Source organism: Pseudophryne corroboree, chromosome 8 (genome assembly GCF_028390025.1).
Source record: "Pseudophryne corroboree isolate aPseCor3 chromosome 8, aPseCor3.hap2, whole genome shotgun sequence".
Taxonomy (NCBI): Eukaryota; Metazoa; Chordata; class Amphibia; order Anura; family Myobatrachidae; genus Pseudophryne; species Pseudophryne corroboree.
In genome coordinates, this window is record NC_086451.1 from 468,374,746 (window position 1) to 468,518,924 (window position 144,179).

A 144,179-nucleotide genomic window follows, 5' to 3' on the forward strand; every position below is an offset into this window, starting at 1 on the left:
CCCCCCCTCTCTTTTTAACCCTTTGAGCCTGAAAACTACAGGGGAGAGCCTGGGGAGCTGTCTTCCAGCTGCACTGTGAAGAAAAAATGGCGCCAGTGTGCCGAGGGAGATAGCCCCGCCCCTTTTTCGGCTGACTTTTCTCCCGCTTTTTCATGGATTCTGGCAGGGGTAATTTATCACATATATAGCCCTGGGACTATATATTGTGATGATTTGCCAGCCAAGGTGTCTTATATTGCCCTCAGGGCGCCCCCCCCAGCGCCCTGCACCCATCAGTGACCGGAGTGTGAGGTGTGCATGAGGAGCAATGGCGCACAGCTGCAGTGCTGTGCACTACCTTGGTGAAGACCGAAGTCTTCTGCCGCCGATTTTCCGGAACACTTCTTGCTTCTGGCTCTGTAAGGGGGCCGGCGGCGCGGCTCCGGGACCGAACGCCAAGGTCGGGTCCTGCGGTCGATCCCTCTGGAGCTAATGGTGTCCAGTAGCCTAAAAAGCCCAAACTACCACCAGTTAGGTAGGTTCGCTTCTTCTCCCCTTAGTCCCTCGCTGCAGTGAGTCTGTTGCCAGCAGGTCTCACTGTAAAATAAAAAACCTAAATATACTTTCTTTCTAGGAGCTCAGGAGAGCCCCTAGTGTGCATCCAGCTCAGTCGGGCACAAGATTCTAACTGAGGTCTGGAGGAGGGTCATGGTGGGAGGAGCCAGTGCACACCAGGTAGTCCTAAAGCTTTCTTTAGTTGTGCCCAGTCTCCTGCGGAGCCGCTATTCCCCATGGTCCTTACGGAGTCCCAGCATCCACTTAGGACGTCAGAGAAAAGGGTTTGATGGGGCCATATGATCCAGTCACACAGCAATGTCGGCCTGGGGGTCAGGGGAATGTTTCAGCATAAAAAGAGAACACATGATAGTTTTGTGTGAACTGTGTAGATGAATTGTAATAGAATAGAGAATCTTCGCAAAGTTAAGAAGGTAGTTTTCAGGGAGTGTTTGAATGTTGGGCATCTGAAAGAATCTTTTTGGGCATTCAAATGATTGGGTGAACCTTTAGCAAAAAGTCCTGGGATGGGGCAGGTGACGGTTGCGGATAAGATATGCTAATTTTGCGTAGAGAAGATTGGTTCAGTTGGAGGATAGTTTGAAACAACTGATGAGATAAGGTGGGACAATCTTTTTTTTTTTTATGTTAGTAGAAGCATTGTCTTTTGGAGTCTTAAAAATATAGACAATAGAGGGCCTGACGGAGTAGAAGCAACATAGTCACCCAGTTGCTGCATTGAGAATAGCGTAAAATGGGTGAAAGTCTGCTTTGGGTTTGATCAGTAAGGAGGGGGTTCCAACAGTCAATGCTGGAGATTCTGAGTGCAATGACTCGTGAGTTAAGTCCATGTATTCCAGATAGTTTTACATAAGATTTGGATACAGATTTGATATGGGGCACAAAGGACCGTTTTACGTCAGGAAAGACATTTGCAGTGAGCTTGAGGGTACAAACGTCTGGGCGGTTGCATCTGTCTGCATTCTTAGGTTGATGGTTAAAGATGAAACAGTAGAGAAATTAGGTAACATGGTAATTAGCCAATAGGGAGAGATTTGAAGAAGTGAAAATACATTTGGTTATAGTCAACAGAGATAATAATTCCAAAGAAATGCATTAGTTTTGCAGGAGATGTGGAACAGATATAGATGAGCAGAGGACCTAGGATTGAGCCTTGCAGTCTCCAACTGATTGAGGAAGTGGAGAGGTGTATCCAGAGATAGTACAGCATCCTACACACACACACACGGGTATTATAGCGTTTGTATTAGACGAGAGCTGTCCGTGGCTGATGCAGCAGTCAGATCCAGGAGAGAAGGTAGGAAGTAATGGTCTTGACATTTGTTCCCATAAAGCGTTTAATAAATCCAAAAGGAACAGGACATTAGGAATAAGTTCAGGTAATTGTTTCCTCTTACTTGAGACTTAAAAGGAACAATGGGGATGCAGGTATTATATGTACAGTTCTAGCTAACTTTAATAAGCAAAACATTATTTGAATTAAAAATAAATAAAATAAAAATGGATTATCCCACACCGATCACTTGATAACACACAGAACAGTGGAGTTACGGTCAAATCAGATTGCATCATTAATAAAGGTACATTAAGCATGGTAGTAATGAAAGCTCATGCACACATTTTACAAAGCTGTAGGCTCTGCCTGTTACTATACATATATTACTTTCAAATTCATAAAATTAAAAAAATTATATACATAGCTGTTACGTGTTGATTTATACCAAAATTATGAACTACGCACTTAAGCAGATTATAAGGGTCGTTACACAAAAATAAGACAAACTCACTATAAAATAGAAATAAGAAAATAAAAAGGAATATCCAGAGGGGGGGAACCTTCTGAACAGATAATTCTTTTCAATTCCAAGTTATCTTTCCATTGAATTCCATTACACTTTTCCATCATCATTTTAATGATCGCATAGCACAGTGGTTCTGAAACTGGGTGCCTCAGTATACGCCAATTATTTATAGTCAATGTAATAGGCAAAACCAGTGCTGGTGGCGACCAATCATAAAATATGTGGACAAACAGAAATAAATCCTGTCCCTCACCACACAAATGAACCCAAGGCTGCCTGCAGTCTATTTTTCCTTACGATGCCAATCCCGCGGGACCACACATCAGCATCGCAAGGACTACACACGGTGCGATATGCACTATATTTTCTTACGATTTTGACTATATAGTCAAAATCGGAAGAAAAATCGCACCTCATGTACACACCTTAAGGATGACATATAAACACAATTTACTGAATTTAATATTTCTTTCTAATTTGCTCAATAAGGGGTGCCGTGAAAATAATTGATACTCTAGGGCACCAGGATTCAAAAAAGTTCGGGAACCACTGGCATAGCAATTTTACCTTTGAAAGTAACATGGTCAAATACAATTGTTTGTGAGTTGCCGGCAGTGGCAAGAATTTGGCAATCTAGACTTCAGATTTAAATGTAACATTTTTGTAAAAGGCAAAACAACCCTTTAATTTTTTTTATGCAGTCAGACCAGACGAAACGCGTTGAATGAATCCTGCTACTATTGAATCCTCAGTTAAGCTGCTTTTTTTATATGCATCTTTTACATATTTTAAGTTCTAGCTGTTTTTAAATAGTCTCAATTTTGCAGTGCATGAATTTTAGCACTATTTTTTACTTGTCTTTTATGTGCCATTTGGTTTTTTTGTTGTTTTTTTTTTTTTTTACGTTTTTTTAAAGCACTTGTTTTTATGTTGTCCCTTTCATTTACATTGGTCTTAAACGTTCCTTACAATAAACCCCGTATTGTTTTTTGAGAAAATACGTAGTCACTAAGAATATTTACCACCTGTGGTCGCTCCGATCTTATTCGCTTTTCCAATATTAATTTATCCCGCACACGTACAAGTGCAGGCTTCACTTAAGATCTAGCAGACGCCCCATACACAAAAAAAGGGGAGTGGCATATAGTGACTAGAGTTTTTTTGGGGTAACCTATAACTGACATACTGTGAAAAAAATGTCTCTACTGCATTTTTTGGCGCTGTTAGTTCACCCTATACACACACACACACACATATATATATATATATATACACACACACACACAGGTGTGTGTGTGTATATATATATATATATATATATATATATATATATATATATATACACACACACATATATATATATATATATATATACACACACACACACACACACACACACACACATCGGTGTGTGTGTGTATATATATATATATATATATATATATATATATATATATATATATATATATATATATAAATAAATAATAAGATTTTACTTACCGATAAATCTATTTCTCGTAGTCCGTAGTGGATGCTGGGGACTCCGTCAGGACCATGGGGAATAGCGGCTCCGCAGGAGACAGGGCACAAAAGCAAGCTTTTAGGATCACATGGTGTGTACTGGCTCCTCCCCCTATGACCCTCCTCCAAGCCTCAGTTAGGTACTGTGCCCGGACGAGCGTACACAATAAGGAAGGATCTTGAATCCCGGGTAAGACCCAAACCAGCCACACCAATCACACCGTACAACTTGTGATCTGAACCCAGTTAACAGTATGATAACAATGAAGTAGCCTCTAAAAAAGATGGCTCACAACAATAATAACCCGATTTTTGTAACAATAACTATGTACAAGTAATGCAGACAATCCGCACTTGGGATGGGCGCCCAGCATCCACTACGGACTACGAGAAATAGATTTATCGGTAAGTAAAATCTTATTTTCTCTAACGTCCTAGTGGATGCTGGGGACTCCGTCAGGACCATGGGGATTATACCAAAGCTCCCAAACGGGCGGGAGAGTGCGGATGACTCTGCAGCACCGAATGAGAGAACTCCAGGTCCTCCTCAGCCAGGGTATCAAATTTGTAGAATTTTACAAACGTGTTCCCCCCTGACCACGTAGCTGCTCGGCAAAATTTTAAAGCCGAGACCCCCTCGGGCATCCGCCCAAGATGAGCCCACCTTCCTTGTGGAATGGGCATTGACAGATTTTGGCTGTGGCAGGCCTGCCACAGACTGTGCAAGCTGAATTGTACTACAAATCCAACGAGCAATAGTCTGCTTAGAAGCAGGAGCACCCATCTTTTGGGGTGCATACAATATAAACAGCAAGTCAGACTTTCTGACTCCAGCCGTCCTGGAAATATATATATATATATATATATTATATATATATATATATTTTTTTAGGGCCCCGACAACGTCTAGCAACTTGGAGTCCTCCAAGTCCCTAGTAGCCGCAGGCACCACAATATGTTGTTTCAGGCGAAACGCTGACACCACCTTAGGAAGAAACTGGGGACGAGTCCGCAGTTCTGCCCTGTCCGAATGGAAAAACAAATATGAGCTTTTTTTAAGACAAAGCCCCCAATTCTGACAATCGCCTGGCCGAGGCCAGGGCCACAACATGGTCCCTTTCCATGTGAGATATTTCAAATCCACAGATTTGATCGGTTCAAACCAATATGATTTGAGGAATCCCAACACTACGTTGAGATCCCACGGTGCCACTGGAGGCACACAAGGGGCTGTATATGCAATACTCCCTTGACAAACGTCTGGACTTCAGGAATTGAAGCCAATTTTTTCTGGAAGAAAATCTACAGGGCCGAAACTTGAACCTTAATGGACCCCAATTTGAGGCTCATAGACACTCCTGTTTTCAGGAAGTGCAGAAATCGACCTAGTTGAAATTCTTTCGTGGGGCCTTCCTGGCCTCACCCACGCAACATATTTTCACCACATGTGGTGATAACGTTGTGCGGTCACCTCCTTCCTGGCTTTGACCAGGGTAGGTATGACCTCTTCCGGAATGCCTTTTCCCTTAGGATCCGGCGTTCAACCGCCATGCCGTCAAACGCAGCCGCGGCAAGTCTTGGAACAGACAAGGTCCCTGCTGGAGCAGGTCCTTTCTTAGAGGCAGATGCCACGGTTCCTCTTGGAACAGACATGGTTCTTGCTGAAAGCAAATCCCATCTTAGCTCCCGAGGCCATTAGTCCTCTGTGAGCATCTCTTGAAGTTCCGGGTACCAAGTCCCTCTTGGCCAATCCGGAGCCACGAGTATAGTTCTTACTCCTCTACGTCTTATAATTCTCAATACCTTGGTTATGAGAAGCAGAAGAGGGAACACATACACCGACTGTTACACCCACGGTGTTACCAGGACGTCCACAGCTATCGCCTGAAGGTCTCGTGACCTGGCGCAATACCTGTCCCGTCTTTTGTTCGGGCGGGACGCCATCATTTCCACCTTTGGTCTTTCCCAACGGTTCACAATCATGCGGAAAACTTCCCGATGAAGTTCCCACTCTCCCGGGTGGAGGTCGTGCCTGCTGAGGAAGTCTGCTTCCCAGTCGTCCACTCCCGGAATGAACACTGCTGACAGTGCTATCACATGATTTTCCGTCTAGCGAAAAATCCTTGCAGTTTTGACCACTGCCCTCCTGCTTCTTGTGCCGCCCTATCTGTTTACGTGGGCGACTGCCGTGATGTTATCCCACTGGATCAATACCGGCTGACCTTGAAGCAGAGGCCTTGCTAAGCTTATAGCATTACAAATTTGCTCTTAGCTCCAGTATATTTATGTGGAGAGAATTCTCCAGACTTGATCACACTCCCTGGAAATTTTTTCCCTGTGTGACTGCTCCCCAGCCTCTCAGGCTGGCCTCCGTGGTTACCAGCATCCAATCCTGAATGCCGAATCTGCGGCCCTCTAGAAGATGAGCACTCTGTAATCACCACAGGAGAGACACCCTTGTCCTTGGATATAGGGTTATCCGCTGATGCATCTGAAGATGCGATCCGGACCATTTGTCCAGCAGATCCCACTGAAGAGTTCATGCGTGAAATCTGCCGAATGGAAGCGCTTCGTAATAAGCCACCATTTTTACCAGGACTCTTGTGCAATGATGCACTGACACTTTTCCTGGTTTTAGGAGGATCCCGATTAGCTCGGATAACTCCCTGGCTTTCTCCTCTGGGAGAAACACCCTTTTCCTGGACTGTGTCCAGAATCATCCCTAGGACCAGCAGACGTGTCGTCGGAACAACTGCGGTTTTGGAATATTTAGAATCCACCCGTGCTGTCGTAGAACTACTTGAGATAGTGCTACTCCGACCTCCAACTGTTCTCTGGACCTTGTTCTTATCAGGAGGTCGTCCATTTTCTTTGAAGACGAATCCTCATTTCGGTCATTACCTTGGTAAAGACCCGGGGTGCCTTGGACACTCCAACGGCATCGTCTGAAACTGATAGTGACAGTTCTGTACCACGAACCTGAGGTACCCTTGGTGAGAAAAGCAAATTTTGGGACATGGAGGTAAGCATCCCTGATGTCCCGGACACCATATAGTCCCCTTGTTCCCAGTTCGCTATCACTGCTCTGAGTGACTCCATCTGGATTTGAACCCTTGTAAGTGTTCAAATTTTTCAGATTTAGAATCGGTCTCACCTAGCCTTCTGGCTTCAGTACCACCCTATAGTGTGGAACAATACCCCTTTCCTTGTTGTAGGAGGGGTAATTTTATTATCACCTGCTGGGAATACAGCTCGTGAATTGTTTTCAATACTGCCTCCCTGTCGGAGGGAGACATTGGTACAGCAGACTACAGGAACCTGCGAGGGGGGAAACGCCTCGACATTCCAATCTGTGCCCCTTTGATACTACTTGTAGGATCCAGGGGTCCTGTACGGTCCCAGCGTCATGCTGAGAACTTAGTAGAAGCGGTGGAGGGCTTCTGTTACTGGGAATGGGCTGCCTGCTGCAGTCTTCTTCCCTTTCCTCTATCCCTGGGCAGATATCTTATAGGGACGAAAAGACTGAGGCTGAAAAGACGGTGTCTTTTTCTGCAGAGATGTGACTTAGGGTAAAAAACGGTGGATCTTCCAGCAGTTGCCGTGGCCACCAGGTCCCATGGACCGACCCCAAATAACTCCTCCCCTTTTATACGGCAATACATCTTTGTGCCGTTTGGAATCTGCATCCCCTGACCACTGTCGTGTCCATAAACATCTTCTTGCAGATATGGACATCGCATTTACTCTTGATGCCAGAGTGCAAATATCCCTCTGCGCATCTCGCATATATAGAAATGCATCCTTTAAATGCTCTATAGTCAATAAAATACTGTCCCTGTCAAGGGTATCAATATTTTTAGTCAGGGAATCCGACCAAGCCACCTCAGCTCTGCACATCCAGGCTGAGGCGATCGCTGGTCACAGTATAACACCAGCATGTGTGTGTATACTTTTTAGGATATTTTTCAGCCTCTTATCAGCTGGCTCCTTAAGTACGGCCCTATCTGTAGATGGTACCACCACTTGTTCTGATAAGCATGTGAGCGCCTTATCCACCCTGAGGGGTGTTTCCCAACGCGCCTTAACTTCTGGCGGGAAAGGGTATACCGCCAATAATTTTCTATCGGGGGAAACCCACGCATCATCACACACTTCATTTAATTTATCTGATTCAGGAAAAACTACAGGTAGTTTTTTCACCTCACACATAATACCCTTCTTTGTGGTACTTGGAGTATCAGAAATATGTAACACCTCCTTCATTGCCCTTAACGTGTGGCCCTAAAGGAAAATACGTTTGTTTCTTCACCGTCGACACTGAAATCAGTGTCCGTGTCTGGGTCTATGTCGACCGACTGAGGTAAATGGGCGTTTTTACAAGCCCCTGACGGTGTCTGAGACGCCTGGACCGGTACTAATTTGTTCGCCGGCCGTCTCATGTCGTCAACCCACTTGCAGCGTGTTGACATTATCACGTAATTCCATAAGTAAGCCATCCATTCCGGTGTCGACTCCCTAGAGAGTGACATCACCATTACAGGCAATTTGCTCCGCCTCCTCACCAACATTTTCCTCATACATGTCGACACACACGTACCGACATACAGCACACACATAGGGAATGCTCTGATAGAGGACAGGACCCACTAGCCCTTTGGGGAGACAGAGGGAGAGTTTGCCAGCACACACCAAAATGCTATAATTATACAGGGACAACCCTTATATAAGTGTTCCTCCCATATAGCATTTAATATATATGTATATCGCCAAATCAGTGCCCCCCCTCTCTGTTTTAACCCTGTTTCTGTAGTGCAGTGCAGGGGAGAGCCTGGGAGCCTTCCCCTCAGCCTTTCTGTGAGGGAAAATGGCGCTGTGTGCTGAGGAGAATAGGCCCCGCCCCCTTTTCGGCGGGCTTCTTCTCCGGAGATTGTGAAGTCTGGCAGGGGTTAAATACATCCATATAGCCTCAAGGGCTATATGTGATGTATTTTTCGCCATACAGGTATTCTACATTGCTGCCAGGGCGCCCCCCCCCCGCGCCCTGCACCCTCCGTGATCGCTGTGTGAAGTGTGCTGACAGACAATGGCGCACAGCTGCAGTGCTGTGCGCTACCTGAGGAAGACTGAAAAGTCTTCTGCCGCCTGGTTCCGGACCTCTTCAATCTTCAGCATCTGCAAGGGGGTCGGCGGCGCGGCTCCGGGACGAACCCCAGGGCGAGACCTGTGTTCCGACTCCCTCTGAAGCTAATGGTGTCCAGTAGCCTAAGAATCCAATCCATCCTGCACGCAGGTGAGTTGAAATTCTCTCCCCTAAGTCCCTCGATGCAGTGAGCCTGTTGCCAGCAGGACTCACTGAAAATAAAGAACCTAAAAACTTTTTCTAAGCAACTCTTTAAGAGAGCCACCTAGATTGCACCCTTCTCGGACGGGCACAAAAACCTAACTGAGGCTTGGAGGAGGGTCATAGGGGGAGGAGCCAGTACACACCATGTGATCCTAAAAGCTTGCTTTTGTGCCCTGTCTCCTGCGGAGCCGCTATTCCCCATGGTCCTGACTGAGTCCCCAGCATCCACTAGGACGTTAGAGAAAAGTAAATAAATAAAGCTGCACCTCGCAGGATATTCCATTTGGGACATAATGTTGGACTGCAGAATAAAAGAGGCTTGTTTGCACGATTGGCAAAGCCATCTGACTGTGATGAAAGGGGTATGCCGCGGTTATTGTGGCTGTGTATGTGACGTACACTACAAAGTGCTTTCAGAAAAAAGGAGATAGACGCAACAATTTTTCACGGCAAAATGTGTGCGCGCGGAAACGCAACTTTTCACCTTTCATAAATAGCCTGAATTCCATCTCTATTATATTTACACACACTGTTTACCAGAATAATCCTTAAGACATACCGCAAATACTAAATATTGATCTGTATATATGTGGAACTCAAACCACCAAAGCAATTTAAAAAATGTACAGAATATTAGGTTATATATCTCATGAAGTACATAACTTAATTACGGCATTGATGTGAAATATTTATTGCTGTACAGAAACATATGTACTTTACATTTTCTTAGAAAACAAATGATTGTTCACTGTTAATTATCATAATTGTTTTGTATTATAACAACATTTTTGGTGTTTGATATTTTTTTAATTTTCTTAAAAAACAAAATTAAAAAACAAAAAACAAACAAAAAAAACCCCCAAATATGTGGGTTTTAGTAAGTGCTTTTTACAGATGCCTGAACTGTTTTGATTCTTGAACCAGTACAATAATCTGGTAAATAGGTTTCACATATTTTAGAAGATCCATAAAAACAAAAAGAAAAAAAAAGTTGCAAAAAAAGTGAACAGGTTTGACCATGTTAGAGTGTTGACCGTATTCAAAGCAATTAAACTTGAACACGTACAGCTTAAATACATTTAAAAATGTTTTATTTGCTCTATTTAAATATTATATTTATTTTTTCACTATTATCACCCCTCCACCCCCCCCCCTCCCCCAAGAAAAAAAAACCCTGCACATTTTGAAACACAAATACCCAATCTCGAACTGCAAATGTTGATCAAAAATATCAAGCATTCACTAAGTAACAAGATTACATTGTTTAACAGCAATCACTTGGAATGGGAGAAGAAATTATAATGAATAAAATAAATAAAAAAGGAGTCATTTAGACGTAACATTTATGGCTATTTTCTTTATTCAGTCAGTAAATAGCTTTATGTCATTATTGTATGCTCATTTAAAGTGTTGGATAACGACGGCCAGTAGCAGTCTTTGCAACGGGTGATTATATGAACGCACAAGATTTATAGTTGTACAAAGCCCTTATACTTTCAGGTCATGAGGCGTCTAGTGGACAGGGATGGTATGTAGGAAGCATTCAATGCAGCTCATGACGTATCGTCACCTCACCCCAGTGTGTCCGGGGATAAACCTGAATTACAACAGAAGTGTTCCATAAACGTTTAATAATCAACTCATGGAACTTAATACCTGAGAAAGAGAACACAAGTAATGCTTCCCAGTTGCAGGAATTGCAAGGCTTTGAGAACCATGTAGTCTCTTCTTTAAGCCTCAAATAGCTCTAGGAAGGTTTATGTATTTTGCAATCATTATTTCAAGATTTATACTATAATGAACATCTCCTATTTTTGAATACAGAATGAGAAATGAATTGTAAAAAAAACCCAAAAAACAAAAAAAACACCTCATAATACCATGATGTATTGAACAATCCTTCATTTTCCTTCACCAGTTGGAGAAAAATAGTGCTCCAACCCCAAACTGTCCGCCAATGATGAAAAGTTTAAACTAGTTGGAGTCTACTGGCCTTGATGCGCATGATCCAAGCTACAGAGGTGTCCTCATACATCCAGCCTCAATACGCCATCACGCACACCAAGCAACTCTGCTAACGTTTGGAGTCTCTCTTTGCCGTAAATGATGCTTAGTGGCAACACAACGTGTGTGTGACCGAGTCTGTATATGGAGCAGAACAGAACTTGTACTGGAAAAAAAAAAGCTGTGCACAGATTCAGAGACTCTGTTGCACACAGATAAAATATCATCGCATTAATCAGCGCAGTCTCCTCGTCTCCTAGACATTGCAACTAAGACACAAGTTTGGCAAAAAAAGAAGCCCAACGCTAGAAGATTCTCAAACGACCCGGCCAAAAGGGGCTGTTTGGCGTGACTGGAGCAAGGATGTTTGAGGATACATCTGTATGAATGAGGTTCCACAGCTAATTACAAAAGATACAGCTTCATGAGACCACACAAGTGGTGGTAACTCTCATGACGAGATGGTTTTATTATTGCAATGATAGAAAATCATGATTGCTCACCATACGGGTTGTAAAATGGTATTTCATAGGTTTACCCCTTCAAAAACAACCTTGACCAAGAAATGAAATGGTTTTGGTGCTTTTTATGAACAGATGAATGGTTTATCATTTATGCAAAAATTGATTTTCCCATAATGCAATCTGACAAATTGACCTCAAGATTAGGTAGCCAATCTGGGAGGTCTTCAGCTATCTTACATGTTGTCTAGAATAGTAGGAAATGAGTAAAAACTCAAACATTGGAATAAATACTTTATGGGGGATGTTTTAAACAAGTCTTCAAGGAATGAACGTACAGTACCAAAGGCAAGAATGAGTTTAGAAGATACAACATAATGTGGGTAACCCTGGCTGGTTAATCTGGAACCAATAGAGATGACCCAGAGCAGTGTATCGAGAATATATATATATATATTTTTTTTTTTTTTTATTCTTTTCTTTTTGATTTTTTTCCCCACATATGAAAAACATCCCAGAAGTCTACAATATGTCAGGAATTTATGGACCCCATGGCCATGTACAATAGGTCTATCCTTGAAGACAAGTTTGGAAAGTAGGACATTCTATTTTACATGAAGATTTCAGGGAGAACTTCTCTTCCCCCAAATTTATAAAAATCACAAACAATTTATTTTTCAATCCAGGAAAAAAAAATTAAATTAAATCAATGTGCAAGCAATACAATTTAGCAACACTTTTAGGGTGTCCATATAGCTATACCACAGGGCGTCATGACAAGAAAAAAAACAAAAAACAAACACTGTATGAACAAGTAATAAATTATATATATAAAAAAAAACTTCAATTTTTTTAACACTCTGTATACTCTTAAAAGTTATGTAGAAAAGCAGCAACAATAACTTCTCTGCACTTCAGAAGACATTTCAAATGTTCTCTAAACTAAAAATAGGAAAAGAACAAAAACAAAAAAATACAGACAGACACTTGATTGGCCCCTACTGACCCTACCGCTACCTACTATCAATTGCAAGACCACAATCTACATCTGAAGAATGACTGGGAATGGATAAAAAATAAATGACCCCAGGCCACGTGTACGATAATCTACTTCATGATTAGTTGGTAAATGAAGTAAAAGGAGGAATGTGAGCTAAAACAGCAATTTTAAAGAACCGGATAATACAGGTAATTGATTTGTTGGCCGAGAGAAAAATTATGAACAGTCCACGTTGTAATTAATTCAAACATTAACTCTTGGCCTTGGGGAGGAAGTGCAGACAGATTTGAAGGCCAGAAGCTGTCCTTTCAGCCAATTGCTTATAGGCATGGCAAGTAGGATAAAAAGCAATGCATATTTTCAATTAAGGTGCCAGTCATATGACACAGTTGCCCTTAGCGACAGGCCCTATCAGGTCCTTCCATAGCACTCGCCATTTAGTCCAGAGAGATTGCCTGCTTTCACGGTTCATCGGAGGGAGGCAGAATACGATTGTAGACCCAATTTGAAGAACCAGCTCCCAGAAAGAAAAACAAGACCCTTATTACAGGCCAGAAAGGCTGGCTTCTTACTCTCCCAGGTTAGGTCATTGGCATACTTGACTAGCACCTGAAGTCTTTCATTGAGCACTTTTCCATATTGATGAATCTCCATCTCACAAGACATCACCTTCATAATTAACACAAGCAAATACTAAAGAAATACGGCATATTGGGCCATTTGTCCTGATCCAGTTGTTCCATAAATTTGTCACAATATCCTCTTTGTATGGAAAACTCTTAAAGAACATCTACTTTTCTGTATCTGGTCTTCCATCTTGTTCTTTGGGGATCTGAACAGACATTTCTAGAGCATTGGGTTCCTTGTTATCTTGAGCCGTAGGCTTTTCAGAAGATTCATTAGGCATTAGTGGGGCAGCAGCCACCTTTCAATGAAATCAAATAATTTGTATTATTTAACACAATCCTAAAAAACATTCCAGATAACAACTTTCAACCTCTGCAGAAACAAATTAGGTTGGGCATATGAAGGTTTTAGGTGGACACTCTAAACACTAAGAACGCTAGTTATCAGAGCAATTGTAATAAATGCTGCAGTTTAACATGGAGTAAAATTAAGGTTCTTAGCATAATACTTGACCACAAAATATAGGCCCACCTACCACGGCCAGGTGACCCCATCAGATGGTTCCATGACATACCTATAGTTCAAGTCCAGAGAATGGGACCCACCAGACCAGCACAACCCAACTGCCCCAAGACATCGCACTAGTGAGAAGTATCAGTTTAAGTGTTAAAAGAGGTTACACTAATAAGAAACAGCAGCAGCTCGGTGCTGAACGTATTAAATAGGCGATACGTAGTAATTAGGGTGTTAAAAAGTGTGATTAGTAAAAATCAGTTTAGGTGCTATAAAATTTTAGATTGGGGCATCATTATTGTAGCACAAAGTAGCCTGACCACACCAACCCAGGGGGCCAGCGCCCCAAAACCATCCCTAATACTGACATGTTATACGAATTTATCCTGGACTTACCATTTACAGGCAGAATTAGGGTGTGCTGTCCAGCCCTCCCCCCACATATGAAGATTTTACACTTTTCAATGTCTATACACATTGTACCCAACCAATCTCCATACCTAGTCTATTTTGATTCAACAATAACATTTTCACATATTAGGATATGAGGGCACAGAATGTTGGAAATTTTAGCTGAAAATCTACATAATAATTGTAGGTCTTTCCCGTCTTCTCAGTATGCATACAGTGTAAGGCTGGAAGCACAGCCCAACGGCTCACTGCCAGGGAGACAAACCTGGAATAGGAGGACTGGCTGTCGGGGACAAGAGAAGTATGGGAGCCAGAGGAGTGCGGCTTTCTAACAGCATATGGAACGATTGTGGGATGGGGGGGAGGTCGTTGCAACGGAATGGCTGGGGTCAAAAGAGCAGATGGGGTGGAGCGAGGAGCAGTTAAACACACTGTAGTTTACTTTTTTTCTAAACCAGTACAAATAGACATGTAATAATAGTCCTGTGGAAAGCGGCTTTCTCTTGCTCCGATCTCGACTAGCTGACCCTTAATGCCCACCCCTTAGTGACCGTGATAAAGCATATTAATCATCATTCCCTGACACTCACCCCTTCCGATCAAAGCTCTGCACAGAGACTCTTTATAACTTAGGCACAAATATGTATTAAAAAGGTAGAGGTTTATAGCAAGTGGAAATCCCCATGAGGAAAAAACACTTCCCTCTCAGTTAGCATAGCAGTCGAATCCCACTTCTGGCACCAATAACATTTTTATTACAGCCATCCAACTAAACCACTAGGCTCACTTAAGAAATATGTTAAATCACTGGAAAATGTGTACGTTTAGGGCATTTTAACATTTACGAGGCCAATAGTTTACAACAGAGTGCAACACATTAATATTGTCATTCTGTGGAAGTAATTGTGGGTTCAAATAAGACTCATTATAAAATAAAAACGGAAACACTTCCTAAAAAATATACACACACACACACATAAGTTTAAATTAGATCTATAGTTTGTCAGCAGCCATTGTGAGAGCTCAGTCTAACCATACTCACAGAATCGGTCTGTGCCACGCCGTTTTCTTGCACAGGTTGCCCCGGAAGACTCACTGGCTCCTGCACAATACCTCTTCTATCTAGCACGCTGCAATGAGAAAGAATGTAGTATAATAAATCAGGCATTCCATGCAGTGTTACCGTTCCAGTCACATGACTCTTCGGATACAGAAATTTGCTTGTACGGCTGACACCAATGACAGTTGGTGCCTGTTCTGTTTTCCTGGCAGCGTTTCACAGCAAAGCTCTGCCCACCAAGGGGACAATTGTGTGCCATTATTTGGGGCAGTATTTTATATTGACTGGTCGATTATCTATGAATGTGGGTTAAATTTTACCCCTTTTACACTGCCAAATAACCCAGGGTTACTGCCAGGATGACGCCCTTAGTGTAAAAAATAAGATTTTACTTACCGATAAATCTATTTCTCGGAGTCCGTAGTGGATGCTGGGGTTCCTGAAAGGACCATGGGGAATAGCGGCTCCGCAGGAGACAGGGCACAAAAAAGTAAAGCTTTTCCAGATCAGGTGGTGTGCACTGGCTCCTCCCCCTATGACCCTCCTCCAGACTCCAGTTAGGTACTGTGCCCGGACGAGCGTACACAATAAGGGAGGATTTTGAATCCCGGGTAAGACTCATACCAGCCACACCAATCACACCGTACAACCTGTGATCTAAACCCAGTTAACAGTATGATAACAGCGGAGCCACTGAAAGATGGCTTCCTTCAACAATAACCCGAATTAGTTAACAATAACTATGTACAAATTATGCAGATAATCCGCACTTGGGATGGGCGCCCAGCATCCACTACGGACTCCGAGAAATAGATTTATCGGTAAGTAAAATCTTATTTTCTCTATCGTCCTAGTGGATGCTGGGGTTCCTGAAAGGACCATGGGGATTATACCAAAGCTCCCAAACGGGCGGGAGAGTGCGGATGACTCTGCAGCACCGAATGAGAGAACTCCAGGTCCTCCTTAGCCAGAGTATCAAATTTGTAAAATTTTACAAACGTGTTCTCCCCTGACCACGTAGCTGCTCGGCAAAGTTGTAATGCCGAGACCCCTCGGGCAGCCGCCCAAGATGAGCCCACCTTCCTTGTGGAGTGGGCCTTTACAGATTTAGGCTGTGGCAGGCCTGCCACAGAATGTGCAAGTTGGATTGTGCTACAGATCCAACGAGCAATCGTCTGCTTAGACGCAGGAGCACCCATCTTGTTGGGTGCATACAATATAAACAACGAGTCAGATTTTCTGACTCCAGCTGTCCTTGCAATATATATTTTTAATGCTCTGACAACGTCCAGTAACTTGGAGTCCTCCAAGTCACTTGTAGCCGCAGGCACTACAATAGGCTGGTTCAGATGAAAAGCTGACACCACCTTAGGGAGAAAATGCGGACGAGTCCGCAGTTCTGCCCTGTCCGAATGGAAAATCAGATATGGGCTTTTGTAAGATAAAGCTGCCAATTCTGATACTCTCCTGGCAGAAGCCAGGGCTAGAAGCATGGTCACTTTCCAAGTGAGATATTTCAAATCCACCTTTTTTTAGTGGTTCAAACCAATGAGATTTTAGAAAGTCCAAAACCACATTGAGATCCCACGGTGCCACTGGAGGCACCACAGGAGGCTGTATATGCAGCACTCCCTTAACAAAGGTCTGGACTTCAGGGACTGAAGCCAATTCTTTTTGAAAGAAAATCGACAGGGCCGAAATTTGAACCTTAATAGATCCCAATTTGAGACCCATAGACAATCCTGATTGCAGGAAATGTAGGAATCGACCCAGTTGAAATTCCTCCGTCGGAGCACTCCGATCTTCGCACCACGCAACATATTTTCGCCAAATTCGGTGATAATGTTGCACGGTTACTTCCTTCCTTGCTTTAATCAAAGTAGGAATGACTTCTTCCGGCATGCCTTTTTCCTTTAGGATCCGGCGTTCAACCGCCATGCCGTCAAACGCAGCCGCGGTAAGTCTTGAAACAGACAGGGACCCTGCTGAAGCAAGTCCCTCCTTAGAGGTAGAGGCCACGGATCTTCCGTGATCATCTCTTGAAGTTCCGGGTACCAAGTCCTTCTTGGCCAATCCGGAACCACTAGTATCGTTCTTACGCCTCTTTGCCGTATAATTCTCAATACTTTTGGTATGAGAGGCAGAGGAGGAAACACATACACCGACTGGTACACCCAAGGCGTTACCAGCGCGTCCACAGCTATTGCCTGCGGATCTCTTGACCTGGCGCAATACCTGTCCAGTTTTTTGTTGAGGCGAGACGCCATCATGTCCACCATTGGTCTTTCCCAACGGGTTACCAGCATGTGGAAGACTTCTGGATGAAGTCCCCACTCTCCCGGGTGAAGATCGTGTCTGCTGAGGAAGTCTGCTTCCCAGTTGTCCACTCCCGGGATGAACACTGCTGACAGTGCTATCACATGATTCTCTGCCCAGCGAAGAATCCTTGCAGCTTCTGCCATTGCACTCCTGCTTCTTGTGCCGCCCTGTCTGTTCACATGGGCGACTGCCGTGATGTTGTCCGACTGGATCAACACCGGTTTTCCCTGAAGCAGAGGTTCTGCCTGGCTTAGAGCATTGTATATTGCTCTTAGTTCCAGAATGTTTATGTGAAGAGACGTTTCCAGGCTCGTCCATACTCCCTGGAAGTTTCTTCCTTGTGTGACTGCTCCCCAGCCTCTCAGGCTGGCGTCCGTGGTCACCAGGATCCAATCCTGTATGCCGAATCTGCGGCCCTCCAATAGATGAGGACTCTGCAACCACCACAGAAGAGACACCCTTGTCCTTGGAGACAGGGTTATCCGTAGGTGCATCTGAAGATGCGACCCTGACCATTTGTCCAACAGATCCCTTTGGAAAATTCTTGCGTGGAATCTGCCGAATGGAATTGCTTCGTAAGAAGCCACCATTTTTCCCAGGACTCTTGTGCATTGATGTACAGACACCTTTCCTGGTTTTAGGAGGTTCCTGACAAGCTCGGATAACTCCTTGGCTTTTTCTTCCGGGAGAAAAACCTTTTTCTGAACCGTGTCCAGAATCATCCCTAGGAACAGCAGGCGAGTTGTCGGCATTAACTGGGATTTTGGAATATTCAGAATCCACCCGTGCTGTTTTAGCACTTCTTGAGACAATGCTAATCCCATCTCTAGTTGTTCTCTGGACCTTGCCCTTATTAGGAGATCGTCCAAGTATGGGATAATTAATATGCCTTTTCTTCGAAGAAGAATCATCATCTCGGCCATTACCTTTGTAAAGACCCGAGGTGCCGTGGACAATCCGAACGGCAGCGTCTGAAACTGATAGTGACAGTTTTGTACAACGAACCTGAGGTACCCCTGGTGTGAGGGGTAAATTGGAACGTGGAGATACGCATCCTTGATGTCCAAGGATACCATAAAGTCCCCCTCTTCCAGGTTCGCTATCACTGCTCTGAGTGACTCCATCTTGAACTTGAACTTCTTTATGTACAGGTTCAAGGACTTCAGATTTAGAATAGGCCTTACCGAGCCATCCGGCTTCGGTACCACAAAAAGAGTGGAATAATACCCCTTCCCTTGTTGTAGAAGAGGTACCTTGACTATCACCTGCTGAGAGTACAGCTTGTGAATGGCTTCCAAAACCGTCTCCCTTTCGGAGGGGGACGTTGGTAAAGCAGACTTCAGGAAACGGCGAGGTGGATCTGTCTCTAATTCCAACCTGTACCCTTGAGATATTATCTGCAGGATCCAGGGATCTACCTGCGAGTGAGCCCACTGCGCGCTGTAATTTTTGAGACGACCGCCCACCGTCCCCGAGTCTGCTTGAGAAGCCCCAGCGTCATGCTGAGGCTTTTGTAGAAGCCGGGGAGGGCTTCTGTTCCTGGGAAGGAGCTGCGTGTTGCTGTCTCTTCCCTCGACCTTTGCCTCGTGGCAGATATGAATAGCCCTTTGCTCTCTTATTTTTAAAGGAACGAAAGGGCTGCGGTTGAAAAGTCGGTGCCTTTTTCTGTTGGGGAGTGACTTGAGGTAGAAAAGTGGATTTCCCGGCTGTAGCCGTGGCCACCAAATCTGATAGACCGACTCCAAATAACTCCTCCCCTTTATACGGCAAAACTTCCATATGCCGTTTTGAATCCGCATCGCCTGTCCACTGTCGCGTCCATAAAGCTCTTCTGGCCGAAATGGACATAGCACTTACCCGTGATGCCAGTGTGCAGATATCCCTCTGTGCATCACGCATATAAAGAAATGCATCCTTTATTTGTTCTAACGACAGTAAAATATTGTCCCTGTCCAGGGTATCAATATTTTCAATCAGGGACTCTGACCAAACTACCCCAGCACTGCACATCCAGGCAGTCGCTATAGCTGGTCGTAGTATAACACTTGTATGTGTGTATATACTTTTTTGGATATTTTCCATCCTCCTATCTGATGGATCTTTAAGTGCGGCCGTCTCAGGAGAGGGTAACGCCACTTGTTTAGATAAGCGTGTTAGCGCCTTGTCCACCCTAGGAGGTGTTTCCCAGCGCTCCCTAACCTCTGGCGGGAAAGGGTATAATGCCAATAATTTCTTTGAAATTATCAGCTTTTTATCAGGGGCAACCCACGCTTCATTACACACGTCATTTAATTCTTCTGATTCAGGAAAAACTATAGGTAGTTTTTTCACACCCCACATAATACCCTGTTTAGTGGTACCTGTAGTATCAGCTAAATGTAACGCCTCCTTCATTGCCAAAATCATATAACGTGTGGCCCTACTGGAAAATACGGTTGATTCGTCACCGTCACCACTGGAGTCAGTGCCTGTGTCTGGGTCTGTGTCGACCGACTGAGGCAAAGGGCGTTTCACAGCCCCTGACGGTGTTTGAGTCGCCTGGACAGGCACTAATTGATTGTCCGGCCGCCTCATGTCGTCAAACGACTGCTTTAGCGTGTTGACACTATCCCGTAGTTCCATAAATAAAGGCATCCATTCTGGTGTCGACTCCCTAGGGGGTGACATCCTCATATTTGGCAATTGCTCCGCCTCCACACCAATATCGTCCTCATACATGTCGACACACACGTACCGACACACAGCAGACACACAGGGAATGCTCCTAACGAAGACAGGACCCACTAGCCCTTTGGGGAGACAGAGGGAGAGTTTGCCAGCACACACCAAAAGCGCTATATATATATATCAGGGATAGCCTTATAATAAGTGCTCCCTTATAGCTGCTTTGTTATATCAAAATATCGCCATAAATTTGCCCCCCCTCTCTGTTTTACCCTGTTTCTGTAGTGCAGTGCAGGGGAGAGACTTGGGAGCCGTCCTGACCAGCGGAGCTGTGAGAGGAAATGGCGCCGTGTGCTGAGGAGATAGGCCCCGCCCCTTTTCCGGCGGGCTCGTCTCCCGCTATTTAGAGAAATCAGGCAGGGGTTAAATATCTCCATATAGCCTCTGGGGGCTTATTTTTAGCCTTTATATAGGTTACATTTGCCTCCCAGGGCGCCCCCCCCCAGCGCCCTGCACCCTCAGTGACCGCGTGTGAAGTGTGCTGAGAGGAAAATGGCGCACAGCTGCCGTGCTGTGCGCTACCTTTAGAAGACTGCAGGAGTCTTCAGCCGCCGATTCTGGACCTCTTCTGACTTCAGCATCTGCAAGGGGGCCGGCGGCGCGGCTCCGGTGACCATCCAGGCTGTACCTGTGATCGTCCCTCTGGAGCTTGATGTCCAGTAGCCAAGAAGCCAATCCATCCTGCACGCAGGTGAGTTGACTTCTTCTCCCCTAAGTCCCTCGTTGCAGTGATCCTGTTGCCAGCAGGAATCACTGTAAAATAAAAAACCTAGCTAAACTTTTTCTAAGCAGCTCTTTAGGAGAGCCACCTAGATTGCACCCTTCTCGGCCGGGCACAAAAATCTAACTGGAGTCTGGAGGAGGGTCATAGGGGGAGGAGCCAGTGCACACCACCTGATCTGGAAAAGCTTTACTTTTTTGTGCCCTGTCTCCTGCGGAGCCGCTATTCCCCATGGTCCTTTCAGGAACCCCAGCATCCACTAGGACGATAGAGAAAAGGGTCTAAAAAATAAATAAAAATAAAATCCAGGTCAACTGACCCAGCAATCCAACACGGGAAGCGAGCAGGGTTGGACCCAGGTAACGGGGCAGTTTAAACGGGTGACTAGTCATTTGACCTGGAACCCGACAAGCCTATGGAAAGCTGACTCATTGGCGCTTGGAGATGATGTCATCTTCGAGCACCAGCAGCCTTTGGTGTAAACAGGGTTTCAAGCCACAGTGACACGGCTTGAAACACGTGTTCAGAGTCCCGGGTTGGCAGTGTAAAAGGGGAATAAGTTAGGTAACAAGACCGCTCACATGTGTAAAGTTCTCCATTTCATTCTAATTTCCACCCAGGCCAGAGCCGGTAGACCACTGCTTCCCCTCACGTCCATTAGACTGCGCCTCATTTCAGTCATACCGTCCCAATATCAGTTGTAATATGGCGGGGTTAGCAGAAACACGGGCACACATTGAGTTGTGCTCCAAACCCAAACCGGTTTCTGTGGCATGACGTTATCACCGTACACCTCAACAATTTGGTGATGAATCTCAACTGCTGACATGCCCTTTAGATGCAGAAATCCGATCACTCTACTGTTTGACCAAGTTTCCGCGAGCGCCGTCATCTTACACCTGTGCAACCGACCCTGGATGCAGAATGGTCCGTTCATTAAATCGGAACAAAGTACAGATCCGCTTTTAGGCAGCTTCAACAGGCTTCAAAATGGCTTCCTGTTGGCAATACAGACCCGTACTTAATTACTATGAATTCTAATTCTTAAAAAAAATTTTTTTATATATATATATATATATATATATATATATATATATATATATATATATATATATATACATACATACATACATACATACATACATACATACATACATACATACACATACATATATATCTCCTATATATTTGCCTTAGTCTGTGACTCTGTGCCCGTAACGCTGGGCGGAGTCACAGAGCTGGGCGGAGTCAACTGCATCTGCTGCAGGGAGCTACCCCATACCCAGCAGCAGTCAGGTGCAAGACCCTACCTTACAGTATAGGAGGTGAGGATGGCCACTAGCTGCCGGCTGCTGTGCCTGTCCGTCCCCCCCCCCCCCAATCACCTGTGACAGCGGGCTGTGTGGGTCCCGAAAAGGGGGTGGAGCTACGGCACCACGAAGGGGAGGGGCTACACGGAATAGAGGGGCGGAGCTACACGGGACCAGACAGCTGAACAGTGGTGGAATCAGCATTGCAGTGACGGCCAGCCAGACTTGGTAAGTGGAGGGTGAGAGAGAAATGTGTGTGCATATAGTGGGGTGTGTGTGTGTATATAGTGGGGTGTGTGTGTGTGTATAGTGGGGTGTGTGTGTGTGTGTGTGTATAGATGGTGGGGTGGGTGTGTGTGTGTGTGTGTATATATAGTGGGTGTGTGTGTGTGTGTGTGTGTGTGTGTGTGTGTGTGTGTGTGTGTGTGTGTGTGTATATATAGTGGGTGTGTGTGTGTGTGTGTATATATAGTGGGGTGTGTGTGTGTATATATGGTGGTGTGTGTGTGTGTGTATATATGGTGGTGTGTGTGTGTGTGTGTGTGTGTGTATAGTGGGTGTGTGTGTGTGTATATAGTGGGGTGTGTGTGTGTGTGTGTGTGTGTGTGTGTGTATATATATGGTGGGGTGTGTGTGTTTGTATATATGTGTGAATTGTGTGTGTGTGAGGTATGTCTGTGTGTGCGCACTTTATGGACGCCACTGCTGGGGGGGCCATTACATGCAAGGACGCTACTAATATAGGGGGGGCATTACGTATAAGGACGCTACTACTATAGGGGGGGCATTACGTATAAGGACGCTACTACTATAGGGGGGGCATTACGTATAAGGACGCTACTACTATAGGGGGGGCATTACGTATAAGGACGCTACTACTATAGGGGGGGCATTACGTATAAGGACGCTACTACTATAGGGGGGGCATTACGTATAAGGACGCTACTACTATAGGGGGGCATTACGTATAAGGAGGCAACTAATACTGGGGGGCATTACATATAAGGACGCTACTACTGGGGGGCATTACATGTAAGGATGCTACTACTACTGGGGGGGCATTATGTATAAGGACGGTACTACTACTGGGGGCACATTATGTATAAGGATGCTACTACTACAGGGGTGGCATTACGTATAAGGACGCTACTATTACTGTTGGGAGGCATTACATATAACTGCTACTACTACTGGGGGGCATTACGTATAAGGACGCTACTACTACGGGTGAGGCATTATGTATAAGGATGCTACTACTACTGGGGGGGCATTATGTATAAGGATGCTACTACTACTGGGGGGGCATTATGTATAAGGACACTACTACTATTGGGGGGGCATTATGTATAAGGACGCTACTACTACTGGGGGGGCATTATGTATAAGGACGCTACTACTACTGGGGGGGCATTATGTATAAGGATGCTACTACTACGGGGGGGGCATTATGTATAAGGACGCTACTATTACTGTTGGGGAGCATTACATATAACTGCTACTACTACTGGGGGGGCATTATGTATAAGGATACTACTACTATTGGGGGGGCATTACGTATATGGACGCTACTACTACGGGTGGGGCATTACGTATAAGGACGCTACTACTACGGGTGGGGCATTACGTATAAGATGAATAAGATTGTGCTACATTGTGGCGTAATTTTAAATGGGGGTACTATTGTGTGGCCATGCCCCTTAGTTGTGAGACCACACCACTTTTCCCGATGCACAACAAAGGAATATGGGAGGCCGCAAAATTCATAGTTTGCAGGGGGGCGCCGAACACCCTAGCACCGGCCCTGGCCACCAGTAGCAAAAGTACACCACGGCCACTGACACTATCTGCAGGCAGGGGAACAGCGCTGATATGGAGGGTACTTGCAGGCAGCGAGTCGCCGCCCGCAGCTCCTCTCCCACCTACACACCATACCTGCCGCCTGACACCCACACCCCAGGGAGAGGGCGCTAGCTCAGGCACCGCTAGATCAGCATCTGCAGCATACACACAAGGGCTGCCATGCTCAGCGGCAAGCGGTGCGGAGCATGTGCAGCGGGACAGCGCCAGGACGGGACACGCACTAATCAACATTGCTGCTGGGCCGGAGCTCCCTCCGTCTGCAGCCTAAGGACGCGCGCCGCACCTCTCCTGGGAAACACCATGCCTGCCCGCCAACAGGGCTCCGGACGCTTACCTATGCTCCGCGATCACAGCAGCTGACGCTGCCATGCAGGATGGAGGAATGACGCCCGTCAGACGGGGCGGACAGTGTGCGGCGGAACGGGGCCAGGAAGGAATGCTGACCACGACCCATTGCTGCTGGGTCTGAGCTCCCTCCCTCTGCAGTCACCATCTCACAGCAGCAGCCTGGAGGTTAGTGGCCACCACAACCCGCACATCCTTACCTCACACATACCTCACATATACCTCACATATACCTCACACATGAGAGCAAAGGTACACACACTGTGACATCACACCTGTAGCCCACCCCTATATCTGCTAAGTACTCCCCGTCACTATGCCCTGTCACCCTCATCCTGCTCTCTAACTGCCTGTCTGTGTACTGGCCTTCACCCCTCTCACACCATCACCAACCCTCACTAACTACCACAGAGACTATGTGCACTGATATCTGCCCCTCCACCACCTGCAGCGCCCCTGTACCCCTCCCCATCCCCCGCAAACCCCCACACCTGCCTCTCCACCACCCGTGGCACCCCCACCCACTGCGCCTTCGGACCCCCTACCCCACCCGCAGTGTCTTCCAAACCCCTCCCCCATCTGCAGCAGCCCCTCCCCCATCCGCTGCACCCCCGGACCCATCCCCTGCACCCCCACCCCTCCAGCAACCGCAACACTTTCGGTCCCACTACCCCACCCGCAGCACTCACCCCACCACCAACCACTCCACCTGTGGACCCCCTACACCACCTGCTCCTCCACCACCTACAGCCCCTCCCGATCCACCGCACCCTCACCCCCCTCCCTCCCTACCCCACCCGCAGCGCGTCCAGGCCCCCTACCTCACCCGCAACACCTGCACCCTTCTCCACCAGCAGCGCCTCCGGAACCCCTCCCCCATCCGCAACAGCCCCTCCCCCACCCACAGCACCCCCACCCCTCCCGCATCCCCTGACCCCCTCCCCATCCGCTGAACCCCCGCACCCACCCCTCCCCCATCCGCTGCACCCACTGACCCATCCCCTACACCCCCACCTCTCCAGCAACCGCAACACCTTCGGACCCACTACCCCACCCTCAGCACCCACCCCTCCACCACCCACTGCACCTCCGGACCTCCTACACCACCCGCTCCTCCACCACCTGCAGCCCCTCCCCATCCACCGCACCCCCACCCGCAGCGCCTCCAGGCCCCCTACCTCACCCGCAACACCTGCACCCTTCCACCCTGCAGCGCCTCCGGAACCCCTCCCTCATCCGCAACAGCCCCTCACCCGCCTCTCCCCCACCCACAGCACCTCACCTCTCCCACACTCCCGGACCACCTCCACCATCCGCTGCACCCCCGCACCCACCCCCTATCCCACCCGCGCACACACCCCTCCACCACCTGCAGCACCTCCAGACCCCCTCCCCCATCCACCGCAAATCCACACACCTGTCCCTCCACCACCCGTGGCACCCCCACCCACAGCACCTACGGACCCCACACCTCAACACACACGGACCCTCCCTCCTCCGGACCCCTAACCCCATTCACTGCACCCCCCCCCCTCTCCCACCCGCATATATATATATATATATATAATATATAAAATACATTGCAAAATACTTTGAGTCAAATGGAACTTTTTGTATTAGGCTTGGTCACTGACAGTGTAAAAAAATAAAAAATAAAATAAATAAATAGTATTTTTTTATTTTATTTTCATGTACAGCAAACTGAGGACTGTAAGGTGGAGCCAGTCTGTGTGTATACATAAGGGTAATAGCTGGATACAGGCCAGACACTCTCCTGCAAACTGCTGTTGGCCTACTCTGCAATGACAATCAATTACACAATACAGAGTTTTGGTTTCCAGTGGTGCCGCAGGGTTGATGTAAGCACTTAGACTTTACAAAGAAAATAAATCTATAATTTCCCCAAGATTCTGGGAACAATATGATCAGAGCCGTTAATGATTAGGGAGTAAGTTATTGGAATGTTTGTTACTCAGGCTGCCGTCATTAGCAGACAGACGGCATCACCACAAAATTCAATCCTCCCCTCGTGCACTGGGTTTCACCACTGGAGAACTTTCAAAATTTACAAATGTTTATTTCCCACAGAATTAAGACTTGAGATGCACCTTTATTTACAGAATTTAAAAGAACTGGAACAATCGGCATCAGTGCTGTAGCCTCAAACTAGTAATTTAGATGAAATGTAATATTTTCATGTAAAAAGTCAATGGAAGCTTTCAACTTATTCCCCATCTAGACTTGGGGAGTATTTTCAGAGCCCCAGGCCCTGTGTTGAAGCTCCCACCTCCGCACTAAAATCTCACTCTGTTGTAAAGTGATGCAGATTGGTGTAACCGGAAACTGGTGTTATACTCTATGTTATAATCCTCCGCTGTTTTTAGTACAAGTACGATTGCACATACCGTATTTAAACCATGATTTGTGAATTTGTAGTTTTATAAGGTCTCCAAAAAAAAAACAACGAGTTTTATGGTAAGAACTTACCTTTGTTAAAACTCTTTCTGCGAGGTACACTGGGCTCCACAAGGAAAGACATAGGGGGGTGTAGAGTAGGATCTTGATCCGAGGCACTAACAGGCTCAAAAGCTTTGACTGTTCCCAGAATGCATAGTGCCGCCTCCTCTATAACCCCGCCTCCCTGAACAGGAGGGTCAGAGTGAGGTAAAACTTGTTTAACCACCTTCTGACGCTTGAACCTATCCGGTTTCTTAGGAGGGGCGGATGGCTCGGGATCATCCGTAATCTGTAAAATTAACTTAATAGCCTCCAAAAGATCAGGAACATCCACATGTGAACTACCCTCCCCATCAGCAGTATCTGTGTCAGAATCTGTGGGGTCAGTGTAAGTGCCGTCTTCATCAGACGAGGTGTCAGTGACCGCAGTGGATTGTGAGGAGATAAGAGCTCTCTTAGAGGACCCCTTGGTCTTAGGCGAGCGAGGGTCAGACTTTTTAGTAGTCAAGGACTGGTTCAACTTCTTCAATTGAGCAGATAAATTGTCCGCCCAAGGCAGGTTAGCTGCGGGGACCACATACGGTTGCAATGGCATAGGAGGTCCCATAGGGGGTGTTAGTTTAGTAACTAGCGTATGTAGAAGCGTGGAGAAAGTAGCCCACGGTGGGTCATTATGTACCCCCGTTGCCACAGTCCCACTGGGGGGCAAGGATCCCCCAGAACCAGAGCCCACAGCTGCTATAGTCTCCTCATAGGGGTCTGTGGCTTCAGCAACACCTGCAGTGTGTTCAGCCCCAGAACCGTTACCCTCAGAAGCAGACATGATATCACTTGCAGTATCAGGTAACACAGTACAATTGGCAGCAGCACAATACCTCTTACCCAAACCCCTGCGCAGTGTAGTCAGCACAAGCAGAGATACAGGAGAGATATGGTGACTAAATCACAGAGAAAAATACGTATTACAGTATATCTTGTGAAAATCCTATAGAATTATAAAACCTGACGCACCAAGCCCCCTCAGGTTATAGAATATGGGTGTGGTTCATCAAATCGACAGTGTCTAGGTCGACAATGTTTAGGTCGACCACTATAGGTCGACAGTCACTAGGTCGACATGGATGGAAGGTCGACAGGGTTTCTAGGTCGACATGTGCTAGGTCGACAGGTCTAAAGGTCGACATGAGGATTTTTTTTTTTTTGTTGATGTCGTTTTCTTCGTAGAGTGACCGGGATCCCAAATTAGTGCACCGCGTTCGCTCTCCATGCTTCGGGCATGGTGCCTTCGCTCCGCTACCGCTTCGCTCGGCACACTTTACCGTTCCAATCGTAGTCCACGTGGATCGTTAAGTATGAAAAAATTCAATAAAAGAAAAAAAATGTGAAAAACTCATGTCGACCTTTAGACCTAGCACATGTCGACCTAGAAACCCTGTCGACCTTCCATCCATGTCGACCTAGTGACTGTCGACCTATAGTGGTCGACATAAACATTGTCGATCTTCAGACCGGATCCCATAGAATATAGGGATAGCAAGTTGAGTGAGAAACACGAAATGGAAACCACTCAGCAAGCTTATGCACACACATATAGTCACAGTTAAACAATGCAGAGGTTATTACTAACAATAATACTGCACTGGACCAGCTTATATAGTTATGTAGTCAATAGATATAACACTGCACAGTAAGAACTGGATGTATATCACAGGGTACTTGTACCAGAGAACCCTGACTAAATGCACTCTTTCTTAACCAACACTGTCTAATTGACATGTAGAATACTTAAGTGTCATGTAAAGTCATAGCGCTGACAACCAGGCGGCTTTACACAGGAGGATTTGCCCAAGCAGTCCCAGGAACAGTGTAGCTGAGAGAAATGGCGCCCAAACACTGACAGGGAGTGAGGGAGAGACAGATATGCAGCTCCAGGGCGGGAACATTTGCTGGAAATGGTGCCCTGGGGCTGGGGGAGGGGCTCCAGGTCTAAGCCTTATCCCCCTGCTGGCAAAACCACCGGGTACTGTGGGCTACTAGTAAAACGGTTTTAAGGGAAAACCTGACCTGCACCCATGCCCTGGTGATCTAGTGGGATCGCCTGTACTGCCACAGTGTCCACCGCGCGCAGCCCGCCTCCCACTGACCGCGTCGGATCGCGATAAAGGACGGGACCCGTAAGCGGGACCCAGTCACCACCTCCCAAAGCGCGGCCACGCGATCCCGGAGAGCCCCCGTCGTGTGTGCCTGACGTTAGAAGAAAACCGGAGCCTCCTGCTGTAGTTACCCGGCAACCAGGGCTCGGGAGTGTACAGCGCCGCTAGGGAGAGATGGAGCTGCAGCAGTGAATGTCACTAGACATGTACACATTGCTGCAGCCCTTGAAGTCTTCACTTTTCTTCACAAAAAGCTCTTCTTAGGGCTGCCCAGAGCAGCCCCTCTGTTATGTGCCTGCTATCTGCGGCACCAACTACAAAACTGAGCTCCTGTGCAGGGAGGCGGGGTTATAGAGGAGGCGACGCTAGGCATTCTGGGGACAGTCAAAGCTTTTGAGCCTGTTGGAGCCTCGGATCAAGATCCTACTCTACACCCCCCCTATGTCTTTCCTTGTGGAGCCCAGTGTACCCCGCAGCAGAAAAATAAATAAATGTAGCCGCCTGCCGGGGCGGATGTAGTGCGGAGGTCAATGAAGGCTTGGTTTTAAAGAGTGAACTGGTCACTGAAAACCTACAGTACTGTAGACTTCAGTCTAACACAAACAAATGGCTACAGGAGTTCCTGTAATATAAGACATCGCCCTGACCCTACGGTGTCTCTTATGCACGGTATTATACAGTACCTCGGCTGGACCGGGCCGCACAGCACTTCGCAGCAGTTCTTTGCAAGATTGCCGTGATTGTAGGGGTTCTGCACACGGTTCTTACCAGTCCAGGATCCTTTAATCTGTAAAAATAAAGTTACTTTTAATAGTAAAGGACCACTGACATATCAAGTATCCTCAAAATAAGCAAAAAAACCCCAGCAACTTTGTACCTGGACTAGCCATGCTGAGGGGCAAATACATGTATTATGTTTGCATACAGGGTAAATACTGGCTGCTTTTGCATGTAGCCTACAAAAGGCAGGACAGCTTTATTTTTACACTGCAATGTAGATCTGAGTTTGGACACGCCCCTTCTAAATCTATTTGCACGTTACATCTGCCCCCGTACAGCGCAGCATGGTGTTACCCAGGTGCAGAGTTACTTAGTTTTGCACCCGCCTCTGAGAATAAGTAATTACACACTGAGGGGTTGATTCTAAGTTACACCCCTTTTCCACTAGAAGTCACGGGTCTGACTCGGGATTTGGAAAACGGTTCCAAGCCAGGTCAGACCCGAGACGGACCCCTTTTCCACAACGGCGCCGATCCGGGAATATACCGGGTCAGCACCGTTTACACTGCACCCGGATGCAGTGTCTTCTGCCCGGCGCTTGGAGATGACTTAATCTCCAAGCGCCGGGAAAACCGGCAGATCGGGACCCCCCAAGGCATGGCCACGGTCCAGTTAGGCCACGCCCCCAACGCGATGCTGCCCCCCGTCTTGCAGGGGGCAAGCCCAGAACTCTGGAAGCCGCTGGGCTGCCCCCCAGCCTCCGGCACATGCTTTCCTGGCCAGCGCTGCTGTCTTCGTAGCAGGACAGACAGCAGCGCTGACAGCATGTGCTGTGTCCCCCCAACCTCCCGACCGCCTAAGGGACACTGCGGTCAGGGAGGAATGCGCTCTGACATGCTGTAAACGGGTCCCAGGTCGGATGACCCGCGTAACCCGTTTCCACTACACCCTTACCCGAGTCATTCCCGGGTCCAACCCAGGTAGCTAACCGTGAGGGATTCCCGGGTCACTTGACCCGGGAATTTTCAGAGGGAGCAGTTTCCACTAGCAAAAAACACGGGTAGATGCGCGACCCCGTGCAAAAACCCGGGTTTTTTGAGCTAGTGGAAAAGGGGTATTTGTGTATCAGATCATAGGAGAAATTATCCAGCCCAGTGGTGGGACTCCATAAGAAAGTCATTCTCTGCCAGTTTCCTACTTTGTGCCATTAGATATTACTTCCCACCACCCTCATTTCTCCAGATGCAGACAAGGCTGCTGAAATGCTGCAATCATTAAAAAATATTGCTCTGGTTTAGGGAACAGTCTGGGTAACCGCTTTGTATATATCAAATCACATATCTATATACATACTGCTCTGGAAGTGCTCCGGTTGCAGTCATGAAAAGCAGTAACACAGACTATTATATGATTAGAGGAGAGAACCAGACGTTGATAAACCACAGCTGTTCAGTGACTGCTACACACACACACACACACACACACACACACACACACGATTACCCAGTACTGCCTCCTAGAGTAACTATGGGGCACTCTGCTAAAACTCTATTTCCAGCACTAATAAATAAATGCGCCAATTTATTTTAGTAGTTCTTTATATAGCACATACATATTTCACTGCACTTTACATCATTCACATTAATCCCTGCCCAAGTGATCCCTACCACATAGCTGCATGCACACTAGATTTTTATCAGGAACCAAATTAATCTACCAGAATGATTGTGGGAGGAAACCAGAGTACCCGGAGGAAACGCAAAGAATGTGCAAACTCACAGATAAGGCCTTGGTGGGAATGGTACACCCTTCAGTGCTGTGAGGCAGTATTGCTAACCACTACACCAACTGTGCTTCCCAATACACAAGTCAGTCCTTTACTACATAGATGACATGATTATGCAATTATATGCTTTATCTTTACAACATCTAAGCAATTAGCATGGCCATACTGCTTTGCACAACAGCAAATAATGGACTTTCATGACAAACTATAAATAATTTTATATTTTGTCATATGGGAACTTTGTATAACCTACACAATGTTTTAATTGGTGCATTATCTGGTGAAACGTAGGTTAGAACAGTAGGGGCAGCTTGTTTTAACAGTGCATTATGGTGAAACGTGGGTCAGAGTAGTAGGGGCAGCTTGTTTTAATAGCGCATTATCTGGTGAAACGTGGGTCTTCCACCTCTGACACCAACTTCTCTGGCTATAGCGCTTACTAAACTCATTGCTATATATCAATTATTTTTAGGACTATCCTTTCTCGGTTTCTTGGAGACCTCTATAATCAGCCTGGTATAAATGGTTTAGTTTTGCTGTCCTTGGTTACAACATGGAAATGCTCTGTGGAAACAACTGTATCCAGTGCTGGGAGCAGAGCAGACTGCTGTTCTATATGGAGGGGAGATGAGGAAAGACAGAAAGATAGTAAGAAGAAGGAGTGCATGGTGAGTCAATAAAGACATTAAAAGATGACTGGACATAAACATAAGGGAAAAAAACATCTCCAAGTACTTACATCTTCATTGGTTGTCTGGTTAAGAGACACCAGGAATGTGTGGAATCCAGTTAAACCCACCACAGACCAGAGTGTGAAGAAGCAGATAAAGACTTCTAGAACAGTGAACGATGAGTTAAGGAGAAAAAATAAGAATTTACTTACCGATAATTCTATTTCTCGTAGTCCGTAGTGGATGCTGGGGACTCCGTAAGGACCATGGGGAATAGCGGCTCCGCAGGAGACTGGGCACAAAAGTAAAGCTTTAGGACTACCTGGTGTGCACTGGCTCCTCCCCCTATTACCCTCCTCCAAGCCTCAGTTAGGATACTGTGCCCGGACGAGCGTACACAATAAGGAAGGATTTTGAATCCCGGTTAAGACTCATACCAGCCACACCAATCACACCGTATAACTTGTGATCTAAACCCAGTTAACAGCATGATAACAGAGGAGCCTCTAGAAAAGATGGCTCACTACAGCAATAACCCGATTTTTGGTAACAATAACTATGTACAAGTATTGCAGACAATCCGCACTTGGGATGGGCGCCCAGCATCCACTACGGACTACGAGAAATAGAATTATCGGTAAGTAAATTCTTATTTTCTCTGACGTCCTAGTGGATGCTTGGGACTCCGTAAGGACCATGGGGATTATACCAAAGCTCCCAAACGGGCGGGAGAGTGCGGATGACTCTGCAGCACCAAATGAGAGAACTCCAGGTCCTCCTCAGCCAGGGTATCAAATTTGTAGAATTTTACAAACGTATTTGCTCCTGACCAAGTAGCTGCTCGGCAAAGTTGTAAAGCCGAGACCCCTCGGGCAGCCGCCCAAGATGAGCCCACCTTCCTTGTGGAGTGGGCATTTACAGATTTTTGGCTGTGGCAGGCCTGCCACAGAATGTGCAAGCTGAATTGTACTACAAATCCAACGAGCAATAGTCTGCTTAGAAGCAGGAGCACCCAGCTTGTTGGGTGCATACAGGATAAACAGCGAGTCAGATTTTCTGACTCCAGCCGTCCTGGAAACATATATTTTCAGGGCCCTGACAACGTCTAGCAACTTGGAGTCCTCCAAGTCCCTAGTAGCCGCAGGCACCACAATAGGTTGGTTCAGGTGAAACGCTGAAACTACCTTAGGGAGAAACTGAGGACGAGTCCTCAATTCCGCCCTGTCCAAATGGAAAATCAGATAAGGGCTTTTACAGGATAAAGCCGCCAATTCTGACACGCGCCTGGCCCAGGCCAGGGCCAACAGCATGACCACTTTCCATGTGAGATATTTTAACTCCACAGATTTAAGTGGTTCAAACCAATGTGACTTTTGGAACCCAAAAACTACATTGAGATCCCAAGGTGCCACTGGAGGCACAAAAGGAGGCTGTATATGCAGTACCCCTTTTACAAACGTCTGAACTTCAGGGACTGAAGCTAGTTCTTTTTGGAAGAAAATTGACAGGGCCGAAATTTGAACCTTAATGGACCCCAATTTCAGGCCCATAGACACTCCTGTTTGCAGGAAATGTAGGAATCGACCCAGTTGAATTTCCTCCGTCGGGCCTTACTGGCCTCGCACCACGCAACATATTTTCGCCAAATGCGGTGATAATGTTTTGCGGTTACATCCTTCCTGGCTTTGATCAGGAGAGGGATGACTTCATCCGGAATGCCTTTTTTCCTTCAGGATCCGGCGTTCAACCGCCATGCCGTCAAACGCAGCCGCGGTAAGTCTTGGAACAGACAGGGTCCTTGCTGGAGCAGGTCCCTTCTTAGAGGTAGAGGCCACGGATCCTCCGTGAGCATCTCTTGAAGTTCCGGTTACCAAGTCCTTCTTGGCCAATCCGGAGCTACGAATATAGTGCTTACTCCTCTCCATCTTATCAATCTCAGTACCTTGGGTATGAGAGGCAGAGGAGGGAACACATACACTGACTGGTACACCCACGGTGTTACCAGAGCGTCTACAGCTATTGCCTGAGGGTCCCTTGACCTGGCGCAATACCTGTCGAGTTTTTCCCAACGGTTTATAATCATGTGGAAGACTTCTGGGTGAAGTCCCCACTCTCCCGGGTGGAGGTCGTGTCTGCTGAGGAAGTCTGCTTCCCAGTTGTCCACTCCCGGAATGAATACTGCTGACAGTGCTATCACATGATTTTCCGCCCAGCGAAGAATCCTTGCAGCTTTTGCCATTGCCCTCCTGCTTCTTGTGCCACCCTGTCTGTTTACGTGGGTGACTGCCGTGATGTTGTCCGACTGGATCAACACCGGCTGACCTTGAAGCAGAGGTCTTGCTAAGCTTAGAGCATTGTAAATGGCCCTTAGCTTCAGGATATTTATGTGAAGTGATGTCTCCAGGCTTAACCATAAGCCCTGGAAATTCCTTCCCTGTGTGACTGCTCCCCAGCCTCGCAGGCTGGCATCCGTGGTCACCAGGACCCAGTCCTGAATGCCGAATCTGCGCACTCTGCAACCACCACAGGAGGGACACCCTTGTCCTTGGTGACAGGGTTATCCGCTGATGCATCTGAAGATGCGACCCGGACCATTTGTCCAGCAGGTCCCACTGGAAAGTTCTTGCGTGGAATCTGCCGAATGGGATTGCTTCGTAGGAAGCCACCATTTTTCCCAGAACCCTTGTGCATTGATGCACTGAGACTTGGCTCGGTTTTAGGAGGTTCCTGACTAGCTCGGATAACTCCCTGGCTTTCTCCTCCGGGAGAAACACCTTTTTCTGGACTGTGTCCAGGATCATCCCTAGGAACAGAAGACGAGTCGTTGGAACCAGCTGCGATTTTGGAATATTGAGAATCCAACCGTGCTGCCGCAACACTACCTGAGATAGTGCTACACCGACCTCCAACTGTTCTCTGGATCTTACCCTTATCAGGAGATCGTCCAAGTAAGGGATAACTAAAACTCCCTTCCTTCGAAGGAGTATCATCATTTCGGCCATTACCTTGGTAAAGACCCGGGGTGCCGTGGATCATCCAAACGGCAGCGTCTGAAACTGATAGTGACAGTTCTGTACCACAAACCTGAGGTACCCTTGGTGAGAAGGGTAAATTGGGACATGAAGGTAAGCATCCTTGATGTCCAGAGACACCATGTAGTCCCCTTCTTCCAGGTTCGCAATCACTGCTCTGAGTGACTCCATCTTGTATTTGAACTTCTGTATGTAAGTGTTCAAAGATTTTAGATTTAAAATCGGTCTCACCGAGCCGTCCGGCTTCGGTACCACAACAGTGTGGAATAATACCCCTTTCCCTGTTGCAGGAGGGGTACCTTGATTATCACCTGCTGGGAATACAGCTTGTGAATGGCTTCCAAAACTGCCTCCCTGTCGGAGGGAGACGTCGGTAAAGCCGACTTTAGGAAAAGGCGAGGGGGAGACGTCTCGAATTCCAATTTGTACCCCTGAGATACCACCTGAAGGATCCAGGGGTCTACTTGCGAGTGAGCCCACTGCGCGCTGAAATTCTTGAGACGGGCCCCCACCTAGCCTGAGTCCGCTTGTAAAGCCCCAGCGTCATGCTGAGGGCTTGGCAGAGGCGGGAGAGGGCTTCTGTTCCTGGGAACTGGCTGATTTCTGCAGCCTTTTTCCTCTCCCTCTGTCACGGGGCAGAAATGAGGAACCTTTTGCCCGCTTGTCCTTATGGGAACGAAAGGACTGCGCCTGATAATACGGCGTCTTCTTATGTTGAGAGGCGACCTGGGGTAAAAACGTGGATTTCCCAGCTGTTGCCGTGGCAACCAGGTCTGAAAGACCGACCCCAAATAACTCCTCCCCTTTATAAGGCAATACTTCCATATGCCGTTTGGAATCCGCATCACCTGACCACTGTCGTGTCCATAACCCTCTTCTGGCAGAAATGGACAACGCACTTACTCTTGATGCCAGTCGGCAAATATTCCGCTGTGCATCACGCATATATAGAAATGCATCTTTTAAATGCTCTATAGGCAATAATATACTGTCCCTATCTAGGGTATCAATATTTTCAGTCAGGGAATCCGACCACGCCAACCCAGCACTGCACATCCAGGCTGAGGCGATCGCTGGTCGCAGTATAACACCAGTATGTGTGTAAATACATTTTAGGATACCCTCCTGCTTTCTATCAGCAGGATCCTTAAGGGCGGCCATCTCAGGAGAGGGTAGAGCCCTTGTTTTGACAAGCGTGTGAGCGCTTTATCCCCCCTAGGGGGTGTTTCCCAACGCACCCTAACCTCTGGCGGGAAAGGATATAATGCCAATAACTTTTTAGAAATTATCAGTTTTTATCGGGGGAAACCCACGCTTCATCACACACCTCATTTAATTTCTCAGATTCAGGAAAACTACAGGTAGTTTTTCCTCACCGACATAATACCCCTTTTGGTGGTACTCGTATTATCAGAAATGTGTAAAACATTTTTCATTGCCTCAATCATGTAACGTGTGGCCCTACTGGAAGTCACATTTGTCTCTTCACCGTCGACACTGGAGTCAGTATCCGTGTCGGTGTCTGTATCTGCCATCTGAGGTAACGGGCGCTTTAGAGCCCCTGACGGCCTATGAGACGTCTGGACAGGCACAAGCTGAGTAGCCGGCTGTCTCATGTCAACCACTGTCTTTTGTAAAGAGCTGACACTGTTAATTCCTTCCAACAGTTCATCCACTCAGGTGTCGACCCCCTAGGGGGTGACATCCCTATTACAGGCAATTTGCTCCGCCTCCACATCATTTTCCTCCTCATACATGTCGACACAAACGTACCGACACACAGCACACACACAGGGAATGCACTGATAGAGGACAGGACCCCACTAGCCCTTTGGGGAGACAGAGGGAGAGTTTGCCAGCACACACCAGAGCGCTATATATATATACAGGGATAATAGGATTTTGGTACTTACCAGGTAAATCCTTTTCTTTGAATCCATAGGGGGCACTGGAGTACTCTTGGGATATGGACGGCTTCCACCGGAAGAAGGCACTGAATAAATTAATTTTGAGACTACTCCTCCCCTCCATATCCTGCAGCACTCCAGTGTTTTTTACTGAGCCGAACAGGATCGATAGAGAGATTGACAAAAGGAGAATTACATATAGTCTCACAGACAACAATAAAGTTGACACAACGTAACAGACAACTAAACAGTTGACACCATAACTGATTAACCCCTGTTAAATTTAAACCAGTCGTGAAAGTGTGTTACCATAAGAACCACTGAACTCCTAAAACAGGTAAACTGCTCTGGGTGGGCGTCCAGTGCCCCCTATGGATTCAAAGAAAAGGATTTACCTGGTAAGTACCAAAATCCTATTTTCTTTTTCATCCACTAGGGGTCACTGGAGTACTCTTGGGATGTACCAAAGTCTCCTCCGTGGCGGGAGAGCTGTTTGGCACCTGTAACACTAAACGGCCAAAGCTAGATGCTGATGCCGCGAACGTATCAAACTTGTAAAAGCGCACAAACGTGTGCACTGACGACCAAGTAGCCGCACGGCAAAGCTGTGTCGTAGAAGCCCCACGACTCGCTGCCCATGACGTCCCCACAGAACGTGTGGAATGAGCCGTTACTGAAGTAGGTGGCTGTAACTTAGCATAAAGGTAAGCCTGACGTATAGTCAGTTTGATCCATCTGGATAAGGTCTGCTTAGAGGCTGGCCAACCCCTCTTAGCTGCGTCATAGAGAACAAACAACGTATCTGTCTTACGCACAGTAGACGTTCGGGAAACATAGATGCGCAATGCGCGAACTACATCCAACGTTCCAGAATCTCCTGTTAACACAGGAACTACTATTGGTTGATTGATGTGAAAAGACGACACTACTTTTGGTAGAAAAACGGGATTCGTCCGAAGTTCCGCTCTGTCATCATGAAAAATTAAATACGGTGACTTGCATGACAAGGCACCCAAATCTGAAACACGCTTAGCCGAGGCTAAGGCTAAAAGAAAAATCGTTTTCCAAGTGAGAAATTTAATATCCACTTGTTGTAAGGGTTCAAAGTAATCGGACTGTAAGAAATCTAAAACCAGATTCAAGTCCCATGGTGCTGTAGGTGGAATGAAAGGAGGTTGTATCCTCTTTACACCCTGTAGAAACGTATGTATTGACTGCAACGAGGCCAATTTCCTTTGAAAATAAATTGACAACGCAGATACCTGCACCTTTAGTGTGGAAAGACGTAGTCCTCCATCTAACCCCATTTGTAAAAATAACAAAAGACGGGATAATTTAAAAGACGATGTCGGAAATTTCCGAGCTTCACACCAACCTATATAAGTACGCCAAATTCTATAATAATGAGCTGCCGTAACCGGCTTCCTAGCTCGTACCATGGTTGGTATAACAGACTCAGGAATGCCCTCTTTCCTTAAGATGGCCTTTTCAACAGCCACCCCGTCAAACGCAACCGCGCTAAATCGGGGTAGAGGAACGGACCCTGTTGTAACAGGTCCGGACGTAGTGGGAGTGGCCATGGATCGTCTGCGAGTAACCCGAGAAGATCCGCGAACCAAGCCCTCCGAGGCCAATGAGGCGCTATTAGAATGACTGTGACGAACCCTCTCTTGATCCGTTTTAGCACCAGCGGGAGCAGCGGAAACGGTGGAAACAGATACACAAGGCTGTATGGCCACGTGGCTGTGAGAGCATCCACCGCCACTGCCCTTGGATCTCTTGTTCTGGACACATATCTCGACACCTGATGATTGTGGCGGGATGCCATTAGATCCACCTGAGGGTAACCCCACTTCTGGATCAACATCTGAAACACTTCTGGATTTAATGCCCACTCTCCTGGATGAAAATCCCGACGACTGAGAAAATCTGCCTCCCAGTTGTCCACTCCAGGAATGAACACTGCCGATAATATCACCTGGTGATATTCGGCCCATCTGAGGATCCGAGCTACTTCCCGCATAGCCATGCGGCTTCTCGTTCCTCCTTGTTTGTTTATGTATGCGACTGCCGTCGCATTGTCTGACTGCACCTGCACAGTCTGAAAACGAAACATGTACACCGCTTGTCTTAGAGCATTGTAAATCGCCCTGAGTTCCAGAACATTTATGGATAGCGATCTTTCGTGATCCGCCCAGAGGCCCTGGAGCCGATAACTCTGAACTACAGCTCCCCAACCTCTGAGACTTGCGTCCGTTGTCAGAATTATCCAATTCGCGACTCCGAATCGTCTCCCTGCAGATAGATTGTGTATTTTTAACCACCAGAGAAGAGACACCCTGACTTGTGGTGACAACCTCACCCTGTGGTGCAGCTGCAGATGTGATCCCGACCCCTGTGCTAACACTTCCAGTTGGAACGGACGTGAGTGAAATCTTCCGAACTGAAGTGCTTCGAAAGCCGCCACCATTGTGCCTAAAAGGCGAATGCACAAATGTACTGAGACTGTGCGTGGCTTGAGCACTAATTGCACCAGATGACGAATGCCCTGTACTTTCTGTTGTGGCAAGTAAACCCTTTGTTTTACTGTATCGAGAATCATCCCTAGGAAATGAAGTCGTTGACACGGAATTAGATGTGATTTCTTTAAACTGACTATCCAACCGTGCTGAACTAGTACATTGTACGTTAGCAAGGCATGTTGGAGAAGCAATTGTTGAGACGGAGCCTTTATGAGTAGATCGTCTAAATACGGAACAATTATTACCCCTAGGGACCTGAGATGAGCTGTCATCACGGACATTACCTTGGTGAATACCCGAGGCGCTGATGAGAGGCCAAACGGTAGAGCCTGAAATTGGTAATGGTCTCGTCTTATCGCAAACCTTAAGAAACTCTGGTGAGGTGGCCAAATCGGAATGTGCAAATACGCATCCTTGAGATCTAGTGCAATCATGAATTCCTGTGGCTCTAACCCTGCAATTACTGACCTGAGAGATTCCATCTTGAATCTGTGGTAAGTGACGTAATGATTGAGACCTTTTAGGTTCAATATTGGCCTGACTGAGCCATCTGGTTTTGGTACCAGAAACAGACTGGAATAATAACCCTGCCCCTGTTCCTGCACAGGGACTGGAATTATCACTGCAGCATTCAGCAGAGACTGAATGGCAATCTGCAGAACTGCTTTCTTGTCGTCCGACACAGGCAGTCCTGTCGTGAAAAATCTTCCTGTCGGAAGATAATCGAACTCTATTTTGTAACCCTCTAATACTAAATTGCGGATCCACCCATCTGTGGACGTCTGCAGCCACGCCCCCTGAAAGCTCTGAAGGCGTGCTCCCACAATTGGGGATCCGAGATGGGCTGGGAGCCCGTCATGCCACTGGTTTGTTAGTGGTCTTGGTGTCTTGACGACGTGCATTGGATTGTCGGGCACTACGTCCCCGACCTCTTCTGCCCGGCGTGACTGCTCCTGTGCCCTGCCCACGAAAGGGCTGAGTTCTAAAGGATTTGAACGCCGGACCAGAATATTTCCGTTTAGGTATAGTTGTAGGCGAAGGAAGAAAAACAGACTTTCCTCCAGTAGCCTCAGAAATCCATTTGTCCAATTCAGGACCAAAAAGTTTCTCGCCATCATAAGGCAATGCCTCTATACCTTTTTTAACCTCCGTCTCCGCCTGCCATGAACGCAGCCAAAGTGCTCGTCGTACTATGACTAGCGATGAGGACAGGCGAGAAGTAAGCTGACAGACGTCAGTAGAAGCTGTACATAGATATTCAGCAGCTTCCCAGATTTGATCTGCGAGAACTATAAGATGATCATCTTGCAGAGCCGATTTGAGCTCTTTTATCCATACCATTAAAGCTTTAGTAACCCAAATGCCAACCAACCCAGGTCTTAACAGCACTCCAGTTGCTGTATACAAGGACCTTAGCATAGCCTCTATTTTACGATCTGCAGGGTCTTTAAGCGTAGTAGCAGTTGGTACTGGTATGGTTAACTTCCTCGTAAGTTTAGATACGGATGAATCCACCAATGGTGGGTTCTCCCATGCTATTTCGCCCTCCTCATACTCCTGTTCAGTGAGATCTAGTATCCCAGAGACAGGAAAATTAGTAGGAAAAGGAAACTTATCTTTTCCACTCAAGGTGGACTTATGACCAGTTTGAGATTCTCCAGGTAACTCAAATGGTCTCATTTTAAACTCAGATCTTGCCGCCTCTCTTTCTTCACGAGAGGCGGCCAGCTCTGATTGTAAACCAACTAATACATCTGCAAGTAAAGCCCACGGAGGGTCCTGAGATGCTGGCTTTACCTCTGGAATGGGAATCGTATTTATGGCTGTATTAACAACACATGCTGTACATGTGGTGGATCCATCAGGCAACACACTCTTACAGACATGACATGACAAATGTTTCTTAGATTTTGCTGGTGTCTTACTCATTATGACAGACAATACAAACTCCACACAGACAGACTGCACGACTCAGTAATAACACCAAAGTTCCTGGTATATATCTTAGGCAAGTGCAGTGCCTGCTAATACGAAAACTGACCCCAAAATTCCCCTAGTACCACTCTTAGCTGAGATGTAAAATAGGAAACCTGGAACAGACAGGAGAACATTAAACATACTAAGCACCAAGTCTTTTCTTAAAACTTAACACTGCCCAATACTGTTAAAATCTCCCCCCCCACTCCCACGACCTCCGTGTACAGCACCGGGTCTGGGCCTGTGGAAGTTTTGCAAAGGGCCGTGTGAGCGGCCTGTCCTGTAGGCCCCGGACCACGGAACTCCTCGGCTGCTGCGGGCGGATGGCGGAAGCAGAGAGCGTGCTGCATGGAGCCGTGGAGCGGCCCATGCACACGTGCTCCCGCCCGCCACACACAGCATGGCGGCGTATCTGTGTAGCCAAGCAGCGCTGCTGCTGCGCAGGGAGCAGCGGTCTCCTAGGATGCTGGGGGCCGGAGAGTGAGAGCGCGCCGCATGGACCGTGAAGCGGCCCCTGTACACGCGCTCCGGGCACGGTGAGTACCAAACAATCCCCCACAGTGGAGCGGCAGCAAGCGCTGACCGCCCCAACCCAACATACCTGGACGGTGACAGAAGTCTATGACGGGGCTTTCATCCAAGCTCCGTCCAGCTTTCCTGCAGGCAGCCTGCAAGTGGAGTGAGGGAGCTCTTTACAGAGAGGTCCGACACTCACGGCTACTCAGCCGCTTCCACTGTCCCTGACCCACGCCTGTTAGAAGGGGGGAAAGGACGTGGAAATTGAAGAGAAAAAAAAAACTTTAGAAAAAATTCCAATACTTTGTGGACGAGCTCCACTATGCCTTCTAACTGTGTCGAGCACAGAAAAAACACTGGAGTGCTGCAGGATATGGAGGGGAGGAGTAGTCTCAAAATTAATTTATTCAGTGCCTTCTTCCGGTGGAAGCCGTCCATATCCCAAGAGTACTCCAGTGACCCCTAGTGGATGAAAAAGAAAACCTTATATAAGTGTTTTTCCCCTTATAGCTGCTGTATTGTTAATACTGCGCCTAATTAGTGCCCCCCTCTCTTTTTTAACCCTTTCTGTAGTGTAGTGACTGCAGGGGAGAGCCAGGGGAGCTTCCCTCCAACGGAGCTGTGAGGGGAAATGGCGCCAGTGTGCTGAGGAGATAGGCTCCGCCCCTTTTTCGCTGACTTTTCTCCTGCTTTTTTATGGATTCTGGCAGGGGTTAAAATTCATCCATATAGCCCTGGGGGCTATATGTGATGTATTTTCGCCAGCCAAGGTGTTTTTATTGCTGCTCAGGGCGCCCCCCCCTAGCGCCCTGCACCCTCAGTGACCGAAGTGTTAAGTGTGCTGAGGAGCTATGGCGCACAGCTGCAGTGCTGTGCGCTACCTTGGTGAAGACAGGATGTCTTCTGCCGCCGATTTTCCGGACCTCTTCTTGCTTCTGGCTCTGTAAGGGGGCCGGCGGCACGGCTCTGGGACCGGACTCCATGGCTGGCCTGTGTTCGATCCCTCTGGAGCTAATGTCCAGTAGCCTAAGAAGCCCAATCCACTCTGCACGCAGGTGAGTTCGCTTCTTCTCCCCTTAGTCCCTCGATGCAGTGAGCCTGTTGCCAGCAGGTCTCACTGAAAATAAAAAACCTAAAACTAAACTTTTCACTAAGCAGCTCAGGAGAGCCACCTAGTGTGCACCCTTCTCGTTCGGGCACAAAAATCTAACTGAGGCTTGGAGGAGGGTCATAGGGGGAGGAGCCAGTGCACACCAGGTAGTCCTAAAGCTTTACTTTTGTGCCCAGTCTCCTGCGGAGCCGCTATTCCCCATGGTCCTTACGGAGTCCCCAGCATCCACTAGGACGTCAGAGAAATCCAGAATATCAGCATTGTTCTAAAAACCTGTAGCCATAATAGAACCAAGACACAAACCCAAAGTGGAAAAACCCAGAGAAACCCATCAGAAAGGTGATCTCATTGTGCAACTTGCAATAGGTTCAATAAAGTTAACTGTTGATGGGTCAGTAGGAGAGGTGCAGTCTTCTGATTATCTAGCACAGTGGTTCTCAAACTCGGTCCTCAGGACACCACACAGGTCACCCGGCAGCTGCACTGTGTATCGTGTATCACCAACTGTCACATTTTAAAAAGCCACAGGTGACCTGGAAAACATGAACTGTGCGGGGTCCTGAGGACAGAGTTTGAGAACCTGTGCATCTAGAACATGTATCATGATTAAACTTAAAGTCATAAATAGGACACACCCCAGTTCCGGCAAATAACAAGCCCAGATCAATGTCTACGATACCTAAAAAAAATTGTTTTTACCCATTATGGAGGATGCCCACTTAGCTCTAGCTGGAACATCAAGGGCTGTTACACCAGTTTTTCCAGAACCTCAGACAAGAATATATGGGGTGTGACTTGGAGGAACAATTCATAGTGAAGAGACTGCATTTTGAGATTGGTCATTTTACTTCCCTGTGTTAAGGGATCTGGTAAGAAGCTGGGGGAAGTTATGTCCCTTGGACAACAAAACACCTGCCCGTGCTGGGATATGGAACACAGAGGCTCATTCAGTTGCGGTCGCAGAGCGGCTATTGTACGCACATTGGTCAATGTTATCTTGCTGTGCATTCATATGAGCCGCAGTGCGCACACAGCGATTGATTTGCTACAGCGGTTGCAGAGAAGAACGAGTTGCAGAGTGGGTGACGGGATAGAATTTGGGGGTGGTAACGGGGATTGGTCAGGATAACCGCAGGCACATCACTGCTGTTTAGACAGCATTTTCTGGGCGAGCATACATTAGCAGTTGTGATCTTACTTGCTACTGGAGAGCAGCTCAGCCTGCACGTCCTCAGAGGTACTCAGACTCTGCCACATGACACGATTTAAGGCGATGATACAGATGTATCAGCAATTATATGCCATCGTACGGAAATGTGACAGCAGTGGGCATCGCTACTCTTAGGTTAGCTTATAATCGCAATTGCATACAGCAAAAGATAGCAACAGCAGCAGCAAGAACAACCGCACCTAAATGAGCCTCGCTGTTCCTATCCGGGTCAGACACTTCACATTGCGGCTCTGTATGCAGTGATAACCGTTCTGCCAGCGCCTGGAGAGGACATCTTCAAGTGCCGAGGATCCAGCTCTCTATGTGCTGTAAAAGGGACACGAGTGACCCCAGTAATCCATTCACACTTCTCTGTCAACTATGTCCTTCACGTGTTCAACCCTGCTCGCAACCCAGGTTGGATTCCTGGGTCACTGGACCCAGGTTATTTTTCGGAGGGACCATTTCACCCCAAGTCGGGTCAAAGCGGCGGTGTGAAAGGGGTATTAGTAATACAGTAAATGGGCTTGCTGCTTCATCTCCTTGCACACTGCAAGGTGCAATCACTTCTGTACATTTACTAGTTCTCAACAATCCAGCAGAGATACATTTTAAATGGTATTCCGTTTCTTGTTAAGTTGGTGCCATGTCCCATTGTGGTGGAATAGTGTGCGCGATGCCCTATAAGGAGGAAGGGGGGGGGGATGAAGTATTTGGGAGAGGACTGAGTAATAAGAGAGAAGGAAGAGGAAGCAGAGTGTTAGGGCAGCGCGGGTGTCCGCTTAGAGATGCAGCAAATGTGTGAGATATACAAGAGTAATGGGTATTACAAGCAACGGAACCACATGCCCCAGCTAAGACACATCAGGGAAGAGTAATGCAACTGGTTAACTGGTTGTTCTGCTTTTGCACTGAGAATAAATACAATAAGGAGCTGTGATCCTAATTAAAAACCACTGTAACAATATAAATACACGCATCTTACACAATAATAGTAATAATTTGACAATAAAAGGATATGTCCCCGGACTTTCTTTCAATGTATTCAGGAAACCAATTTTTAAGGAGTCTGTGAAAGAAACAAAAATGTCCAGATTGGTATCTGTAAGACGCTACTTACTGCGTTAGTGGAACTGAATTAGTGTAATAATAAAATTTTACTCACCGGTAAATCTATTTCTCGTAGTCCGTAGTGAATGCTGGGAACTCCGTAAGGACCATGGGGAATAGACAGGCTCCGCAGGAGACTGGGCACTCTATAAGAAAGATTAGGTACTATCTGGTGTGCACTGGCTCCTCCCTCTATGCCCCTCCTCCAGACCTCAGTTAGGATACTGTGCCCGGAAGAGCTGACACAATAAGGAAGGATTTTGAATCCCGGGTAAGACTCATACCAGCCACACCAATCACACTGTATAACTCGTGATACTATACCCAGTTAACAGTATGAAATATAACTGAGCCTCTCAACAGATGGCTCAACAATAACCCTTTAGTTAGGCAATAACTATATACAAGTATTGCAGACAATCCGCACTTGGGATGGGCGCCCAGCATCCACTACGGACTACGAGAAATCGATTTACCGGTGAGTAAATTCTTATTTTCTCTGACGTCCTAGTGGATGCTGGGAACTCCGTAAGGACCATGGGGATTATACCAAAGCTCCCAAACGGGCGGGAGAGTGCGGATGACTCTGCAGCACCGAATGAGAGAACTCAAGGTCCTCCTCAGCCAGGGTATCAAATTAGTAGAATTTAGCAAACGTGTTTGCCCCTGACCAAGTTGCAGCTCGGCAAAGTTGTAAAGCCGAGACCCCTCGGGCAGCCGCCCAAGATGAGCCCACTATCCTCGTGGAATGGGCTGTTACTGATTTAGGATGCGGCAATCCAGCCGCAGAATGCTCCAGCTGAATTGTGCTACAAATTCAGCGAGCAATAGTCTGCTTAGAAGCAGGAGCACCTATTTTGTTGGGTGCCTACAGGATAAAAAGCGAGTCAGTTTTCCTGACTCCAGCCGTCCTGGAAATATAAATTTTTAAGGCCCTGACTACGTCCAGTAACTTGGAATCTTCCAAGTCCCTAGTAGCCGCAGGCACTACAATAGGTTGGTTCAAGTGAAAAGCTGATACCACCTTAGGGAGAAACTGGGGACGAGTCCTCAATTCTGCCCTATCCATATGGAAAATCAGATAAGGGCTTTTACGTGACAAAGCCGCCAATTCTGACACACGCCTGGCCGAAGCCAAGGCCAATAACATGACCACTTTCCACTTGAGATATTTCAAATCCACAGTTTTAAGTGGCTCAAACCAATGTGATTTTAAGAAACTCAACACCACGTTGAGATCCCAAGGTGCCACAGAAGGCACAAAAAAGGGGCTGAATATGTAGCACTCCCTTTACAAATGTCTGAACTCCAGGCAGTGAAGCCAGTTCTTTCTGGAAGAAAATCGACAGAGCCGAAATCTGGACCTTAATGGAACCCAATTTTAGGCCCATAGTCACTCCTGACTGTAGGAAGTGCAGAAAACGACCCAGCTGAAATTCCTCTGTTGGGGCCTTCCTGGCCTCACACCACGCAACATATTTTCGCCAAATACGGTGATAATGGTTTGCGGTTACTTCTTTCCTGGCTTTTATCAGCGTAGGAATGACTTCCTCCGGAATGCCCTTTTGCTTTAGGATCCGGAATTCAACCGCCATGCCGTCCAACGCAGCCGCGGTAAGTCTTGGAACAGACAGGGCCCCTGCTGTAGCAGATCCTGTCTGAGCGGTAGAGGCCATGGGTCCTCTGATATTATTTCTTGAAGTTCTGGGTACCAAGCTCTTCTGGATGAAGTCCCCACTCTCCCGGGTGTAGGTCGTGTCTGCTGAGGAAGTCTGCTTCCCAGTTGTCCACTCCCGGAATGAACACTGCTGACAGTGCTAAGACGTGATTTTCCGCCCATCGGAGAATCCTTGTGGCTTCTGCCATCGCCATCCTGCTTCTTGTGCCGCCCTGTCGGTTTACATGGGCGACTGCCGTGATGTTGTCTGATTGGATCAGTACCGGCTGGTTTTGAAGCAGAGGCCTTGCCAGACTTAGGGCATTGTAAATGGCCCTCAGTTCCTGAATATTTATGTGTAGGGACGACTCCTGACTTGACCAAAGTCCTTGGAAATTTCTTCCCTGTGTGACTGCCCCCCAGCCTCGAAGGCTGGCATTCGTAGTTACCAGGACCCAGTCCTGTATGCCGAATCTGCGGCCCTCTTGAAGATGAGCACTCTGCAGCCACCACAGTACAGATACCCTGGTCCTTGGAGACAGGGTTATCAGCCGATGCATCTGAAGATGCGATTCCGACCACTTGTCCAAGAGGTCCCACTGAAAGGTTCTTGCATGGAACCTGCCGAATGGAATTTTGCTTCGTAAGAAGCTACCATTTTTCCCAGGACTCGTGTGCAGTGATGCACCGATACCTGTTTTGGTTTCAGGAGGTCTCTGACTAGAGATGACAGCTCCTTGGCTTTCTCCTGCGGGAGAAACACTTTTTTTCTGTTCTGTGTCCAGAACCATCCCCAGGAACAGCAGGCGTGTGGTAGGAACCAGCTGTGACTTTGGAATGTATAGAATCCATCCGTGCTGTTGTAGCACTTCCCGAGATAGTGCTACTCCGACCAACAACTGCTCCATGGACCTCGCCTTTATAAGGAGATCGTCCAAGTACGGGATAATTAAAAACTCCCTTTTTTCGAAGGAGTATCATCATTTCTGCCATTACCTTGGTAAAGACCCTCGGTGCCGTGGACAGTCCAAACGGCAGTGTTTGGAATTGGTAATGGCAATCCTGTACCACAAATCTGAGGTACTCCTGGTGAGGATGGTAAATGGGGACATGTAGGTAAGCATCCTTGATGTCCAGGGATACCATGTAATCCCCCTCCTCCAGGCTTGCAATAACCGCCCTGAGCGATTCCATCTTGAACTTGAATTTTTTTTAGGTATGTGTTCAAGGACTTCAAATTTAAAATGGGTCTCACCGAACCGTCCGGTTTCGGTACCACAAACAGTGTGGAATAGTAACCCCGTCCTTGTTGAAGTAGGGGCACCTTGACTATCACCTGCTGGGAATACAGCTTGTGAATTGCCTCTAGCACAGCCTCCCTGCCTGAGTGAGTTGTCGGCAAGGCAGATTTGAGGAAACGGCGGGGGGGAGACGCCTCGAATTCCAGCCTGTACCCCTGAGATACTACTTGAAGGATCCAGGGATCCACCTGTGAGCGAGCCCACTGATCGCTGAAATTTTTGCGGCGGCCCCCCACCATACCTGGCTACGCCTGTGGAGCCCCCGCGCCATGCGGTGGACTCAGAGGAAGCGGGGGAAGAATTTTGATTCTGGGAACTGGCTGACTGGTGCAGCTTTTTCCCTCTTCCCTCGTCTCTGTGCAGAAAGGAAGCGCCTTTGACCCGCTTGCTTTTCTGAAGCCGAAAGGACTGTACCTGATAATACAGTGCTTTCTTAGGCTGTGAGGAAACCCGAGGTAAAAAAATTTCTTCCCAGCTGTTGCTGTGGATACGAGGTCCCAGAGACCATCCCCAAACAATTCCTCACCCTTATAAGGCTCTATGTGCCTTTTAAAGTCAGCATCACCTGTCCAGTGTCGGGTCTCTAATACCCTCCAGACAGAATGGCCATTGCATTAATTCTGGATGCCAGCCGGCAAAATATCCCTCTGTGCATCCCTCATATATAAGACGACGACTTATGTTCGCAAAATAGTATCCCTGTTTGACAGGGTTACAGACCACGCTGCAGCAGTGCTATCTGCAGGTCTCAGTCTAGTACCTGAGTGTGTAAATACAGACTTCAGGATAGCCTCCTGCTTTTTATCAGCAGGTACCTTCAAAGTGGCCGTATCCTAAGACGGCAGTGCCACCTTTTTTGACAAACGTGTGAGCGCCTTATCCACCCTAGGGGATATCTCCCAGCGTAACTTATCCTCTGGCGGGAAAAGGTACGCCATCAGTAACTTTTTAGAAATTACCAGTTTCTTATCGGGGGAACCCACGCTTTTTCACACTTCATTCACTCATTTGATGGGGGAACAAAACACTGCCTGCTTTTTCTCCCCAAACATAAAACCCTTTTTTAGTGGTACTTGGGTTAATGTCAGAAATGTGTAACACATTTTTTATTGCCGGGATCATGTAACGGATGTTCCTAGTGGATTGTGTATATGTCTCAACCTCGTCGACACTGGAGTCAGACTCCGTGTCGACATCTGTGTCTGCCATCTGAGGGAGCGGGCGTTTTTGAGCCCCTGCTGGCCTTTGAGACGCCTGGGCAGGCGCGGGCTGAGAAGCCGGCTGTCCCATAGCTGTTACGTCATCCAGCCTTTTATGTAAGGAGTTGACACTTTCGGTTAATACCTTCCACCTATCCATCCACTCTGGTGTCGGCCCCCAGGGGGCGACATCCCATTTATCGGCATCTGCTCCGCCTCCACATAAGCCTCCTCATCAAACATGTCGACACAGCCGTACCGACACACCGCACACACACAGGGAATGCTCTGACTGAGGACAGGACCCCACACAGCCCTTTGGGGAGACAGAGAGAGAGTATGCCAGCACACACCAGAGCGCTATATAATGTAGGGATAAACACTATCACTGAGTGAATTATCCCCAATAGCTGCTTGTATAAACAATATTGCGCCTAAATTTAGTGCCCCCCCCCCTCTTTTTAACCTTTTGAGCCTGAAAACTACAGGGGAGAGCCTGGGGAGCTGTCTTCCAGCTACACTGTGAAGAGAAAACGGCGCCAGTGTGCCGAGGGAGATAGCTCCGCCCCTTTTTCGCTGACTTTTCTCCCGCTTTTTTATGGATTCTGGCAGGGGTAATTATCACATATATAGCCTCTGGGGCTATATATTGTGATTATTTTGCCAGCCAAGGTGTTTTTATTGCTGCTCAGGGCGCCCCCCCCCAGCGCCCTGCACCCTCAGTGACCGGAGTGTGAAGTGTGTATGAGGAGCAATGGCGCACAGCTGCAGTGCTGTGCGCTACCTTGGTGAAGACTGAAGTCTTCTGCCGCCGATTTTCCGGACCATCTTCATGCTTCTGGCTCTGTAAGGGGGACGGCGGCGCGGCTCCGGGAACGAACACCAAGGACGGGTCCTGCGGTCGATCCCTCTGGAGCGAATGGTGTCCAGTAGCCTAAGAAGCCCAAGCTAGCTGCAAGCAGGTAGGTTCGCTTCTTCTCCCCTTAGTCCCTCGTTGCAGTGAGCCTTTTGCCAGCAGGTCTCACTGTAAAATAAAAAACCTAACATATACTTTCTTTCTAGGAGCTCAGGAGAGCCCCTAGTGTGCATCCAGCTCGGCCGGGCACAGAAATCTAACTGAGGTCTGGAGGAGGGGCATAGAGGGAGGAGCCAGTGCACACCAGATAGTACCTAATCTTTCTTTTAGAGTGCCCAGTCTCCTGCGGAGCCCGTCTATTCCCCATGGTCCTTACGGAGTTCCCAGCATCCACTAGGACGTCAGAGAAAGATAATGCCTTAGCTTCAGGCCCATATCTGCAGCTCCCAAACCCACTCCACCACCGCCAGGGTGCAGTCTGCCCATCTGCAGGAGACCAACCTCCTCTGGCAGTGGTGGAAGAGAATGGAGCAAGACGCAGACTCCACGTCGCAGGTAGCGGCACGCACGTATATCTGAAGCATGCACAGCGCAAATACACACAAGAAACAAACGCAAAACAGACTCGCATTCTTATTCAGCACCCTCCCCTCTGTGCATCACGGCTTCACACTGAATCGGCTGCTGCATTCACAAGCACATTGGCCAAGCTCACAAGATGGCCGACTTGCTGTGCGTCGATGACAGATTCATGAAATCATTTCGGTAAAACAGAGTAACTCACTGAGGGCAACATAGACAATGTTGAAGGTGAAGATGTAAATTGTCAGAAGAGACAAGGAGAGGATGAAGAGGTAGAAGTATCTGTAATTCCTCTTCCCAACACAGTTCCCCACCCACGGACAGTGATGGTCAAAGCGCTCTGTAAAAAGGAGGTAGATCAATTTACGTTACTATAGGTTACGTCTCTGAGAGGGACACAGAAGCAATTTACATACACCCTGCAATCTAGAAGGAATAATAAGAAATTATAGACCATAGTACAGGGGCTTCTCAGCAACAGAAGGAAGAGGACACGCGTAAGTATACTTACTGTATCCCAAATACAATTATTCAGGTGATAAAAGACTATAGGTCATCTGTTGTCGGCTTCATCTAATACATATATTGTAGGATTGAGGTGCCTGGACAGGGAGCAATGGGCCTTTGAGAGACATGGGCCACGTATGAATGAACAAGCCTGGGTCAACTAATCATTACACCCCATCGTACTCACATGCTGGCCTCAATCACAGGTGGGTTTCATAACGAGATCAAACAAATTATATCAATGGAGGGATTGAAGCACGCCCTGCTGAAAACTGCAGGCATATTCACCAATGAACTCTGGATCATATAAAAGCTTTGATGCATGCCGACTGTAGGTCTCAGACATTCGAGGTGACTTCAAATACCCATATAACATATCAAAAGGATACATTATTTCTTAGGCTATAGGTTTTCTGGTTTATAAGCAATGACACCACGGCTCCCTGTACAGATATTACTTACAGAAGTCTATACTGTATCCATATTGACATCACCCAGGCATTATTTAACAAAGAGGAAAGTAACAATGACAATATATCGGTTATTGTTCACACAGAAGCCATCGATAAGGACGCACACACACGATAAGGACGCACGCAGGCTACGTAGCAGGGTTACGCCGGCAGGAAACACACCGTAGCGTCTCACTTACCTACACAGTTATCACAGATACTGCAATGGGACGCCCGGGGAGGACGGAAGATTTTGCAGGTGTAGCAGTATTTCAGCTTCACAATCTGGTTGTTGATTTGGACATTTCTTATGCGGGGAGGCGGTCGCTGACCTTGTGGCACATTTCCATTGGCTGCCTCTGAAATACAAAATTAAACAGAGTGTAGAGACCATTCCGGATTTATCTGGTTAAAGGCACAAATATTTACATTGTGTACGCTAATCACAAGTCAAGCCAAAATTACTCTAGTAAATCCAATGACGTTTTAGGGAAACTCCGGCAAACTGCACAATTTTGAGAGTAAAAAAGTATTGGGACAGCTTGTTTATAAAAAAATAAAAAAAACATTCCATAAAGCTCCGCATTTCATTAACATGAGGATTCCCCAATTGCTGGGAGGTTAAAAACTTGGGCACAGAACAAAGTTTTTCAAAGATTGCAGTAACTACTTTTATCCTGCAGGAGTCACTGTTCCTAAACAAAAAACTGAGGTTGTGGCCAAATCTCTTACTAGGCCCTTATAATAAAATGAGCCGGCTACCAGTACAAACATAATATACAGTAGCACCACAAGTCTATAAAACTGCCGACTTCATGGTCACATAGCTAATATTACTATTGCAATGATAACGGATATATTTTCTTAATTCATGTAATTTACAATCAGCAGACTATGAACTGATCAGAAAGCCCTATACTACATAAGCTGTTCTATCACACTTTTATTCCAAGCCTCTGTTGTGGGAGGTTAGTGGTGGCTGACGGTCACCAATCATGTACCTAATGAGCGAATCAATGACCACACAGTCAGAGTATTGTTACAGGTGTAGTAAGAATAATGCAGCATATTTCTGAGATATACAGGAGAATAACAGGAGGAGAAAACTGTCCCTGACATCACTGCTATAGGAGGACCACATCCATCACTAATCAGCCAGCTCTCTAACCTCTCATACCCAGCACCTATGTACACGGCCCCTGATATCACTGCTATAGGAGGACCACATCCATCACTAACCAGCCAGCTCTCTAACCCCTCACACCCAGCACCTATGTACACAGTCCCTGATATCACTGCTATAGGAGGACCACATCCATCACTAACCAGCCAGCTCTCTAACCCCTCCACACCCAGCACCTATGTACACAGTCCCTAATATCACTGCTATAGGAGGACCACATCCATCACTAACCAGCCAGTTCTCTAACCCCCCTCCCCACAGCCAGCACCTATGTACACGGTCCCCGACATCACTGCTATAGGAGTATCACATCCATCACTAACCAGCCAGCTCTCTAACCCCTCCACACCCAGCACCTATGTACACAGTCCCTGATATCACTGCTATAGGAGGACCACATCCATCACTAACCAGCCAGCTCTCTAACCCCTCCACACCCAGCACCTATGTACACAGTCCCTGATATCACTGCTATAGGAGGACCACATCCATCACTAACCAGCCAGCTCTCTAACCCCTCCACACCCAGCACCTATGTACACAGTCCCTAATATCACTGCTATAGGAGGACCACATCCATCACTAACCAGCCAGCTCTCTAACCCCTCACACCCAGCACCTATGTACACAGTCCCTGATATCACTGCTATAGGAGGACCACATCCATCACTAACCAGCCAGCTCTCTAACCCCTCACACCCAGCACCTATGTACACAGTCCCTGATATCACTGCTATAGGAGGACCACATAAATCACTGACCAGCCAGCTCTCTAACCCCTCACACCCAGCACCTATGTACACAGTCCCTGATATCACTGCTATAGGAGGATCACATCCATCACTAACCAGCCAGCTCTCTAACCCTGCACACCAAGCACCTATGTACACGGTCCCTGATATCACTGCTATAGGAGGACCACATCCATCACTAACCAGCCAGTTCTCTAACCCCCCATACCCAGCACCTATGTACACAGTCCCAGATATCACTGCTATAGGAGGACCACATCCCTCACTAACCAGCCAGTTCTCTAACCCCCCACAGCCAGCACCTATGCACCGTCCCTGATATCACTGCTATAGGAGGAGCACATCCATCACTAACCAGCCAGCTCTCTAAGCCCTCACACCCAGCACCTATGTACACGGTCCCTGATATCACTGCTATAGGAGGACCACATCCATCACTAACCAGCCAGCTCTCTAACCCCTCACACCCAGCACCTATGTACACAGTCCCTGATATCACTGCTATAGGAGGACCACATCCATCACTAACCAGCCAGCTCCTATGTACATGGTCCCTGACATCACTGCTATAGGAGGACCACATCCATCACTAACCAGACAGCTCCTATGTACACGGTCCCTGACATCACTGCTATAGGAGGATCACATCCATCACTAACCAGACAGCTCCTATGTACACAGTCCCTGACATCACTGCTATAGGAGTATCACATCCATCACTAACCAGACAGCTATGTACACAGTCCCTGACATCACTGCTATAGGAGTATCACATCCATCACTAACCAGCCAGCTCCTATGTACACGGTCCCTGACATCACTGCTATAGGAGTATCACATCCATCACTAACCAGCCAGCTCCTATGTACACGGTCCCTGACATCACTGCTATAGGAGGATAACATCCATCACTAACCAGCCAGCTCCTATGTACACGGTCCCTGATATCACTGCTATAGGAGGACCACATCCATCACTAACCAGCCAGCTCCTATGTACACGGTCCCTGACATCACTGCTATAGGAGGATCACATCCATCACTAACCAGACAGCTCCTATGTACACAGTCCCTGACATCACTGCTATAGGAGTATCACATCCATCACTAACCAGACAGCTCCTATGTACACAGTCCCTGACATCACTGCTATAGGAGTATCACATCCATCACTAACCAGCCAGCTCCTATGTACACGGTCCCTGACATCACTGCTATAGGAGGACCACATCCATCACTAACCAGCCAGCTCCTATGTACACGGTCCCTGACATCACTGCTATAGGAGTATCACATCCATCACTAACCAGACAGCTCCTATGTACACGGTCCCTGACATCACTGCTATAGGAGGACCACATCCATCACTAACCAGCCAGATCTTATGTACACGGTCCCTGACATCACTGCTATAGGAGTATCACATCCATCACTAACCAGCCAGCTCCTATGTACACGGTCCCTGACATCACTGCTATAGGAGTATCACATCCATCACTAACCAGCCAGCTCCTATGTACACGGTCCCTGACATCACTGCTATAGGAGGACCACATCCATCACTAACCAGCCAGCTCCTATGTACACGGTCCCTGACATCACTGCTATAGGAGGATCACATCCATCACTAACCAGACAGCTCCTATGTACACGGTCCCTGATATCACTGCTATAGGAGGACCACATCCATCACTAACCAGCCAGCTCCTATGTACACGGTCCCTGACATCACTGCTATAGGAGGATCACATCCCTCACTAACCAGCCAGCTCCTATGTACACGGTCCCTGACATCACTGCTATAGGAGGATCACATCCAACACTAACCAGACAGCTCCTATGTACACGGTCCCTGATATCGAGGAGGACCACATCCATCACTAACCAGCCAGCACCTATGTACACAGTCCTCTACCTGCTCTGCATGTCCCCCCACATCATCCCCATTCCCCTCTCACTGGTTCCACCTCCGCTGATAACTACCTGCACCACTAAGCTCAATGGGCCTGTATCTCCTAATGTCTCATCACCCTCTCCCTGTAGAATGTCAGCCCCTGTGCCCACCCATTTCTCTGGATTATGCCCTTGTTATAACTCTTCAGGATCATTTCTCATGAAGGGGAATGGAGGACGTCATCACCACAGGATCAGAGAGAAAGCCACCGGCTACATTCCTGGTCAGCCTGAGCCCCACACTTGTCATGTGCATTACATAATGTGCGGGTGACATCACCCAGTCCACTAAGCCATTCCATATCCAATTCCAATCAGACTGACTCATAAACACGTCCGTATATGGACAGTACAATGAAATCATGTAGGTAAAACATGCAGCATTTCCGGTTAGAGCTGTAATATGCTGGATTTCAGGTTATGCAAGTAAAATACACTATTGCAGGTCGAAAGCAGATTCCTTTCATCCCGTGACCAGCGCCAGAACACACCGGCTACTGTGCGTTACATCATATTCATATTGCTGCGGCAGAAAGAAGGCTCCAGGTTCACTCTAGGGCGGAATGTTAGACCCTAATTTGGGTGTTTATGGTTTAATTGTTTATTTATTTAAATAACTTTCTTTGTTCGAACACATTATTGAACAAGTCCAAGCTACACACGTGCCCTCGTACAGCTGGCCTCAATACACCACCTTGTGATGCAAGACACCTGGTGCAAGTGAGCCGCCAGGTCCCGTGCAAATGTATCAAATGTCCCCGATCAGGGCGATTCATTGATTTTTGCACTGCAAAAAGCGCTCGCAACATTTTCGCTATAACGGTGTCTCTTTCCACGGAAGAGCTTTAAAAATTATTCAAGTTCAAATCATTATTTCCCCCAGAAGAAGTGCAAGTGGTAAATTTGCCCCTTTTAAAGTGAATCCAACACATTCAGCCGCCAGATTGTCCCTTAAGGTTGCACTTACCAATTTCCATTTCAATGAAAGCTGCCTCATCTGGCAGCGCCCGCGGTATCACCCCGGGGTCACTGAAACTTGTCCGCAGCAGAGTGGCTATGGAGAAGAGGAAGAGGACCACTGCAAAGACTGGGATGGCGGGGGACAGCTGTACAGCCAAGTAACGACATCTGCACAGGAAATAAAAGGCATTAATAGTGCGGTAAGCAACGGCACAAAGCCTTTCTATTGCCTCTTCTTGATAAATAAACCACTAAACATTCAAATGTTCATGTATTCATGCTGCGGCCCCTACCTTCTAAATCCCAACCATTACTTTTAGAACGCTGCCGTCATCGTTTTATTATAGACTCATCTACATTTCTTTATTGTAGGCTGCAAAGGGATCCTCCGTTCCCATCAGTAGCTTTCAGATAAACACTGGGGCACAAAGACGAAACTCTCTTTCCGCACAATCAGAGCTTACGGGCCATATTTTTCAAAGGGAGGTAACACTTGGGGTCACCACTGGCAACCGAGAAACTGAAACAAGCTGGGTCATGCATGTGGTGAGGTGTCCCAGTGGATGGCAAAGCGTACTCTTACAGCTGCCAGGATCAGAGTATCAGCACCGGCAAAATGTTATTGCTAAACCGTGGTAACAGGCAGGTTCCTGTAGCGGCATTTGGAGGACCATGGGGTGACTCCAGGTAAGCTGGCTCTTAATTTTAGAATGTGACATCATCATGTGGCCTTACATTGGGCAATTATATGACCCAAAGTGGGTGCCGATACAATATTAGGGATGAGTTTGGGGAGCGGAGCACCCTAGTTGTGTGTGGCCAGGATACTTTGGGGTGGCACACTAACATTTTATTTGGCACTTTCAAAAAATTTTCCACTAATATTACTCCTTTGAGTATTTGAATTAACACCTTTTCACCTGTGTATCACCTTTTAATACATAGCTTTTGCTTCTTTCTTATTAACACTCGCTAACATCTTAGCCACTCACTAGTGTTGGCCTGGGGTGGCTGGCCTTCACCGGCTTTTGTGGGCTTCCGCTCCCCGAAACGTAAACTTCGTATAGGGGCCTCCACTATCAGAGACGCTGTGACGTTGGCCTGGCTTAACCATATTTTTGCAAATAGAAATTCAGAGATCTTAGCATCTATTACCATATAGAGTCCAAATCCACATCCTATTGTTGTGAGGGAAAACCCCCGTTTGTCTCTTGTTTAGAATTACCCCTGCCTTTTAGCACCTGGGGAAGGGGGGTATTACGAGATGGATTGGGCAGCTTCCATTCTATATTGAGGTTTTATACCTGCAGAAATTAAAAAAGGAAATATTCTATTACACAGACTATGAAATCTGCCTTATTGGAAAGCAGATGCTGCTCTAATTTAGTGATCAAATTAGACATTTACAAGCACGTCCGGCCTAAAAATAGAATTACTGCGATTATAAATGTGTTTTTCACCACCAACTAGACTCCCTATCCTTCCAGACAGACGGCATACCTGCATACACCCTGGGTGTAACACCTGTACAGGGGAGGAGTTAAGAATTTCAGTGTGTGAATTTATTATTATTTATACTAAACAATGAGAACACTTGTATCATTATATAAACTTACAGCAAGATTTCCTATCCAACAGAACAAGGTCATCAAGTTTCTGAAGTATGTCTGTACGTACGCCTATCAGCAATAACATTAAAACCCGGGACAGGTGAAGTGAATAACATCGATTATCTTGTTACAATGGCACCAGACGGGAAGAAGGGGGATATATTAGGCAGCACTTCTTGAAGTTGAGGTGTTGGAAGCAGGAAAAATGGGCAAGCGTAAGGATCTGAGTGACTTAACAAGGGCCAATTGTGATGGCTGGATGACTGGGTCTCCAAAGCGGCAGATCTTGTTGGGTGTATCCAGTATGCAGCGGTAAGTATCTATCAAAAGTGGTCCAAGGAAGGAAGGACAATCTGTGACCTGGTTACACAGGTCATGAATGCCCAAGGCTCAATGATGCCCACGGAGAGTGGAGACTAAACTGTTTGGACCTATCCCCTCGCCGAAAGCACCTACAATGGACACATGAGCTTCATAACTGGACAATGGAGCAAACGAAGAAGGTGACCTAGTCTGATGAATGACATTTTCTTCTATGTTATGTGGATGGCCAGATGCATGTGCGGAGATTATCTGGGGAAGAGACCGCACCAAGATGCACTACGGGAATTCAGGCAAGCTGGCAGAGGCAGTGTGAAGTTCTGGCCAAGGTTCTGCTGGGAAACCTTGTGTCCTGGCATTCATGTGGCCATATCACCTACTTAAAGCAAGTACATCCCTTCATAGCAATAGCCTATTTTTGAATAATCCGCCCTGCCACATTTGTCGAGTAATTGTTTGAGATCATGAGAAAGAGTTCAAGGTGGTGACTTGGCCACCAAATATCCCAGATCTCAGTCTGACCGAGAATCTGTAGGACGTGCTGGAAAAAGAAATCCAAGCCATGGAGGCACCACCTCACAGGACTTCTAAGATCTGTTGCCAACATCTTTGTGCCAGATACCACAGAACATCTTCAGAGGTCTTCTGTGGTCCATGCCTCATTGGGTCAGAGATGTTTTGGCGGCATGAAGGGGGTCTACACACTATTAGGTAGGTGGTTTTAATGTTATGGCTGATGGGTGTATATATGCACAAACATTTTAACAATATGCATCTCCATATAGAGAACACATGTATACACTTGGGCGGGAAGGTCCTGATTCTCAATTCCAAGAAAGGGGTCGGGCCTTGGCAGGAAGTGGCTGTGGTTGGTCAGAAAGAGTATGTGATGGCGCGTAGCTTGTGTGATCTGCTGCCGGGGTCTCCACAGATCAGGTTTACTTGTCCTGATTTGGTCTTGAAAAGTGTTGGCAGGTGTGTAATCCCTCTGACCCCACCCATCACATGCTGTTACACATCTATTGCCACCTGATTACAAATTCACAGCAGAGCTCTTGGAAGAGAGAAGGGTGAAAGACTCAAACAATATAAACTCAACTGAACAGCTGACACGGCAGACTCGCTAGTGGCTCATTGATACACAGAATGGAAGCTGAGCAATCAATTCATTGACCCATCAGAGGTACAGTAGCTCGAGGGTGTGCTGACACTTGTAGTGCCATATTGGAGAATCCTGGGGTGCCTCCAAATGAGTTGACCCTCAATTTGGAAATACATAAACATAATAAAGTGTAGGACCAGCAGAGCAGAAACACTTCGATGTTGCTGGCAGCTTACCATACTTTGCACATATGTAAAACTGAGTCCACTGCATTTTATTATCATGTAGGATCTAAGTCTCTTTTGCTGGACAATTGCAGAATTCTGGGGGAATGTGTGTTATTTTCTCCTCACTAGTATATCATATAAACTATCTGAAGCCCTACAGGAACACAAAGGACTTGCATAAATAAAACAATGTAGATATAAAGCAAGATCAGGAGAATGTTAAACTCACTCGAAAGCAAAAAATAGGGAACATGTGCCCAAGATGAGTATGAGAGTCAAGTAGAAAATCCCTTTCTGCCTGGCCATCATCACTCGCCCATCGCAACAGAACGTGTTCTTCCCTGGAAGTTTCTCCCATTTCCGAGTCACCTTCTTCCTCACCATCATGACAGACATGGTGGCACTAGTAGTGCTTTGATCTTCTCAGTAAATCGTTCCCTTTGCTCCTTCGGGGGATGCTATCCAAGGCTCTTCCACACTGGACAGGCCAACATATTCAAGCCAATGGATGACCTGCACACAACAAACGACATAGAATAAGAAATAAAACGTTCAGACACACGTTCCTGGGACAATCAGCAGAAAACTGGTATAGTCCTAAAAACGTATTGGTGGGGGAAGGGCTTGGACTGCACATCCTAATTCCAAACATAATGAGAGGTGCTACCATGTGGAGACTTTTAGTCCCACACAGAAATAAAAAAATAAAAATGCAAGGTGCACACACTATAGTACCAAGCACAGCTAATCAGAATAATTATAATAAACAGCAATCTAACAGAGCAAAACCAAGGTGCTTGGCATAGTTTGAATAAAATATAAGGGCCCACCAACCAACGTCCAGGTGATCTCATATGGTGGGTCCCTCACACTAATTTTCAAGTCCAGAGTGTGGGACCCCATGAAGTCAGCACAAGCCAGCCACCACAAGGCACTCCACTAGTGAGAGGCTACAGTGTTAGTACTGTAAGTGTTAATAAATAAAGAAGCATAAGGTATGCGTTACATACAAATGTGTCCTCATACATCTAGCCTCAATACGCCATACACCTTGACATACCTGGCTTGAGTGGGCTGGCAGCTCTTGTGCAACTCTGCCAACGTCTGGAGACTTTTTGCCAAAAATTTGTCTTATTCGCATCTGCATAGAAAATGCTATGCTACAGTGCTTTCCAGGAAAATACTAAAGTAGCGTTTTGTATGCAGATACAGCTGCAGTTGTACACAGAATCTAGGCAGGCCGCATATGATTTTGATCAGCAGAGTCTGCTTATGCATCTTACACCCCTTTCACATCGCACAAATAACCCAGTATCGACCAGTTGGTGTGTGGTGTGAAAGAGCCATGGTTGAAATCCCGGTTCGCCTGACCCGGTAATTCAACCCAGGAACAAAGCAGTGTTATTCCCAGGCTGAATACCGGGTTAGTGGCAGTGTGAAAGAGTTGCCTGGTCGATGCGACCCAGGACCCGTTCATTACAATAGGGAGAGGCGTCGCAGAGATGAGCTCATCTACCAGCGCCGCCGCCTCCGCCCCCCCTACCAGTGCCGCCGCCTCCGCCACCCCCTTACCCCGGATCCCACACGGGAAGGACCCGCTTCCAATTCTCGGGTGGTATACGGCATTGGTGGTGCCCCGGGTTTCATACCGGTAGTCCTCAAGGTTCTTCCTAGACTAGGACAAGTCTTTTATAGTATTTTACCGCATTTAAAATAGTCCTGGGCTGCAAAACTAAATGCTGTTACTACATATTGCATGCGGTGTGGGAAATTGGCATCACACAAGGTGGTAATTGCACATTTAAGTGGCATTGTTTGTTCGGTGAATGGCATTTAAACCTCTTCCCCACACACAAAAATGACTGAACTATTGTACCTCTGAACGTTTTGGGCACAAATTAAGCAAAAGTAATATAAGAATTTGCATTTATAGGTATATTTTAAATAATAATAATAATAAATAATAATAATAAAAATTAAAAAAACATTAAAAAATAAGATTTTTAAACCTACCAGTAAGTCTTTTTCTCCTAGTCCGTAGAGGATGCTGGGGACTCCGTAAGGACCATGGGGATAGACGGGCTCCGCAGGAGACATGGGCACTTTAAGAAAATCTTTAGACCTGGGTGTGCACTGGCTCCTCCCTCTATGCCCCTCCTCCAGACCTCAGTTAGAGCAACTGTGCCCAGAGGAGACGGACATTACGAGGAAAGGATTTTGTTAATCCAAGGGCAAGATTCATACCAGCCACACCAATCACACCGTATAACTTGTGACAAATACCCAGTTAACAGTATGAACACAACATATCATCAGTTCAAGACCGATGCAACTATAATATAACCCTTATTGAAGCAATAACTATATACAAGTATTGCAGAAGTAGTCCGCACTTGGGACGGGCGCCCAGCATCCTCTACGGACTAGGAGAAAAAGATTTACCGGTAGGTTTAAAATCTTATTTTCTCTTACGTCCTAGAGGATGCTGGGGACTCCGTAAGGACCATGGGGATTATACCAAAGCTCCCAAACGGGCGGGAGAGTGCGGATGACTCTGCAGCACCGATTGAGCAAACAGGAGGTCCTCCTCAGCCAGGGTATCAAACTTATAGAACTTTGCAATGTGTTTGATCCCGACCAAGTAGCAGCTCGGCACAGTGTAGCGCAGAGACCCCTCGGGCAGCCGCCCAAGAAGAACCCACTTTCCTAGTGGAATGGGCCTTGACCGATTTACGTAACGGCAATCCTGCCGTAGAATGTGCCTGCTGAATCGTGTTACAGATCCAGCGAGCAATAGTCTGCTTATGAGCAGGGCCACCAAGCTTGTTGGCTGCATACAGGACAAACAGTGCTTCTGTTTTCCTGACTCTAGCCGTTCTGGCCACAAATTTTCAAAGCCCTGACCACATCAAGGGACTCTGAATCCTCCAAGGCACGTGTAGCCACAGGCACCACAATAGGTTGGTTCATATGAAAAGATGAGACCACCTTAGGCAGGAACTGAGGACGGGTCCGCAATTCCGCTCTATCCATATGGAAAATCAGATAGGGGCTTTTATGTGAAAGCAGCTAATTCCGACACTCGCCTAGCCGAAGCCAAGGCTAATAACATGACTACTTTCCAGGTGAGGTATTTCAACTCCACCGTCTTAAGTGGTTCAAACCAGTGTGACTTAAGGAAACTTAACACCACGTTAAGGTCCCAAGCCGCCACCGGAGGTACAAAAGGAGGCTGAATATGCAGCACTCCCTTCACAAAAGTCTGAACTTCTGGGAGAGAAGCCAATTCTTTTTGAAAGAAAATGGATAGGGCCGAAATCTGGACCTTAATGGAGCCTAATTTTAGGCCCAAATTCACTCCAGTTTGCAGGAAGTGAAGAAAATGGCCCAGATGGAATTCTTCCGTAGGAGCATTCCTGGCCTCACACCAAGAAACATACTTTCGCCATATGCGGTGATAATGTTTTGACGTTACGTCCTTCCTAGCCTTTATTAGCGTACGGATGACCTCCACCGGAATGCCTTTCTCTGCTAGGATCCGGCGTTCAACCGCCATGCCGTCAAACGTAGGAGCGGTAAGTCTTGGAACAGACAGGGCCCCTGTTGCAACAGGTCCTGTCTTAGAGGAAGAGGCCACGGATCTTCTGTGAGCATTTCCTGCAGCTCCGGGTACCAGGTCCTTCGTGGCCAATCTGGAACAATGAGGATTGTTAACACCTCTTTTTCTTATTAACCTCAACACCTTGGACATGAGAGGAAGAGGAGGAAATAGATACACCGAGGGTGATCCAGTCGGTCTAACTAGGGCGTCTACAGCTGCTGCCTGAGGGTCTCTTGACCTGGCGCAATACCTCTGTAGCTTCTTGTTCAGGCGGGACGCCATCATGTCTCTCTGTGGCAGTTCCCACCGACTCACAATCTGTGCGAAGACTTCTGGACGAAGTCCCCACTCTCCCGGATGTAGGTCGTGTCTGCTGAGGAAGTCTACTTCCCAGTTGTCTACTCCCGGAATGAACACTGCGGACAATGCGCTTACATGATTCTCCGCAGAGCGAAGAATTCTGGTGGCTTCCACCATCGCTACTCTGCTCCTTGTGCCGCCTTGGCGGTTTACATGAGCCACTGCGGTGACGTTGTCTGACTGAATCAGAACCGAATGGTTGTGAAGCAAAGTCTCCGCTTGACTTAGGGCGTTGTATATGGCCCTTCGTTCCAGGATGTTGATGTGAAGACAAGTCTCTTGACTTGACCAAAGACCTTTGAAACTTCTTCCCTGTGTGACTGCTCCCCAACCTCGGAGGCTTACATCTGTGGTCACCAGGATCCAGTCCTGAATGCCGAACCTGCGACTCTTGAGAAGGTGAGCACTCTGCAGCCACCACAGGAGTGACACCCTGGCCCTGGGGGACAGGGTGATCAACCGATGCATCTGTAGATGTGACCCGGACCACTTGTCCAGTAGGTCCCATTGGAAAGTCCTCGCACTGAACCTGCCGAAGGGAATGGCCTCGTACAATGCCACCATTTTTCCCAGGACTCGAGTGCAGTGATGCACTGACACCTGTTTTGGTTTCAACAGGTTCCTGACCAGAGTCATGGGTTCCTGGGCCTTTTCTATCGGGAGATAAACCCTCTTCTGGTCCGTGTCCAGAATCATGCACAAGAAAGGCAGACGAGTCGTAGGAATCAACTGCGACTTTGGAATATTGAGAAACCAGCCGTGTCGATGTAACACTTTCAGTGAAAGTGATACGCTGTTCAGCAACTGCTCTCTTGATCTCGCTTTTATGAGGAGATTGTCCAAGTACGGGATAATTGTGACACCTTGCTTCTGCAGGAGCACCATCATTTCCGCCATTACCTTGGTGAAAATCCTCGGGGCCGTGGAAGAGACCAAACGGCAACGTCTGAAATTGGTAATGACAATCCTGTACCGCAAATCTGAGGTAAGCCTGATGAGGCGGATAAAAGGGGACATGAAGGTATGCATCTTGTATGTCCAGAGACACCATAAAATCCCCCCCTTCCAGGCTTGCGATGACCGCTCTTAGCGATTCCATCTTGAACCTTTTCAAGTATAGATTCAGGGATTTTAAATTTAATATGGGTCTGACGAACCGTCCGGTTTCGGGACTACAAACAGGGTTGAGTAATATCTCCTTCCTTGTTGAAGGAGGGGAACCTTGACCACCACCTGTTGGAGATACAATTTTTGTATTGCCTGTAATACTATCTCCCTCTCCTGGGGAGAATTTGGTAGGGCCGATTTGAAAAATTGGCGAGGAGGCACGTCTTCGAATTCCAGCTTGTAACCCTAAGAAACAATTTCTATCGCCCAGGGATCCACCTGAGAGTGAACCCAGATGTGGCTGAAACCCCGAAGACGTGCCCCACTGGGGCGGACTCCACCAGCGGAGCCCCAGCGTCATGCGGTGGATTTTGTAGAGGCCGGGGAGGACTTCTGTTCCTGGGAACTAGCTGTGTTGTGCAGCTTCTTCCCTCTGCCCCTACATCTGGCAAGAAAGGACGCACCTCGCACTTTGTTCCTTTGTGATCTGAAGGACTGAATTTGATAATGCGGTGCTCTTTTAGGCTGTGAGGGAATATAAGGCAAAAAAACTTGATTTTCCAGCAGTAGCTGTGGAGACTAGGTCCGAGAGACCTTCCCCAAAACAATTCCTCATCCCTGTAAGGTAAAACCTCCATATGCCTCTTTGAGTCGGCATCACCTGTCCATAGGACTCTTCTGGCAGAAACCGACATAGCGTTTATTCTAGAACCCAAAAGACTAATGTCTCTTTGAGCATCTCTCATATACAGGACAGCAATCTTTTATATGCCCTAGGGTCAATAAAATAGTATCCTTATCTAGGGTATCAAGCTCCTCTGATAAGGTATACGTCCATGCTGCTACAGCACTACACACCCAGGCCGACGCAATTGCCGGTCTGAGTAAGGTACCTGAATGTGTATAAATGGACTTCAGGGTAACCTCCTGCTGCTTGCGGTCAGCAGAATCTTTGAGGGTAGCCGTATCCTGGGATGGCAGGGCTACCTTTTTGGATAAACGTGTTAAAGCCTTGTCCACCCTAGGGGATGATTCCCAACGTAGCCTATCCGTTGGCGGGAAAGGATACGTCATAAGAATCCTCCTGGAAATCTGCAGTCTTTTATCTGGAGATTCCCAAGCTTTTTCACATAACTCATTCAGCTCGTGTGAGAGGGGAAAGGTTACCTCAGGTTTCTTTCCCTTATACATATGCACCCTCTTGTCTTGCCATAATCATATATCGAATAGTTTTAGCCAATTTTGGCTGTAACTTTGCATCATCGTAATCGACACTGGAATCAGAATCCGTGTCGGTATCTGTATCAACCATTTGGGATAGTGGGCGCTTTTGGGACCCCGACGGCCCCTGCGACATAGGATCAGGCATGGGCTGAGACCCTGACCGTCCCAAAGCTTCAGCTTTGTCTAATCTCTTGTGCAATGAGTTTACATTAGCATTTAAAACATTCCACATATCCATCCAGTCAGGTGTCGGCGCTGTCGGCTGAGACACCTCATTCATCTGCTCTTGTTCCTCTCTAATATAGCCTTCTCACTCAGACATGTCGACACACCACACACACACAGGGAATGCTCTTTCTGGAGACAGTTCCCCCACCAGGCCCTTTGGAGAGACAGAGAGAGAGTATGCCAGCACACACCCCAGCGCTATATAACCCAGGAATCACACAGTAAATTAATGTTTACCCAGTAGCGCTGTATGTAATTGCGCCAAATTATGTGCCCCCCCTCTCTTTTGAACCCTCTTGTCTACCATGTAAGCAGGGGAGAGTCCAGGGAGCTTCCTCTCAGCAGTGCTGTGGAGAAAAAATGGCGCTGGTGAGTGCTGAGGGGGCTTCTGTCCGGCTAAAATTGTAAACTTGGCGGGGGATCATAAATATATACAGTGCCCAGCTGTATATATGTTAATTTTATGCCAAACGAGGTTTATATTGCTACCCAGGGCGCCCCCCCCAGCGCCCTGCACCCTTACAGTGACCGGAGTATGTGTGGTGTATGGGAGCAATGGCGCACAGCTGCAGTGCTGTGCGTTACCTCTCATGAAGATCAAGGTGCCTTCTGCCGCCTCTGACGATTCTTTTCCTCAATACTCACCCGGCTTCTATCTTCTTCTGCGAGGGGGACGGCGGCGCGGCTCTGGGACAGACGGCTAGGGTAAGATCTTGCGTACCGATCCCTCTGGAGCTAATGGTGTCCAGTAGCCTAAAAAGCAAGACCTGCACTCAGAGAGTAGGGCTGCTTCTCTCCCCTCAGTCCCTCGATGCAGGGAGTCTGTTGCCAGCAGGCTCCCTGAAAATAAAAAACCTAACAAAATACTTTCCATCAGCAAACTCAGGAGAGCTCACTGAAAAGCACCCAGTCTCCACTGGGCACAGTATTAAACTGAGGTCTGGAGGAGGGTCATAGAGGGAGGAGCCAGTGCACACCCAGGTCTAAAGACTTTCTTAAAGTGCCCATGTCTCCTGCGGAGCCCGTCTATCCCCATGGTCCTTACGGAGTCCCCAGCATCCTCTAGGACGTAAGAGAAAAAAAAGACAAAACACACAAACGTTCTGATGCTTATTAAGTCCTATTTAAGAAATAAGCTACAAATAGCATCACGTTTGCTTATTATAACCACCACGATAAATGACGCTTTACAGAGTATCGGATCTCACAGTAGCGGTGTCTGTTTGCCAGCAAGTATTTACTTCTACAGAACATACTTTGCTTAGAACAAGCTATAGTTTAAATATCCTATTAAGGAAGACGTTAGAGACTAAATGATAGTAGACAGTATTTTTCTAGGACAAGCTATTCTATTTACAGCTCAAAGGAGCAGCCATACAAGGAGAACGTACCTTCCGGGCACCAGTATAAAAGCGGTATTGTCAACGTCAATTCCTCTAAAATACAGTCATTATTGTAGCGTTAAAATAGCAGAATAAAAAAAAAATCATCATCAGCTGATCAACTCCGGCGCTCGCTGGTTAAATAAAAAAGACGCACCAGGGCGGTTATTTTTACTTTTCTAATAACATGGTCTACAATCTCCTTTCGGAACCGCAGCGTGTTGAGAAAATAGGTCATGCAGCACATGGAGCAATATAGGAATCTTTCTTTAGCTCGCTGACTGTGCCAAGAGCCACCCACCCCTTCTCCTTTCAGGAATGCCAAAGGTTATTCTGCAGGATTCTTCTACCTCGGGTCCAGCGCTAAGGTCACCGGAGTGGTGTACACCATAGATCTACACCAATTACAGTATCACTGGCCAGTAATGTGCACATATAGCAATCAGTTTAATAAGTAATATGGAACATGACACTGGAGACAAACATCTTAGTCAGACGTTGTACGGACGGCAATAAACCATTAGATACGGCTTGTTCACAGGGCACTTTCAACCTCTGAAGATTGGAAAGGCTGAAAGTCAGCAAGATGGGATTTAACTGCATCTTTCCGCAGGCAGTAAAGGGGCAGAGTCCTCGACTAGGATTTTTAAAGATATCCTGCACTCGATTATGTCGGTTACACTCTGCTGCCAACCCGGTTCTCTGCGACAGGAAAGTTGTTGCCCAATAACAATTCTGGGCATTGTGCGATGGTGTCTAGCTGGCCCGGACTGAGTTTTTTGCCCTAGGCAATATTTTAGTTGGCGCCCCTTTAATAACGTGGTTGCCGACCACCGTGCCTTCTGGACACGCACCCGAAGCAGTGGTGCCCTAGGTATTTGCCCATATGGAATATGCCTAGGGCCAGCTCTGGTGGTGTCACTAGATACTTCTAAGCCTGTGGCTGTTGGGTTCCTCTGAGAGTAGTTATAAGTACCGATCCCTGCCACGTGTGGCTGCAAAACTATATGAATGTGAGTTTAGCGCCTATGGTAACACTCATAATACTGAACACTATACTAAATTGGTGGCTCCCAGTCCCAGTGTGACATTATTAATTCCTAGAGAAATAGGTTGGTTGTGTCCAGTAGGCGATGACCTACCTATAGGATAGGCAGTTTTGAAGTCTTGTGCAATCACTGGCCAATAGCAAGACTTGAAAAGACAATGGGAGGAATAGAATTTACCCAGTAATAGGCGCTACTAACCAATCTTCCGTACCACTGTCCCTTCTACCAATCAGATTGCATTACTCTACAGGAACAATTCTGCCATCTGACAGAATTGCTCCAGTTCAGCCAATGACCCTAAACAAGGTGATGGATATTAATGAAACTTGTAAAATCATCTGAAAATTGGTCATCGCTGCTCACTTTATTAATGTTGAATCAGAACAGTAACTTTCCTGGAAGTAAGGATGACAGAACGCCGTTGAGTAGAGAAGACAAGAGTATTGATTTCTAAGCACAAAATAAGAAGCTAAAAGTACAAATTATTTTTCCATCTGGTTAAAAGCCAAATACATTCCTTAAATCTTGATGACCGAAAACCATCATATTACAAGAATCTTAGTAAATTACTGCACGCACACAGGGGGTCATTCCGAGTTGTTCGCTCATTATTTTTTTGTCGCAACGGAGCGATTAGTCACTAATGCGCATGCGCAATGTCCGCAGTGCGACTGCGCCAAGTAAATTTGCTATGCAGTTAGGAATTTTACTCACGGCATTACGAGGTTTTTTCTTCGTTCTGGTGATCGTAATGTGATTGACAGGAAGTGGGTGTTTCTGGGCGGAAACTGGCCGTTTTATGGGAGTGTGTGAAAAAACGCTACCGTTTCTGGGAAAAACGCGGGAGTGGCTGGAGATATGGAGGAGTGTCTGGGCGAACGCTGGGTGTGTTTGGGACGTCAAACCAGGAACGACAAGCACTGAACTGATCGCAGATGCCGAGTAAGTCTGGAGCTACTCAGAAACTGCTAAGAAGTGTCTATTTGCAATTCTGCTAATCTTTCGTTCGCAATTTTGAGAAGCTAAGATTCACTCCCAGTAGGCGGCGGCTTAGCGTGTGCAAAGCTCTAAAAGCAGCTTGCGAGCGAACAACTCGGAATGACCCCCACAAACCTCTAATATCTGTATAATTTCTGCCTGGAACTAAAGTGTAATAGCTCAGTGGACGTCGCAAAAACCACTGTATCAAGGCATAAACGTAATAGAGTTCAGTAGCATTATTGTCAGCCCCTGTATATTTAAGTTATCGTTACCAAATACAAGAGCAATCACACAAGGAGCAATATACTATTATTAGTGAAGACTATTATGGACACGGGGTATATTTTCAGAATATCTGCTTTTCAAAGGTCAATTCACGGAAGCTTTGCGCACTGGATTTAAAAGGACAAAATACAATATGTAAACAGGCCTGATCCTGCAATGTGTTAATGGTGCCCTTTTAAATCCAGTACTTAAATACGCTTATAAATGGTGGCTTTCTTAAACATTATACTTAATATACCTCCTAATCCAGGGGTGGGCAATAAAGTAGTCCTCCAGCTGCTGTGGAACTGCAGATCCCAGCATGCCCTGCCTCAGTTATGCTATTCGGGCATGATGAAGCTTTGTCAGGGCATGCTGATATGTGTAGTTCAACAACAGCTGCATGGCCGCTTATTTCCTACCCTAATCTGTTCTAAAAAAGTAACGAAATAAATTCATAAATTGCACCGGACCTCTAGCCTGATTTACCACCTTATGCAAAATAACTGTTCAACTAATGCCGGGGTTTGTGTGCGTGCAAACGGAAACTCGTACCACCCACTGATCATCTGCAGCAACGGTCATTAGTGTCGGCCCACAGTCTGAGCAAGAGGCAAGTCGGAAAAATCACAGGAGGAGATTACAGTAGACAAAATGGGAAAGAATGGGGCGTCTGAAAAAGCGTTTTGGCAAAGGGAACATCCTGGACGTATTTCTGCCACATGACTGTGGATTAGGCCACATGATAAAAAGCTGTACGGATGTGCTAAGAAAGTACTTATTAGGCTGACCTCCCATTATTACGGATTGTGAGGGGGGAGCGTATAGATGGGCAATCCTTAGATGAAAAAATGGGCAATTCAGTTTTGGACACATTTGTCTGCAAAGGCCACACACACTGAGATGTTGGAGGAGCAGGAAAATATATGTAGCTGCGGGGTGAGAGGAGCGGATACTTGAAGTAAAATGCAGAAATGAAGACGCCTTTGCCCAAGTTTGTAGATGAGAAGATTGTAACAGAACAGAGAACAGCCATAAAACATGGGACAAAGCCGAAGAAATATTGAAGCAATAAGGAGACAAACATAAGGGGAGAAACAGGGACAAAGTATGGTCTGATTCCATATGTATCACATGACTGATAAACGGTTCCGGTATGAATGGTCGACCATGTTATGGTCGACAGTCATTAAGTCGACCACTATTGGTCGACATTGACATGGTCGACATGGACACATGGTCGACACATGAAAATGGTCGACATGAGTTTTTTTACTTTTTTGGGGGTCGTTTTTTTGCGTAAAGTGACTGGGAACCCCAATTAGTGCACCGCGTTCGCTCGCCATGCTTCGGGCATGGTGCCTTCGCTCCGCTACCGCTTCGCTCGGCACACTTTACCGTTCCAATCGTAGTCCATGTGGATCGTAAAGTATGGAAAAGTTCCCCAAAAGAAAAAAAAAAGTTAAAAAACTCATGTCGACCTTTTCATATGTCAACCATGTGTCCATGTCGACCAATAGTGGTCGACCTAATGACTGTCGACCATAACATGGTCGACCATGTGAACGGATACCCTGATAAACTGTATCAAACGCTGCAAGAACATCAGAGCTTTGTACAATGAACTTCATTAGTTACTTAGCAGGTGAAGAGTCAGTAGAAGGGGCAGTGCCACAACGTCACCTACCCAACCCACAATAAGCTAGAGCTGTGTCCAGCAGCCACTAATCACAATGTTCTTTATATAACTACATATCACAATAACCATGTATTATGTTAACACTGAATACTGGACAGACCATGATCACAACTTGGTGTACTGTTTAGGGGGTCATTGTCATATACAGGGTTAGGAGAATCTACATTATTTGCATACAGAGTGTTACCAGGTAGACGGAATATATACGTTATGGTAAGAACTTACCGTTGATATTTCTCCAAAGTCCACAGGAGAACAATGGGATATGATGAAGCGATAGCGGATTTGCACCAATCGGTCCAAGCTTTCCGGCATCCCAGCATGCAACGGGCCTGTCCATATATCCCCGCCTCCTGGCTCAGGCAAATCAGTTGTATTCCAAAGCTCAAGGTATCCATGGCATAATTTCTAATGAAAGTGTTAATGGAAGACCATGTGGCTGCCTTACATATCTGTTCTGCTGAAGCACTACGTTGTGCTGCCCATGATGGACCTACCTTAAAAGTAGAGTGAGCAGAGACATTAGCCGAAACAGGGAGATCAGCTTGAGAATATGCTTCTGAAATCGTAACCCGAAGCCATCTTGCCAGTGTCTGCTTATCAGCAGGCCATCCTCTCTTGTGAAATCCGTAGAGAATGAAAAGAGAATCTGTCTTTCTGATGGCACTGGTACGATCCACGTAGATCCTTAATGCACGGACCACGTCCAGCGATGCATCTCCTGCAGAAAGGCCCGGTACCTGGAAAGCCAGGACTACAATTTCTTCATTAAGGTGGAATTTAGACAGCACCTTCGGAAGATACCCAGATCTAGTTCGGAGAACTGCTTTATCTGGATTAAAAAAAAAGAAAATCAGAAATGGGGAACGACATGATAATGCCCCTAAATCTGATACTCTTCTAGCCGACACCATAGCCAGTCTAAAGAGAACTTTAGCCGTCAACCATTTAAGATCCACTTTATTAAGTGGTTCAAATGGGGCAACTTGAAGGGCTTTCAGGACTAGACTCAGGTCCCAGGGCACTGTAGGAGGAACAAAAGGAGGTTGAATGCGCAGCATTCCCTGGAAAAAAAGTATGTACATCCTGTAAATTGGCAATTTTCTTTTGGAACCATACAGTCAATGCTGACACTTGCACTCTCAAGGAAGCCACCTTCAAACCTTTAGCCATTCCTGCCTGAAGGACCGCAAGGACCCTGGAAACTCTAAACGATTTCGGGTCCATACCTCCTTCACTGCACCAATGAATATAGGCCTGCCATATTTGGTGATAAATACGCGCTGAGGAGGGTTTCCATGCTCTGAGCATTGTTTGAATTACCTGTTTAGAGAATCCTCTTGACTTCAGGATAAAGGTTTCAAGAGTCACGCCGTCAAAGACAGTCGAAGGACCCTGCATCAGTAGATCTGGATGTTGAGGGAGCAGAATTGGAGCATCCATTGCCATTCTTTGCAGATCTGTATACCAATGCCTTCTGGGCCAAGCCGAAGCTATTAGTATCACGGCACCCTTTCCTTGCTTTATCTTTCTCACCACCCTGGGTAATAGGGTGATTGGAGGAAACAAGCCAGATGAAAGTCCCATCTCACCGACAGGGCATCCACAAAGATCGCTCTGGGATCCTTTGTTCTTGACCAGTATGCGAGAACTTTGTTGTTCAGACGGGACACCATGAGATCTCTCTGGCAACCCCCACTTGTCGACTAGAGTCTGGAAGACCTCCGGGTGTAGAGCCCATTCGCTTGCCTGAATGGCGTGTCGACTGAGAAAGTCCACTTCCCAGTTTAGGACTCCCGGAATGAACACTTCGGACAAGGTTGGATGATGAAGTTTTGCCCACCTTAGTATGTAACAACTCCATCGCTTTTCGGCTGCAAGTTCCTCCCTGATGGTTGAGGTACGCTACTGCAAATCGCATTGTCCGAGCGGATCTGGACTAGTTTCCCCCGAAGAATGTCCTTTGAATGAATCAGTGCCATGTATAAGGCCTGAAGTTCCAATATATTTATTGGCAGGCAACCCTCTTCCTTGGTCCATTGCCCCTGGAAACACAACCTTCCCGACACTGCTCACCAGCCCTGGAGACTGGCATCTGTCGTCAGAATTTCCCAATCTGATATCCAAAAGGGTCTCCCCTTGTCCAGATGGGATGTCTGTAGCCACAAGGCTAATGACCACCTTACTGCTATCGTAAGAACCATAGTCTGTCTTTATTGTCTGATGCAATCCATTCCATTTGGCAAGAATCAGACGCTGCAGAGGCCTCGAATGGAATTGTGCATACTCCATGATGTCGAATGTTGACACCATCAATCCCATCACACGTATTGCTGCGTGAATGGATACCTTTTGACTGTGTAGCAAGTCCTGAATCCGTGACTGAACCTTGGATATCTTGTTCAGAGGTAACATTACTCTCTGAAGACTTGAATCCAGTACAGCCCCCAAGTAAGTCATCTGCTGTGACGGGACCAGAGATGATTTTGCCCAATTTATGAGCCACCCGTGCTTCTGCAGACACGTTGTCTGTTGCAGATGACATAGGAACAATTCCTGCGATTGTGCCAGGATTAAAAGATCATCGAGGTATGGAAAAATTCTTATCCCCTGCTGGTAGAGATAAGCTGCCATTACCACCATCATCTTGGTAAATACTCTGGGGGCTGTGGCTAACCCAAAAAGGTAGGGCCTGGAACTGAAAATGCTGTTGGAGGATAGCAAACCTGAGACAGCACTGATGGGACAGTGCTATAGGAACATGTAGGTAAGCATCCTGTATATCCAGGGATACCATATAATCACCTGGCTCCATGGCCAAAATGATGGAACGTAAAGTCTCCATGTGAAACTGAGGTACTCAAATGTATTTGTTCATCACTTTGAGATTGAGAATGGGCTTAAATGACCCATTTGGCTTCTGAACTAAAAACAGGTTGGAGTAAAACCCCTGTCCTCATTGCTCCAGAGGAACTGGAATGACTACTCCTGAGTGAAGCAATTTCTGAACTGCCTCTAACAAAGCCCTGGCCATCGTCTCTACCCGAGACAGGCTAGTACAAAAAAAAAAAAAAAAACCTTCAAGGAGGGTGCTTCTTGAAGGCAAAAGCATAACCTAGAGATACCGCTTCCTGCACCCAGGCATCTGTTGTAGACTGCTGCCAGATCTGTGCAAACTGAAGAAATCGGCCCCCCACCCAGGGATCCCCCAGGTGGAGGACCGCACCATCAGGCTGATGGCTTATCTGTCTTACCAACCGGCCCTCTGGTAGCCCAATGCTTTTTAGTCTTCCCAAACTTGTATTGGGACTGCCTATCACTTAGCTTTTCCTTTAGACCGAAAGGGACGAAAAGCCGGAACTTTAGGTTTGAAATTGTATGTGGAAGGAAACTTTACTTTCTTGGGAGTCTGCTTCTGACTCCAAAATATTTGTCAATTCTTTACCAAAAAGTATCTCCAGAAAAGGGCAAAGATTCCAAAACCACCTTAGATTCGGAATCGTAGCCAAACTGCTCTACGAGCAGCAATTGTTGAAGCTGATGACCTGGAAGCAATAGTACCCATATCCAATGCTGCTTCTTCCAAGAATATTGCAGCCTGTTTTATACTGTATGTGCTACATGAGATTTTTGCTCTCTAGATGCTATTGCAAAATCCCGCTCCAATGCATCAGCCCAGGCAGCCATTGCCTTTGCCATTCAAGCTGAAGCCATGGCTGGCCTTATGACTGCCCCAGACAGGGAAAAAAATTTTTTTTTAGAAAACACTCCACTCTCCTATCCATGACATCATTTAATGATGTTGAAGGCAAAGGTAATGTAGATTTTCGCACTAATCGAATCACATGCGTATCTAATTTTAGGAGCCACCTCCCTTTTTAAACAATCCCCAGCTGGAAGAGGATAATTGGAATTCCATTTCTAAGGAATTCTAAACTTCTTATTAGGCGTAGCCCAAGCCTATTCCATGATTTCCGTCAGCTGATCTGACCCTGGAAACTCAGTCTTAAATGTTTTGGGACGTTTAAACACAGGTGCCCTGGCTTTTAACACAGGCTCTGCTGAATCCTCTAAGGATAGAATGGCTTTTATTGCTTTAATTAACTCAGCTATATCCACTGAGCCGAGACCTTCCTCCTCCTCTTCGTATGACGAAGTAGAATTAATTGAGCTTTCATCCTCCAATGAATCCTCATCTGAACCATGTGTAGCCTGTGAGGATGATGATTTACTTACCACCGGCTTATCAGCCTGTTTCTTTCGAGAGGCAGCTGCTGGAAGTGATACACCACAGGTGGTAAGCTGCATGTAAGGGTTAATTGTGTAACCTATTCCCGGTACAGGAGTTGTAGGAATTATCCTTTCAGCTATACTGGATAAAGTCTGTGCAAACATAGCCCAAGGTGGATCAGCCTGCACCTGAATCTGCCTTGTATTTTTAAAGAACCCCTGGTGAAAGCTAAAACAATTTGCACACAAACCATCCTGAACCAGATGCTAAGAGGATAACACAGCTTTGCAAGACAAACATGATATTAGTGTTGGTGTTGCTGTGAGTTTATTTTCCTCACCTTTGTTGCTCTTGGACATGATAAATAATCAACACCTCCAGAGTACTACACAATTTAGGACTGTAATCACTTTAAACTTCTTAAAGTGACATACAATCCGACCCTACCCATGCACCAGCATTGAGGATCGGAATAGAACAAAACTGACAGAATATAGTAAAGTCAGCAATCACACTAGCAGTCAGTCACATGTTATACATTAGTATAACACGCAATATGAGCACATCGACTACATTTCAAGTATGTAGGAGAACATATTACTGAATCATGTTTAAACATATCTACCGCATTCAGAAGCATTGCGAAAGAAACAGTAAAATGTATACAGACTCATATGCAATAGGCACATATCTAACTATTCGTACTCAAAAGGTAGATAGAGACTTAGTGCTGTATTACCCGCACTCAGTAGAGTGGGATACAGGGAGACTTGCCTCGCTTCCAGGACCGATCAATACGTTAGCGAACGCTGAGTGGATCCAGACGCTACTAGTGTATACTGCTGCTCCATAAACCTATGGTGAACACAGACGCACCAGTCACACAGCCACCTATGCTGCGACTGGGTCCCCTTTGTGTACAGCGCCTGAGACGGAAGCGGGAAACAGTTCATGGTGGGAAACTGGTCATGAACCGGGGGGAGGGGCGACCAGGAGAGTGTCCGACTCCCCACTGCTGACATCAACCCTAGGGATAGCGGCATCATACTATTCCTGGAGCCTATGATCCCTAAGGCCTAGCACTGGTGCACCCGAGGCGCAGCCGCGTCAGCGACTGTTTGGTAGTCTCCTCCCAAAACAGTGCGGCTGTGTCCGTTTTCCCTTTCTAAGCGGAACCTATGTCTTACCTTCTTGCCGTGCTCCGGCCACAGCCTGGTAACGTCTGCTGGACCTCCTAGTATATCTGACAGATGCCCGGCAAAACAGCACTGTACTCGTGGGGAAGCGTTGTCGCGGCCCGGCGGAGAGTTGTTGGAGCGACTCTTGCTAAAGGTACGTAGAAGACGCTGTTTAGAAAGATTGCTCAGAAAAATAGTAAGACTATAAAAATAAAATAAGAAAGCTTAGGGCTGCTAAAAACTAGCAGCTCTCTGACCATGGTTTGGCTGCTGCCGCACCAAACAAAAAAAAATGGATTTGCCTGAGCCAGGAGGCGGGTATATAAGGACGGGCCCGTTGCATGCTGGGAGGCCAGAAAACTTTGACCGATTGGTGCAAATCCGCTATCGTTTAATCATATCCCATTGTTATCCTGTGGATAACCTGTGGACCCTGCCGGAGAAAATGCAAGTAAAACTGTCAGTTTGGCTGGGAGGAAAGTAACCTTCTTCGAAGTTGGTTTTGTAACTGCAGGTCTGATGTGGTAAGAGACGCAGGTGAGAAACGAAGAGGATGATTTGATGGCATTATAATTAAAGTGGACAGTGGTCATTAGATAATGGAGTGAACTCTGCAGGGTATTCAGAAGAGAGAATTTAACAGTTGAGGAACTTGGGTTCTTTATTGAACAGTTTGGCTAGTTAAAAGTGCAACATTATAGCAAGAGAACATACACTTATAATAAAAGTTCATTAGTGAACCCATTTATGGGTTCGGAGAGTACAGACCTGAAGATTACAGGATTAGAACATTTTTCAACACAGCCCATAGAAATATTTACCCCCATTCATCATGGACTGTGACTTGCGGTTACATTAGTCCCTAATCTGAACCACACAATGAATGAATACTCCTGACATCATCCCACTTCAGTGCACGGATCACCAACTACACAAAACGGGAATCTAGACAGTGCATAAAACAAGCTGGACCTCCAAAGGTGGTCTCACCGATACTGTGCACCCCTGTGCCACAAAAGCTCATTCCCGCCCGACTCTGCGGCCATTTAATCCATTACTGCAGACTACAGGTTGCAGCGACGGATAGAGCAGCCTCAATGGTATCTGCTTTCATCAGTCTAACAGGGATAAACTAATCAGAGCTAATCTGTGTGCGATTTGTTCTGCATTATTGGATAAACCTGAAAGGTGATCTCCACTTCCATCCCACATCATTACTCAATCTTCCGTATACAACACTAAGTATGATGCCAAATTAATGCAAATTCTAAATGTCAGTGTGAACAGTTAATCACTTTTGACATTAATCTTTTTGTTCGCCAATTTGTAAAAAAAACAAATTAAAGTCACTGTCCGGCTGTAATATTGGGACAGATTAGATCCCCAGCTAATTGCCAACGCCACATGCAGTTTACATCCCATGGCTGCAGGAGGTAATAAGAGCCCCTGGGTCCCTTAGAATGTAAGCTCTCACGAGTAGGGCCCTCTTCCCTCATGTGCTTATACTTTTCTTACTTTAATAATCCTCAACCGCCCAGATCCCACAGTTTTTTGACCACCTGGAACTTATCTCTATGTTTACTGGTGTAGTTATGCTTAGCTGCCCTGTACTTGTCCTATATTGTATTCAACTGTAAGTCACTGTTTTCCTATTTTTTATGTGCATTTGTACTCTGTAATCGGGCGCTGCGGAACCCTTGTGGCGCCATATAAATAAAGGATAATAATAATAATAATACAGAAAGACAGCCCATTTCAGCTGATGCTTTAGCCCCGCCTCTTGCGCATTTACCATTCAGCTTACACCGCTCGCTTTGAAAACAATTTAAATTAATGACATTCATTTGAATCCCATTTGTTATCTTATCAACACTCTTACAAGTCTTGCTTTCCTAGGCTACATACCGAGCCTGTAGGACATTCCCACATTAAATTCATTCTCTTTAAAACAGGAAAGTCGGTGCTGAAACTCTTTGTTTGCCAATGATACGCTCCGCTCCTGTTTATTTCTCAGCCCACTGTTTCTATCCCTGCTATTTTATGTGACATTTCTTAATTTACTACTTTCGCTGGATATCAAATAAATCTCTCAATCCGTAGTTTTGCCACTGACGAGGCCTGACCTGCCTCGCTACATTGCCCAGCTCTTTCGCCCGCAATTCAGACCGCCTCCTCCAAACTGAAATATTTAGCCATTATTAGTCGCCATATTTATTTTGCTAATTTTCCTTCAATTCTTGGGGGGGAAAAATTGCAGAAAAAAAATCAATATTGGAAGTCATTGGGGAGAGTGGCGGTTATTAAGTGTTTTATTTCTGAAATTGGTCTAGACCCTGCAGATGATCCCCATGTTATTAACTAGAACAGATATGAAAAAATTTGCAACTGCGTTTCAGCAATTTCAGTGTGTCACGATCCGGGTATCTGGACGCCATTACTTACCCTTCAGATGCCTCCTGAGGCTGGCTCAGCGTTCCAGGACCGGATCCCATCCGTTACACTGATGTCCACATTCCTGCCTCCTCTCCTGTCACTCTGAGACGCGGTCACCGCGGCGCCATGTTACATCTAGAATGGCGTTCCCCGCGGCCTCCGCCGCTGTCCCTGAGTTCCTGCATGCAGAGTGTCAGAGTGGCGATTACGTCAGCCGCGGCCTCCGCTGTGCCCGCGTGGTTTAGATGTGCAATCATCAGTCTGGCGTCTCCTGTGGCCGGCGCCGCCATTGCTGTTTCAATTCTCACATGGATTACAAACCAAACTTCCCTCCAAGTGTCTGCATGGGCGCAGCCATCTTGGATTTTGTCATCTGATCATTTCCACCAATCTGCTGTCTGTATTGTTAATCTGCATAATTGCCTAGCCAATCCCTTCCTTGCTGCAGGTATAAATATGCTGTGCCTGAGCAAGGAAGGCGTCAGTGCTTTGGTTGTCAAACCTAGTTCCAGTTTGTCTCTCTCCTGTGGTTGTTTTCCAGGTTCCAGTTCCTATCTCCAAACCTCCACTAAAGAGACCCGCACCAGCATTCCACCTGCGGTGTAGCCTGACTCTCCTATCCTCATTGGATTCATCTGCTTCCAGCTACAGAACCACCTGCTTCCAGCAGAGGTCAGCTCTTCTTAAAGTGCCGGTACCCTTTTCTGCATATTATCATTTATCACCGGCATTATAATTTCACCGCTCTCAATCTCCAAACATCACTTCATATTTCATCGCTCTCAAGCTACATTTATTATTTGACTGGTTCCAGCCAGTACCCACATCAGTCTGGTTCCAGCCAGTACCCACAGCAGCCGTTTTATCCACAGCAGCCCAGCTTTTCCTGGAACACCAGCTGGTACGATCCTGGGCTATCTCCATTGCTACAGTCGGGCCTGGTAAGGACTTTCCAACTAGAAGATTATAAGAACTATCTCACACTACCAGAGCCCTGTGGCCCTTGCCACCCTGTAGTACCCAGGAACTGTATTTATTCTCTGCTGATTTTTATGTTTTCTTTTTACTACTGCTGTGTTACGGAGTTTTGTCATAAATAAACATCATTGACTTTTATCCTGGTTGTCGTGGTCACGCCTTCGGGCAATTCTGTTACATGTTACTTACATGTCTAGGGGTCTGATACAACCTCCCAGGTTCCACTATACCTCAGCCCCTACAACTGAGGCTGCCTCCCGTCAGCTCGGGCCCTCAGTTGTGACACAGTGGAACAGCAAGAAACCCAGGATAGCTAGGAGTAGATGCTTCTTCCTAAAAATAGGATATTCTTACATATTCCTGTGCTGCTGCTGTCCGCTACATCTCAGACTGGTGCTTGAACCAATCCCACTTCACTAACCTTCAACCTGGAGACCATATTCTCGCCTTTTTCACCTATAGCCCTACTACGCTCACCACATTCCAGACTCCCACGGGCAACTAAGTGCAATTTGTTCTACAAGGATACATAAAGAACTTGGTCTGTTCTACACAAACGAGTCGCCTCTAACCCTCACAACACAACATGTACGCCATTATAGGGTAACCCAGATTTATCACCCTCACTCACAATTTCCCGCTATGCCACTTGGAAGCAAAAGGGGGTTGCCTCTATACGAAACATCTTTGTCCCTGGGGGCAATTTATATTCTTTTCAACAGTTGAAAGAGGTTTATGCAATTACAAATTCTCCGTTTTTCCCTATACCTTCATGTTCGGCATTATATTAATAGTAAGGGGACCTCTGGCTAATATGCCTCACTTCTGGGGACCCCCTACCAGTGCCGTAAATAGACATTTAAGCGCTGTGTGCAAGAAATGGCATCGGCACCCCCATTTAATGCAAACTGGTGGCAGTGCGCACCATAGGCGCGTTTAAAAAATGGGGGCGTGGCTTCACGGGGAAGGGGTGTGGCCACAAAATAATACCAATTCATATAACGGTGCACAGTAGTCTCCATTATTCAAATTACGCCGCACAGTAGCACCACTACACCAGGTAGTGCCCCTTTTTACACATTACGGCAGACAGCGTCCCCTTTTTTTACACATTACGGCAGACAGCGTCCCCTTTTTTACACATTACGGCAGATAGCGTCCCCTTTTTTACACATTACGGCAAACAGTGTGCCCTTTTTTACACATTACGGCAGCAGAGTCCCCCTTTTTTACACATTAGGCAGTCAGCGTCCCCCTTTTTTACACATTACAGTAGCAGAGTCCACGCATTCCCCCGTTTTGCACGAAAGAGAAGGAGAGTGAATGAGTGTGTGTGTGTGTGTGTGTCTGCTCTGGAGTAAGTGTGAGTGTGTGTGTGTGTGTGTGTGTGTGAGTGTGAGTTCTGTCAGTCACCTGGAGGTGGTTGCAGCATCCAGGCGCAGAGCCTCTCCTGGGGTCCGGGACACATGCTGCAGCGACGCTACAAGGAGCATGAGAGCGGGTCCGGGAGCAACCTCTGACAGCGCTCCACACCCCGCCAGCAGGAGTCCCATTCTCCTGCACTCACAGCGGAACTCCTGGCGGCAGCGGGACACGGGGCAGCTGTGTGCTGATAGATGCGGCTACAGCCGCGCTCCCACTCACCTCACATGCAGAGGTGGGAGGCAAGCGGCGTCGCCGGCCCGGGACTGTCACTACTGACAGTAGTACTGGCCGTACGGGTAGGTGTGCTGCTAGATGGTGCGCCTTGCCCACATTTGCGCTGTGGGCAAGGTCCCCTCGGCACACACCTAGTTACGGCACTTCCCCCTACTCCCTCCTCTATGCAGTCCCTTTTCATACTGGTTTCTAGTTGCAATATAAATCGTGCTCCAGCCAATCAGCTCCCAAATGTCATGTGTTCAGCTTCCAACTCATGTGTTTGAAAAATGACAATTGGGAGCCGATTGGCTGAGCACCAGTTATCATACGCACCGAGTTTTGACGGTCGTTGATAAATGGGCACCATAGTATTTGGCAGTGTGCTACAATAAAAAAAGGTTGTGGTGTACAGTACATAATTTTATACAACAAGTTGTTGGTCTTTTTCGTGGGAACCATTTCTACTGTATTTGCGGATCTCACTGCCTGGTCGCCGATCGTTCATACCAGAGTGTTGCCCTATGTAACAATACTGACCACTTTGGCTAGAAACCTCATTTGATACAAATGGTTATCTAAAACACCTCTGTCTTTGGGGATGTTGAAATTAAGAGTTGCTTAATGTACTTTATTTTGATAGAAGTACATTCCAATTTGACATTGAAAAAAAAAGTCAATAAGTCTCCAATCAAATTGGAAATATACCTTGATTTCTTTACCTACCAAACTTTCACTGAGTCTCTGGCATTATGGTTATATAAGAAGCTGATCGAGATGGTTCTTCCTCCGATCCTATACCACCGCCTCCCCCCCTCCTTCACCATTCCTCCTTACCTTTCCACCCCCCTCCCACCCTTATACCAAAGAATGAATTCATAAGGGAACTTAGATTTTTTTTTATATTTTCTGAAGTAATGACGGAAGTCAGCCTGATATCACTGTTTCTCTGTTTATCTATGATTGGATATCTATGTATACAGTTATTCACTTGTTGCATTATAAAACACAGATTGTTACTTTTGTTTTGCACTTGTTCTATTAAATAATAAAAATTTAAAAATAAATAAAAGAGAGAATCATTCTCTTTCCCTTCTCCGCAGCTCCCAGCTCAGCTAAACCTCAAACGCTTCTCAATACAAATCAAACATATCCGAGAATAGATCACATCAAACAGCGGCAGCGGGGGCTGTACATGAGTGGAGAGATCAGGTTCAGTGTAAAAGCAGAAAAACTAGGATATGTGCCTTTATGTTATATACGGTGGGTGACATTATATCCTATACCAGAGGTTCTCAAACTCGGTCCTCAGGGGCACACACAGTGCATGTTTTGCAGGTAACCCAGCAGGTGCACAGGTGTATTAATTACTCACTGACACATTTTAAAAGGTCCACAGGTGGAGCTAATTATTTCACTTGCGATTCTGTGAGGAGACCTGCAAAACATGCACCGTGTGGGGTTCCGAGGACCGAGTTTGAGAACCTCTGTCCTATACCGTCACCTCTTCTACAGCTTCTAATATAATGCTGGGAAATTAGAGTCGCGTACGTTCAGACACTTTTACATTTCCACTTCAATCACTGGGGGGAGATGCATCAAAGCTTCAAGAGATAACATGGAGAAGTTACCCATGTCCCACTCTGAGACACAAGTATAGATATATGCATTATATAATTTAATTTATCTATCTGAGCAAGCAAAATAATGGTGACACACTCAGTAATAAGAGCAAACAGCTGAAACATTGGCTCTCCGTGCAGAATGACATTGCATTTTTAAGAAAAAACACAAGTAACCTCCAGGTCCTGTATTACATGTAAATAGGAGCCATAAGTCATATTTATAGATACATTTTCGAAACCGCTCCAACGTTCCTAGCTACAAGCCGCTTTGTGAATGTATTTACCCCACATGGGACTTCCAATATGTTTTTAATGATCTCTATTTACAGACGACGCATCTGTTTCCGATGCGATCCTATAGGGAGTAATTAGTGACGTTAATAAAATATCTCTAAATCTTTAGAGGTGCAGAGTAAACGCGGCATAGTTATCTTTTCGTGGATAAAATGTATCTGTAAATAAATAAAATAATCTGTAGTATTTGCGGATTAAACTATTATTTTGTTCTGAAAAGTTATAGATTTAGCAAATATAGGGGCAGATTTATCAAAGTTTAGGGAGAGATAAAATACCCACCAATCAGCACCTAACTGCCGTGTTACAGGCTGGGTTTGACAAGTGTCAGTTAGGAGACGGTTGGCAAATACTTTATCTCTCTCCACTTTATCACTTCCACTTAACCACTTCTATGTTAATTCCACTGCACAGTGTAGGCCCTTCTAATAAACCATCATCTTGAGGGGGGTAGGTTTGTGCAATTTGGGGATTTAAGGGGGACATAGGGTAAGATTCTAATTAAAAGATACAGCATAATGTGAACTAAATGGGACAAACGCAAGACTTCCGTGAGCTCTACTGCACAAAAACTTTTGACTAACGCAGAATTTATCATCATTCAGAAGATACACAAGTAGGGTGCACTATAAATACGCCATAATTGGCACCTGTGTGTAGCTCGCTAATTAATAGGACAAGTATTTGTATCAACAGCAGCAGGCAGAGGAGATGTTCCCTATGCAACCCTTTGGGTGATATTCTATACACATTCAATTATTCTGTGTATATATAGACAATCATACTACACAGGCAATACAGGGGGGGTGCAATAAGAATCCGGATGCACGGAAAGTATAAGATTTACAAACAAAAAGTGAAGATTGCATTTTATCAAATAATTCGCTAGAGGGGTCTACGCAAAGTTGCATGCGCTCAAATTACTTGGCGAAGCAGCTGGACCAGTCCGAAGTAGGTATGTCTTCTATATTCTGGATGCAGGTCTCCACTGCAGCTTCTGGTGACTCAACAGATCCCACGAATTTTGTGCTTGATTTGTGGGAACACGAAAAAACCGCAGGGGGCCAGGTCTGGACTGTACGGTGGATGGCTATACTCCTAGATGCGTTCATGGGTCTGAAAATCCACCACTTTCCTGGACTTGTGGGCAGGTGCGTTGTAATAATGGAGAAGGGCACCGTAAGTGCTAGTTCTTGGACAGTGGCAGGAAATGGCTTCCAGCACTTGCGGCAGGCATTGGTTGGTGTGCCAGTCCCCAGTGACGGTGCGCTGCTGCATGAGTGGTACGGTAGCTACATGACCAGTCTTGGCCACAAAAACAGCCACCATCTGCTTGGCCATGCTGTGTTCACGTCAGAACTTCTGTGGCGCCCCACCTCCAACTGGGTTCCACTGGGCTGACTGCGGTTTGGTCTCAGAGTCGAAACTGTAGATCCAGGATTCATCGCCACTTATGATCTCCTGGACAGGGTTCGAGCGAAGCCGGCCAGCGTGTTGCAGCACCAAGTCACCCGATTCTCCTCCTACTCTCGAGTCAGCTGATGGGTCACCCAGTGTGCCGAAACCATGATCAGGCCAAGCTTTTCGTGGAGTATCAAGCAGATTGAACCCAATGAGATGCCTATTTCCTTCTCTAACTGGGGCACGGTCACCCTGACATCCACCTCAACTTTGGCCCACACGGTAGCAACGTTATCCACAGCTTTGTATTCCAAGGACCGGCTCCTGCGTCAAAAAATTCTGAAAACCACGACGGTGCTTCCTCCCCAAAAGCAGTTCAGTCAGTTAGTACTCCCCTGCTGTCGCAGACCACTCTTGTAGTGGTAGAAGATCCTGGCTATCCAGGCCTCTGCTGAGCTCCATAACAAGTTTGTGAAGGAAGGGACCATGAGGACTTCTTCGGTGTGCAGTGCTGCTTATGTACGGCTCTGAGCCTTCACATCGCACAAGAACTTTAATCTGAGATTACAGTTCACAACCAGACAGTCAAATTGTGTCTACTCTACCTGCGCACTACACATTCGGAAATTTACGCGCAATGTTAGATTACAAAATAAAAATCCACACGCACATTTTAAGGAGCGGTCCAGCTTTCAAAAGGAAAAATACACACAGCAATAATTAAAAGCCTCGTTTATTTGCAATAATATCTCAGTAGAACGTGCTACTGGCCATTTAACTAAGTTACTGAGTCTTGGACAAGTCTTTGGAGGAGGTGTCTCAAGTAGGTCAGCGAACTCCTGGGTGTCTTCTGTCTTTAGAAGAACCCGTATAGATATTCCGCACCTGATGAAAGATACAACTCCACCAACAAGTACCTTACCAGTTGTCACATCTTTATACATTGTTATACTACACTGAACGGGTCCACAAACCACATCCTCTGCAATGTGATTCAATACGAAGGACAACAAAGAGACAAAAACAGGAGGAACGCAGAGGAAACACCACTATAATAAACAAGCAAAAATAACTACTAAACTAATACACAGGACAAGAACCACATCTACCGTCGCCCTCGGCAAACTTACTTACAATGGCAGCCGTCATACTTGTGCATTACTACTACTACTGGCAAGCTGATCACAAAATAAAAACCGATACGTAAAAATAACAATAGGATATTAAAGAATAATTAAAAATGGCTGCACTGGGCCATCGATTAAGAACCATGCCTAAAAATGTGTTTGTAGCTGGACAATTTTCACTACAACTTTGTACAGTCCATGAACAATCTCAGCGGTTTGTACGTTTGCTACCCCTCCCCCGTTTATGTTAGTACCCATCCATGCTGTCCTAATCACTACTATCATATTCACAGAATACTGGGAGATTAATATTACACCTAAATAAGATTTACAGGAGAGCTCTGCATGGAAATAAATAAATTATGGGGAGGAGAAAGCAAACAATGACACCTCTACTGATTGATGAACTCTACAAGACTGCATTCTAGCACCACCATAGCAATTAGGTAACGTCTTACAGCAACAGCATTTGGTCCCTGAATGTTTACATCAGATAAATACAAAAGGGAAGAGAATAAAAGGGTTACCAACCCTTTAATCAGTATGTAAAGGTGTCTAGTATGCAACCTGCAGTTCTATTTTATCATTGTTCAGCACAAACCTCATTTATTGACACACACAATGCGGTAGCATTATCTTGCCCTGACTAAATATTTATCTACGCCATGGAAACTATAAGCAGTATGCGGATTCAGGTTTCAAGTCAAGCAATTGACTTTTATATGGAAACGTAAACAGGGTTAGCGTCATCCATTACATACAAAGCAATTAGAGAATATTTATAATCAGGATCTAATTTATAAACCCACAAATACAAGTAGCAATGCCGTGTAACTAACATTTATATTCTCGCAGATAGTTTATTCCAGACAGTATTCTTTTACAAAAGAGTGAAGTTGTAAGACAATAAGAACGGCGACAAGAGATCAATAGGTGCCTACTTTTTTAAAATTAATTTCAATTGTGCAAATAGTTCCTCGGGGGAGTGTCCTGCTCTGGCCAAAGGGTGTCTGGCTCTGCCTGTGGGAGTGTCCTGTGTCACTGTGTACCTGGACAAACCATGTTGCAATGCAAGGAGTGCACATACTTTTATTTTTTGCATGCTGGGAAAAGAATGGCTGCTTTTGCATGTAGCCCACAGATACTGGACAGTTTTATTTTTACATTACAATTTAGATCTGAGTTTGGACACTTCCCACTCAAGCCAAAAATCTCTGTACATTTTACATCTGCCCTCCCCCCTCGCTGCAGTGCAGCCTAGTTTTGCCAAGGTGCCCAATTATTAGCTTTTTTCCTTTCCTCCCACCTCCTCATGCCCTGCGAGTACATGTACTCCACTCCTCTTGGAGTGTCTCCATCACACCGGGAGTCTTGCACCATCTGGAGTATAGATGTTAGGAGTATGAGAAGCCCTCTCTAGAGGTCATGACACCTGAATGGATCCGGCAGGTAAAGCAAATCTTGCCCTTGTGGTATCCTATAAGGAGTGAGCCAGACCGGTCTGTTATGAGACCAAAATTTTAGACATCAATAATATTGAATGCAAAACAAGTCTGGTTTTATATTTTATATTATTGCCTTAGGTGTCAAAATCACATAGAATCTGTGCCTTGCAAAAGCCACCGCTTGGTAAATCTAGCCCCATACATTTAAAGACCTGCTTTATTTATCAACAGCTGTTTATATAGTGCACTGCTTCCAGAAACAATTCAGCGCCTCAAATCAGTCCTTGTCCCCAGTGTAGCTTACACAAATCAAGCACTTCATTCCCCATATAGATCTGCCACTAGTCATACATGCATTTGTATCATCACACCTAGACTTCTGTAATGCCCTCTAGCTGGGTCTCCCAGCAAAATAATAGCAGATGGTACACAATGCAGCAGCCAGGATGTTACCCAACCCGCCCCGTGCCAGCCACATAACACCCAGCCTCTCTACTCCCTGCACTGGCTGCCTGTAAGATGGTGAATCATCTTCAAGATTGACTTACCGACATTCACAGCCGTACATGACCATGGCCCAAGGTTCTAATCCCTTCCTGCCACGCTCGCTTGTGATCTGGAGGGTATGCGGTTAGCATACCGCTCATCCGGAGACCGGCTGTCACAATACCGATACCGGGATTCCGACGGAGGCACCAAACCGAGGTAGGAGATTCCCCCTCTGTGGGTGTCCACGAGACCCATAGAGGGAGAATAGAACCTGTGGCGAGCATAGCGAGCCTGCGAGGGGCTTCGTTGCGCTCACCCCCTGCCGGCATTCTACCGCTTGGGATGCAGATGTCTGTGTACTGAACCCATCTTTAGATGAAGGACTATTAGCAGTACCTAGAACCTCCCCTAATTCATCTGGGGGTGGAGCTTTTAGCCACGTGGCTCTGACTCTATGGAACTCACTTCCCCGCACAGTGCGAGAGGCCCCCACTGTACAATCCTTTAAATACAGACTCACGGCTTTCCTGTTACTCAGCATTTCCATAATGTCCCTTTAGTATCTTCATGCTTCTGTATTTCATGAAAAGCTTTACTGTACTGTACTATGTTCATTCTATCTGTTAAGCGGTTTGAGACCAAGTGCAGAAAGAGCATCAAATAAAATAATGATTATATTATAAAAATCTATAGGCCCTATCACATGGGAGCACACACACTAGGGTACATTTTGGTCAGAAGCCAGTATATTATTGGAGTACGAGAGGGAACCTGAGCCCCTGGAGGAAAGGCATATAAGCACAAGGAGCACATACAAACTACACACAGAGGGGCCATGACTGTGAATAAACTCATTAAATTGGTGCTGTGAGATTGTAATGCCACCGGTGCAGGTCATCTAAAGCATGAGTAGCTGTAACTGGATTTGCATTGTACAGTATTTTGGGCTATTCTAAAACTTCATGGATACTATAAGGTCTTAAAAACTAGACCCCTGCCACAGTTTTCATTATTATTCATTACTTTATCACTTTGCAATTTATCACTCTCCAAGGCTTGATAAATCTGGGCACAAGGCTTTGGCCTACAGTCGATTGGACTGGTAGCCTACCATCCTGCCCAAGAGCTTTCTGTTGCCTAGCAACGCTGACATCAGACTACCCTACAGTGACATGGCTTGCAGAGCCTCCCCTCGCTGCTTCCGGGAAACCAGGATATGTTATGCCCCCCCCCCCACCGCGTATCACACTTCTGTGAACGGCTTCCCTTGCCATTTTTGTTCATGGATACCATGAAAAACACGGAGAACGGATAATTCTATGGGTGCCTTGTACTCTATTTCAGATAAACGTATTCACCCACTGTCACCACTTCTTCTGTAATCTGGGTTTATTTCCTGCAACTGTAACGTGCTTCCAGTATTTTTGGAGAAAATTGCTCTATATATAAACATTATTATTTTTGAAATAAAAACACAATTCGTTTACACGTCTTGATTTCATAAAAATGTTATTCTATAAAACAAAAACTTACCACGAATAAAAAAAAAAAAATATGTCAACGTTTATTTAATCACATTCTTTAATGGTCTCTTTAAGGGATGATTTCACCTAAGTAACCCTTTACATTTCTCCTGTACTATAGATCACATGGTAAATACCTGCCTCTGATCACAAATAGAAGGGATAAGATATCCTTTTAACTACCAGTCATAAATTATATTCAATCCTTCTGTTAGTTTAGCCAGTCATTGTAATATCTATCTCCTCATGTTAATCATTGCTGTTACGGCAAAGTTGCGATAACCAACAGTACGCAATGCCAATATTTAGGTTCTGTGTAAAGGGTTAAACTAAGCGGGCGCAACAAAGGAATGAAATTGCAGGTGGTGACCAGTATCTTTATTATGCATTTGAGGCTATCGGGCCACACAAAGACCAGACTACTGGAGAGGGATCCAAGATCCCCCCTCAAGCAATACTGTAATTTATGCGTGCTATGGGCACCCTCAAATTGTATTATCTATGGGGATTAAGCTCTGAAAAAAGTTTCTCAGACCGCAGACTTCATTAAGAATTATGGGGATGGTAAGATTCTGCGTTCGTGTTCCTAACGCAGGAATTATCTGGGATAGCTCCACATCATGCTTTTCTTAAACAGCACAGATACTTAGAGTACACCATGTGATTGAGGTTTGATAAATGGGCTCCTGAAAAAGGGTACTCAAGCTGTAGACATGTCATAGATATTAAAAAGTTTTACTAGTGTAAGAAACTAAAAACAGACACAATGGCCCTCATTCTGAGTTGTTCGCTCGCAAGCGAATCCTAGCTTAGCAAAATTGCGAACGAAAGATTCGCAAAATTGCGAATAGAAATTTCTTTGCAGTTTCTGAGTAGCTCGGGACTTACTCTGCCACTGCGATCAGTTCAGTCTGTTTCGTTCCTGGTTTGACGTCACAAGCCACTCCCGCGTTTTCCCCAGAAACGGTAGCGTTTTTTCACACACTCCCATAAAATGGCTAGTTTCCGCCCAGAAACACCTACTTCCTGTCAATCACATTACGATCACCAGAACGAAGAAAAAACCTTGTAATGCCGTGAGTAAAATACCAAACTTCTTAGCAAATTTACTTGGCGCAGTACGAACATTGCGCATGCGCAATTAGCGGAAAATCGCTGCGATGCGAAGAAAATTACCGAGCGAACAACTCGGAATGACCACCAATGTTGCATAAGGTAGGGGTGGTTGACAGTAGGGGCCTAGACTTAATAGAAGACAACACAGGATCGTCACACAACTTCATAATGCCCCAAAACCGAGACCACAAGTAAACTGCTCCCTTGTGTCTGTGTGCTCCAACACTGTCACCTGTACCGGCAGCTACTAAACATCACAGCCAGTACACAAGATGGCAGGAAAATATTGCAAACGCACAGGGAATCACAGTTACCCACAAATACCCGGGACTAGCCGGCAACAGCCAGGTTACGCTTCCTAATTACCAATAAGATGAGGACTTTCTCATTTCCTCCCCAGCACAGGGCCTGTAGCTTTAGGGCAGTATTTTAAGAACAAATACCATTAGCCTCAGTCCATTCACATTATAATAATAAAGAAATATGTAATACATCTAATTACGGTACAGCAAGATGTCTGCAGCTCATCACTATCCAAACGGCGTTTGCGAGATGAAAACCCCGGTACATATAATGCGCTCCTGTCACATCCCCCAGCCAGGCCTGGGTCATTCATAAAAGATTACAGATTTATTTATTTATTAACAGTTTCCTTTATAGCGCAGCAAATTCCGTTGCGCTTTACAATTGGACACAATGATGAAACAAAACTGGGTAATAAACAAACAGTCATAGAGGTAGGAAGGCCCTGCTCGCAAGCTTGTAATCTATAGAATTATAGATGTACCTAGTGGACGGATGGTAACATCTACACTTTTCTGAACCTGGGCTTCTTACTATATGAAACTACATCATGTGAATACCGGTTATTGCGCAGACAGTCCAACAAGCACCGGTTTGGGCTACTTACAATATTACACCGGGAGTTTTACAGTATAGTCTTCTATTCTGGTAATATCTCTTCATATAGAAGCACTCACGAGCATGGCCCTCTTCCCTCATGCACTTCTCCTTCTCTTACTTAAACCATCATCGAAACGCACCAGATCCCGCGGTTTTCCGCCACCCTGATACTTATCGCAGTATCGTCTGCTGCTACAGCAGCAATGTTTATATACCCTGTACTTGTCTTATATTGTCTTCACCTGTAATACCCATTTCCGACGCTGCTGCTGACTCTGTAGGGGCGGCGCTGGGAGATCACATGATCTCCCAGCGCACCCCTTCCATACACCGTGAACGGGAGCCGTGTCGCATAGACACGGCTCCCGTTCACACTACACAGCTTACCGGGTTGAACATGTGTTCAACCAGGCAAGCTGCCAGAGTAGGATTCCCGGATTACTTGATCCGGGAATTTGCAGGGAGGGGGGGGGGGGGGGGGGGGGGGGGGGCGCGTTTCCACTAGGAAAAAACACGGGTAAATGCGTGCCCCCACGCATTTACCCGTGCTTTTAGAGCTAGTGAAAAAGGGGGTATAGGTCACTGTTTCCTGTTTTACTTATTTGCTTATGTACTCTGATCTAATTGGGCGTTGCAGATACCTTGTAGCACCATATAAAAGGATAATTAATAATAATAATAATAATAATAAATCATCCATCTCCCAATTTTTGTTTGGAGTCTGCAAAGCTGAGGAAGAAGATTACTAAGTACGCATGTCCTACACACACACACACACACACACACACACACACACACACACACACACAGACGGTGTAATTCCCTCTTACCAGGAAACAGGTTTTACACCATTCTATTAATGTAGCACAGTGTAGTTGGCAGGTAAACACAAGAACCTGCCATGCGCGAGACAGGTGAGAATCATATCCCAATGACAGCGAACATTGTTATACAGGTGGCATTCCACCGAACCAGACGCGTGTACTGCGCGCACAAGGGTTTCAACATCTAGCGGACAGAAGTAAATAAAGGCTCTTGGCAAATCTCACGCCTGCATTGATTTAGGATATGCAAACCTGGAAACGTATTCTGCCGACAAACAGGCTCATGGGAGACCTTTCTGACTCAGCACAGGCCGAACCCCCAACTGCACGCATTCGCCGGCGAAGAGTTGCGCTGGCCGTATTTTCCCAGCAGGTTAAGAGTGGGTGGGAGTGAGGGGGGGGGGGGGGGGTCAGGAATGGACACTGGGGTGTACACATGATTACATCTTCAACAACATAAACTCAACAACAAATGGACGGACCAGGCAAAGATCCCACGATCGTTTCCAAAATATATGGTTAACTTTTTTTTTGTTTGTTTTTTACAATTGAGCACATGATTTACTCTTGAACGCGCCAATTCATCAGTCATTTAAGAAATATTTCACACATCAGAATTGTGCAATCCCAGCCGTTGCTGAACAGCTGGCTTGGACCCCCAAAAAAAGGATTCATTTCTTTTTAAGATTTATGGGCCCCATACACTTATCCGAACACATGTCGGAGGCGATCAGCTCGGCAGCCTCCCGGGAGGGCAGATTCGGCCAAGATGCATAGTATGCTGCCCTTTTGCATACGATGTATCCTGGGTGATCCCAGCCATGTCCCCAGGTCGGACCTGATTGAATGTGCAGCACATTCAACCTGGAGGATCCGATCCGATGCTCACGGGAACGCGCATCGGATCGGACCGGAGACGCCTCACAAATGCACGATTTCACCCAATACATCGGGCCGAATGCCCGCATTAGGCATAATCGCTCTAGTGTATGGGGCCCTTTACTCATAGCGCCAGCATATTCGGCTGCGACTCACAATTGGGAAACACCGTAATAAAGCAAGCCTGGGTTGTAACTGGCAGACAGAGAGGTAGGAGGGCCCTGCTCACAGCCTTACACTCTATAGAACATTTTCTTACTGTATCTACTCACATCTAAATAATTATGATTTATCACCAAGACGACACATTGTAGGCAGATATTTATCACACACTTTGGGCTCCATTTAAGTAGACATAGAGGGGTTACAGCCTCGGGGGGTTAGCAATTGGGAAAAAGGGAAGCAGTCCATTTGCCGGCTGTCAGAATCCCGGTGGTCAGGATACTGACGCCAGGATCCCAACAGCTGTCAATTCCACCAGCCGGAATCCTGGCGCACAGGGACTAATCCCACTTGTGGGTTTGCACGACACTCAGAGTAGGAATAGATCCTGTGGGGAGCGCAGCGAGTCACCCAGCCACAAGGGGACTCTTTGCGTTCACCCCGCTGCCGGCATTCTGGCGGGCGGGATGCTGCTGTCGGGATATGGACAGCCAGCATCCCGTTCGCCGGTAATTCATACTGATCCTGGGAAAAACCATGTGCACTGCAGGTGAGGCAGATGTAACATGTGCAGAGAGAGTTAGATGTGGGTGGGTTATATTGTTTCTGTGCAGGGTAAATACTGGCTGCTTTATTTCTACACTGCAATTTAGATTTCAGTGTGAACACATCCCACTCAAATCTAACTCTCTCTGCACATGTTACATCTGCCTCCCCTGCAGTGCACATGGTTTTACCTAATTGCTAACAAACCTGAATAACCCCCTCTGCTCACGATTTCACAAAGAACATTCAGTTCTGCGGTTCTCAAACTTGGGGGTCTACATAAAAACAAGGTGATGATAAGCGGCGCCCAAACAAATAACCACTTTTTGTTTTCTTTTCCTCTCTAGACTTTTTTTTTTTTTTTTTTTTTTTTTTTAAGCGCAGGGAGAGCCCTTGTGGTAATCGGCTGTCCTGGCGAGTTACGGCCCTCATGCCGAGCTGATCGCTCGCTAGCTAGCTGCTTTTAGCAGCAGTGCAAACGCTAGGCCGTCGCCCTCTGGGAGTGTATCTTAGCTTAGCAGAAGTGCGAACGAAAGGTTCGCAGAACTGCTCAAAAAAAAAATTGTGCAGTTTCTGAGCAGCTCAAAACTTACTCCTAGCTTGCGATCACTTCAGACTGTTTAGTTCCTGATTTGACATCACACACACGCCCTGCGTTCGGCCAGCCACTCCCCCATTTCCCCAGCCACTCCTGCTATTTTATCGGGCATGCCTGCGTTTTTACACACACTCCCCGAAAACGGTTAGTTACCACCCAGAAACACCCACTTCCTGTCAATCACTCACCGTCGCTAGACCTTGTGTGAAACTGCATAGTTTTGTGTGAAAGTACGTCGCGCGTGCGCACCATACGCATGTGCAGAAAAGCCGCTTTTTCACCTAATTGCCGCGCTGCGACCGAAAGCAGCTAGCGAACAACTCGGAATGACCCCCAACGTTCAAACATGTTTGCACCTGCATGGTTTGTGTATGAGCCAAGCAAGTCAGCGACGTCAGACCAACACTGATCGGAGAAGCCGACGCGGAGAGAGGAGAGAAAAAGAAGCCGGCAGGGGAAGAGGAGGAAAACTGTAAAAGAATGCCTCTTCCCTGCACGTAAGAAGGACAATAATTCCATATAGAGATAGGTAATGTTCATAAAAATTAAAAAAATAAAGATACAAAAATACGGTTCCTGCACAGCAATGGGGGATACAGGAACGTGGACGGAGAAATAAAACGGTGGGGAAATCATCAATTTCTCCTTACTTTTCATGTAACTAAATACAGAGAAGACAACAGTTTCCAGCTAACATGCAGAAGAAAAGACACATTTTTGTTTATGAAATAGAATCCTTGTTTTTCAGGACCGCAAACAGTTCATGTTTTCCTGGTCTCCCGTGGGTCTTTAAAATGAGACAGTTGGCGATTCCCAGTGTATCTGATAAGTGATCTGGAAAACATGGCCTGAGGACTAAGTTTGAGAACCACTGGCTTAGCTTATCGCCGTCTCTCACTGCATCACGATACAGTTCCCATTGCTTGTAGTTGAGACCCAACTAATACCTTGCAGTTTCCCCGTCAGGTGGGAACGCAATTCACATGAGCAGACGCCCTAGGTGCGTGAGCATTACACAGCAGCCCATTCCTGGCAGAGGTAGGAGGCACCACGGGACCTCGGCAGGGAGGCACATCATGGTAAATATTAGTATAAACATTCTAGATAAATGTGGCGCCAGTAATAGGCATCGTTAGTAAGGGATAGGCACATTCAGGTAACTGAAGCTGAACACTGGATATGATAAAACAGTATGTAACCCTTGTCCTGTAGATTATAATCAGGGTTATAAATATATATCCTTCAGTCAGTGGAAGAGTATTAATTAACATTCCAGGAAACGTACGTTGCAAAGCGCAAATGTCCCAAATCCTGGCCGGGAACATCACCTGGGACATGTAAGACGATATGTGCCCAGTCTCTACCCTCCCAGCACAAGCTGCGACAGGGATTACTCTGTGCCGGTCTCTCCTCTCATATATACAGGACAGCAAGAGGCCAGCTCCCAGCACAAGCTGTGACAGGGAGTAATCTGTGCCGGTCTCTCCTGTCATATATACAGGACAGCAAGAGGTCAGCTCCCAGCACAAGCTGTGACAGGGAGTAATCTGTGCCGGTCTCTCCTCTCATATATAGAGGACAGCAAGAAGCCAGCTCCCAGCACAAGCTGTGACAGGGAGTAATCTGTGCCGGTCTCTCCTGTCATATATACAGGACAGCAAGAGGCCAGCTCCCAGCACAAGCTGTGACAGGGAGTAATCTGTGCCGGTCTCTCCTGTCATATATACAGGACAGCAAGAAGCCAGCTCCCAGCACAAGCTGTGACAGGGATTACTCTGTGCCGGTCTCTCCTCTCATATATACAGGACAGCAAGAAGCCAGCTCCCAGCACAAGCTGTGACAGGGAGTAATCTGTGCCGGTCTCTCCTGTCATATATACAGGACAGCAAGAGGCCAGCTCCCAGCACAAGCTGTGACAGGGATTACTCTGTGCCGGTCTCTCCTGTCATATATACAGGACAGCAAGAGGCCAGCTCCCAGCACAAGCTGTGACAGGGATTACTCTGTGCCGGTCTCTCCTGTCATATATACAGGACAGCAAGAAGCCAGCTCCCAGCACAAGCTGTGACAGGGATTACTCTGTGCCGGTCTCTCCTCTCATATATACAGGACAGCAAGAGGCCAGCTCCCAGCACAAGCTGTGACAGGGAGTAATCTGTGCCGGTCTCTCCTCTCATATATACAGGACAGCAAGAGGTCAGCTCCCAGCACAAGCTGTGACAGGGAGTAATCTGTGCCGGTCTCTCCTCTCATATATACAGGACAGCAAGAAGCCAGCTCCCAGCACAAGCTGTGACAGGGAGTAATCTGTGCCGGTCTCTCCTGTCATATATACAGGACAGCAAGAAGCCAGCTCCCAGCACAAGCTGTGACAGGGATTACTCTGTGCCGGTCTCTCCTGTCATATATACAGGACAGCAAGAGGCCAGCTCCCAGCACAAGCTGTGACAGGGATTACTCTGTGCCGGTCTCTCCTGTCATATATACAGGACAGCAAGGAGCCAGCTCCCAGCACAGGCTGTGACAGGGAGTAATCTGTACCGGTCTCTCCTGTCATATATACAGGACAGCAAGAGGCCAGCTCCCAGCACAAGCTGTGACAGGGAGTAATCTGTGCCGGTCTCTCCTCTCATATATACAGGACAGCAAGAGGCCAGCTCCCAGCACAAGCTGTGACAGGGAGTAATCTGTGCCGGTCTCTCCTCTCATATATACAGGACAGCAAGAGGCCAGCTCCCAGCACAAGCTGTGACAGGGAGTAATCTGTGCCGGTCTCTCCTGTCATATATACAGGACAGCAAGAGGCCAGCTCCCAGCACAAGCTGTGACAGGGAGTAATCTGTGCCGGTCTCTCCTGTCATATATACAGGACAGCAAGAAGCCAGCTCCCAGCACAAGCTGTGACAGGGATTACTCTGTGCCGGTCTCTCCTCTCATATATACAGGACAGCAAGAAGCCAGCTCCCAGCACAAGCTGTGACAGGGATTACTCTGTGCCGGTCTCTCCTGTCATATATACAGGACAGCAAGAGGCCAGCTCCCAGCACAAGCTGTGACAGGGATTACTCTGTGCCGGTATCTCCTCTCTTATATACAGGACAGCAAGAGGCCAGCTCCCAGCACAATCTGCGACAGGGATTACTCTGTGCAGGTCTCTCCTGTCATATATACAGGACAGCAAGGAGCCAGCTCCCAGCACAAGCTGTGACAGGGATTACTCTGTGCCGGTCTCTCCTGTCATATATACAGGACAGCAAGAAGCCAGCTCCCAGCACAAGCTGTGACAGGGATTACTCTGTGCCGGTCTCTCCTCTCATATATACAGGACAGCAAGAGGCCAGCTCCCAGCACAAGCTGTGACAGGGAGTAATCTGTGCCGGTCTCTCCTCTCATATATACAGGACAGCAAGAGGTCAGCTCCCAGCACAAGCTGTGACAGGGAGTAATCTGTGCCGGTCTCTCCTCTCATATATACAGGACAGCAAGAAGCCAGCTCCCAGCACAAGCTGTGACAGGGAGTAATCTGTGCCGGTCTCTCCTGTCATATATACAGGACAGCAAGAAGCCAGCTCCCAGCACAAGCTGTGACAGGGATTACTCTGTGCCGGTCTCTCCTGTCATATATACAGGACAGCAAGAGGCCAGCTCCCAGCACAAGCTGTGACAGGGATTACTCTGTGCCGGTCTCTCCTGTCATATATACAGGACAGCAAGGAGCCAGCTCCCAGCACAGGCTGTGACAGGGAGTAATCTGTACCGGTCTCTCCTGTCATATATACAGGACAGCAAGAGGCCAGCTCCGAGCACAAGCTGTGACAGGGAGTAATCTGTGCCGGTCTCTCCTCTCATATATACAGGACAGCAAGAGGCCAGCTCCCAGCACAAGCTGTGACAGGGAGTCATCTGTGCCGGTCTCTCCTCTCATATATACAGGACAGCAAGAGGCCAGCTCCCAGCACAAGCTGTGACAGGGATTACTCTGTGCCGGTCTCTCCTGTCATATATACAGGACAGCAAGAGGCCAGCTCCCAGCACAAGCTGAGACAGGGAGTAATCTGTGCCGGTCTCTCCTCTCTTATATACAGGACAGCAAGAGGCCAGCTCCCAGCACAAGCTGTGACAAGGAGTAATCTGTGCCGGTCTCTCCTGTCATATATACAGGACAGCAAGGAGCCAGCTCCCAGCACAAGCTGTGACAGGGAGTAATATGTGCCGGTCTCTCCTGTCATATATACAGGACAGCAAGAGGCCAGCTCCCAGCACAAGCTGTGACAGGGAGTAATCTGTGCCGGTCTCTCCTGTCATATATACAGGACAGCAAGAAGCCAGCTCCCAGCACAAGCTGTGACAGGGAGTAATCTGTGCCGGTCTCTCCTGTCATATATACAGGACAGCAAGAAGCCAGCTCCCAGCACAAGCTGTGACAGGGAGTAATCTGTGCCGGTCTCTCCTCTCATATATACAGGACAGCAAGAGGCCAGCTCCCAGCACAAGCTGTGACAGGGATTACTCTGTGCCGGTCTCTCCTCTCATATATACAGGACAGCAAGAGGTCAGCTCCCAGCACAAGCTGTGACAGGGAGTAATCTGTGCCGGTCTCTCCTCTCTTATACACAGGACAGCAAGAGGCCAGCTCCCAGCACAAGCTGTGACAGGGAGTAATCTGTGCCGGTCTCTCCTCTCTTATATACAGGACAGCAAGAGGCCAGCTCCCAGCACAAGCTGTGACAGGGAGTAATCTGTGCCGGTCTCTCCTGTCATATATACAGGACAGCAAGGAGCCAGCTCCCAGCACAAGCTGTGACAGGGAGTAATCTGTGCCGGTCTCTCCTGTCATATATACAGGACAGCAAGAGGCCAGCTCCCAGCACAAGCTGTGACAGGGAGTAATCTGTGCCGGTCTCTCCTGTCATATATACAGGACAGCAAGAAGCCAGCTCCCAGCACAAGCTGTGACAGGGAGTAATCTGTGCCGGTCTCTCCTCTCATATATACAGGACAGCAAGAGGCCAGCTCCCAGCACAAGCTGTGACAGGGAGTAATCTGTGCCGGTCTCTCCTGTCATATATACAGGACAGCAAGAGGCCAGCTCCCAGCACAAGCTGTGACAGGGATTACTCTGTGCCGGTCTCTCCTGTCATATATACAGGACAGCAAGAGGCCAGCTCCCAGCACAGGCTGTGACAGTGATTACTCTGTGCCGGTCTCTCCTGTCATATATACAGGACAGCAAGAAGCCAGCTCCCAGCACAGGCTGTGACAGGGATTACTCTGTGCCGGTCTCTCCTGTCATATATACAGGACAGCAAGAGGCCAGCTCCCAGCACAAGCTGTGACAGGGAGTAATCTGTGCCGGTCTCTCCTGTCATATATACAGGACAGCAAGAGGCCAGCTCCCAGCACAGGCTGTGACAGGGATTACTCTGTGCCGGTTTCTCCTGTCATATATACAGGACAGCAAGAGGCCAGCTCCCAGCACAGGCTGTGACAGGGATTACTCTGTGCCGGTCTCTCCTGTCATATATACAGGACAGCAAGAAGCCAGCTCCCAGCACAAGCTGTGACAGGGAGTAATCTGTGCCGGTCTCTCCTCTCATATACAGGACAGCAAGAGGCAAGCTCCCAGCACAAGCTGTGACAGGGATTACTCTGTGCCGGTCTCTCCTGTCATATATACAGGACAGCAAGAGGCCAGCTCCCAGCACAGGCTGCGACAGGGATTACTCTGTGCCGGTCTCTGCTCTCATATATACAGGACAGCAAGAAGCCAGCTCCCAGCACAAGCTGTGACAGGGATTACTCTGTGCCGGTCTCTCCTCTCATATATACAGGACAGCAAGAAGCCAGCTCCCAGCACAAGCTGTGACAGGGAGTAATCTGTGCCGGTCTCTCCTGTCATATATACAGGACAGCAAGAGGCCAGCTCCCAGCACAAGCTGTGACGGGGACTAATCTGTGCCGACTCTCCTCTCATATATACAGGACAGCAAGAAGCCAGCTCCCAGCACAAGCTGTGACAGGGACTTATCTGTGCCGGACTCTCCTCTCATATATACAGGACAGCAAGAGGCCAGCTCCCAGCACAAGCTGTGACAGGGAGTAATCTGTGCCGGTCTCTCCTCTCATATATACAGGACAGCAAGAGGCCAGCTCCCAGCACAAGCTGTGACAGGGATTACTCTGTGCCGGTCTCTCCTCTCATATATACAGGACAGCAAGAGGCCAGCTCCCAGCACAAGCTGTGACAGGGAGTAATCTGTGCCGGTCTCTCCTCTCATATATACAGGACAGCAAGAGGCCAGCTCCCAGCACAAGCTGTGACAGGGAGTAATCTGTGCCGGTCTCTCCTCTCATATATACAGGACAGCAAGAGGCCAGCTCCCAGCACAAGCTGTGACAGGGAGTAATCTGTGCCGGTCTCTCCTCTCATATATACAGGAAAGCAAGAGGCCAGCTCCCAGCACAAGCTGTGACAGGGAGTAATCTGTGCCGGTCTCTCCTGTCATATATACAGGACAGCAAGAGGCCAGCTCCCAGCACAAGCTGTGACAGGGATTACTCTGTGCCGGTCTCTCCTCTCATATATACAGGAAAGCAAGAGGCCAGCTCCCAGCACAAGCTGTGACAGGGAGTAATCTGTGCCGGTCTCTCCTCTCATATATACAGGACAGCAAGAAGCCAGCTCCCAGCACAAGCTGTGACAGGGATTACTCTGTGCCGGTCTCTCCTCTCATATATACAGGAAAGCAAGAGGCCAGCTCCCAGCACAAGCTGTGACAGGGACCAATATGTGCCGGTCTCTCCTGTCATATATACAGGACAGCAAGAGGCCAGCTCCCAGCACAAGCTGTGACAGGGAGTAATCTGTGCCGGTCTCTCCTCTCATATATACAGGACAGCAAGAGGCCAGCTCCCAGCACAAGCTGTGACAGGGAGTAATCTGTGCCGGTCTCTCCTCTCATATATACAGGACAGCAAGAGGCCAGCTCCCAGCACAGGCTGTGACAGGGATTACTCTGTGCCGGTCTCTCCTGTCATATATACAGGACAGCAAGAAGCCAGCTCCCAGCACAAGCTGTGACAGGGAGTAATCTGTGCCGGTCTCTCCTCTCATATATACAGGACAGCAAGAGGCCAGCTCCCAGCACAAGCTGTGACAGGGAGTAATCTGTGCCGGTCTCTCCTGTCATATATACAGGACAGCAAGAAGCCAGCTCCCAGCACAAGCTGTGACAGGGAGTAATCTGTGCCGGTCTCTCCTGTCATATATACAGGACAGCAAGAGGCCAGCTCCCAGCACAGGCTGTGACCGGGATTACTCTGTGCCGGTCTCTCCTCTCATATATACAGGACAGCAAGAGGCCAGCTCCCAGCACAAGCTGTGACAGGGAGTAATCTGTGCCTGTCTCTCCTCTCATATATACAGGACAGCAAGAGGCCAGCTCCCAGCACAAGCTGTGACAGGGAGTAATCTGTGCCGGTCTCTCCTCTCATATATACAGGACAGCAAGAGGCCAGCTCCCAGCACAAGCTGTGACAGGGAGTAATCTGTGCCGGTCTCTCCTCTCATATATACAGGACAGCAAGAGGCCAGCTCCTAGCACAAGCTGTGACAGGGATTACTCTGTGCCGGTCTCTCCTGTCATATATACAGGACAGCAAGAAGCCAGCTCCCAGCACAAGCTGTGACAGGGAGTAATCTGTGCCGGTCTCTCCTCTCATATATACAGGACAGCAAGAGGCCAGCTCCCAGCACAAGCTGTGACAGGGAGTAATCTGTGCCGGTCTCTCCTGTCATATATACAGGACAGCAAGAAGCCAGCTCCCAGCACAAGCTGTGACAGGGAGTAATCTGTGCCGGTCTCTCCTGTCATATATACAGGACAGCAAGAGGCCAGCTCCCAGCACAAGCTGTGACAGGGAGTAATCTGTGCCGGTCTCTCCTGTCATATATACAGGACAGCAAGAGGCCAGCTCCCAGCACAGGCTGTGACCGGGATTACTCTGTGCCGGTCTCTCCTCTCATATATACAGGACAGCAAGAGGCCAGCTCCCAGCACAAGCTGTGACAGGGAGTAATCTGTGCCTGTCTCTCCTCTCATATATACAGGACAGCAAGAGGCCAGCTCCCAGCACAAGCTGTGACAGGGAGTAATCTGTGCCGGTCTCTCCTCTCATATATACAGGACAGCAAGAGGCCAGCTCCCAGCACAAGCTGTGACAGGGAGTAATCTGTGCCGGTCTCTCCTCTCATATATACAGGACAGCAAGAGGCCAGCTCCTAGCACAAGCTGTGACAGGGATTACTCTGTGCCGGTCTCTCCTGTCATATATACAGGACAGCAAGAAGCCAGCTCCCAGCACAAGCTGTGACAGGGAGTAATCTGTGCCGGTCTCTCCTCTCATATATACAGGACAGCAAGAGGCCAGCTCCCAGCACAAGCTGTGACAGGGAGTAATCTGTGCCGGTCTCTCCTGTCATATATACAGGACAGCAAGAAGCCAGCTCCCAGCACAAGCTGTGACAGGGAGTAATCTGTGCCGGTCTCTCCTGTCATATATACAGGACAGCAAGAGGCCAGCTCCCAGCACAGGCTGTGACCGGGATTACTCTGTGCCGGTCTCTCCTCTCATATATACAGGACAGCAAGAGGCCAGCTCCCAGCACAAGCTGTGACAGGGAGTAATCTGTGCCGGTCTCTCCTGTCATATATACAGGACAGCAAGAAGCCAGCTCCCAGCACAAGCTGTGACAGGGAGTAATCTGTGCCTGTCTCTCCTCTCATATATACAGGACAGCAAGAGGCCAGCTCCCAGCACAAGCTGTGACAGGGAGTAATCTGTGCCGGTCTCTCCTGTCATATATACAGGACAGCAAGAAGCCAGCTCCCAGCACAAGCTGTGACAGGGAGTAATCTGTGCCGGTCTCTCATGTCATATATACAGGACAGCAAGAGGCCAGCTCCCAGCACAGGCTGTGACCGGGATTACTCTGTGCCGGTCTCTCCTCTCATATATACAGGACAGCAAGAGGCCAGCTCCCAGCACAAGCTGTGACAGGGAGTAATCTGTGCCTGTCTCTCCTCTCATATATACAGGACAGCAAGAGGCCAGCTCCCAGCACAAGCTGTGACAGGGAGTAATCTGTGCCGGTCTCTCCTCTCATATATACAGGACAGCTAGACGCCAGCTCCCAGCACAAGCTGTGACAGGAAGTAATCTGTGCCGGTCTCTCCTCTCATATATACAGGACAGCAAGAGGCCAGCTCCCAGCACAAGCTGTGACAGGGAGTAATCTGTGCCGGTCTCTCCTGTCATATATACAGGACAGCAAGAGGCCAGCTCCCAGCACAGGCTGTGACAGGGAGTAATCTGTGCCGGTCTCTCCTCTCATATATACAGGACAGCAAGAGGCCAGCTCCCAGCACAGGCTGTGATAGGGAGTAATATGTGCCGGTCTCTCCTCTCATATATACAGGACAGCAAGAAGCCAGCTCCCAGCACAAGCTGTGACAGGGATTACTCTGTGCCGGTCTCTCCTCTCATATATACAGGACAGCAAGAGGCCAGCTCCCAGCACAAGCTGTGACAGGGAGTAATCTGTGCCGGTCTCTCCTCATATATACAGGACAGGAAGAAGCAAGCTCCCAGCACAAGCTGTGACAGGGAGTAATCTGTGCCGGTCTCTCCTCTCATATATACAGGACAGCAAGAGGCCAGCTCCCAGCACAAGCTGTGACAGGGAGTAATCTGTGCCGGTCTCTCCTGTCATATATACAGGACAGCATGAGGCAGCTCCCAGCACAAGCTGTGACAGGGAGTAATCTGTGCCGGTCTCTGCTCTCATATATACAGGACAGCAAGAGGCCAGCTCCCAGCACAAGCTGTGACAGGGAGTAATCTGTGCCGGTCTCTCCTCATATATACAGGACAGCAAGAAGCCAGCTCCCAGCACAAGCTGTGACAGGGAGTAATCTGTGCCGGTCTCTCCTCTCATATATACAGGACAGCAAGACGCCAGCTCCCAGCACAAGCTGTGACAGGGAGTAATCTGTGCCGGTCTCTCCTCTCATATATACAGGACAGCAAGAGGCCAGCTCCCAGCACAAGCTGTGACAGGGAGTAATCTGTGCCGGTCTCTCCTCTCATATATACAGGACAGCAAGAGGCCAGCTCCCAGCACAAGCTGTGACAGGGAGTAATCTGTGCCGGTCTCTCCTGTCATATATACAGGACAGCAAGAGGCCAGCTCCCAGCACAAGCTGTGACAGGGAGTAATCTGTGCCGGTCTCTCCTCTCATATATACAGGACAGCAAGAGGCCAGCTCCCAGCACAAGCTGTGACAGGGAGTAATATATGCCGGTCTCTCCTGTCATATATACAGGACAGCAAGAGGCCAGCTCCCAGCACAAGCTGTGACAGGGAGTAATATGTGCCGGTAGCTCCCAGCACAAGACACTATTCCTGTCACCTCCATAGCATGGTAAGGGGAGCGCCCACCCCCAGTGTCAGGCCCCCGTCTCCTGTATAAGGAACACACCAGCATCTCTGCAATACGAGGCCCATCCTCCACAGCACAGCCGATGCCAGGCCCCCTGGGCAATGCCGTGTACTGGATGCCAGACGCCAGCTCCCTGCCCTGGCTGCGGTGCACAGGAGACCGGGCCCATCCCTGGTCCTGCATGCAGCCTCATAGTAACCAGACAGATAACGTGCTATAGGGGGAGGAGATGTCCCACCCCGATCCCTTTGTCACACTGCACAGCACAATGTAGCGTGCCCAGCACCCAATGCTCCTCATACTACTAGCCCATGTACGTGACCCATGTATGTATCATATAGCCCATGTATGTGATCTGCAGCCCACATATGTATCATATAGCCCATGTATGTGATCTGCAGCCCACATATGTATCATATAGCCCATGTATGTGATCTGCAGCCCACATATGTATCATATAGCCCATGTATGTGATCTGCAGCCCACATATGTATCATATAGCCCATGTATGTGATCTGCAGCCCATGCACGTGACCCATGTATGTGTCATACAGTCTATGTATGATCTGCAGTCCACATATGTGGCCCATAGCCCATGTATGTAACATATAGCCCATGTATGTGATCTGTAGTCCATGCACATGACCTATAGCTCATGTATGTGACATATAGCTCATGTATATGCCCCATGGACGCTATATATTGCCCATGTATGTGACATATATGTAATGTATAGCCCATGTACGTGACTCTGCTGCTTTATGTATGTGATGTGTTGCCCATGTATGTGATGTACAGCCCATGTATGATTGTTACCCATAGCCCATGTATGTGATGTGTTACCCATGTATGTGACATATATGTGCCCTGCAGCCCCTGTGTGTGGCCCACGCCTCGCCCTCCGGGCTCCCAGGCCGGCAGTGACCTGTGTCCGAGCCTCCTGATGGGCAGCGCTGCCTCCCCGGGCCCCGGAGCCGCGCTACAATGTATCACCCCATCCTCCATTGTCCCGCTACCTGCAGCCTCCAGCAGCCGCGCCGCCGCCCCCAGCCTATGCCGCACCGGGGACCATCGCTCTCCGCCCGCTGCTGCCGCTCCGGGCTCCGGGCAATCTCGGCGGCTTCTTTAATTTCTGCCCTTTGACGTCACAATCCGGAGAACGACGTCTCACCCACGGGTCCGCCCCCCACCCTCATCCTGCCCTCTGATTGGCGGAGGTTTGTGCCAGTCGCCCAGCCCCGCTCATCACCCGGGTCCTAGCGCCGGCATTCATCGTTCATGTGTAGTGTATAGTGATGGGCAGCAGGGGGCTACTGCCCTGGGGTCTGGGCTCAAGAGCTTACACTCCACTGCATCCTCTCTGTGTGCTCCAGCATAGGCAGTGCCACTGGGGGGAGAAACAGTCATTAATGCCTCTGCTGTTATTATTATTATTATTATGTTTTATTCTTTTTTTATTTATTGTTATTATTATTATTATTATTATTATTATTATTATTGTTGTTTATTCTTTTTTATTTTTATTATTTTTATTATTATTTATTTTTTATTATTATTGTTGAATTAATATTAATATTATTATTGTTTTATTATTTTTTATTATTCTTTTTATCATTATTATTATTTATTATTATTGTTCAATTATTATTATTATTATTATTATTATTATTATTAACCGTGCGGCTGTTCTTTAGTTCTTTCCACAAATTTGCGTCGGTTATTGCGCCCCATTCATAGGTGGTTTATCAGAGGATGAGGCCCATGCCCTGCAGTTCCTCTCCCCTATGACGCACGCGCCGAGATGGCTTCCATACATGCGCATGTCTCCATGACATCATCACTTCGCCATTTTCCCAGTGATGTCTTTAGCGGCGGTGGAAAGCTGGGTGTAATCAGGGGTGCAGGGTGAGCAGTGTCGCCCCTTGCCCTCTTATCTTAGAAGACCAGTGTGAACCATACACCCTGTACACATTACAGATACGCCACTGATCTAGATGGCTGCGGCGGCAGAGGGTGACAAAGGCTGCATATTCCGGCTGGAATTAGCCGGCTGACACTGGGCAGGTTGCACTGTACATTGAAGATTTTGGATTGCAGGACGATATATTTAGAGCTGCAGTCCCAGTTAGCTGTGGGAGCAGTGTCTGTCCGCATTATAAAATGGCGCCTGGAAAGTGGGAAATCTGCACAAACAGCAGAAAGCCCGCAGCGCACATTAACCTGCAAAACCATGTGCACTGCAGGTGGGGCAGATGTAACATGTGCAGAGAGATTGTTACCCCAGTATTACAGAAATACAGATCTGGACAAGTTTCGTATGACTTTCATATTATGGACCGACGCAAAAATACGCTCATTTATTTTTGGGTGGTACTTGCACAGAGAGCCATCCAACATCGCCCGCGACAGGTCCCGGCATGTGGAAGGTACATACACACTTGCTGATGTCGGGTCTGACGGGTCACGGGAGGAGCCACATAACATGCTGCATTCTGCTGCATGACATCCCCGGTCACCTCTACTGCAGGGCCGACGGTGGATGTCGCTAGCGACCTGTGGGAGCGTGCATATCATAGGTATGCAGTAGATGATGTACCCGGTATGTGGCTCCGTTCTATGTGATCGGCCAACATAAAATCTAGTGTGTACCCAGCTTTAGTCTATGGGATCAATCCAATTAGGTGTGACATGCCTTGCCTCTGCAATCCAATTCCAAACTCACCTTGCTTTTTCAGAGGAAATTTGCATTTTTCTGTGCTCATCCCCCTGAGGGTGTTAAAAAGTAGGGAAAATCTTGATTTTAAAGGTAAAAATGTCGGGACTTGATTTAGAACCTGTTGCTAAATTAGAAGGGGAGGGGGGGGGGGCACTCCGGAATCACCCAGGGGGGAGCTGTATCAAGCTTTGGATATAGCGGAGAGGTTGCCCAAAGTAGCCAATCAGATTCTGTCCATTATCTAGCACAGCCTTTTGAATGACAGTTGGGAGCTGATTAGTTGCATTGGCCAATTACTAAATTTTTCCCTCTCCAAGTTCCCTCTCCTCAACAGTGGCCCTCATTCCAAGTTGTTCGCTCGCTATCTGCTTTAAGCAGCCGTGCAAATGCTAAGCCGCTTCCCACTGGGAGTGTATCTTAGCTTAGCAGAAGTGCGAACGAAAGGATCATAGCGCGGCAACAAAAAAAGATTGTGCAGTTTCAGAGTAGCTCCAGACCTACTCCTAGCTTGCGATCACTTCAGACTATTTAGTTCCTGTTTTGACGTCAAGAACACGCCCTGCGTTCGGCCAGCCACGCCTACGTTTCCCCCGGAACGCCTTCGTTTGTATCTGACACACCTGCGTTTTTCCACACACTCCCAGAAAACGGTCAGTTACCACCCAGAAACACCCACTTCATGTCAATCACTCTGCAGCCAGCAGTGTGACTGAAAAGCGTCGCTAGACCTTGTGTGAAACTACTTCGGCTGTTGTGAAAGTATGTTGCACATGCGCATTGCGCCGCTTACGCATGCGCAAAAGTGCCACTTTTTTGACTAAACGCTGCGCTGCGAACGAAAACAGCTAGCGAACAACTCGTAATGACCACCAGTGAGCGGTAAAAGACACATACATGCCCTGGCCATAATCACTCATACTTTTTTTTTTTATACATATTTACAGAACTACGCAGTAGGCAGGCGCACCGAGGGCGGGGTGAGTGAAGTCACGCCCTTTCCAGCATTTACTGATGATGACCGAAATTAGCATCTTGGTGGGCCCAGGACCTCTACATTGCGACCATGCCCCATCGTCACAACCCTGATGAAGTATTGGTTCCAGTATTAGATACGAAACGCGTTGTGTGACCGACATCTGTTCGTTTGACTCCATATGAACTGCCAACATCAGCGCTTATATTGTCAGTGGTCTGGTTCCAGGATACAGAATCACAGTTTGATTCTTCATAAATATTCAATTCATTTTGTATGAGTGTTTATTGAGGATTTAGTAAAACCACGCTCTGTTTTAAAAAGATCTCACGTGTGTGACTGATTTACCTCTATGTAGGGACGGCTGTCTGAGGCTACTTTACAAGTTTGTTCAGCGAGGAAGCACATCTAAGACAGCCTTCCGAGACAGATACTCAGATAAGCTTCTTACTGCTAATTAAAAGTACGGAGGATAATCTATTTGTACAATCATGAGATTACGCGAATTACCACCACCATCAGTCTATGCTTGTTTTTTTATGCTATCTATCTATCTATCTATCTATCTATCTATCTATCTATCTATCTATCTATCTATCTATCTATCTATCCTTTCTGCTGATGTGTCACACAGGTGTTCTGTGGGTGAATTAACCGGGTGTGGTATGGAAGGTAGATAGTAACTAGGTCGCCAGTGTCTAGGTTGACCACTATTGGCCGACAGTAACTAGGTCGACAGGGTCTCTAGGTCAACAGGGTGTCTAGGTCGACATGTTCTAGGTCGACAGGTCAAAAGGTCGACATTCGTTTTTTCTGGGTTTTTGGTGTCGTTTTCTTCAGAGAGTGACCAGGAACCCCAATTGCTTCGCTCGCCATGCTTCGGGCAAGGTGCCTCGCTCCGCTACTGCTTCGCTCGGCACAGGTTACTATTCCCAAACGTAGTCCACGTGGATCGTTAAGTATGAAAAGGTTAAAAAAAAAAGAAAAAATATTGTGAAAAACTCATGTCGATCTTTTGACCTGTCAACCTACATGTCAACCTAGAGACCCTGTCGACTTTGAAACCCTGTCGACCAATAGTGGTCGACCTAGATAGTGTCGACCTAGTTACTGTCGACCTAGAGACCGGATCCCGAATTAACCTACATTTATTATCTGATGCTGAGATCATACAGATGTTCTGCCTTAACCATAACAATGTGATGCTTCTGTTCACCCAAATTAAGGCACATTTGGAGCCTGACACAGCCCAATCCCAGTATCCAGCCTGCGTAAGCTCCAGTATGGACTTCATTTTTGTCTCCTTTCAGGCTCCTCCTTGGCCATAGTCATCACCAGGGGCGCCAGAATGTTTTGAGCTTGGGGGGGGGGGGGGGGACGCAGAAAAAAATACATATTGGCGCACCCCCCGATCCCCACCCCCAGTGAGAGGGAGCGCTTCCCTCCTATACCCGCGGTGACTTGTCCTTTAAAAAGTCTTCTGCCACATCATGCTATGCCATGCACTGTCCAAGCCAGCTCTTCACTGATACATTACTGGGAGGAGGCGGGGATGTTCCGGCACGCTTAGCATGGCCACGCCTCCTCCCAGTAATACATGAGTGAAGAGCCGGCTAAGACAACGCATAGCATAGCACGCTGTGGCAGCAGACTTTTTAAAGGACAAGTCATAGTGGGTATCGGAGGTAAGCACTCCCCCCTCCCCAGCACTTGCGTCTCTGTCATATTGGGGGGGGGGATGCTGCCCCCTTGCCCCCCCCCCCCCGTTCCGAGGCCACTGTTCATCACACAGTCCACTATTTCACTCCATGCGGTCTATTCATGAAGCACTGAAATGGGTGGAGAAGTGAGCCAGTGGAGAAGTTGCCCATGGCAACCAATCAGCATTGAAGTAACATTTATAATTTGCGTACTATACAATTGTACGGAGTAGCTGATCGGTTGCCATGGGCAACTTCTCCACAGGCTCACTTCTCCACTCTTTTCACTGCTTTATGAATAGACCCCAATATATCTCAAATTCTTACTGCCCTGAAGAGACTGTCATAATCTTTAGTCTGTTTTCCTTGTCAGGAGTCACAGTGGGAGGATCCAATCATTAGGTTATAATTTTTCAACCGGTTCAGCAAACAAGCATATCAGAGATATGTGACAATATATTCAAACATGACATCACTGTCAGCAGCCAAGCACCATCCGTAATCCACAAAAATTACAATATATGCTTGTCCATATCATTATTTGTTAGAGATGTGTAGCGGGCACTTTTCGTGTTTTGGTTTTGGTTCTAATTCCACTTTCGTGTTTTGGTTTTGGCTTGGTTTTGCCAAAACCACCCTTTCGTGTTTTGGTTTTGGTTTTGGATCTGGATAATTTTTTTGGGAAAAAACATAAAAACAGCTAAAATCACAGAATTTGGGGGTCATTTTGATCCTACGGTATTATTAACCTCAATAACAATCATTTCCACTCATTTCCAGTCTATTCTGAACACCTCACACCTCACAATATTGTTTTTAGGCCAAAAGGTTGCACCGAGGTGGATGTATAACTAAGCTAAGCGACACAAGTGTGCGGCACAAACACCTGGCCCATCTAGGAGTGGCACTGCAGTGTCAGACAGGAGGGCAGATTTTTTTAAAAAAGGCCCCAAACAGCACATGATGCAAAGAAGAAAAAGAATTGCAATGAGGTAGTTGTATGACTAAGCCAAGCGACACAAACAATTGGCCCATCTAGGCGTGGCACTGCAGTGGCAGACAGGAGGGCAGATATAAAAAAAAAAAGGCCCCTAACAGCACATGATGCAAAGAAGAAAAAAAGGTGCACCGAGGTTGCTGTATGACTAAGCTAAGTGATACAACCACCTGGCCCATCTAGTAGTGTCACGCAGTGGCTGAATGTCGAGAGTGGGCTGCAATTGTTCAGTCCACTGGCAGCATCTCCAGCACGCTCCAGTCATTTTTTTTTTAATTCTGCAATTGGTAGACATACACGGCAGTACCCCAGGACTCATACGGCAGTGTCACACAGGATGGTACTTTTTAAAAACTAAGCCCCAAACAGCACCTCATGCAAAGATGTCGAAGAGGTGCAATGAGGTAGCTGTATGACTAAGCCAAGCGACACAAACAATTCCAACTGGAATTATATGTCCAAATCACTGGAATTATATACGTCCAAATCACTGGCATTAATTGGCAAGATCACTGTAATTATACGTCCAAATCACTGGAATTAATTGGCAAGATCACTGTAATTAATAATTATAAATCACTGGAATTAATTGGCAAGATCACTGTAATTATACGTCCAAATCACTGGAATTATACGTCCAAATCACTGGAATTAATTGGCAAAATCACTGTAATTAATAATTAAACGTCCAAATCACTGGAATTATACTGCAAAATCACTGTAATTATACGTCCAAATCACTGGAATTAATTGGCAAAATTACTGTAATTTTAATAATTATACGTCCAAATCACTGGAATTATACTGCAAAATCACTGGAATTATACGTCCAAATCACTGGAATTAATTGGCAAAATCACTGTAATAATTATACGTCCAGATCACTGGAATTAAATGGCAAAATCTCGCTATCGCCTGCCTAGTGAAGTGGAATCTAAATGGGATTTGGTACCGGGGACACAATACCTCCATCAATTGTCTAAATCCCACTGCACTAATGGCGGATACCGGACGCACGTCTAATAGGCCCTACACACTGGCCAATAATCCTCAAAGATATGAACGATCTCGTTCATTATTGAACGAGATAACGTTCATATCTTTGAGTGTGGAGTCACCAGCGATTAACTATCTGCTGCCCCGCGCTCGTTCATCGCTGGTGCCCCGTCGGCTGTGCATGCAGGCCAATATGGACGATCTCGTCCATATTTGCCTGCACTTCAATGGAGCCGGGTGACGGGGGGAGTGAAGAAACTTCACTCCCCCGTCACTGCTCCCCCGCCGCTGGGTCGCCCGTCGGCCGTATCCGCCGTCGGGCAGCTCGGCGGCGGATCTTTAAATGTGTAGGGCCCTTAACACCAACATAAGTGTCAAGGCCTCAGTTATGAGGGCATCCATCGTCATGTGAAGCTGAACCACTAGTCATGAACATAGGCCAGGGCCTCAGCCATTCCTTGCCACCCCGTGTCATAAATGGCATATTGGCAAGTTTACGCTTCTCCTCAGACCATTTAAATTTCTATTTTTGTGTCTTTTTACTGAACTTTGGATTTTTTGGATTTTACATGACCTCTACTATCACATTGGGCATCGGCCTTGGCAGACGACGTTGATGGCATTTCATTGTCTATGTCATGGCTAGTGGCAGCAGCTTCAGCACTAGGAGGAATTGGTTCTTGATCTTTCCCTATTTTATCCTCCAAATGTTTGTTCTCCATTATTTTGCTGGAGTTATATAACACAATATGCGGCACAGGAATGACTGATGGCTGATGGACAGGACACTACCACTGGTCTGATGCAGCACAACACAGCAACACTGTAAGGGATTTGTTGTTGTTATTATTATTATTATTATTATTATTATTATTATTATACAGCAGCAGTGGACATATAGCAGCAGCATATACCACTGTGACTGCCTGGTCACTGGAATGACTGATGGCCAGGACACTACCACTGGTCTGATGCAGCACAACAACACTGTAAGGAACTTATTATACAGCAGCACTAGACATATGGCAGCAGAGGACACCACCACTGTGACTGGTCACTGGTCTGACTGATGCCCAGGAGACTACCACTGGTCTGATGCAGGACAACACAGCAACACTGTAAGGGACTTATTATACAGCAACACTGGACATATGGCAGCAGAGGACACCACCACTGTGACTGGTCACTGGTCTGACTGATGCCCAGGAGACTACCACTGGTCTGATGCAGGACAACACAGCAACACTGTAAGGGACTTATTATACAGCAGCACTGGACATATGGCAGCAGAGGACACCACCACTGTGACTGAACTGATGCAGCACAAGACACCACCCTGAACTGATGCAGCACAACACAGCACCCTATACAGCAGCACTGGACATATAGCAGTAGAGGACACAACCACTGTGACTGGACTGATGCAGCACAAGACATGGACACTGAGGACACTGAGAGAACGGAGACACGTCCTCTCTCTACACTCTCCAATGCCGGAGTGAAAATGGCGGCGACGCGCGGCTCCTTATATGGAATCCAAATCCTGCGAGAATCCGACAGCGGGATGATGACGTTTTGCCTCATTCTGGTTTCCGAGTCAGGCGGGAAAACCCGAGCCGGGCTCGGAACCAGGTTCAGAGCTCGAAGTTCGGTACGGTTCGGTTCTCTGAAAACCGAACCCGCTCATCTCTATTATTTGTTATTGTCCATCTGACATCACATATTTCCACTGTTGTTGAACTGAAATGCTTTTGTTCATGAAGGTCAATAATCATCAAATGATGTCTTTAGCATGATCACCAAACGGTGTAGATGTCGGTCGACTTCGGCTGCCTGATGCGTTGTTCGAGACAAAATACCTAAAGACATATAAAAATACATTGTCCCAATCCTAAACCACTGTGCAGAGACTCATCGCTCTCAATCCCACATTGTGTCAGAATCCACATACCTGTCCAGCCTGACCTCTGGCGTGCGTTCCACACCATTGCGCATGTCTGCTCTAATCTTTCCATTTCCTGCGGAGTCTAAATCCCCCTCTGACCGGAATAAGGAAGCGTCACATGAATCAAGCTATAGTCCCCTTCCTGCTCCACGACGCAACTACAACTCCCAGACTCCCTTGCTCCAAACTGCGCTTTTCAGCTTCTAACTACCTAGGCGTGTCACCATGCGTTCCACCATCTAATATCACTTCCTCATTGGTCATCGCCATCCGTTGACATCACATAATTACCTAACAGGCTACTGTTGAGCGGTACAACTTAACCCCGCATCAACATATCATCAGTGATTATTGCAAACTGGAATAATATCCCTCAAATTCCCTTGTATCCATGTGACAGAAATAATTGCTCATAAGTATTCATAATATGACATATTTTGGTGGAATTTACTTGCGTGCCCCCCCACAGTGGCTTTTACAATGCATATTCATATAGACATATATTACACATAAAAAACATACAAAAACACATTAAAACTTTTACAAATAATCATCTTTACATAAAATTCTCCCTACGACATTCAAATTAAAAATATCAAAGTCCTATCCATTGTCAAATGCATGAGATCAATCCCCCAAGGTCATTTCACTCATAAGTAACATCTAAAGTTAATATTCTCATTTAACCCCTTAGGGGTCACAGTGTCCAAATCAAAAATCCACTGGGCCTCCCTTCTGAGAAGCATCTTATCTCGATCACCCCCCCCCCTCAAAAGAGCAGGGACATGATCTATCAACATACACCTTAGCATTGCCACTGAATGTTTTATCTGCAAAAAATGTCTGGCCACAAGTTTATCACTGAATCCTTCTTGTACAGCCTCCCTTATGGACTGTCTATGATTCGCCATGCGTTCACGAAAATTCCTGATGGTGTTTCCAACATAATACAGTCCACACGGACATGTTAATATGTAGATAACATATTTTGAAGTACACGAGAGCCAATGTTTAATTGGGATCTTAACCCCTGTATGGGGATGTGAAAACTACTTCCCTGCCAACATGCCATTACATGTAGTATACCCTGTGCAGCGAAAACAACCTACATTTCTCTTTCTCAACCAGGACTTTGTCATCTGTTTATTAACATTTTTTGTGGGCCGCATTAAAAGTTGTTTTAAATTAGGCCCCCTCTTGAAGGCCACCAATGGACGTTTACTTAGTCCATGTAGGCTCTTATCCTTACTAACAACGGGCCAAAGTTTCTTGACTGAATTTGCAAAAGTCATTGCTCTGGTGTTAAACTGGGTTGTAATTACAAATGGTACTGCTGCCTTTGGATCTTTCACAGTCCTCTCCCTATGACAAATTTTCTGTGCTTTCACAAGACATCGTTTTATCACCCTTGATGAGTAGCCCCTTTCAAGAAATCTCACCTTCATTTCCTCAACCTGTATTGCTGCCAATTCTAGTTCTGTATTATTACGGATAACCCAAACAAATTTCGATACTGTAAGTGCCTCAACAAGAGCCTTGGGGTGATGACTGGTTTCAAACAATAGCCTATTTCTGTCAGTTACCTATCTAATTAAAGTGGTACACAAACTCTGTTCATTTTTTAAAAGAACTACATTCAGGAATTCTATTCTCTTACTCTGACAATTACTCGTAAACCTTATCGGACTATCCACCAAGTTTAATTCGATGACCATCTCATGGAAGGCTTGTTCAGAGCCACCCCATATGAGCAGAATATCATCAATGAAATGAAAATAGTACAGAATGCTGGGATCGTATCTAGGGTATATATAGGCTTGTTCATATCTGGTCATAAACAATATACTGACACCAAATTTGAACCCATAGCGGTCCCATCATTCTGCACAAAAAACGCATCTCCATACTGTAAATGATTATTCTCCAATACACATAGTATCAATTCACATACATATTCAATGAGTGGCCCAAAGAACTCAGTCTCCTCTAAGGCCTTTTTCACAACGTCTATCCCCTGTGAATGTGGAATGACCTTGTATAATGATGTTACATCTAAAGTAGCAAAATACACATTTTCAAAATCCATCTTTATGTCCTTGATTTTTGACAACAGATGAGGTGTATCTTTAATGTAACTCAAAATTTGTGTTACAAAAGGTTGCAACAAAAAGTCAATATATTGAGCAATTGGTTGCAATACTGAACGTTTGGCCGAAATGATAGGGTGTCCAGGGGGTGAAACCAAGGATTTATGTATTTTTGGGAAACTGTAGAAAATGGGACACATTGGATTATCAACCGTAAGGAGTTTCACCAATTCCTCATCTAACCATCTCTGTTGGAGACCTCTGGTTAACAAGTCATCTACCTTCTTTTTTATTTCCAACATAGGATTCTTCTGTATCTCAGTATACACCTCTCTGTTTGACAACTGCTCCTTAATATCACTATCATATTAGTCAAAGTCCAAGACCACAACTGCCCCCCCACCTTGTCAGCTACACGAATAACAATTTCTTCAGTCTTACGGAGTGAAGAAATAACCAACCTTTGTTCATTGGTCAAATTATTCCGAACATGATGTAATTTATTATTCTCAACATAATCTTGTTCTACCATACGGAGGAAGGTCTTGATACTGGGATTTATGGAGACCGGATCAAAATTACTTGGAAAACCTCTGAGTGAACCATACTTATTAACCATATCAATGGAATTTCCGTTAAAACACTCTTTTAATCGCAGTTTCCTACCCATTTTATACAGATCCATATGGAAATCAAACTTATTCCCAACAGAAGTCGGCATAAATGTTAGTCCAAGGGCTAAAACTGACTCCTCGGTGGCTGTAAGGGGGTAACTTGAAAGATTAAACACATTATCAACTAACGCCTCCTTCTTCTCCTGCCTCTTCTCAATACCCCCTCACCTCGTATGCGGCTGTTTTCTTCTCTTAAATCTGTCCTGTTGGAAACACTCTGAGTAACCCCTAAAAAATTACCAGAGCCACTTGGTGGTAAAACACCACCCTGTTCGGCCTCTGAGGACGAATAGGAGTAGCCGACAGAGAAGGGTTGGCCACGTCTATAAGAACGCTGTTGTTGTCTTGGTACACTCCTCCCATCTCCTGTAAGCCACCGATACACATTATGAGTTTTATAATCACTTTGTACCATATTAAGTTTACTCCTCTTAAATGCCACCAAATCTTTCTTATAACACTCCAGACTTGTTGTTCATTTGTCCATCCATTTTTCAGTTTTATCATCTACAAGTTTGGGTTGAAACTGCAATTTAAATTCTCCAGTAAATTCCACTGAAATGTGTCATATTATGAATATTATATGAATATATTATAAATGTGTCATAAGTATGAGCAATTATTCCTGTCACATGGATATAAGGGAATTTGAGGAATATTATTCCAGTTTCCAATAATCACTGATGATATGTTGATGCGGGATTAAGTTGTACCGCTCAACAGTAGCCTGCTAGGTAATTATGTGATGTCAACGGATGGCGATGACCAATGAGGAAGTGATATTAGATGGTGGAATGCATGGTTACACGCATAGGTAGTTGGAAGCTGAAAAGCGCAGTTTGGCGCGAGGGAGTCTGGGAGCTGTAGTTGCGTCGTGGAGCAGGAAGGGGACTATAGCTTGACTCATGTGACGCTTCCTTATTCCGGTCAGAGGGGGATTTAGACCCCGCAGGAAATGGAAAGATTAGAGCAGACATGCGCAATGGTGCCAGAGGTCAGGCTGGACAGGTATGTGGATTTTGACACAATGTGGGATTGAGAGTGATGAGTGTCTTCACAGTGGCTTAAGAATCTGTTCTGATTGGGACAATGTATTTTTATATGTCTTTAGGTATTTTGTCTTGAACGGCGCATCAGGCAGCCGAAGTCGACCGACATCTACACCGTTTGGTGATCATGCTAAAGACACCATTTGTGTCCTAAGAATGGGGTGTTTAAATGCCATGGGTGTGTCAATTGCCAGTTCTTGCTACTGGGTGATTCCTTTGTTGATCCAATGACAAACACTAGATACAACATACGTCATCATCTGACCTGCGATAGCCGTTTTGTCATTTATTTAATACAATGCCCTTGTTCTATGTTCTACGTGGGAAAAACAATAAGGACTCTCAGGGAGAGAATTGCCCTACATCGTTCATCAATTAAAAAAGCGTTAGTCAAAATGGATGCAAATACACCACCAGTCGCACGTCATTTTGCTCTACATAAACATTCTATAACAGACTTCCGTTGTATGCCTATAGACTGTGTTCCCCCACTGAGGCGTGGTGGCGATCGGAATAAGTTGTTACTCCAACGTGAGTGCTACTGGATAAATCGACTTAAATCAATTTTTCCCATTGGGCTCAATGAGGAGCAGAGTCTGTCATGTTACTTGTAGTTCCCCTTGCTTATAACTATTATATCAACATCTTGTATTGTTGATCTGTTTGATTTGTGTAGGATTTATTTCTGTAGTGTTCGTGGTTTTGATTATTGTTTTTCTATTTATTTATTTTTTATATAATTTTTTTAAATTATTTTGTGACTATATTGTCTACACTGGCCGGCTGTATGCCCAGGTCAATCACCAATTTTAACACTTCTACCCATAAAGCACCAAATTGTAGTTCTTGTATGGCATTTCCTGTATACGTTACCATGACGACCGATTCCGTCACGTCACTTCCGGTTTCGGAAGCGCGGGTGTGGGAGAATCTAGTGCAGCGTTTAAGTTTATGTTTGTCTCTATGTATTTAGGGGATGTGATAGTGTGCGGTCGTTACTATGGGTCCTGTTTTTAAGGTAATCCAGATGGTCTCGATCCCTGTTGCTAAGCAACGGGTTCCGTTACGTCACTTCCTGTTCCTGTGCAAGTTAGTGAGACAGGCTAATGGGCAATGCTGTTTGCTTTTGATTATAATGATTTAGCACTGCTGTTACACCAGAGGTTCCCAAACTGTGTGCCGTGGCTCCCTGGGGTGCCTCGGGACACTTGCAGGGGTGCCCTGGGTTGGTGGTCCAGGACCAATTAAAATTATTCATGGTCAATATAATATGCAAAACCAGTGCTGTTGGCTGCCAGTGCTGTGGCCAAACAGAAGCAAATCTTGTCCCTCACCACACAACTGACCCTAAGGATGACACATAAACACGATCTAGTTAATGTAATATTTCTTTCTAAGTTTCTCAATAAGAAATTTTTGGCCTAGGGGTGCCGTGAAAAAAATTCTGATACTCTAGGGCGCCGTGATTCAAAAATGTTTGGAAACCACTGTGTTACACTACAGGTGGGCTGAATTTGGTGATTGTGTTGGGTATATAGCCGGCTGCTGTATGTTTGGCAGGTTAATCCTTGACAAAGGCGCAATGGAGGCGCCAAAACAGCTGTCGGGTTCACTGCCACTTTGTTAGCAGGAGGATGCCTCTATGCATTTATGACCACCCTGGCATGATGAGTATACAATTATTTCTGTGATCCTCTGCTAAGTATTCCTTTTTGCATGGATTTTTTGCACATTATGATGCTATGGAAATTTGGATGTTTTAAACAGTAAAAACACGATTTTTTTGCAGCAAACAGGAGGTGCTGGCTCTGCTTTCTTTTTTGAATATCACTATTTGTGCCTTGCACTCCTCCCTATGAACTTTTAATGTGTGCGGCTGGTTCTTTTAGCATATATATATATATATATATATATATATATATCTCCTATATATTTGCCCAAGTCTGTGACTCTGTGCCCGTAACGCTGGGCGGAGTCACAGCGGTGGGCGGAGTCACGGAGCCCGCCCACCACATGTGCAGCAAGTCTCTGCTCCTGCTGCCTGTCCATGTCACACCCCTTCCCCTCCCCCCCCAGCAAATCTGACTAACCAGCCACGGCGCGCCGAACAACAACAACTGCTGCCCCCGGCATACACATTAGGAGGGACGGGTGGCGCAGGAGAAGGCTCTCATAGCCCTCCCTGCCCCGCGTACACAGACCCGCCACCTCCTCCGCACACATCCCGCTGTCAGGAGCCGAGTGCTGCAGTGACGTCATCTCCTGCAGCACTCTCCTCCGGTCACACAGCCGGTACACACACTCCAGTCTCCGGGGGCTGCCAGCATCTACAGGCAAGCTGGAAACACCCCCGGAGCGAGAGAGAACAGACCCGTGAGGCCACGCCCCTTTTACGCTAGGCCACGCCCCCATTTCGCTGTACGAGGGGGGGGGGGGGCTGGGGGAGGAAATGTCATAGTACAGACTGCTCTCCCACACCTGCTGACGCCTCTGGATACTGAACTATTTCACAGCCTGCAGCAGCCACCCACAGCCCCAACGGTGAGTCCCTCCGGCCATCATAGCCACTGTGTCTATGTCTGGTCACCACTTTACACAACTCCACCCCCTCCACTACTTCCCCCCCTTTCTTCATCAGCTTCCTCACTGGGGACCCTCCCTACCGCCCCGCGTCTCTGTATCCCCTCCCTACCGCCCCACGTCTCTGTATCCCCTCCCTACCGCCCCGCGTCTCTTTCCCCTACCTACCGCCCCGCGTCTCTCTTTCCCCTCCCTACCGCCCCGCGTCTCTGTATCCCCTCCCTACCGCCCCGCGTCTCTTTCCCCTACCTACCGCCCCGCGTCTCTCTATCCTCTCCCAACCGCCCCGCGTCTCTTTCCCCTCCCTACCGCCCCGCGTCTCTCTGTCCCCTCCAAACCGCCCCGCGTCTCTTTCCCCTACCTACCGCGTCTCTCTATCCCCTCCCAACCGCCCCGCGTCTCTTTCCCCTCCCTACCGCCCCGCGTCTCTCTATCCCCTCCCAACCGCCCCGCGTCTTTCCCCTACCTACCGCCCCGCGTCTCTCTATCCCCTCCCAACCGCCCCGCGTCTCTTTCCCTTCCCTACCGCCCCGCGTCTCTCTATCCCCTCCCTACCGCCCGCGTCTCTCTGTCCCCTCCCTACCGCCCCGCGTCTCCCTGTCCCCTCCCTACCGGCCGCGTCTCTCTGTCCCCTCCCTACCGCCCCGCGTCTCTCTATCCCCTCCCAACCGCCCCGTGTCTCTCTGTACCCTCCCTACCGCCCCGCGTCTCTCTGTACCCTCCCTACCGCCCCGCGTCTCTCTATCCCCTCCCAACCGCCCCGTGTCTCTCTGTACCCTCCCTACCGCCCCGCGTCTCTCTATCCCCTCCCAACCGCCCCTTGTCTCTCTGTACCCTCCCTACCGCCCCGCGTCTCTCTATCCCCTCCCAACCGCCCCGGGTCTCCCTGTACCCTCCCTACCGCCCCGCGTCTCTCTATCCCCTGTACCCTGTCTCTCTATCTCCCTGTACCCTCCCACCCTGTACCCTCCCAACCGCCCCGCGTCTCCCTGTACCCTCCCTACCGCCCGCGTCTCTCTGTCCCCTCCCTACCACCCTGCGTCTCTCTGTCCCCTCCCTACCGCCCCGCGTCTCTCTGTCCCCTCCCTACCGCCCCGCGTCTCTGTATCCCCTCCCTACCGCCCCGCCTCTACCACCCCGAGTCTCTCTGTCCCCTCCCTACCGCCCCACATCTGTATCCACTCCCTACCGCCCCGCCTCTACCACCCCGCGTCTCTCTGTCCCCTCCATACCGCTCTGCGTCTCTCTATCCCCTCCCTAATGCCCCGCGTCTCTTTTTCCCCTCCCTACCGCCCCGCGTCTCTCTTTCCCCTCCCTAATGCCCCGCGTCTCTTTCCCCTCCCTACCGCCCCGCGTCGCTGTATCCCCTCCCTAAGGCCCCATGTCTCTGTATCCCCTCCTCCCTACACCTCTGTATCCCCACCTTACCGCCCCGCGTCTCTCTATCCCCTCCCTACCGCCCTGCGTTTCTCTATCCCCTCCCTACCACCCGCGTCTCTCTATCCCCTCCCTACTGCCCGCGTCTCTGTATCCCCTCCCTACCGCCCCGCATCTCTGTATCCCCTCCCTACCGCCCCGCGTCTCTGTATCCCCTCCCTATCGCCTCGCGTCTCTGTATCCCCTCCCTATCGCCCCGCGTCTCTCTATCCCCTCCCTACCGCCCCGCATCTCTGTATCCCCTCCCTACCGCCCTGCGTCTCTGTATCCTCTCCCTACCCCTCTGCGTCCCATACACGGTCCATACCACCGGCTCCTTGATACCTCCCTGACAAACCCTCACCAGGAGGACAGGAGCCATAACCCCCTGCGGTGCCCCCCATAGTTACCGGAATATTGGTGATACTCCGCTGTGCCGCCTCCTCCCTATCCCTCACTCAGCAAGCGCAGGGCGCAAGCCCAGCACCGAGCACATGACCGTGCTGTCCATGCCCATTGGCCCTGGGAGCAGCACTAGCCTGCGCACCCTCCTCCTACTGCACCTGAGGGGGGCACGCACATAGCGCATGCAGAGGGGACTGGTGCACCTGCGGCCGCGTGGAGACATTGCGTGCGCAACATGTCCGCGTTGCTACACCTGAAGGATGGTACGGTGTAGAGAGAGGACACAGCTGCCTCTGTTCCGCATTGTACCAGCACTCCTCTCTGTGTCTAATGACACCGTATACCTCTTCATGCGGGTATGTCTATATCACATACATCCTTATCCGTGTCCTATATATTGTTACACATACAATCATATAGTTATAGGTCCTGCACCCACCCCCCACCTGCATCCACCTCCCCCTCCACCCGCAGCATCTACATACTCCCTGCCTCATCCGCCCCCCCCCCCAGCACCCGCTACATTCTGTACATCGTACCCTGCAGGCACCGTTAACGCCGTCGCAAGGGCCTACACCCCCTTCACCATCTCAAGCCCTTTCGTCGTGCAATATTTGACCACTGACAAACCTAGGAATGCAGGTAATACTCATACAAATATTGAACCCCAGCAAGGCATGCAGGGGTTAAGGGGGCGTAGCCCCTTTCGACGGTGTGAAGAGCGCCCGTAGGGCGCGATGAATTGCCTAGTAAGTATATATATATATATATATATACACACACACACACACACACACACACACACACACACACACACACACACACACATATACATGCTTACTGCACCTCCTGAGGGGTCATACTCCTCACTGTGTGCCATTAGGGATGGTATATGTGTTTATTGTGCCCCTTGAAAGGGGGAATATTCACTCCTTTAATGGGTTAGGGGTATGTGCTTGCTGTGCTGCTCTCAGTGGGGTTATACTTACTGCTCCACTAGGGTGTGTGTGCTTACTGCACTCCTTAGGGGGTTAAACACACTGGAGATGATAATGTGCTCACAGCATCAGGCAGTACGGGTGGTGTAGTGGTTAGCATTACTGCTTCAGAGCACTTGGGTTCCATTCTCATCATGGTCCTAACTGTGTAGAGTTTGTATAGTCTCCCCATACTTGCGTGAGTTTCCTCCGTGTACTCCGGTTTCATCCCACAATCCAAAAATATATTTGTAAATTAATTGGCTCCTGACAAAAATTAACTATTGTTTGTAATATTGCGTGTACATGGGAATGCAAGATGGGCAAGGGGTTTTTATCTGCCATCATATTTTATTTATCTATCAACCACTGCCTCTGCCTCTACATCTCTCAATGCATCTCACCATAGTCACTGACTCACCCTTTGTTTCTTCCCTGTATCACTATCTCCCCATCACCCTCTCCTGTCAACCTCTGCCTCTCCAAGGCATCAACCTCTGCCTCTCCAAGGCATCAACCTGTCCCAGTCACCCTCTGCTTCACCCTGTTACCTACTGCTTTTCCCTGTCACCCACTCTCTCCCTGTCACCCTCTGCCTTTCCATCTCCCACTATATCTCCCTGTCATTCACTGCCTCCCCCTGTCACCCATTCCCTGGTATCACCCACTGCCTCCCCCTGTCACCCATTCCCTGTCATCACCCACTGCCTCTCCCTGTCACCCATTCCCTGGCATCACCCACTGCCTCTCCCTGTCACCCATTCTCTGGCATCACCCACTGCCTCTCCCTGTCACCCATTCCCTGGTATCACCCACTGCCTCCCCTTGTCACCCATTCCCTGGCATCACCCACTGCTTCTCCCTGTCACCCATTCCCTGGCATCACCCACTGCCTCTCCCTGTCACCCATTCCCTCTCCTCAGAAAAGCAGTCTGAGATTGAGGTGGGGAGTTGAGCAGTGCTGGGTGTGGGAAGAGGGGTCAGAAGGTGGAAGAGAGGACAGTTACTCGGAGGCTAGGGACTGGGAAGGGGAGCTTGGATGTTACAGAGTGACATGTAAGACAGAACTCCTTAAATTACTAAATCATACTCACCTGTGTGATGCCACTGTTCAACACACAGGTGAGTATTATTTAGTAATTTAAGTAGTTGTGCGTTAGGTATATATGTTCGCACATTTTTATATTGCACCGTTTGTCACTGATGATGGGCAGAGGCCAAAACATATGTAGGATAATGCTGCAGTAAATAGAATTTATACACCACAATGACCAGTCTCATAAGTGCCGTCTATTGAAGAGAGAGAGAGAGAGAGAGAGAGAGAGAGAGAGAGAGAGAGAGAGAGAGAGAGTCAATTCAAAATCATTTTGGTGTTGTCGGTTGAAAACGCAATTGACCCAGATTCTGAGATACAATGTGTTAAATATGGCGACTGACACAGGACATGTCACAAAGAATAAGCATTTATTTATCTAAGTTACAACAATAAAAACATGCAAGTAACATGTCATACTCAGTTACAATAATAGAAGAACAAATTAGAACACTTATCTCTTATCTCAGATGTGTTAAGATCTGTCCCAGATGATGCCCATTGATTAAGTAGTTTAAATAATGACATCCAGTTACCTTCTGGGTTCCTCTTTAATAACTCTGTGTGAATTATTAAAGCTGGAGTGGGTTTGTAGCAGACTGGATCCGCTGCAGACAGAACCAGGTTCAATCGGAACTAATCTGCTATGTGTAAATCTCTAGTCTATATAGCCCTGCAAGTATATGCCAACATTGGGCCTAATTCAGACCTGATTGCTAGCAGGCGATTTTTGCACTGCTGTGATCAGATAGTTGCAGCCTACTGGAGGAGCAGATTTTAGCTGTGCAAGTGTGCAAATGCATGTGTAGCAGAGCTGTACGAACAGAACTTGGTGGTCATTCAGACCTGATCGCTCGCTAGCGTTTTTTGCAGCGCTGCGATCAGGTCAGAACTGCACATGCACTGCAATGCGCAGGTGCGTCGCATGGGTACAAAGCGGATCGTTGCTGTGCAATGGGTTTTACGAAGAATCCATTTGCACGGCTGTTTGCAAGGAGATTGACAGGAAGAAGGCGTTTGTGGGTGGCAAGTGACCGTTTTCTAGGAGTGGTTGGAAAAACGCAGGCGTGTTCAAGCATTTGCAGAGCGGGTGTCTGACGTCAATTCCAGCCCCGAACCGGCTGAAGTGATCGCAGCAGCTGAGTAAGTCCTGGGCAACTCAAAAACTGCACAAAGTTTTTTTTGTACTGCTCGGCTGCACATGCGTTCGCACACTTACAAAGCTAAAATACACTCCCCTGTAGGCGGCAACTATGCGAACGCAGGACTGCAAAAAGACCCTAGCGAGCGATCAGGTCTGAATGAGGCCCCTTGTTCAGTCTCTGCACAGCCCAGGACTTACTCAGCTGCTGCGATCACTTCAGCCTGTCTGGGATTTGACGTCAGCCACCCGCCCTGCGTACGCTTTGACACGCCTGTGTTTTTCCAACCACTCCCTGAAAAGAATCAGTTGCCACCCACAAACACCCTCCTCCTGTCAATCTCTGTCAGGACCGACTGATTTTGTGAAACCGCTAACCTTGGACCAACCAAAGGTGTTGGTGCCGGAGTATGGTGAAAACAGGGAGGACGAAGATAGTTCTGTTTCATATATTTATTAAAAGGCTACAATTCCAGTAAGGAGTTAAATGACAATTATTAGACACCATATATAAACCGACGTACTGCAATGAATGGCATAATGATAAGCAGGATCTGTAGTAAAGATGCATTGAAGAAATGTTCATATGAATAAGATAAAACGTGCCTGAAGATTAGTGAAGGATTGTCCATTATGAAGCAATGATTGGTGCCTAATTGAAAAGAAGTGTTAACTGGGTATTGTAGACATAGATGAATAACCGAGACTAAAAAGCTTTTTTTATTAAACCGCACTGGATGCTGGTAAGTAAATAATTATGTAATCATATGCCAACATATAAGCTGTTGCTAAATAAATTTATTTTGCAGCACTTGGTTGGCGGTGCTCCCAGATAAATAGTCAACGAAGACTTGATATGTAAGAAAGGGTTTTTTATAGAGACGTAAAAAGGGGAAAGGGACTATAATTGCCTTTTCTGGGGCACTCTATGTATTATTTGTTGTTAAAAATTTACTTTTATTTTTCTAATTTCAAAATATACCTAGTTGCGACTGGAACGTATATAAGCTATAACACATGACCATAAATTTATATATAGCGAAAATATAACCAGATATGGTTAACCAAAAAATATGTTCTCACGATTGGGTCTATCCATAGGCCCACAAATGTATCCAGGTACGGTTAACCATATAATATTCCCACAATTGTGTCTAACAGTAGATCCACAATTGAGTCTAACAATGGACTATTTTGGGAATTGTAGGCGCTCTGTATCATAAATTCTGAGAATCAAAAGAATGATAATGTTGCCACAGATAAAATGCAAGAAAAAAGCATAAAGTGGATGGAAAAAGCATAAAATAGAAAAGAAATCCACTCTTGCTTGTAATGTTGGAGTTTGTATGTACTCCCTTTATTATTACTTACATTGTAGCAAACCCAAATCCTGTGACACACCACCATTCAGACATGTGGATGGCACGAATACCCCGCTAAATAATAGGTTTAGACAATACTCTTAAGTGGCCTCAAAACAGTATATTATTGGTTTGAATTGGCACAATACACCAGATTCTATTAAATAGATTCAGTATTGCATCAAAAGCCTAACAGAAATGATCTATGCCAAAATAAACATACATCTATATCACATGAGTTACCATGTCACTCCACCAATCAGACGTGTGGGTGACATGCAATGCCCCGTTGGAAAACAAGTTAGGCAAATGATGTTAAACTCCAGCAGGGTACAAAATTGATTCCCAAATGAATGTTGCAGTTGAGGTGTCTATTTGATATGACCTCAATCTAATCTATTAGGCATTTGATGCAATACTGAATCTATTTAATAGAATCTGGTGTATTGTGCCAATTCAAACCAATAATATACTGTTTTGAGGCCACTTAAGAGTATTGTCTAAACCTATTCTTTAGCGGGGTATTCGTGCCATCCACACGTCTGAATGGTGGTGTGTCACAGGAATTGGGTTTGCTACAAAGCAAGTAATAATAAAGGGAGTACATACAAACTCCAACATTACAAGCAAGAGTGGATTTCTTTTCTATTTTATGGTTTCTCCATCCACTTTATGCTTTTTTCTTGCATTTTTTCTGTGGCAACATTATCATTCTTTTGATTCTCAGAATTTATGATACTAGGTGGTGGACAGAGCGCCTACAATTCCCAAAATAGTCCATTGTTAGACTCAATTGTGGATCTACTATTAGACACAATTGTGGGAATATTATATGGTTAACCGTACCTGGATACATTTGTGGGCCTATGGATAGACCCAATCGTGAGAACATATTTTTTGGTTAACCATATCTGGTTATATTTTCGCTATATATAAATTTATGGCCATGTGTTATAGCTTATATACGTTCCAGTCGCAACTAGGTATATTTTTAAATTAGAAAAATAAAAAAGTTAATTTTTAACAACAAATAATACATAAAGAGTGACCCAGAAAAGGCAATTATAGTCCCTTTGCCCTTTTTACATCTCTGTAAAAAACCTTTTCTTACATATCATAGATGAATAACTGTGAAGACTTGTTACTGATGCTTAAAGGCCAAATTGGAGAACTGTGAGGAATTGTCTTTGAATGATGCAAAAATGTAGATACAATACTGAAAAGAGTACTTGCAGGTTGTGGAGATTATACTTGAAACACTGTGAAGAGCTACAGCAGACGACAACGGTGAAGAATGGGTTAAACTGAGAGATGAGTAAACGAGGACCAGGATAAAGTAAAAGCTTCCACAGGCTGTGTGATTATAGCAGGCAGTCACTGAATGAACAGGGTAACCTTTCACATGACTCCGGGAATCCACTTGTTGCTACTTGGAGAGCGATTGACTGACAGCACAGCAGGGAGCTGGTGGATCACACCACAACAAAAGCACTGGCCAAGAGTGAAATAATCCCAGCCTACATATAGGCAGCACAAGCACGGGATTGGCTAACACTTACCCACAGGTGCTGAATTTGGTCTCCAACATGGCCACCTCCTATACTGCAGACACACAGAGGTGCCTCCGACCATTAGGTCCCCGCACTCCCGGCTCCCAGAACCTGCACCACCTCTGCCGCCGACCACGCCGTGTCTCCACATGGCCGCACAGTACCCCAAGCAACCACGCCAGCAACGGACGGACCCCAGAACCCGCAGTGATGAGTGATCGGTTCATGACAATCTCCTTGCGATCACCCGTGCGATCGCTTTTCTCGCACCATCCCTTCGCAGGGCGCCAATCCCCGTAGCAGCGGACCGACGCACCTGTGCATTGCGGTGCATATGCATGCACAGTTCATACCGGATTGCCCGCTGTGGGAAAACGCAGCCTCGCGATCAGGTCTGAATTAGGCCCATTGTCTTACCAGATATCACATTCAGGGTCTGTAAAGCTGGATGCAGTAGTCCTTCACATAACATAATTTATGTTATACTTGACAGGTGTCCCTTTTCACCCACTTATGAACACAATACCCCAAACATCTTACTAGACAGTTTCCATCTGAGATACTGATAATAGGAACATATATTTATTATAATCATCCAGCCTAAAAGCCATGTACACTCCCCACTCACTATGTTTTTTCACACTAGGTCAGTGCTGAAAGTAGGGTTTTACGGAGTACCATTAAGAAATATGGTGGTGGTGCTCAGTACCACCAGCCCACCACTGGGGCATAATTTATAAGGGGCATTTTTGTGTGTGTGACATAAAATGGTGTCAGTGGCATAACTGTGTGTGGCATAACATGTAATAGGCATTACAGTTTGTGTTATAATATGTAAGGCATTTTGGTGCGTGGCATAATGTGTAATGGGCATTATGGTGTGTGACATAATGTGTAATGGGCATTATGGTGTGTGGCATAATGTGTAATAAGCATTACGTGTGGCATAATGTGTAATAAGCATTACGGTGTGTCACATAATATGTAATAAGCATTACAGTGTGTGGCATATTGGCCCTCATTCCGAGTTGATCGCTCGCTAGCTGCTTTTAGCAGCAGTGCAAACGCTAAGCCGCCGCCCTCTGGGAGTGTATCTTAACTTAGCAGAAGTGCGACCGAAAGGTTAGCAGAACTGCTCCAAAATATTTTCATGCAGTTTCTGAGTAGCTGCAGACCTACTCCTACCTTGCGATCACTGCAGACTATTTAGTTCCTGTTTTGATGTCACATACACGCCCTGCGTTTGGCCAGCCACGCCCCCGTTTCCCCAGGCACACCTGCGTTATCTGACACGCCTGCGTTTTTTAGCACACTCCCGGAAAATGGTCAGTTACCTCCCAGAAATGCCCCATTCATGTCAATCACTCACGATCAGCGGAGCGACTGAAAAGAGTCGCTCGACCTTGTGTAAAACTGCATAGTTTTGTGTGAAAGTACGTCGCGCGTGCACACTGCGGCCCATACGCATGCGCAGAAAAGCTGATTTTTAGCCTGAACGCTGCGCTACGAACGGCAGCTAGCGATCAACTCGGAATGACCCCCCATGTGTAATGAGCATTACGGTGTGTCACATAATGGGGGGTCATTCCGAGTTGATCGCTAGCTGAAAATGTTCGCTGCGCAGCGATGAAGCTAAAAATCTGCACTTCTGCGCATGCGTATGCGGCGCAATGCACACGCGCGACGTACTTTCACAACAGCCGATGTAATTTAACACAAGGTCTAGCGAAGCTTTTCAGTCGCACTGGTGACCGCAGAGTGATTGACAGGAAGTGCGCATTTCTGGGTGTCAACTGACCGTTTTCAAGGAGTGTGTGAAAAAAGGCAGGCGTGGCAGGAAAAATGCAGGCGTGGCTGGCTGAACACAGGGCGTGTTCGTGACGTCAAAACAGGAACTGAACAGTCTGAAGTGATCGCAAGCGCTGAGTAGGTCTGGAGCTACTCTAAAACTGCACAAAATTTTTTGGTAACCGCTCTGCAATCCTTTCGTTCACACTTCTGCCAAGCTAAAATACACTCCCAGTGGGCGGCGGCAAAGCGTTTGCACGGCTGCTAAAAACAGCTAGCGAGCGATCAACTCGGAATGACCCCAAATATGCAATGGGCATTTACGGTGTGTGGCATAATGTGTAAGGGGCATTACGGTGTGTGGCATAATGTGTAAGGGGCATTACGGTGTATGGCATAATGTGGCCATGCTCCTATTGTCATGTAGCCACTCCCCTAGTTCTATGTGACCACGCCCCCTCATGACACGTGACCATGCCCATTTTTACTATCAGCACCACTAAGAAAAAAATTCTACTTGCACCACTGCACTAGGTCAAAGGTGAAAGACGACTTGTAACTTAATGTGAGACTATGAATATTTTTAACTGGTGCCTATATGTCTGCAAAGCACTAATCCTAATAAAAAGTACATATTTAAAGCAATGAGGTCATACATATAGAAAATGGAGTTACACACGGACAAAATGGCATCAAAAAAGTAGTTATAACTAACACCCCATAGATATGGTCAGCTACCTGTGTGTCTTTGCTCAAATGTATATTCCATGATGTCATGCGGGAGAAATATATGGCACTTCAGATATTTTAAAGACATATTGGGCTAGATGCATCATCGCTTGGAAAGTGATAAAATGGAGAGTGAAAAAGTGACAGCCAATCAGCTCCTATCTGCCATTTTTCAAACACAGCCTGTGACATGGTAATTAGGACCTGATTGGCTGGTACTTTTTCACACTCCATTTTATCACTTTCCAAGCGATGATGCATCTAGCCCATAGGCTCATTTATCAATGAGTGACAAAATGCTCCAGCCAAACAGCTCCTAACTTCCATATTACAGACTGTGGGCTCAATTCAGACCTGATCGTAGCCCAGCACAGGGCTAGTCTGCCCCGCATGTCAGGTCCAACCCCTCCTACACATACACAAACACAGCGGCGATGCTTTTGTACTTTAGGAGTAGCTCCCTACCAGAGCAGCTCCTGCACGCTGGCAGGGAGCTACTCGTCGCTGCGAGGGCCGCAGTCCGCCCCCGCATGGTCCAGGCACGTCTGCATTGCCCGCACCGCGCCCCCTAAACGACGGCCGAACGCCGGATGGCCCGCCCCCTCCCGCCCAGCGACTGCCTCTGCCTGTCAATCAGGCAGAGGCAATCGCAGGACTGAGACGGGCGGCGGCGGCGGCATAGGCGCAGATCAGCTGCTGTGCGATAACGCATTGCACCGATCAGGTCTGAATTAGGCCCAATGTGTTTGAAAAATGAAAGTTAGGAGCAGATTGGCTCACAGTGAGATTTATCACTCATTGATAAATGAGCCTATACTGTATGTCTTTAAAAATATCTGAAGTGCCATATATGGATTGGATTTCTCCCGCATGACATCATCATGGAATATATATACCGTGTTTCCCCGATAATAAGCACTACCCCGAAAATAAGCCCTACCCTTGCTTTTGGAAACTGGGCCAAAATAAGCACTACCCCGTAAATAAGCCCTATCAGAATTCCCATTACCCGAGTCCGTGCACTAAATTCAATGCCCCCAGCTCCACCCCGCTAACCCCCTTCACCGCTGCCCTGCTTGAGGGATGCTGTACAGTACTGTATCAGCCGTTGAAGACTCCAGCTCCCAGTCCCAGGGATGCATTGCGCCCTGCGCATGATGTCACCGCGCACATCAGGCGGCTTCTGTACACGGCTTGAGCGGAGTAGCAGCGGCGCCGGCAGAAAGCAAGAAGAAGAACTGGAAACTGGAACTGGAAAGTGCTGTAGGTGAGGAGCAGGACTGGGGGCATGGTGGCTGTAAGGGGGCATGGTGGCTGTAAAAGGAGGACTGGGGGCTGTAAAAGCAGGACTGGGACATGGTGGCTGTAAAATAAGCCCTACCCCGAAAATAAGCCCTATGGTGTTTTTTGTTGAAAAAAATAAAATAAGACAGTGTCTTATTATCGGGGAAACACGGTATATATATCTTCTATACAATAGCCCAGATCTGTGGCTGTGTGTATAGCGCTGGGCGGAGTCACAGCACTGGGCGGAGTCACAGCGCTGGGCGGAGCCACAGATCTGGCCTAATATATAGGAGATCTGCCCTAATATATAGGTTCTGCAGCAGCTGAGGCCTCGCCCCCATCAGTAATACCTGGTGGCCTGGCAGCGTCAGTTGCTGGTCAGCGCCGTCGGATGACAGACAGACTCGGAGAGGCCTCCTCGCTCCTGGCCGAGCCAAGCCGTGCAGTGGCCGTGGCGGGGTGGCATGACGGGGAGCCCCCCAGGGATCGCTGTCTGTCACCGGCCGGAGGAGGCAACTACGGAGAGCAGCAGCGTCCTGGGACATACAATACCACCGCGCCTGTATGACCACCACCCTGGCCGCCAGGCAGCGGCATGTCACAGGGGGTGGTGGGGAGGAGAGAACACCAATGGCGCCAGCACAGGCCTGCCCACCAATCATTCACTCTGCCTGAGGGAAAGAGCGGGGCTCCCTGTATAACCAATGACAGGAGAATAACCCCAAATCATCATCTCCCCCCTATATCCTTATATAGGGGGCTCCCTGTATAACCACTGACGTGAGAATAACCCCAAATTATCATCTCCCCCCTATGTCCTTATATAGGGGGCTCCCTGTATAACCACTGACAGGAGAATAACCCCAAATCATCATCTCCCCCCTATGTCCTTATATAGGGGGCTCCCTGTATAACCACTGACAGGAGAATAACCCCAAATCATCATCTCCCCCCTATGTCCTTATATAGGGGGCTCCCTGTATAACCACTGACAGGAGAATAACCCAAAATCCTCATCTCCCCCCTATGTCCTTATATAGGGGGCTCCCTGTATAACCACTGACAGGAGAATAACCCCAAATCATCATCTCCCCCCTATGTCCTTATATAGGGGGCTCCCTGTATAACCACTGACAGGAGAATAACCCCGAATCATCATCTCCCCCCTATGTCCTTATATAGGGGGCTCCCTGTATAACCACTGACAGGAGAATAACCCCAAATCATCATCTCCCCCCTATGTCCTTATATAGGGGGCTCCCTGTGTAACCCCTGACAGGAGAATAACCCCAAATCATCATCTCCCCCCTATGTCCTTATATAGGGGGCTCCCTGTATAACCCCTGACAGGAGAATAACCCCAAATCACCCCCTCCCCCTTATGTCCTTATGTAGGGGGCTCCCTGTGTAACCCCTGACAGGAAAATGACCCCAAATCATCATCTCCCCCTATGTCCTTATATAAGGGTCTCCCTGTATAACCCCTGACAGGAGAATAACCCCAAATCATCATCTCCCCCTATGTCCTTATATAGGGGTCTCCCTGTGTAACCCTTGACTGACAGGAGAGGAGAATAAATCCACATCATCATCTCCTACCCCCCCATGTCCTTATATAGGGGACTCCCTGTATAACTCCTGACTGGAGAATAAACTCAAATCATCACATCCCTTCTATGTCCTTACATAGGGGGCTCCCTGTGTAACCCCTGACAGGAGAATAACCCCAAATCATCATCTTCCCCTCTATGTCCTTATATAGGGGGCTCCCTGTGTAACACCTGACAGGAGAATAACCTCAAATCATCATCTCCCCCTATGTCCTTATATAGGGGGCTCCCTGTATAACCACTGACAGGAGAATAACCCCAAATCATCATCTCCCCCCTATGTCCTTATATAGGGGGCTCCCTGTATAACCACTGACAGGAGAATAACCCCAAATCATCATCTCCCCCCTATGTCCTTATATAGGGGGCTCCCTGTATAACCACTGACAGGAGAATAACCCCAAATCCTCATCTCCCCCCTATGTTCTTATATAGGGGGCTCTCTGTATAACCACTGACAGGAGAATAACCCCAAATCATCATCTCCCCCTATGTCCTTATATAAGGGGCTCCTTGTATAACCCCTGACAGGAGAATAACCCCAAATCATCATCTCCCCCTATGTCCTTATATAGGGGTCTCCCTGTGTAACCCTTGACTGACAGGAGAGGAGAATAAATCCACATCATCATCTCCTATACCCCCCTCCCATGTCCTTATATAGGGGACTCCCTGTATAACTCCTGACTGGAGAATAACCTCAAATCATCACATCCCTCCTATGTCCTTACATAGGGGGCTCCCTGTGTAACCCCTGACAGGAGAATAACCCCAAATCATCATCTTCCCCTCTATGTCCTTATATAGGGGGCTCCCTGTGTAACACCTGACAATGTCAAATATTACCTTAAAACATAAAGCTATACACTATTACCGTGGAGCCGCTATGGCCGCTAGACTTATTACACACACTACTGACTAAGTACGCTATTTGCGCACTAAGTACCGTATGGATACGCACTTAGCGTATCCGATGCTATGCCGTGGGCGCGACGCATGAGCGGCATGTACGCACACGGATTCACGCTTCGTACTAAGCATGCTATTAGCGTATCAGACGCCGTGCCGTGGATACAACGTACACGCGGCGCGGACGCACACAGAGTGATATACAGTAAACATTAAGTAATGAAACAGTGTAAGGGTGTGCTTATACTTTAAACCTTAGCAGTCTAGTACTGCAACGATGCAATACCTTAAACCCTTAACAATGCTTATACACCTTATAGCGATTTAGACGCTAAGAAAGCCCTTTGCAGGAAAGTGAAAACACAACACCGGTTTGTGGTAAACCACTGGGCTCTAACACCGCAGCAGATTATTCAGAGAAAAGGGGTAAACAGATACAAGTTATACACTACAGGCTAACAAGGAAATCTAAACAGAATAATAGAGAATAATGGCTACAGAGAATATACATACGTGGGGAATCGTTCGCAAGCGCTTTCTGGACCAGTCCTCAGCTATCAGGGAGAAAGCCTTCAGAGACATGAGGCTGGCCAGGCAACAGTGGTCTTTATATACACAACATACATTCACAATACAATGGTCCCTGTAATCTCATTGTTCATTGGACACAGGGATGTGTCCCTACATTACAGCAAAGGTCATAGGTGGATTTGAACAGGTAGGCGATGTCCTTCCCCAACTGCTCTGGTGGGAGGTATCCTCAGGATTTCCGCCACATGTGTAATTTACAGCAAATACAGTTAATGTTCATAATCTACTTTTGTACATAACTATGCGCAGGAGCAAGCGATCTTTTCCTAGCTAACACCGGAATGTTACCCTAAAAATACCCTACAGCTGGATACCAGACATCACCTACCAACCTTTGTCTGACCCTTCCTATCATGCAAAGACGAATCTCTCTGTCCAGGAACTGTTTAAACTAACATTACTCGCTGACTTGATCTAAGGGAACTATATCTACAAAATGCACTATTTGGGTTAAATATGCTACGTTCGAGTCGCACGCTACATGCTCACAAACTCCGCCGTAAATACACATATCATGCGCACGAGTCGCCGGAGCGTCTCTTACGCAACTTGCGGGTATGTGTACGCACGGGGGACCGGGTGCACGAGCAGCGTGCATGTGCATGAGGGGTTAGTACAATGGATATGTATAACAATATTTTTCGACTTTGACAAACCTGACAGGAGAATAACCCCAAATCATCATCTCCCCCTATGTCCTTATATAGGGGGCTCCCTGTGTAACACCTGACAGGAGAATAACCTCAAATCATCATCTCCCCCTATGTCCTTATATAGGGGGCTCCCTGTGTAACCCCTGACAGGAGAATAACCCCAAATCAGCATCTCCCCCCTATGTGCTTATATAGGGGTCTCCCTGTGTAACACCTGACTGACAGGAGAGGAGAATAAATCCACATCATCATCTCCTACCCCCCCATGTCCTTAAATAGGGGGCTTATTACTCCCCCACCCGCAGCATACCCGCTCCTCCCCCACCCGCAGCACGCCCACGCCTCTGGACCCCCTCCCCCATCCGCTGAACCCCTGCACCTGCCCCTCCCCCACCCGCTTCACCCCCGCCCCTCCTCTCCCCCACCCGTAGCGCCTCCAGACCCCCCTACACCACCCGCGGCACCCCTGCTCCTTCTCCACCAGCAGCGCCTCCGGAACCCCTCCCCCATCTGCGGCTCCCGCACCCCCTCCGTGCCCCCTTCACCATCGGATGCACTTTCGTCGTGCAATATTTAACCACTAACAAAACTAGGAATGCAGGTAATACAGAGCCGATTCTTGCGGGGCGCCCTCCACGGCTCTAGGTCATTGCGGGAAACTCCACCCCCGAACGGAGTACTGATGACGGGGAGGAGTGGGAGCCACCCAGGACACGGAGAGAGAGGTGGCCCGGTGCGGGGCGAACGCGGAAGCGGGATGGAAAAGAACCTCTGGCTAGCGAATGCCGCTGAAATGCAAACATAAGTATATCTTTTTCTCTCTCCCTCCCTTTCTTTGTAAAATGGGGACATGTGCCTGCCGTACTTTGTAAAATGGGGAGTGGGGACACTTACCTGCTGTAATGTGTAAAATGGGGACACTTACCTGCCGTAATGTGTAAAATGGGGACACTTACCTGCTGTAATGTGTAAAATGGGGACACTTACCTGCCGTAATGTGTAAAATGGGGACACTTACCTGCCGTACTGTGTAAAATGGGGACACCCGCCTGCCGTAATGTGTAAAATGGGGACACTTACCTGCTGTAATGTGTAAAATGGGGACACTTACCTGCCGTAATGTGTAAAATGGGGACACTTACCTGCCGTACTGTGTAAAATGGGGACACCCGCCTGCCGTACTGTGTAAAATGGGGACTCTTGCCTGCCGTAATGTGTAAAATGGGGACTCTTGCCTGCCGTAATGTGTAAAATGGGGACACTTGCCTGCCGTAATGTGTAAAATGGGGACACTTACCTGCTGTAATGTGTAAAATGGGGACACTTACCTGCCGTAATGTGTAAAATGGGCACACTTGCCTGCCGTAATGTGTAAAATGGGGACTCTTGCCTGCTGTAATGTGTAAAATGGGGACACTTGCCGGCTGTAATGTGTAAAATGGGGACACTTGCCGGCTGTAATGTGTAAAATGGGGACACTTGCCTGCTGTAATGTGTAAAATGGGGACACTTACCTGCCGTAATGTGTAAAATGGGGACACTTGCCTGCCGTAATGTGTAAAATGGGGACACTTGCCGGCTGTAATGTGTAAAATGGGGACACTTGCCGGCCGTAATGTGTAAAATGGGGACACGTGCCGGCTGTAATGTGTAAAATGGGGACACTTGCCTGCCGTAATGTGTAAAATGGGGACTCTTGCCGGCTGTAATGTGTAAAATGGGGACACTTGCCGGTAGAGATGTGCACTTGAAATTTTTCGGGTTTTGTGTTTTGGTTTTGGGTTCGGTTCCGCGGCCGTGTTTTGGGTTCGACTGCGTTTTGGCAAAACCTCACCGAATTTTTTTTGTCGGATTCAGGTGTGTTTTGGATTCGGGTGTTTTTTTCAAAAAACACTAAAAAACAGCTTAAATCATAGAATTTGGGGGTCATTTTGATCCCAAAGTATTATTAACCTCAAAAACCATAATTTCCACTCATTTTCAGTCTATTCTGAATACCTCACACCTCACAATATTATTTTTAGTCCTAAAATTTGCACCGAGGTCGCTGGATGACTAAGCTAAGCGACCCTAGTGGCCGACACAAACACCGGGCCCATCTAGGAGTGTCACTGCAGTGTCACGCAGGATGGCCCTTCCAAAAAACACTCCCCAAACAGCACATGACGCAAAGAAAAAAAGAGGCGCAATGAGGTAGCTGTGTGAGTAAGATAAGCGACCCTAGTGGCCGACACAAACACCGGGCCCATCTAGGAGTGGCACTGCAGTGTCACGCAGGATGGCCCTTCCAAAAAACACTCCCCAAACAGCACATGACGCAAAGAAAAAAAGAGGCGCAATGAGGTAGCTGTGTGAGTAAGCTAAGCGACCCTAGTGGCCGACACAAACACCTGCCCCATCTAGGAGTGGCACTGCAGTGTCACGCAGGATGGCCCTTCCAAAAAACACTCCCCAAACAGCACATGACGCAAAGAAAAAAAGAGGCGCAATGAGGTAGCTGTGTGAGTAAGATAAGCGACCCTAGTGGCCGACACAAACACCGGGCCCATCTAGGAGTGGCACTGCAGTGTCACGCAGGATGGCCCTTCCAAAAAACACTCCCCAAACAGCACATGACACAAAGAAAAAAAGAGGCGCAATGAGGTAGCTGTGTGAGTAAGATAAGCGACCCTAGTGGCCGACACAAACACCGGGCCCATCTAGGAGTGGCACTGCAGTGTCACGCAGGATGGCCCTTCCAAAAAACACTCCCCAAACAGCACATGACGCAAAGAAAAAAAGAGGCGCAATGAGGTAGCTGTGTGAGTAAGATAAGCGACCCTAGTGGCCGACACAAACACCGGGCCCATCTAGGAGTGGCACTGCAGTGTCACGCAGGATGGCCCTTCCAAAAAACACTCCCCAAACAGCACATGACGCAAAGAAAAAAAGAGGCGCAATGAGGTAGCTGTGTGAGTAAGATAAGCGACCCTAGTGGCCGACACAAACACCGGGCCCATCTAGGAGTGGCACTGCAGTGTCACGCAGGATGGCCCTTCCAAAAAACACTCCCCAAACAGCACATGACGCAAAGAAAAAAAGAGGCGCAATGAGGTAGCTGTGTGAGTAAGATAAGTGACCCTAGTGGCCGACACAAACACCTGGCCCATCTAGGAGTGGCACTGCAGTGTCACGCAGGATGGCCCTTCCAAAAAACACTCCCCAAACAGCACATGACGCAAAGAAAAAAAGAGGCGCAATGAGGTAGCTGTGTGAGTAAGATAAGCGACCCTAGTGGCCGACACAAACACCGGGCCCATCTAGGAGTGGCACTGCAGTGTCACGCAGGATGGCCCTTCCAAAAAACACTCCCCAAACAGCACATGACGCAAAGAAAAAAAGAGGCGCAATGAGGTAGCTGTGTGAGTAAGATAAGCGACCCTAGTGGCCGACACAAACACCGGGCCCATCTAGGAGTGGCACTGCAGTGTCAGGCAGGATGGCCCTTCCAAAAAATACTCCCCAAACAGCACATGACGCAAAGAAAAAAAGAGGCGCAATGAGGTAGCTGTGTGAGTAAGATAAGCGACCCTAGTGGCCGACACAAACACCTGGCCCATCTAGGAGTGGCACTGCAGTGTCACGCAGGATGGCCCTTCCAAAAAACACTCCCCAAACAGCACATGACGCAAAGAAAAATTTAAGAAAAAAGAGGTGCAAGATGGAATTGTCCTTGGGCCCTCCCACCCACCCTTATGTTGTATAAACAGGACATGCACACTTTAACCAACCCATCATTTCAGTGACAGGGTCTGCCACACGACTGTGACTGAAATGACGGGTTGGTTTGGACCCCCACCAAAAAAGAAGCAATTAATCTCTCCTTGCACAAACTGGCTCTACAGAGGCAAGATGTCCACCTCATCATCATCCTCCGATATATCACCGTGTACATCCCCCTCCTCACAGATTATCAATTCGTCCCCACTGGAATCCACCATCTCAGCTCCCTGTGTACTTTGTGGAGGCAATTGCTGCTGGTCAATGTCTCCACGGAGGAATTGATTATAATTCATTTTAATGAACATCATCTTCTCCACATTTTCTGGAAGTAACCTCGTACGCCGATTGCTGACAAGGTGAGCGGCGGCACTAAACACTCTTTCGGAGTACACACTTGTGGGAGGGCAACTTAGGTAGAATAAAGCCAGTTTGTGCAAGGGCCTCCAAATTGCCTCTTTTTCCTGCCAGTATAAGTACGGACTGTGTGACGTGCCTACTTGGATGCGGTCACTCATATAATCCTCCACCATTCTTTCAATGGGGAGAGAATCATATGCAGTGACAGTAGACGACATGTCCGTAATCGTTGACAGGTCCTTCAGTCCGGACCAGATGTCAGCATCAGCAGTCGCTCCAGACTGCCCTGCATCACCGCCAGCGGGTGGGCTCGGAATTCTGAGCCTTTTCCTCGCACCCCCAGTTGCGGGAGAATGTGAAGGAGGAGATGTTGACAGGTCGCGTTCCGCTTGACTTGACAATTTTCTCACCAGCAGGTCTTTGAACCCCAGCAGACTTGTGTCTGCCGGAAAGAGAGATCCAAGGTAGGTTTTAAATCTAGGATCGAGCACGGTGGCCAAAATGTAGTGCTCTGATTTCAACAGATTGACCACCCGTGAATCCTTGTTAAGCGAATTAAGGGCTCCATCCACAAGTCCCACATGCCTAGCGGAATCGCTCCGTGTTAGCTCCTCCTTCAATGTCTCCAGCTTCTTCTGCAAAAGCCTGATGAGGGGAATGACCTGACTCAGGCTGGCAGTGTCTGAACTGACTTCACGTGTGGCAAGTTCAAAGGGCATCAGAACCTTGCACAACGTTGAAATCATTCTCCACTGCGCTTGAGACAGGTGCATTCCACCTCCTATATCGTGCTGAATTGTATAGGCTTGAATGGCCTTTTGCTGCTCCTCCAACCTCTGAAGCATATATAGGGTTGAATTCCACCTCGTTACCACTTCTTGCTTCAGATGATGGCAGGGCAGGTTCAGGCGTTTTTGGTGTTGCCCCAGTCTTCTGTACGTGGTGCCTGTACGCCGAAAGTGTCCCGCAATTCTTCTGGCCACCGACAGCATCTCTTGCACGCCCCTGTCGTTTTTTAAAAAATTCTGCACCACCAAATTCAAGGTATGTGCAAAACATGGGACGTGCTGGAATTTGCCCAGATTTAATGCACACACAATATTGCTGGCGTTGTCCGATGCCACAAATCCACAGGAGAGTCCAATTGGGGTAAGCCATTCCGCGATGATCTTCCTCAGTTGCCGTAAGAGGTTTTCAGCTGTGTGCGTATTCTGGAAACCGGTGATACAAAGCGTAGCCTGCCTAGGAAAGAGTTGGCGTTTGCGAGATGCTGCTACTGGTGCCGCCGCTGCTGTTCTTGCGGCGGGAGTCCATACATCTACCCAGTGGGCTGTCACAGTCATATAGTCCTGACCCTGCCCTGCTCCACTTGTCCACATGTCCGTGGTTAAGTGGACATTGGGTACAGCTGCATTTTTTAGGACACTGGTGACTCTTTTTCTGAGGTCTGTGTACATTTTCGGTATCGCCTGCCTAGAGAAATGGAACCTAGATGGTATTTGGTACCGGGGACACAGTACCTCCAACAAGTCTCTAGTTGGCTCTGCAGTAATGATGGATACCGGAACCACGTTTCTCACCACCCAGGATGCCAAGGCCTCAGTTATCCGCTTTGCAGCAGGATGACTGCTGTGATATTTCATCTTCCTCGCAAAGGACTGTTGGACAGTCAATTGCTTGGTGGAAGTAGTAAAAGTGGTCTTACGATTTCCCCTCTGGGATGACCATCGACTCCCAGCAGCAACAACAGCAGCGCCAGCAGCAGTAGGCGTTACACGCAAGGATGCATCGGAGGAATCCCAGGCAGGAGAGGAATCGTCAGAATTGCCAGTGACATGGCCTGCAGGACTATTGGCATTCCTGGGGAAGGAGGAAATTGACACTGAGGGAGTTGGTGGGATGGTTTGCGTGAGCTTGGTTACAAGAGGAAGGGATTTACTGGTCAGTGGACTGCTTCCGCTGTCGCCCAAAGTTTTTGAACTTGTCACTGACTTATTATGAATGCGCTGCAGGTGACGTATAAGGGAGGATGTTCCGAGGTGGTTAACGTCCTTACCCCTACTTATTACAGCTTGACAAAGGCAACACACGGCTTGACAAATGTTGTCCGCATTTCTGGTGAAATACTTCCACACCGAAGAGCTGATTTTTTTGGTATTTTCACCAGGCATGTCAACGGCCATATTCCTCCCACGGACAACAGGTGTCTCCCCGGGTGCCTGACTTAAACAAACCACCTCACCATCCTCCTTGTCAATTTCCTCCCCAGCGCCAGCAACACCCATATCCTCCTCATCCTGGTGTACTTCAACACTGACATCTTCAATCTGACTATCAGGAACTGGACTGCGGGTGCTCCTTCCAGCACTTGCAGGGGGCGTGCAAATGGTGGAAGGCGCATGCTCTTCACGTCCAGTGTTGGGAAGGTCAGGCATCGCAACCGACACAATTGGACTCTCCTTGTGGATTTGGGATTTCGAAGAACGCACAGTTCTTTGCGGTGCTTTTGCCAGCTTGAGTCTTTTCATTTTTCTAGCGAGAGGCTGAGTGCTTCCATCCTCATGTGAAGCTGAACCACTAGCCATGAACATAGGCCAGGGCCTCAGCCGTTCCTTGCCACTCCGTGTGGTAAATGG

General features: G+C 47.2%; 1 protein-coding gene across 2 annotated transcripts; it reads right to left on the minus strand.

Moving 5' to 3' along the window:
• Positions 1–10,564: 10,564 nt before the first annotated feature.
• Positions 10,565–107,376, minus strand: ZDHHC9 (zinc finger DHHC-type palmitoyltransferase 9). 2 transcript variants are annotated; one of them, XM_063938372.1, is made up of 10 exons: positions 107,214–107,376; positions 60,640–60,923; positions 57,158–57,318; positions 52,504–52,662; positions 51,547–51,684; positions 45,660–45,708; positions 32,433–32,535; positions 29,871–29,974; positions 15,281–15,368; positions 10,565–13,612 (listed from the first exon to the last, which is right to left on the minus strand). In XM_063938372.1, the coding sequence occupies exons 2-10, from the start codon at positions 60,804–60,806 to the stop codon at positions 13,478–13,480; spliced, it is 1,104 nt and encodes a 367-aa protein (XP_063794442.1). In that variant the 5' UTR covers positions 60,807–60,923; positions 107,214–107,376; the 3' UTR covers positions 10,565–13,477. The 2 variants fall into 2 exon arrangements, with proteins under 2 accessions (XP_063794442.1, XP_063794443.1); XM_063938373.1 differs by lacking the exon at positions 107,214–107,376 and adding an exon at positions 68,322–68,424.
• Positions 107,377–144,179: the final 36,803 nt, after the last annotated feature.

Bases quoted from the DNA above. Each gene is read 5' to 3' on its own strand.
- ZDHHC9 (XM_063938372.1), bottom strand. From the start codon at position 60,806: ATGTCTGTCATGATGGTGAGGAAGAAGGTGACTCGGAAATGGGAGAAA. The intron at 29,975-32,432 runs GTAAGTACTTGG...TTATTTTTACAG, and splicing joins ACCAGACAACCAATGAAGAT to ATTAAAGGATCCTGGACTGG. The intron at 15,369-29,870 runs GTACTGTATAAT...TTCTCATTGCAG, and splicing joins TGCGGCCCGGTCCAGCCGAG to CGTGCTAGATAGAAGAGGTA.